This window comes from Capricornis sumatraensis, chromosome 4 (assembly GCF_032405125.1).
Source record: "Capricornis sumatraensis isolate serow.1 chromosome 4, serow.2, whole genome shotgun sequence".
Lineage (NCBI taxonomy): Eukaryota > Metazoa > Chordata > Mammalia > Artiodactyla > Bovidae > Capricornis > Capricornis sumatraensis.
In genome coordinates this window covers 88,644,197-88,788,375 of record NC_091072.1, presented here as the reverse complement: position 1 = coordinate 88,788,375, position 144,179 = coordinate 88,644,197, and the positions used below count along the sequence as shown (strand labels likewise).

At 39.3% G+C, this 144,179-nt stretch overlaps 4 protein-coding genes and 3 pseudogenes across 6 annotated transcripts; 3 read left to right on the top strand and 4 right to left on the bottom strand.

The window, feature by feature from the left end:
- Positions 1-179: 179 nt before the first annotated feature.
- Positions 180-284, bottom strand: LOC138079456 (U5 spliceosomal RNA; annotated as a pseudogene).
- Positions 285-2,860: 2,576 nt separating this feature from the next.
- Positions 2,861-9,362, top strand: LOC138077720 (lysozyme C, milk isozyme-like). The gene is made up of 4 exons (XM_068969859.1): positions 2,861-2,996; positions 4,443-4,607; positions 7,946-8,027; positions 9,296-9,362. The coding sequence occupies exons 1-4, from the start codon at positions 2,861-2,863 to the stop codon at positions 9,360-9,362; spliced, it is 450 nt and encodes a 149-aa protein (XP_068825960.1).
- A 25,225-nt stretch (positions 9,363-34,587) lies between these two features.
- On the bottom strand, positions 34,588-108,490 carry LOC138077682 (lysozyme C, tracheal isozyme). Of its 2 annotated transcripts, XM_068969800.1 has the most exons (6): positions 108,425-108,490; positions 104,938-105,007; positions 39,597-39,831; positions 38,252-38,416; positions 36,541-36,616; positions 34,588-35,344 (listed from the first exon to the last, which is right to left on the bottom strand). In XM_068969800.1, exons 3-6 carry the CDS (start codon positions 39,814-39,816, stop codon positions 35,278-35,280), a joined length of 528 nt encoding a protein of 175 aa, XP_068825901.1. In that variant the 5' UTR covers positions 39,817-39,831; positions 104,938-105,007; positions 108,425-108,490; the 3' UTR covers positions 34,588-35,277. The 2 variants fall into 2 exon arrangements, with proteins under 2 accessions (XP_068825901.1, XP_068825900.1); XM_068969799.1 differs by lacking the exons at positions 104,938-105,007; positions 108,425-108,490 and adding an exon at positions 59,774-59,844.
- LOC138079368 (U6 spliceosomal RNA) lies at positions 58,502-58,601 on the bottom strand (annotated as a pseudogene).
- LOC138079455 (U5 spliceosomal RNA) lies at positions 85,310-85,415 on the bottom strand (annotated as a pseudogene).
- On the top strand, positions 91,839-97,305 carry LOC138077855 (lysozyme C, milk isozyme). Its single transcript, XM_068970166.1, has 4 exons — positions 91,839-91,974; positions 93,713-93,877; positions 95,913-95,991; positions 97,239-97,305. The coding sequence occupies exons 1-4, from the start codon at positions 91,839-91,841 to the stop codon at positions 97,303-97,305; spliced, it is 447 nt and encodes a 148-aa protein (XP_068826267.1).
- Positions 108,491-108,662: 172 nt separating the features above from the next.
- On the top strand, positions 108,663-131,771 carry YEATS4 (YEATS domain containing 4). Of its 2 annotated transcripts, XM_068971092.1 has the most exons (7): positions 108,663-108,892; positions 111,736-111,855; positions 114,328-114,394; positions 114,497-114,591; positions 118,668-118,760; positions 118,852-118,939; positions 131,173-131,771. In XM_068971092.1, exons 1-7 carry the CDS (start codon positions 108,842-108,844, stop codon positions 131,340-131,342), a joined length of 684 nt encoding a protein of 227 aa, XP_068827193.1. In that variant the 5' UTR covers positions 108,663-108,841; the 3' UTR covers positions 131,343-131,771. The 2 variants fall into 2 exon arrangements, with proteins under 2 accessions (XP_068827193.1, XP_068827194.1); XM_068971093.1 differs by lacking the exons at positions 114,328-114,394; positions 114,497-114,591.
- The last annotated feature ends 12,408 nt before the right edge of the window (positions 131,772-144,179 follow it).

Sequence of the window (144,179 nt, the reverse complement as noted above, 5' to 3'; positions counted from 1 at the left end):
TCTGGCAGATGGAACAAGTTAAGTTTACCCACCCAGAAAGTTGAATCCTTTTACCAGTATTTGTGGGAAGACATTCTAAGGTTTTTACTTGCCTGTTTTTAACTTTAATTTTTAAATGGGGGGAAATTGCTTTACAATGTTGTGTTGGTTTCTGATGTACAACAACACAAATCAGCCATAATTATACATGTATCATCTCCCTCTTGAACTCAGAATTGCTCTTCTCCACAGAAATTTTTAGTAAAAGATGAAAGATTTATATGATAGGAAGAGAAGCAGAATATTACTTGCCTTTAATAGATAATCTTATGGGGGCTGTGGATAAAATTTGTGGCAGTTACAGAAGTTGCAGAAATATCAAGTAAGCAGTTTGCTGTTTAAAATCTCTTTCTCTTTTTTTTTTTTTTTTCCAGTCCCAAGCAAGGATGCTTTAGCCAACCATTTGGATGCTCCATTTCAAAGATATGATAAGATCAATATTTCCAAGGGACTGAGAATCATAAGTTTTATCTAAGGAGGAAGTCAGGAACATATTTGCCTGTTATCAGAAATCTAGGATAAGTACTATAATCTTTTTTATTTTCTTTAATAGTCTGTAGATTAGTTCAATATTTTTTGTGTGTGAAGTGCTGTCCCCAAATACACAAAGATCTGGACCTGGTGGGGTCTGCTTACAGAGTAAGGGACAATAAATCAAGCCTTTCAGTACATTTCCTGGACTTCTGTCAAAGCAGTTTCCTGGCTATCAATATTTACATAAGTTTTATATTTGCTGTGCGCCATTGTAGTTCTTGACATCAATATTTACAGTTTTATACTTGCTGTGTGCCATCTGTAGTTCTTGACATTTGTTCTCTGATTTTCCCCTCAATCTTGTAGAAGCAATAAAGGGCCCTTATAATGTCTTTATAAAGACAAACTTTCCTGAGACCCAGTGTGGTTAGTTAGACAAAGAAAATGTTGCCTGTTACTTCATGTCTTAGGGTCCTAACTAGTTACTGAGGCAAGCCTGACAGACAACCTGCACCTCTCAAGTGGCAAAAATGAGAAGGAATATTCTCACTGGTTACAAAAGTTCTCAGTACACACTGCTGCTGCTGCTAAGTCGCTTCAGTCGTGTCCGACTCTGTGTGACCCCATAGACAGCAGCCCACCAGGCTCCCCCATCCCCGGGATTCTCCAGGCAAGAACATTGGAGTGGGTTGCCATTTCCTTCTCCAATGCATGAAAGTGAAAAGTGAAAGTGAAGTCACTCAGTCATGTTTAACTCTTAGTGACCCCATGGACTGCAGCCCCCCAGGCTCCTCTGTCCATGGGATTTTCCAGGCAAAATTACAGGAGTGGGGTGCTATTGCCTTCTCCATCTCAGTACATAAAACAAGACAAATAGAGATTCTTGTTTTAATGCTTTTCATTCCTATAACAAATGAGAGAGACAAAGGAAAGCATGACTCTTTCTGGGAGGCTAAGAATCAATAACCATAGGTGTTGAAGAGACATGATTCAAGATCTATTTTCACAAATGTTTTTCTCCTGCCACTGTGAATTTGGAAAGGAACAGAGAAGGAGAAATTTTTATCCTCCTCTCTTGAGCGCACTACAGAGAGCTGGGAGACTGACATGGTAAGAATCCTTACCTTCTGCTGGTCTGTTGTCGATTATTCCATATCTCAACTGCAGTTTGAGGAAAGAGGAGTGTTCTAGCCTTTCCCTGTCCGTCCTCATCACCAGAAACTCTACAGGAAGAACGTGTTTCCTTTTGCCATTTTAAGGTTTTTGTTTGGGTCTCTGTAACAAAAGATTAACAAGAGAAAAGTAAACAAGTGCATTAATACGCACATCTCATATATGCTTACGAGAAATGCTAGTAGGCATAACTCAAAAAGATGGCTAGAACTTAGACTTACAGATTATCTTAACCAAAGAACAATATACTTTTAGAGTAGCAACAAGACAGAGGAAAAGAATGCTAGGCTTCAAGGCTGGCAGATTGTGGGATGATAATAAATACATTAAAAACTAATACTCAGTAAAGGTTGTTTTATTGAGTCCTTTGATGTTGTCTTGGGGCTGATAAGAGTCAAGGGTTGTTGGTGATTAATATCTGCACAAATTTATGTTCTGCTTTCAGGGAACTAGGGGGAGGGCAGAGAATTTTTCTTGGATCTGCTTCTTTTCAATCGCCTCAGCTCAAAATAATCCTTGTGCCAAAGGGGAAGATTTTTGGGCGGCATATACTGTTATTCTCCTGTAAGTTTTGCTGTTAAGTTCCTTTGCTTTACAATGACCCTTTATGTTCTAACATGGAAATGTGAAGTAGGCATTGTCAGAAAGGAGTTAGGAATGTGTTCACAGGAGCAGTTTGGTTGAACAACATGGTGTGGTGCTACACTTATCAGAACACCAGGCAGTATGTCATGTTGTTTTGTGGAAAATATATATAAAATAATTTTACGTGAAAAAGAAGACAACATAGTGAAAGCACATAAAGAAATTTAATGAAAGATTGGAGTTCTTTCTCAGTTGGATAAAATATTCATTCAGTAATCTTTTTCTTTATAGTTACTCAAATTTGTAATAAAATAGGAGAAAATTCTTCTTTGGGCTAGAGTGCTAATCCCAGTTCTTCCTGAGCAAGGTCATTAAGCAATATCATTTTATTATTTTCTTGCTGGTTAATACTAAGGATATCAGCATATTCCTTTAAACATAAGGAAGAAAACTTTGGTCAGTGGACCAAAACACAGGACCTGCTTTTCACATGTCGCCAAGGGCAGAGCCCCCAAACTAATCAGAGAAGGGGGAAGTGAAAAGATGTTAAATACCAAGTCCAGCCTGGATATCTGGCTTGTCAGTCAACATGAAGGCTGTCCTTATTCTGGGGCTTCTCCTCCTTTCTGTCACTGTTCAGGGCAAGAAATTTCAGAAGTGTGAGCTTGCCAGAACTCTGAAAAGACTTGCATTAGATGGCTCTAAGGGCGTCAGCCTGGCAAAGTGTAAGTTAACTATTCCTCCTTCCAAATAGTGAGCCAAGTGTGGAACAGATACTAATAGAGGATGAATAATAAGAAAGGAATGTTGTGTAATGGACTTTTCTTATTCTTATTTCTTTGAGGTGTTGTACATTCACAGTGGTTAAAACATCAATGGTTCCTTTAGAATCAGATGTACCAGGTGAAGGACTGAGGCATGGGAGGGTCAAATTCTGTACCATTCTAAGCATGCCAGGTACTGCTATACTCCTCTAGAGCCACTGAATTTGCCAGCTGGCATATGGAGGCTGACTATAAGATATATTTCAGAACCTGACATATGTCTGTTAAGCCCTTGGTATTTGACTCTAGCCATTTCCAGTTTGGAACTTGAGTTCTGCAAGCCTGAGTAAGGCAGTATTTTTCTCATTTGTAATGCCCCTACCATGATGTTGGACAGAGTTTTTTAAAAATTTCATTGAACTCTTAAAACAGGGACAAAAGGAACCTATTTCCCCTCAATCAATATCTGTATAAGGATCCCTGAAATGCAGTAAGAAATGACATTATTCTGACTCTAGTTGATGAATTATTTTTCATTTTCTTCCATTCAAGATGTGTCCTAAGGAAAAGTGACTGTGTATTTTAGTCCATATTTGTCAGTCATCACTGTATTTTTCAGATTGAATTCAGACAGTTCTCCTCCATAACTATTTTTAAATGAATGAGTAACTGGCTAGAAGGATGGTTGGATGGCATAGTCTTTCCTATTCTATGACTCTTTTCAAGATTCTAATTTGATATCCAAATTCAACTTTAGGTATCATAAGAAATTTTTTATTTCCTCCCAGAAAAAATACTTTAAAAAAATTTTCCCTAATAAAAGTATTTTTCCATTAGTGTATGTATATGCCGCTAATTGGGCTTTCCAGACGGCTCAGTAAAAGAAACCATCTGCTGATGCAGGAGATGCAAGAGACGTGGATTCGAGACCTGGGTTGAGAGAAGGGCGTGGCCACCCACTCCAGTATTCTTGTGTGGAAAGTCCCATGGACAGAAGAGCCTGGCCGGCTACAGTCCATGGGGTTGCAAAGAGTCGGACACCACTGACGCAACTTTGCTCACACATATACTGGTTGTGACAAAATATACTCAGTAACTCTGTTGACTTTTCTGTTCTAGGCTGAATCTTACGTGAGCAATGGGAGCAGGGGAAGGGTAATAGCAATAGAGGAAACATCTATTTTAATATTTTTTTAAATATGTTACTTGTTTCATTAGTATTAACAAATGTTTTGCTAACAAAAGAATTCTCTTAAGGGCCCTTTAACACGAAGGTGTTAAAATATTTTACAAGTAAAATACATCTTTATACTTATAAGTTGTTAGTAAAATAGAATTAAATAGAACTAATTATGCTGTGAAGTATAAGTTATGTCGTGTTGCTGTTTTTTATTAATTTTTTTTCAGGGATTTGTTTGGCCAAATGGGAAAGCAATTACAACACACGTGCTACAAACTACAATCATGGAGACAAAAGCACTGATTATGGGATATTTCAAATCAATAGCCGCTGGTGGTGTAATGATGGCAAAACCGCAAGAGCAGTTAATGCCTGTTGTATACCCTGCAGCAGTAAGACAAGATAATGTGGAGTGATGGCACAGGGCTCACCTGGTTACACCTGTTGGGTTATCTAAAAGGTTCGCTCAAGCTTTTCCATAAATATCTTATGGGAAAACTGGAATGATCCTTTAGGTCAAGGTTCAATAGAAATAATGAGTGATGTTGAGCGTTTTTTCATGTGTTTGTTAGCCATCTGTATGTCTTCTTTGGAGAAATGTCTATTTAGTTCTTTGGCCCATTTTTTGATTGGGTCATTTATTTTTCTGGAATTGAACTGCAGGAGTTGCTTGTATATTTTTGAGATTAGTTGTTTGTCAGTTGCTTCATTTGCTATTATTTTCTCCCATTCTGAAGGCTGTCTTTTCACCTTGCTTATAGTTTCCTTTGTTGTGCAGAAGCTTTTAAATTTAATTAGGTCCCATTTGTTTATTTTTGCTTTTATTTCCAGTATTCTGGGAGGTGGGTCATAGAGGATCCTGCTGTGATGTATGTCGGAGAGTGTTTTGCCTATGTTCTCCTCTAGGAGTTTTATAGTTTCTGGTCTTACGTTTAGATCTTTAATCCATTTTGAGTTTATTTTTGCGTATGGTGTTAGAAAGTGTTCTAGTTTCATTCTTTTGCAAATGGTTGACCAGTTCATTATCAGAGAAATGCAAATCAAAACCACAATGAGGTACCATTTCACACCAGTCAGAATGGCTGCGATCCAGAAATCTACAAGCAATAAATGCTGGAGAGGGTGTGGAGAAAAGGGAACCCTCTTACACTGTTGGTGGGAATGCATACTAGTACAACCACTATGGAGAACAGTGTGGAGATTCCTTAAAAAACTGGAAATGGAACTGCTTTATGACCCAGCAATCCCACTCTAGGCATAGACACCAAGGAAACCAGAATTGAAAGAGACACGTGTACCCCAATGTTCATTGCAGCACTATTTATAATAGCCAGGACATGGAAGCAACCTAGATGTCCATCAGCAGACGAATGGATAAGAAAGCTGTGGTACATATACACAATGGAGTATTACTCAGCCATTAAAAAGAATACATTTGAATCAGTTCTAATGAGGTGGATGAAACTGGAGCCTGTTATACAGTGAAGTAAGCCAGAAAGAAAAACACAAATACAGTATACTAACACATATATATGGAATTTAGAAAGATGGTAACGATATCCCTGTATGTGAGACAGCAAAAGAGACACCGATGTATAGAACAGTCTCTTGGACTCTGTGGGAGAGGGAGAGGGTGGGATGAATTGGCAGAATGGCATTGAAACATGTATACTATCATGTAAGAAACGAATCGCCAGTCCAGGTTCGATGCATGACACTGGATGCTTGGGGCTGGTGCACTGAGACGACCCAGAGGGATGGTACGGAGCGGGGGGGGGAGGGGGGTTCAGGATGGGGAACATGTGTACACCTGTGGCAGATTCATGTTGATGTATGGCAAAACCAATACAATATTGTAAAGTAATTAACCTCCAATTTAAAAAAAAGATTTAATAGAAATAAAAAGGTCTTGAGGGGCTCATCAGGGACCTAAAAAATCTCCATCTTAACTTCTAGAAGCTCTTTACTTTGCTCCTCATAATTCCTTAAGTTAGAAATTAAAGAGCTGGTATCATAAAAGTTTGCTGTTTGTTAACATACCAGAGTTTCTGGAGTGACCTATCACTTCATCATAACTGGACATATTGATGCTTTGTAAAGAACAATGCCATTCCTCCTACTTTCCTTGTTTGTGGGGGTTTAGGGATAATTTGGTTGTGTGGGAGTTTGTTTGTTTTCTTCAATGTACCCTCCTTTATTAAAAAACAAAAGTATTAGTGGTTAACCAAAAAGAGGAATAAATGTGGTCTTTTTAAAATATAACTTTTACTTTTTATTGTGAAATGTTTTAAATATTTGGAAAATTAGAATTATTAGTATAATAAACATCAATTTGCTCATCATGTACTTTTACAGTTACTTACATTTTGTCATATTTACTTCTTTTATGTATATCATATATATGGGATTGTTTGCTGAGTGATTTTAAACTGATTTAGAAACATTATGACATTTCATTTCTAAATTTTTTGGTTTGCATCTTCAAAAAATCCAGTGCCTATATAAGCATAATCATTCTAATAAGCTAATTAACAGTTTTGTGTAAATGGGGTGAAAAAAATATTCTATTGAGTTCCTTTTAAAGTAGAGATAACATATGAATCTTTACTGCATAAAATATTGAAGAAATATTGCAAAACCGATAGTTATATTTTAAATATTCAAAATCCTAATAAAAGATTAATCTTTAGAATATTATTTTGTATGCAGTTAATTTATTTTATACAAATATTTTACATTATAGAATAACCTGTGGTCATTGAATAGAAATTCTTATTACCAAGAGATGCATGAAAACTGGTAACTTTTGGTATCCATATCTTCTTTCAGAATCTACATCACTCATGTAAATGAATTAAAGCTATATTATGCACATTTGTATCCACATATGAACATGTAAGCAATGTGTTTCAACATAAAAGAAATTGTGCTAAATTTATAGCTTTACAATTTGCTCTTTATTACACAAAACTATTTTTGTTAACAAATACCAATCTTTATTATTTTTTAAGATGAATAGAGTTATACTGTGTAGATGTTCTATAATTTATCAATCCACTTCTTTTTTTAACATTTGTTTGTTTATTTTTGGCCATGTGAAGTTTTAGTTGCCACAGGCAGGATCTTCATTGTGCCATGCAGACTCTCTCTAGTTGGGATGTGCGGGCTTAGCTGCCCTGCAGCATTTGACGTCTTCCTTCCCCCACCAGGGATTGAACCAGCATCCCCTGGACTGGAAAGTACACTCTTAACCACTGGACCACCAGGGAGTCCCTCAGTCTCTCTCTCACTGTTAAGCACTTGGGCTGTTTCCATTTTCTCCTTTTATATTAACTGCTATGAAACATCTTATACACACATCTTTGGGTACATACCATGACTTTTTTAAGATAAATTTCCATTAGAATTGCTAAGTAAAAAACTCTAGACCTGTTTCTGCTTGTTTGTTTTGTTTTTCACACTGCCTAGTAAAAAGGGTGCCTTGTATCACATTAGTTAATAGTTCCTGAACATCCACTGACTTTGGTAGAGGAGAAACAGAATGCTTTATTTCATACCAAAGGAGATGGAATGAAGAAAGAGTTTCCCTCCAACATTCACACAGATACATGGACTTTTAAAAAATAATATTAGTTGTTCTTTCCTCAGCCTAAGAGAAAGCTGACTTAACCTAAACTTAAAATGAAATTTCTATGAAGATTGTTTTCATTTCTCACCACTTCTTTTTCAGATTTGCTGAACGATGACATCATCACTCAAGCTGTAGCAAGTGCAAAGAAGGTTGTCAGTGATCCACAAGGTGTTAGAGCATGGTATATTTTTTCCCCCTTTCCAGTTTTACTGAGATGTAATTAACATACAGCACTGTAAATTTTAGGGTGTACAGCATAGTGATTTGATTTATAGTCATCATGAAATGATTATCACAATAAGTTTAGTAAGCATTGATTATCTCATATGGATACAAAATTAGAAAAACAGAAGAAAAAAATTCTGTGTGGGATGAAAAGTCTTAAAATTTACTCTCAACATCCTTTATATACATATAACATATAGCTGTGTTAATTATATTTATCATGTTGTATATTGTGTTATTGTTGTTTAATTGCTAAATCCTGTCCAGTTCTTTCAGGACCCCATGTACTGTAGCCCACCAGGCTCCTCTGTCCATGGGATTTCCTATTCAAGAATACTGGAGTAGGTTGCTATTTACTTCTCCAGTGGGTCTTCCCGACCCAGGGATCAAACTTGGGTCGCCTGCACTGCAGCTGCAATCTTTTGCCACTGAGCCACCAGGGAAGGTCTGTTGTACATTACATCCCTACTATTGTCTTATAACTGGAAGTCTATAGTACCTTCCACTGCCTTTGTCCAGTTCCTCACCTCTCACCCCACCCTAGAGCCCCACTCTGGATAACCACAAATCTGACCACTCTTCTGTGAATTTCTTTGTACATTTGTGTTTGAAATATAATGGACCTACAACACTGTGTATATTAGTCTTTAGAATAAGACTAATCTTACTAGTCTTTAGTTCCTGTTATAGAGCACAGTATGTGTTAAGCACTAAAGAGGAGAGCTGATTCATCCTGCTGTTATGAGAGAAGTGAGGGAATATTTCCAAAGACCATGGTAAAACTGCAGCTTTAGATTTATGCTAAACAGTGTATTACATAGAAACAATATTTTACCAGATTCAGAATCTTACTCTTTTACTACTCAATTTTTTTAGGTAATTTCTAGAGGCTTTAAGATTCTCCATATAATACCAATACCTTGTCATATCTCAAAATTAGTTTTGGAGTTAAGTAAATGTGGACTGCACTTTGCAGTGCTGTTGTGGACTGCATAAGACTCAACATTTGTGTTCAGCATTCCGTGCCCTAGTGAAGCCTTGGGGAGATGTGAAGGCCTTGGTATACATGTCTTCAGTTAATAAATAAGCAATACTTGGGTCTGTCTGTATCTTGTATTTCATGTACTGATTAACTATTTTGTTCTCACAAAGGATATGAAGTATCTATAACACAATGAAGATATGTTTCAACCTTCTTACCATATGTTTCATCTTTTTCTACAGGGTGGCATGGAGAAACAAGTGTCAAAACCAAGATCTCAGGAGTCATGTTCAGGGTTGCAGAGTGTAACAGTGGATTTTTCACTTCAGCTCATTTTGTCTCTTTTTGATATTAAGGAAGTAATAGTTGAGTAAAAGTTTACACTACCACTCTTTAAACAAATTATGTTTTTATAGAAGCAAGAGCATGCAGTCTTTCTTCTGAGAGGCTTGATGTTTACCTCACGTGTTTATTGTTTGATATTAGGCCTACAACATTTTTCAGCTTGCTAACAGAACTAATACTGGTGAACATTTGTCTAAAATCTTCAGTATCAAATGTATCTAGTACATTCAGTTCTTAATCAAAGAAATAACCCAGACTTAATCTTGAATGATACAAGCACGCTCCAGTATTCAACAAAAATATAATGAGCATCTTTAAACAAATTGATCTTAGGCAAAGTCCCACCTGTGTAGGCATGTAAACCTTCATCCGTTCAGTTAAAAGGAGCAGAACAGTGAAAGCACGGAGTCTTAACCATGGGTGTTTGTGTTAGTCACTCAGTCATATCCACTCTTTGCAACCCCATGGACTATAGCCCGCCCAACTCCTATGTCCATGGAATTCTCCAGGCAAGAATACTGGAGTGGGTTGCCATTTCCTTCTCTAGGGCCTAACCATGGAACCACCAAGGAATTCCCCTCACCTTAAACTCATAAACATAAATTTAAATTGGGCCCTCAAGTCGGCCTAGTCATCTTAGTCACTTCTCTGCAATCCTTCTGTGTTGGTGTCCCCACTCACCAAAACGACGGTCGCTAATTATTTTTTCTTTTCCTTTTTTGACTGTTGCTATTTACCTCTCTCTTTTCAAAGTCCCAGCACATACGCCCAACCACTGGCCTTCTACACCTGCACTCAACTAGATGATCTAACCTCATTTTACACTGACAGAACAGAAGCAACTCATACAAATTTTTGCCCTCCTGGCCACCGTAATAGAGTTCGCGTCTTTCCCTGGGCCCACCTTCCCTCCCTTCCCCTTTATTGCTAGGATGAAGGGCCTCTGCTCCAGCCAGTGGCAGTGTCTCCACATGCAGTCCATCACCATGCTGCCCTGGTAAGCTGGCTTGTTACACAGAACTCTCCACGGGCTCTACGTAACCCTCCAACTGCAACATCACTCTCTGCTCCCTTTCCAGTAACACTTCTGGGGTGCGATTTCTATATTCACCCACTCCATGCTCTCACCTCCCTTTGTGTTTTCACCTCTCCTTAATCTGACTGCGGTCCTCACTCAGCTGAAAACGGCTCCAACGTGACTCCTTCCAGGATGCCTTGGGGCCAATTCTAGTGATCAATTGTTTTCCGCTCACCCTACTTGATCTCTCAGCAGCATTTCACAGAGTGAACCACTTCCTATTTCTGAAAAGTTCTTCTTCCTCAGCTCTGCTCCTTTATATTCTGTCTCATTGATGGTTCCTACTCAGCCTTTCTTGGCTGGCTGTTTCTCTGCTGACGATTTTTAATTGTTGGAGTATCCCAGGGCTCAAGCCTGTAATCATTTTATGCACGTTTTACTGATTCTTTTATTTATTCTTTTTTGATGAAGTATAACTTTCAAAGGAATAGTTTTTCCCACTTTTTAAAGAGACTGAAATAATCTCATTCTTTCCCCAAATTTGCAAATACAGTACAACCTTTTATGTTTTCTGAACAGTTTGAGAATACACTGCCAACACAGTGCCCATGGCTCTGAATCCTTCAGTGTTTAACTCCTACAGAACCTGAAAACGTCATCCAAATCATCAGGTGAACACTGACAAATTAAGACCACCTAGTCATCTGATCTATGCAATTTCATCGATTGTTCCATAAACCCTTTATTAAAAGGTCCAATTCAGAATCACATGTCATATGTGGTTGTTATGTTTTCCTGTTTCCTTCAGTCTAGATCACTTCTTCATCTTTTCCATGAAGTTTATGACCTTAACCCTTTTGACGACCTCAACCACCTATGGTGTAAAATGGCCTAAGGTTTTTCTGATATTGTCTGGAGTAGATTAGGTTATGCGTCTTTGGCAGGGATGCCACAGATGTGATAGCATGCATTCTCATTGTGTCCTTTTAGGTGACATGCAGTTTTGAAATGCTCTGTTATGGATGATGTTCACACTGATCATTTGATTAAGGTAATGTCTGCAAGTCACCTCCACTGTGAGGTACTTGGGAGAGGATGAGGTACTTTGAAATCTGAGAAATTTGAGAAATTTTCTTCCTCATCAAAATGTTAGTTTTTGCATGTACTTATTATATCTGTATGGACCCCTGGCTTCCTACTTTATTCCAATTATAATGAGTCATAATCCATTGCTATCATTTATTTTGATGTTCACATTGTTCCTTATTTTTCTCCTTTCAGAAAGCCTCTGCAAGCTAGCTTCTGCGTCATCTTGACATGACCTCATCATTCTTTGGGCACTTTTTTGTTTTCTGGCACAAGCTGTTCTAATGCTCACCTTGTTCTCTTCCTGCTTCAGCCTAGAATCAGGTATTTCTCCAAAAGCTCTTAGCCCTCACAGTTGATAACAGTATTAAAAAACCAGTTCTGGGCCCTAGAGTGGCACTGTTCCCATGCCCCATCAAAGGAAAGAGCTAGAAGATGTATGGATTTGCCTAATTTTATCTACTCTAATTGAGTTCATAAAATACCTCCAATTCCAATGCCGTATTACAAGGTTAATTGTAGATTTTCTTTTCTTTTATGTTGATAACTTCCTTGTAATACAGTCAGAAAGCAGGTACCCATTTTTCTTAAAATTCTTAAAGCGTATTCTGATCAGTTTGCCTGTATGCAACCAATCTCCCAACACTGCCACACAATGGAATAGATGGTCTCCACTCAGGCTTTGATACTCCTCAGGCAGTCACCCCTTCTTCCACATCGGGACATCTTTACTGCATTTCATCTCTGACATACCATGCTGGGACACTGTTTTTACAGCAAGGAGGGCAAAAAGTTTTTCCTCTTGTTTATGCCCACATTCCCAATACCTAGAACAGTGCCTGTAACGTGATACATGGTCAATAAAAACCAGCTGCTTGAATGAATCTCCCTGATGATTTAGTATATTCCCCCAGGCTGGGCATTCTGAGAGTTTTTTACTCTCCAATCTCACTTCTAGTATAGCAGCTTCTGTGGCTCCAAGGGTCAGGTCTCAAATCTATGTGACCAGTCCCCTGGAGGACAGCAGAGGGGCCCAACTCAGGTGCATCCTCAGGTTTCAGGATTCTGGGAGCATTTTGATATGAATCAACAGGAAAGAATGTGGGTTTATTCATATCAGGATATCCAGGGGTGCATGAAGAATGAGTCAAGGTAGGGGAGAGAGGCTTGAAGAGTAAGAGCTCAGATGCAGAGATAGGATGTATCTGAGAAGCACCAGGACTGAACCATGACAATGGCTGACTGAAGAAACAACCAGAGATTAGCAAAACCTGGCCTAAGAGAGAAAGCAATTCTTGTTGGAGATTTTGCTTAGTGCTTTTGATAAATGTCATGTCTTACTTATACCTGTTATTTTAATGCAATCAAGTTCCCAAACCAAATTTTCACCCTTATTTAGAGAACGAAGTAAAAACAGATATGAAAGTTTCATCATTTTTAAAAGAAACTCAATTCCAATGTTGCTTAGTTTCACATCAGGATATTACTTGAAATGCAGAGTGATATTACAGATTAAAACTGGGCTTTCATGTGGCACTAATTATAGTTGAGCTCTGAGCACATTTCTTCCACTTTTATTTCAGTTCAGTTCAGTTCAGTCGCTCAGTCATATCTAACTCTGCAACCCCATGGACTGCAGCACACCAGGCTTCCCTGTCCATCACCAACTCCTAGAGCTTGCTCAAACTCATGTCCATTGTGTCAGTGATGCCATCCAACCATCTCATCCTCTGTCGTCCCCTTCTCCTGCCTTCAATCTTTCCCAGCATGAGAGTCTTTTCCAATCACTTGTATTTAGGAGACTTTAAAAATATTTTTTAAAAGTTGCTAAGGAGCTTCCCAGGTGAATCTGTCTGCCAGTGCAGGAGATGCAAGAGATGCAGTCACTGGATTGGGAAAATCCCCTGGAGGAGAGCATGGCAACCTACTTCAGTATCCTACCCAGAGAGTCTCATGGATAGAGGAGCCTGGCAGGCTAGGGTCCATAGCCACACACAGAGTCAGATATGACTGAAGAGACTTAGCAGGCACAAAGGGAATTACTAAAAGTTATAGTCATGAGTGACTAATATCATATATAGATACAATGTTTTCAATTAAATATATGTCTATTAAACAAATTATATTTTAAATCATTTAACAATTTTATGAGGTTATAAGTTAATGTTTATAGTCAGATAGTTCTACAAGATTTTTATGTAACTCCCCATTTTTCCCTCTTCACATGAAACAGTGTTCTACTCTTTTAGCTTAATGTTAGGAAACCTAGGCAGCAGGCTCCGCAACTACTGAGCCCCTGGGCGGCAATCACTGAAGCCCACACGCCCTAGAGCCCATGCTCTCCAACAAGAGAAGCCACTGAAATGAGAAGCCTGAGCACCACAACTAGAGTGTAGTCCCCAGTTGGTGCAACTAGAGAAAGCCCCTGCGCAGCACAAAGACCCAGCGCAGCCAAAAAATAAATTTAATTAAATTTAGAAACAAATCCTAGGAAGTTCCCTGGTGGCCTACCTGTTAGGTCGGTGCTTTCAGTTCCATTGCCTGGATTCAATCCCTGGTCTGGGAACTGAGATCTCAGAAGCTGTGAGACATGACCCCCCCCAAAAAAAACAAAAAAAGAATTTTAGATTTTCTCCCATGGTTTTATGTATCGGGCTTGTATTGTTCCTGATGTTGGTTCCTACAGTGGAAGTTAAGGATTAAGTTCTATTTCCTCCTCCTGTATCTCATCACACATGGCACCTTTCCCTAAAACCCATCCTTCCAATGTAATTACATATACTTTTTAAGATCAATACTCAGTATTTGCATAGCTGTAAATACAATTACTTTCTTCTCTTATGCAAGATTTTATTTTCCCTAGAGCCAGTAACTGCATATTTGTTATATTGGCTTACCTTTATTTGTATCTATCATTAGTTCAATTCCCGAACTCTAGGGCTCTTTTTTCTTTATTGAGGTATGGTTCATGTACAATATTACTAAGTTTGAGGTGTACGACATAGTGATTCACATTTTTATAGGTTATATTTCATTTAGTTATTATAAAATATTGGCTATATTCCCTGTATGGTACAATATATCCTTGTAACTTATTTATTTTGGACTGTGCTGCATGGCTTGTGAGATCTTAGTTCCCAAAGCAGGGATCAAACACATGCACCCTGCAGTAGAAGTGATGAGTCCTAGCCACTGGACAGTCAAGGAAGTCTCAGTTTATTTTATACATGCTAGTTTGTACCTCGCAATCCCCACTGCTCTATGTCTTCCATTTAAATCTCCTCTCAGGTCTTCAGAGGCAGCGAGAATTTCATTAGTCTAACCTTGCTCTGAGTTTTTTTTTTTCATTTCTGTTATTATAGCTTTAATTTCCAACAACTCCTTTTCATTTTTGAATATTCTTTTATCATTGCATCATGTATGCTATTTCTTATTTTTATACAGTATTAATATGGGCTATATTTACTATATTTTGGATATAGTAATAATAAGAGCTTCCCTGGGAGCTCAGCTGGTAAAGAATCCACCTGCAGTGCAGGAGTCCCCGGTTCAATTCCTGAGTCGGGAAGATCCCCTGGAGAAGGGTTAGGCCACCCACTCCAGTATTCTTGGGCTTCCCTGGTGGCCTGGATGGTAAAGAATCTGCCTGCAATGTGGAAGACCTGGGTTCGATCCCTGGGTTGGGAAGATCCCCTGGAGGAGGGCATGGCAGCCCACTCCAGTATTCTTGCCTGGAGAATCCCCACGGAGAGGGGATCCTGGTGGGCTATACTCCATGGAGTCACAGAGTTGGACATGATTGAGTGACTAAGCACAGCACACAGCATAGAAATAATAACAGTTTGGTTGTTTTTGGTTTTAGTTGACTTCTCTATGTTTCCTTGTTTGTTTACTGTGGATTATATCTTTCATACCAGAGTCATTTTTCTGTTATTTGGCAATCCTTGGTTATCTACTTAAATTTAAGATTGGGAAACACTACTATTCATAAGGAACAAAAAAGTAATTCTGTAAACGCTATTGGAAAAATTGATAACTTTTGAGAAGAAAACTTCATTTAGATTGTGCTTCATAGCACTTACCAAAACAAATTCCAGTTTTATTAATGATAGTTAATTGTTTGGGGTTTGTTTTTTGGTGTTTTTTTTTTCCACACCATGTGGCATACAGGATCTTATTCCCAAACAGGGATCAAACCCATGCCCCGTGCACTGGAAATGCAGTTTTAACCAATGAACTGCTAGGGGAGTCCCTAAATGTTTCTTTAAAATCTATTTACCTGTTAAAAAAGTTAGAGAAATGATTGTCTGTCCTGGCTAAAGCAGACTTTCTAAATTTGAGGTGTTAGAAGAAATTATATTGAAAGAAAGACCAAAAAAAATTTTGCAAGATGTGTATAAGTTACAGATTTCAAAAGGGCAAAAAAAAAGAAAGAAATTTGTAGAAAATATGAGATAGGATTAATATCTTTAAAACAAAAAATTAAAAAAAAATAGAATAAAGTTATAAACTGCAGTTGATAAATGGACAAAAGACATGGACAGACAGAAGAGATGGCTAGTAAATAGAAAGGGAAAGTATTTGAACTTGCTAGTAATTATTAAAATGCAAAACAGATAATAATGAGTGGTTATATTTGTATCAGATAAGCAAAAAAATGTTTCATATTTGGGCCTGTTAAGGATGTTGTGAAACCTGTGTTCTCATGAATTGCTTGTGAGTAGACCTTTTGGGAAAGCAATTTGGGAATGTTAATTAATGGTTTAAAAAAGATAGGTACACTTTTGCTTGTATGAGAGCATTATATTCAATATTTGATAATAATATGAGATTTATTGAGTGCTTAGTATTTGGCATCATCTAAATCTGTGCATGTATAAACTCATTTACATCTATAATAATTTTATTTGGTTATCCATTTAGCAAAGGAAACTGAGGCATAGGTTAGTAAGTAGTCTGTAGAAGTTAACATGAGTTAGTGATAGAGCCAGGACTCCTGGGCAGTCCTCAGAACTTAGGTTCTGAAAACATTGTGATATTTTTAGATAGAGTAATAGTCAGGATGCAGACTGCTCATTATAAAGCAACATTAAAAGTTTGTAAAGATTTTTTTATTGGTAAACCTGTGGAAATGTACTTAAGCACCAATTATCTAGATTTTAACTGAAATTGCTTCACAAGGAATAACTAAAGTGATAGGGAATCCTTAATGGGAGCTTCAGTTCAGTTCAGTTCAGTCGCTCAGTCATGTCCGACTCTTTGCAACTCCATGAATCGCAGCATGCCAGGCCTTCCTGTCCATCACCAACTCCCGGAGTTCACCCAAAATCACATGCATCGAGTTGGTGATGCTATCTAGCCATCTCATCCTCTGTTGTCCCCTTCTCCTCCTGCCCTCAATCCCTCCCAGCATCAGAGTCTTTTCTAATGAGTCAACTCTTCGCATGAGGTGGACAAAGTATTGGAGCTTCAGCCTCAGCATCAGTCCTTTCAATGAACACCCAGGACTAATCTCCTTTAGGATGGACTGGTTGGATCTCCTTGCAATCCAAGGGACTCTCAAGAGTCTTCTCCAACACCACAGTTCAAAAGCATCAATTCTTCGGTGCTCAGCTTTCTTCACAGTCCAACTCTCACGTCCATACATGACTATTGGAAAAACCATAGCCTTGACTAGATGGACCTTTGTTGGCAAAGGAATGTCTCTGCTTTTGAATATGCTATCTAGGTTGGTCATAACTTTCCTTCCAAGGAGTAAGCGACTTTTAATTTCATGGTTGCAATTACCTGTACTAAATAAATGCTTTTACATTTCTTAACTTATTGAATATCCTTAACAACCCTTGGAGGAAGGTAGTGTTGGCCCCATTTTGCAGAGAGATTTGATATCTTGCCTCAAGTTACTCAGCAGAGCCAGGATTTAAACCCATACAGAGTCTAGACTCTTAACCAACATACAGAGTTGTATCTCTTTTTAAAAAGCCCTACAGTCCAGTTACATTGTAAATTACATTGACTTTGCAAAAATAACAATTTTTCTTTGAATTGATTTACTGTAAATTGAGGCTTCATTTGGAAATTCGAAACATTTTATATATATTTATAAACATACACACATATATACATACATATATAATGTATGTATAAGCATTTAATCTAAAGAAACAGAAAACTAAAATAGGCTAAAAGAAGTTTTTGAATGTTTTCCCCTAGGATCTCATTGCTATTTAACCCAGTTCTTCCAGTATATGGTACCCTTTAGAATCTTCTGATTTGTCGAAAATAAAGTGTAGTGACTAAATCAAACAACAAAAATCCATATATGTAGTGATGCAATCCTCTGACAAATGAGTTAAAATCAGATCCTTCTGACTAGATTTATTTTTTTAATTTTTATTTTTACTTTATTTTACTTTACAATACTGTATGGGTTTTGCCATACATTGACATGAATCCGCCACAGGTGTACATGAGTTCCCAAACATGAATCCCCCTCCCACCTCCCACCCCATATCATCTCTCTGGATCATCCCCGTGCACCAGCCCCAAGCATCCTGTATCCTGTATCGAACATAGACTGGCGATTTGTTTCTTACATGATAGTATACATGTTTCAGTACCATTCTCCCAAATCATCCCACCCTCTCCCTCCCCCTCAGAGTCCAAAAGTCGGTTCTATACATCTGTGTCTCTTTTGCTGTCTCGCATACAGGGTCATCATTACCATCTTTCTAAATTCCATATATATGTGTTAGTATACTGTATTGGTGTTTTTCTTTCTGGCTTACTTCACTCTGTATAATCGGCTCCAGTTTCATCCATCTCATTAGAACTGATTCAAATGTATTCTTTTTAATGGCTGAGTAATATTCCATTGTGTATATGTACCACAGCTTTCTTGTCCATTCATCTGCTGATGGACATCTAGGTTGACTAGATTTAAAACTACCTGTTACACTCAGGCAGTCCTTGTTGTTTCCCTAATCTTTCTGTACTATTTCCAAGGCCTGCTATATCCACGTCATCCAATTTCTTTCTTATTCTTTAAAATTCAGTTCAGATTTTACTACTGCCAAGAAGCCTTCCTTAACATACACACACACCATTTGCCCTTTTGTAGGACTCCTATCTGCTCTCTTAGCTCCCTGACTACTTCATGACACTGTAATGCATTTTTCCTTCTTATCTGTCTGCTACCTCTGCTGTATCTGCGGTATCCCACCCAGCATCTAACAATGTGTTTTTACTCTGCATGTGTCTTAAATTGATATGGTGGGGGAGGGTTGAGGGGGAACAGGAAGATAAAAATTTCCACATACTAATTGTCAACAAAGTCTATAGACAGACATACCATGAAGAAATAGTGTATTCATACCCTACATGACTTTTTTCTTTGAAACAGAAACAGCTCCGGCACTTCATTAAAAAAGTCCACTAACCAATAACTAAAAGGCCTCTGCACAGCAAGAGAAACCATCAACAAAATGGAAAGGCAGCTTACTTAATGGGAGGAAATATTTGCAAATTATGTATCTAATAAGTCCAAAATATATTTTTGTTTTTATCAAAAGTACATAAAAGCATGCAACTCTGTGGCCAAAAAAAAAAGCATAAATTTCAATTAAAACTGAGCAGAAGAGTTAAATAGATATTTTTCTAAAGAAGACATGCAGATGCCAACAGATACACAAACATGCTCAATATCACTAATCATCAAGGAAATGTGAATCAAAAACATGCACTATCACTTCATATCAGTTAGAAAGTCTATTATCAAAAACACAAGAAATAATAAGGTTGGCAAGGATGTGGACAAAAGGAAACGTTTGTGCAATGTTGATTGGTACAGCCACATCTAGACTGTATATTGTCACCCTGCTTATTTAACTTCTGTGCAGAGCACATCAAGCGAAATGACAGGAGGAATGAGGCACAAGCTAGAATCAAGATTGCTGGGAGAGATATCAACAGCCTCAGATATGCAGATGATACCACTCTAATGACAGAAAGTGAAGAGTAACTAAAGAACTCTTGATGAGGGTGAAAGAGGAGGGTGAAAAAGCTAGCTTAAAACTCAACATTCAAAAAATGATTTCATGGCATCTGGTCTCATCACTTCATGGCAAATAGAAGGAGAAAAAGTGGAAGCAGTGACAGATTTTATTTTCTTAAGCTCCAGAATCACAGTGGATAATGACTGCAGCCATGAAATTAAAAGACAATTGCTCCTTGGAAGAAAAACTATGACACACCTAGACAGTGTATTAAAAAGCAGAGACATTACTTTGCAGACAAAGGTGCATATAGCCAGTGCTTTGATTTTTCCAGTAGTCGTGTACAGATGTGAGAGTTGGACCATAAAGAAGGCTGAGCGCCAAAGAATTGATGCTTTCAAATTGTGGTGCTGGGAGGACTCTTGAGAGCCCCTTGGACAGCAAGGAGATCAAACCAGTCAATCCTAAAGGAAATCAACCCTGAATATTCATTGGAAGAACTGATGCTGAAGCTCTAATACTTTGGCCACCTGTTGGGAAGAGCTAACTCATTGGAAAAGACCCTGTTGCTGGGGAAGATTGAAGGCAGGAGGAGAAAGGGGCAGCAGAGGATGACATGGTTGGATAGCATCACTGACTCAATGGACATCAGTTTGAGTAAACTCTGGGAGATAGTGAAGGACAGGGAAGCCTGGGGCCCTGCAGCCCATGGAGTTGCAGAGTCAGACTTTCCCCCCATTCTTTTTTACAGTCTATCCCCAGGCTCTACCTTACACCATGGACCCTGGTGTAAGAGGGAGGGGGAAGTCAAATGATGCCTGGCACAACTAGAAATGCCATCTCGAACCCCCGAGAGGTTCTCTGATAGCAGTTTCAGACCACAGAGAGAGCTTTGTACACCCTCCATAATGCTTATAAAGGTTGCAACACAAAAACATAAAGTGACAAAGTAAAAATTAACAGCCCATCAGGGAAAAAAATTAACCATCTATCAGGGCAGATAGATAAAAAGTAAGTCAAGTGGCTAGTTATAATTCTACAGAATGCACAAGCATGTATCTGCACTAGGCACAAGCATGATTTCCATTTTAGGAGCTTTCTAACATTAATATTACATGATTTCCAAAATAATTTCCTACTTACTGTTGTTCCTAGGTCGCCAAGATGGGACAGCCAACATAGCCTTAAAAATTAATCACCACTACTATTCAGATGAGATGACTCAAAAGTAGAGGGCTCACCATGTGGATCTGAGCAGGACAGGGGATAGATCAGAAAAAGAATGAGGGGAAAGTCCCATTCTACTTGAAACCTGACATGGGAGAGCATCCCTCCATGAGCCTAGTTGGATTACCCCCAAGAATGTGTTTGTTCATAAAAATAAAGTTCATGGAGGTAGTTTGACTTTTTACATGGTGAAATACAAGTACAAAATACATCGTCATGACTTCATCTTGCCGTTTGTCAACTCTTACTTCTATGTTGGCTTTAATCCAAGTAGATCTCCTCTAACCCAAGTGTACACGGAACCATTTTACACCCACCATGATGCTTATGATTATTTGCTTATTTTTGTTAATTTTGCCTTCATTGTGTCTTCACTGCTGTGTGAGAGCTTTCTCTAGTTGTGGTGAGTGGAGGCTACTCTGTGCTGAGGTCCATTGGCTTCTCACCGTGGTGGCTTTTCCTGTTGCAGAGCACAGGTTCCAGGCATGTGGGCTTTGGTAGCTGTGGCTCATGGGCTCTAGAATGCTGGCTCAGTGGATGTAGTGCATGGGCCGTGTTGCTCTGCGGCATGTGGGATCCTCCCAGACCAGAAATGGACCCCATGTTCTCTGCATAGGCAAGTGGACTCTTAATCTCTAGACCACCAGGTCAGCCCTGGATGCCTATAATTTTAAAGAAAACAAAAATAAGTTGGTGAGGATGTGGGGAAATTGGAACCCTCATACATTGCTGATAGGATGTAAAATCATACAGTCACTTTGAAAACTGGTTTGGCAATTTCTCAAAGAGTTGGTTGCTTTAATGGCCCAGCAAGTACTCTCCTAAATGTGTACCCAAGAGAAATGAAAATATTCACATAAAACTTGAATGTACCTGTATGTTTGAAGCAGAATTATGTGTGATAGTCTCTGGAGAAGAAAATGGCAGCCTACGCCACTATTTTTGCCTGGAGAATTCCACGGACAGAGAAGCCTGGCAGGCTACAGTCCACGGGGTCACAAAGAGTCAGACATGGCTGAGTAACTCTCACTCACTCACTCATGCATTTGAGTGAAAAAAGAAACCCCAAATAGTCATCAGCTGATGAGCAAATGAATAAAAGTAATATATCTAAACAATAGAATAGTGTACAGCCAGAAAAAAGGAAGTAAGTATTAATTGTGCTATACAATGAGGAATCTTGAAAATATAGGCAAAGTGAAAAGCCAGACACAAAAGCCACAAGCTGTATGTACGGATGAGGAGTTGCTTCAGTCACATCCGACTCTTTGTGACCCTATGGACTGTAGCTTGCCAGGCTCCAGGATTCTCCAGGCAAGAATACTGGAGTGGGTTGCCAGGCCCTCCTCCAGGGGATTTTTCTAACCCAGGGATCAAACAAATCCAAATCTCTTACGTCTCCTGCATTGGCATGCAGGTTCTTTAACACCAGCATCACCTGGGAAACACACTATATTTCCATTCATGTGAAATACCCAGAATAGGGAAATCTGTTAAAAAAAACAACAACAAAAAATAGTTGTTTAGGATGGGGACAGGGGGATTACTATTTGGGGTGATAAAATGTTCTGGAATGAGTGGTGATGATTCAATAATCTTGAACATATAACAAAAACTCTCACTTGTAATTTTTTCTCAGTTGTACATTTTTAAAATGTTCCCAATGAACACTGTGTGAATTTTACATAAAGAAAAATTTTTATACAGTCAACTGTCAAGTTTTGTTTAAAATTACAAAAATTTAAAAAATATTCTACAAGGTCTTGATTTCTATTTCCCCATTCTTCTACAAGTAGAAGAGAATATTTTCCAAAGATTGATTACTTCATTAAGATAAAGACAAAGAATAATAAAAGGAAACTTGTCCAGTTAGGCAACTCTGTTCTTTTTTAATAAAAACACTATAACAGACTTTAGTTCAGTTCAGTTCAGTTCATTTCATTCTCTCAGTCATGTCTGACTCTTTGCAACCCCTTGAACTACAGCACGCTAGGCCTCCCTGTCCATCACCAACTCCCGGATTTTACCCAAACTCATGTCTTTCGAGTTGGCAATGCCATCCAACCATCTTTTCCTCTGTCATCCCCTTCTCCTCCTGCCCTCAATATTTCCCAGCATCAAGGTCTTTTCAAATGAGTCAGTTCTTCAATAAGCAGGGTGACAATATACAGCCTTGATGTACTCCTTTTCCTATTTGAAACCAGTCTGTTGTTCAATGTCCAGTTCTAACTATTGCTTCCTGACCTGCATACAGGTTTCTTAAGAGGCAGGTCAGGTGGTCTGTTATTCCCATCTCTTGAAGAATTTTCCACAGTTTATTGTGATCCACAGTCAAAGGCTTTGGCATAGTCAATAAAGCAGAAATAGACGTTTTTCTGGAACTCTCTCGCTTTTTTGATGATCCAGTGGATGTTGGCAGTTTGATCTCGGGTTCCTCTGCCTTTTCTAAAACCAGCTTGAACATCTGGAAGTTTACGATTCACGTATTGCAGAAGCCTGGCTTGGAGAATTTTGAGCATTACTTTACTAGCTTGTGAGATGAGTGCAATTGTACGGTAGTTTGAGCACTCTTTGGCGTTGCCTTTCTTTGGGATTGGAATGAAAACTGACCTTTTCCAGTCCTGTGGCCACTGCTGTGTTTTCCAAATTGGCTGGCATATTGAGTGTAGCACTTTCACAGCATCACCTTTCAGGATTTGAAATAGCTCAACTGGAATTCTATCACCACCACTAGCTTTGTTCGTAGTGATGCTTTCTAAGGTCCACTTGACTTCACATTCCAGGATGTCTGGTTCTAGGTGAGTGGTCACACCATTGTGATTATCTGGGTCATGAAGATCTTTTTTTCTGTGTACAGTTCTTCTGTGTATTCTTGCCACCTCTTCTTAATATCTTCTGCTTCTATTAGGTCCATACCATTTCTGTCCTTTATCAAGCCTATCTTTGCATGAAATGTTCCCTTGGTATCTGTAATTTTCTTGAAGAGACCTCTAGTCTTTCCCATTCTGTTGTTTTCCTCGATTTCTTTGCATTGATCACTGAAGAAGGCTTTCTTATCTCTCTTTGCTATTTTTGGAACTCTGCATTCAGACGCTTATATCTTTCCTTTGCTCCTTTGCCTTTCCCTTCTCTTCTTTTCACAGCTATTTGTAAGGCCTCCCCAGTTCAGTTCAGTTCAGTTCAGTTCAGTCGCTCAGTCGTGTCCAACTCTTTGCGACCCCATGAATTGCAGCACGCCAGGCCTCCCTCTCCATCACCAATTCCTGGAGTTCACTCAGATTCATGTCCATTGAGTCAGTGATGCCATCCAGCCATCTCATCCTCTGTCGTCCCCTTCTCCTGCCCCCAATCCTTCCCAGCATCAGAGTCTTTTCTAATGAGTCAACTCTTCACATGAGGTGGCCAAAGTACTGGAGTTTCAGCTTTAGCATCATTCCTTCCAAAGAACACCCAGGGCTGATCTCCTTCACAATGGACTGGTTGGATCTCCTTGCAGTCCAAGGGACTTTCAAGAGTCTTCTCCAACACCACAGTTCAAAAGCATCAATTCTTCGGCGCTCAGCCTTCTTCACAGTCCAACTCTCACATCCATACATGACCACAGGAAAAACCATAGCCTTGACTAGATGGACCTTAGTCGGCAAAGTAATGTCTCTGCTTTTCAATATGCTATCTAGGTTGGTCATAACTTTTCTTCCAAGGAGTAAGCGTCTTTTAATTTCATGGCTGCAATCACCATCTGCAGTGATTTTGAAACCCCCAAAAATAAAGTCTGACACTGTTTCCACTGTTTCCCCATCTATTTGCATGAAGTGATGGGACCGGATGCCATGTTCTTCATTTTCTGAATGTTGAGGCCTCCCCAGACAGCCATTTTTCTTTTTTGCATTTTTGCATTTCTTTTCCATAGGGATGGTCTTCATCCCTGTCTCCTGTACAGTGTCACAAACCTCTGTCCATAATTCACCAGGCACTCTATCTATCAGATCTAGCCCCTTAAGTCTATTTCTCACTTCCACTGTATAACCATAAGGGATTTGGTTTAGATCATACTTGAATGGTCTAGTGGATTTCCCTACTTTCTTCAATTTAAGTCTGAATTTGCAAATTAGGAGCTTTGACCTGAGCCACAGTCAGCTCCTGGTCTTATTTTTACAGACTGTATAGCGCTTCTTCATCTTTGGCTGCAAAGAATATAGTCAGTTTCATTTCAGTGTTGACCATCTGGTGATGTCCATGTGTAGAGTCTTCTCTTGTGTTGTTGGAAGAGGGTGTTTGCTATGACCAGTGCATTCTCTTGGCAAAATTCTATTAGCCTTTGCCCTGCTTCATTCCGTATTACAAGGCCAAATTTGCCTGTTACTCCAGGTGTTTCTTGACTTCCTACTTTTGCATTCCAGTCTCTTATAATGAAAAGGACATCTTTTTTAGGTGTTAGTTCTAAAAGGTCTTGTCGGTCTTCATAGAACCATTCAACTTCAGCTTCTTCAGCGTTGCTGGTTGGGACACAGACTTGCATTACTGTGATATTGAATGGTTTGCCTTGGAAACAAACAGAGATCATTCTGTCGTTTTTGAGATTGCGTCCAAGTACTGCATTTCGGAATCTTTTGTTGACCATGATGACTACTCCATTTCTTCTGAGGGATTCCTGCCCACAGTAGTAGATATAATGGTCATCTGAGTTAAATTCACCCATTCCAGTCCATTTTAGTTCGCTGATTCCTAGAATGTCGACGTTCACTCTTGCCATCTCCTGTTGACCACTTCCAATTTGCCTTGATCCATGGACCTGACATTCCAGGTTCCTATGCAATATTGCTCTTTACAGCATCAGACCTTGCTTCTGTCACCATAGTTCATCATCAAAGCCAGATTGTTCCTTGAAACGTCTGTTAAAAATGGCACCCCAAACAAGGAAAAGAGAATAAAATAGTCAGGAATGAGATAGGAGGATATCATAGTTCTTGCAGATAGTGAAAAATGTTGTCAGCAACTTGAATAGGTATAAAATTTCTGAAGAAAATATTAGCAAGTTAACTCAATATATGGTGGTGTTGGAGAAGACTCTTGAGAGTCCCTTGGATTGCAAGGAGATCCAACCAGTCCATTGTGAAGGAGATCAGCCCTGGGATTTCTTTGGAAGGAATGATGTTAAAGCTGAAACTCCAATACTTTGGCCACCTGATTGGAAGGGCTGACTCATTTGAAAAGACCCTGATGCTGGGAAAGATTGAAGGTGGGAGGAGAAGAGTATAACAGAGGATAAGATGGTTGGATGGCATCACCAACTCGATGGACATGGGTTTGCATGGACTCCAGGAGTTGGTGATGGACAGGGAGGCCTGGCATGTTGTGGTTCATGGAGTTGCAAAGAGTCGGACATGACTGAGTGACTGAACCGAACTGAACTGAACTAACTTAATATATAAAAACGTTACTACATGAACAAACTGAGTTTAAGATATAGCACAATATCAGTTTAATATAATTTTCCACACTAATTTTATAAAGGTGAAAAATTGTGTAATTATTTTGTTGTACTAGAAAGTATTGATTGGAATTAGCATTGGTCATGATAGTAACTCTTATTATACTAGGAATAAACGAAAAGAAAGTTTTCTTAATCTGAAAAAGATATCCACCCAAAAGTCTACAGCATAGTTTACATATGTGGCCTTCAAATCTGTAATTAAAGCCTGTGTCCTGTCAAAGGTCATCCTGACCTCATTCAGACCTCTGCTGTTCCATTCGGCACTTAATTGCTCATCTTCTCTATGATTTCATCAAAATTGATAGAATAAAAGAAAACTGAAGGAAATACTTTTTATCTTTAATACTATATAGACTGCCTAAAAAGACATTATGAGCAGGTTAAATATCATTATGATTTTAAGTTAGAATTGCCTGAGATCATACCTGTATTGAGAGAAATGCAGAATTGGAAGAAAGGGTCAGTTTCAGAAGACAGGCCAAGGGCAAGATCTAGGGCAAGCTGAGAGGATGGGTAGCTGTCATAGGTCCAAGGATGCTATGTCCAGAGCCCAGGAAATGCAAGCCCACTGCGGGAGGCAGGGCTGTTGTCTCCTTGGAGGATAGAGGCTAACTAAGGTACTACTCTAGGCAGCTCTCTAAAGAAGACCGAAGTGTAAGTCTCATTTTTCTAAGCAGTGTGGTAGGTGTTACTATCATTATTTTATAGATAGGAGATTAAGGAATTATAGCTAGATGCTGAGTCAACAAGCAGTGTGACTCAGACCATCTTTCTGCCTCAGTAATACTTCTCATATTTAAAGACAGCATTTTTAATTGTCTGATGCTCATGCCTAAATATTTGTCAAATCTCCTTTAACTACTTGGGGAAATTTAAAGAGTACTTATGAACATCAGATGGCATGAATGTGAAACAATGAGGTAAGAATCTTGCTAACCATTAGTAACATGGAAAGAAAATTCTGGTGTTAAGTCCTGTTGGATGGAATATTAAAGAACAGATATTTGAAATTTCTCGTAGAAGTCATTTCAGGTACCTGTTCCTTGGCATTACCCTGCCGCTGCTGCTGCTAAGTCGCTTCAGTAGTGTCCGAATCTGTGTGACCCCATAGATAGCAGCCCACCAGGCTCCACCACCCCTGGGATTCTCCAGGCCAGAACACTGCAGTGGGTTGCCATTTCCTTTTCCATGGCCTTACTCTACATGTTTCCAATTTGATTTTTGCCTTTGCTGTTATATATGTATTTAAAATTTTTGTATATTTATTTGGGGCTGCGCTAGGTCTTTGCTGCTGCTAGGGCTTTTCTATAATTGTGGGAAGCAGGGGCTACTCTCCAGTTACTGTGCTCAGGCTTCTCACTGTGGTGGCTTCTCTTGCTGAGGAGCACTGGCTCTGGGGTTATGGGCTTCAGGAGTTGAGCTCCCAGACTCTAGACCACAGGCTCAATAGTTGTGGTGCATGGGCTTAGTTGCAGCAAATGGAATCTTTCCAGATCAGGGATCACACCCTATGTCTCCTGCATTGGCAGGTGGATTCTTAACCACTGAGCCTCCAGGGAAGCCTTGTCTTTGCTTTTTAAGAAAATAGTTATAGTTCATATTCTTAAGATTGAAACCAAAGAAAATGAGACCAGACAGGTACTATCTAGAAAACAATGAGTAAATATTTTTCTGAAGTTGGAAAGTTCTTTTAAAGCAGGATGGGGAACTCAGAGATCAAAAAATTCTAGATCTCAAAGGAGTTTAGGAATCTCCTGGGATTTGATTTAAAATGATCTGGGGAATGGAAGATGGCAGAGGGAATAGGGCTCATAGATAAAGCAAGATAGACCATATGTTCAATTTTTGAAGCTAGGCAATGGGACATGGGAATTATTTTCTCTACTTTTGTATATGCTACAGATTTTCCATAATAAAAAGGGGCTTTTTAAAATTTATTATTATTTTTTTTAATTTAAATTTCTTTTCTTGGAATGTAGTTGCTTTCCAATGTTGTGTTAGTACCTGTTGTACTTTAAAGTGAACTAGCTCTATGTATACATATATCCCCTCATGGCCCTTCCTCACACCCCATCCCATCCATCTAGGTCACCACAGAGGACCGAGCTGAGTTCCCTGCATTGTACAATAGGTCGCCACTAGGTATCTGTTTTACACGTGGCAGTGCACACACACCAATCTTGATCTCCCAGTTCGTCTCACTGACATCCCACCCCCATGTCCATAAGTCCTTTCCCTCTGTCTCTGTCTCTATTCCTGTCCTGCAAACAGATTGATCTGCCATTTTCCTAGATTCCACATACAAGTATATTTGTTTTTCTCTTTCTGACTTTACTCTGTATGTCACACTCTGGGCCCATCCACTTATCTACAAATGACTTGTTTTTGTTCCTTTTTATGGCTGAGTAACATTTCATTGTGTATATGTACCCCATCTTCTTTATCCATTCATCAGTCAATGGGCACTTAGGTTGCTTCCATGTCCTGGCTATTGTAGACAGTGCTGCAGTCAACACTGGGGTACACGTGTCTCTTAGAATTACAATTTTCTCAAAGCCTGTGCCCAGTAATGGGATTGCTGGATCATATGGTAGTTCTATTTTTAGTTTTTTAAGAAACTTCCATATTGTTCTCCATAATGGCTGTTATCAGTCTACATTCTCACCAACAGTGCAAAAGAGTTCCCTTTTCTCCACACCCTCTCCAGCATTTATTGTTTGTAGATTTTTTTTGATGCTGGCCATTCTGATCATGTGAGGTGATACCTTATTGTAGTTTTGATCTGCATTTTTCTAATAATTAGTGATGTTGAGCATCTTTTCATGTGTCTTTTTGTTGCAATGGTAAATGGGATTGTTTCCTTAACTTTATTTTCTGCTTTTTCATTGTTAGCATACAGGAATGCAAGAAATTTCTGTGCATTCACTTTTTTGAATCATGCGGCTTTACCAAATTCAGTGATTAACTATGGTAGTTTTCTGGTGACAGCTTTAGAATTTTCTTCATATAGTATCATGTCATCTGCAAACAGTGACAGTTTTACTACTTCTTTTTCAATTTGGATTCCTTCTACTTCTTTTTCTTCTCTGATTGCTGTGGCTAGGACTACCAAAACTATGTTGAATAATGGTGAGAGTAGACATCCTTGTCTTGTTCCTTATCTTAGAGGATATGTTTTCAGTTTTTCACCATTGAGAACGATGTTTGCTGTGGGTTTGTTGTTTATGTCCTTTATTATGTTAAGGTAGGTTCCCTCTCTGCCTACTTTCTAGAGAGTTTTTATCATAAACGTGTGTTGAATTTTCTCAACTGCTTTTCCTGTACCTATTGAGATGATCTTATGCTTTTTATTCTTTAATTTGTTAGTATGGTATGTCACACTGATTGATTTGTGTACATTGAAGGGTCCTTGTATCACTGGGATCCCACAATCCTGGTATGATTCTTTTAATGTGTTTCTGGATTCTGTTTGCTAGTTATTTTGTTGAAGATTTTTGTGTCCATGTTCATCAGTGATATTGGTCTTTTAATTTTGATTTAATTTAAAACTTATTGGTCTTTTATTTTTTGGTGATATCTTTGTCTGGTTTTGGTATCAGAGTAATGGTGGCCTCATAGAATGAGCTTGGGAGTGTTCCTTCCTCTGCAATTTTTTGCAAAAGTTTGAGAAGGATGAGTGCTAATTCTTCTCTGAATGTTTGTTAGAACTTGCCCATGAAGCCATCTGGTCCTGGACATTTGTTACACAGCAAACACTAACATAGAATTGTAAAGGAATTAAGGTGAAGTCGTTCAGTCATGTCCGACTCTTTGTGACCCCGTGGACTGTAGCCTACCAGGCTCCTCCGTCCATGGGATTCTCCAGGCAAGAATACTGGAGTGGGTTGCCATTTCCTTCTCCAGGGGATCTTCCCAATGCAGGGATTGAACCCAGGTCTCCCACATTGGAGGCAGACGCTTTAACCTCTGAGCCACCAGGGAAGCCCAAAAGTCAATTTAAAAAAAATGCTACGCTAAGCAAAATCTTTACCAGACATTGCTTTCCCTCTTGGGCCAGCTTTTACTAATCTGTCCTCACATGGCTGGTCACATAGACTTGAGACCTGACCCTTGGAGCCTCAGAAGCTGCTGTACTGGAATCATGTGGGATGAGAAAGTAAGAAAGCTCTCGCAATGCCCAGCTTGGGGGAATATGCTAAATAATTGGAGAGATTGATTCAATCAACTGATATGTATTGGTCATGTATCATGTTATGGGCACTGTTATAGGTGTTTGGAATATGGATGTAAACAGGAGTAAAAAATTTCTGCCACCTTCCTGTAAGGACAGTGGCCAAACATGATGTGTTAGAGATGTAACACAGTAGAGAAGGTGTCCAGATGTGGAAGAAGAGGTGACCCAATGAGAGGTATCAACGACTGTGTGGAAAGCATCTATTCCATAGTATGGCAGTGTTGAAAGACTGATTACATATAGGCAAATTGATCAAATCTTTGCATATGCTCAGATACATTTAAAGATATTAAAGACAGTGGGAGCTTGGTTTCTCACTGTCATACTATGGAGTTAGTGAAAGTGAAGTGACTCAGTCGTGTCCAACTCTTTGCGACCCGTGAACTGTAGCCCACCAAGCTCCTCCATCCATGGGATTCTCCAGGCAAGAATATTGGAGTGGGTTGCCATTTCCTTCTCCAGGGGATCTTCCCGACCCAGGGATTGAATCCAGGTCTCCCACATTGCACTATGGATTTACCAACATAGAAAAGGAAATTTAATTAATAACTACAGTTAACCTTGTAGTGTGAGATTGGAATAGGATGTATTATATGAATTCAGTTTAAATAGATAAAATTATGTAATTACATACATTCTCCAGCTCTATCCATGGACGGAACCTGGGAACAGTGATGCTCTAGTGCCCAGTGCTTAGTTTTTTAAATATCATTGTCCTCTGTGAGGAATAAGGGCTTTTTGGCAAAATACCTGATTCCAGGATGAAGGAGGAAAAGAACAAGGTGACTCTTAGAACATCCTGTGATAGAAAACAAACAGGTTCCCAGAGAATGATGGGGACAAGTCAAAATGACAAAGTTAGCTGGCAGAGACTCTCATGGCCAAATCAGGGACAATATGAACATCAAAATAAATGATAGCAATGAATTATGATTCATTGCAATTGGAGTAAAGTAGGAAACCAGGGGTCCATACTGATATAATGTGTGCATGCCTGCTCTTTGCAACCCTATGGACTGCAGCCCACCAGACTCCCCTGTCCTTGGAATTATCCAGGGAAGAATACTGGAGCATATAGCCAGTCCCTTCTCCAAGGGATCTTCCTGACCCAGGAATCAAACTCATGTCTCTTGCGTCTCCTGCATTGGCAGGCAAATTCTTTATCGCTGAATCACTGGGGAAGCCCATGCTGATATAATAAGTAAATATAAAAACTGAAATTTTGTTGTGGAACAACATTTCTCAAAGTACCTCCCCCTCTCCCAAATACTTCACAGTGGAGGTGATTTGCAGACATCACCTTAATCAAATGATCAATGAGAATGTCATCAGTAGTAGAACATTTCAGAACTGCATGTCACTTGAAAGGATGCATCGGGAAGAATACAGTATCACATCTGTGGTATCCCTGCCAAAGGTGCATAACCTAATCTACTCCAGAGAATAACAGAAAAACCTTAGGCCATTTTACACAATGACTGGTTGACGTCTTCAAAAGGGTTAAAGTCATAAAAGTCAAGGCAAAGGTGAAGTGAACTAGACTGAAGGAAACTGAAAAACATGACAGCCAAATTATAACACTTGATTCTGAATTAGACCTTTTCACTAAGAAGGATTTACGGGACACTTGATGAAATTGCATAGGATCAAATGATTAGGTGGTCCTAATTACTCAGTGTTCACCTCCTGGTTTGGATGATGTTTTGAGGAGTTACACACTGAAGAATTCAGAGCCACTGGGCACCACGTTGGCAGTGTATTCTCAAACTGTTCAGAAAACATAGAAGGCTGGACTGTACTTGAAAATTTGGTGGGAAACTGAGATTATTTCAGACTTCAAAAAGAAAAGTGAAAGTTGCTCAGTCATTTCCAATTCTTTGTGACCCCATGGACTATACAGTCCATGGAATTCTTCAGGCCCAAATACTGGAGTGGGTAGCCTTTCCCTTCTCCAAAGGATCTTCCCAACCCAGGGATCAAACCTAGGTCTTCCACACTGCATGCAGATTCTTTACCAGCTGAGCCACAAGGGAAGCCTAAGAATACTGGAGTGGGTAGCCTATCCCTTCTCCAGCAGATCTTCCCAACCCAGGAATCCAACTGGGGTCTCCTGCCTTGCAGGCAGATTCTTTACCAACTGAGCTATCAGGGAAGCACTTCAAAAAGTAGAAAACACTCTCTTTTGAAAGAGACAAATATATGAATAGATAAAACATGTCTATCTTATGGTTATAGGCTTCAGCCCTGGGACGCTCCAACATTTAAAAATCGATCAGCAGAGAAACAGCCAGCCAAGAAGGGCTGAGAAGAAACCGTCAATGAGGCAGAATATAAAGCAGGAGAAGCTGAGGAAGAAAAAGTTTTCAGAAGTAGCAAGTGGTCCACTCTGTCAAATGCTGCTGAGAGATCAGGTAGGATGAACAGAAACCAGGTGATCACTAGAACTGGCCCCAAGGCATCCTGGGAGGAGTCATATTGGAGGCGTTTTCAGCTGAGTGAGGACAGCAGTCAAATAAAGAAGAGATGAAAAGAGAAAGGAAGGTGAGGATGTGGAGTGAGTGAATATAGATATCTCACCCCAGAAGTGTTTTTATAAAAGGGAGTCGAAAATGTTGTAGTTGGTTGCAGGGGTTAATAGTCAGCCACCCGTTGCTCTGGCTAAGCCATGACAAAATCACCATGGGAAAAGAATAAAAGCAAAATATAACAATACAGCATAACCCAAACAAAAGTACATCAGGTTGATTAGGTGGGGTCATCATGCCCTGCTAATCTAAGGAAAAACATGATGTGGCCCTTGGAACACCAGGTCAGCGCAAGTTCAGATCACTGCTTGTGCACACACCAAGATGTTTTCCCAAGATGTTTTCCATATGCAGGTCTATGCCCTCCAGCTAGACGATACCCCTTGTATAAGAAAATAACAAAGATAGTTTAAAGTCATCAATAAAATGGGAGACATGACCGGGGACACAGGAGGCTGACTTCATCGCCGCACCACTGATGCTTTCTGTTGCCAAGACACTAAATAAAAGTGATGCTCTGAAGAACAGGGCTCTTGATCTAAAAGGTCTTGAGTCCCCTGGTCCCATCTTTAAAACTTTAATTCTGACTCTAGTTTATTGTTCCCAAACTGTGCGTCTACCACTTTTGATCCCTACCTGCTGCACTGGCCGAAGCAGTTAGAGGGTTATATAGAGCCTACGGAGAGTTCTTTGTAAGATGAAACGTTACCAGGGCAGCTCATTCAGTGATGGGGATGATCCAGCAAAGGGGGAGAAATTCAGGATGCAGGAAACCCTCAGCCTAAACTGGGGTAGAGAGAGGGCTGTGATGAAGACTGTATTTGGAGATGGTCACTTGAGGAGCAGAAGCCCTTCATCCCAGTGATGAAGGGGAAGGAAGGGAGGATGGGCCCAGGGAGAGATGTTAGCTCTGTTATGCTGGCCAGGAGGGGAGGATTCTGTATGAGGTTGCTTCTCTTCTGTCAGTGTAATATCATCTGACAGATGACTTAACTGTAAGACAGACTCGAAGGTCAACTGCTGAGAGCAGAGTATGGAAGGTCAGTGGTTAGTGTGTGTGCTGGGACTTTGAAAAGAGAGAAGTAAACAGGGACAGTCATTTTGGAGAGTGAGGACACCAACACAGAAGCATTTCAGAGAAGTGACTGTGATGACCAGGTAGACTTGAGGGCCCATTTGAGATCTGTCTTTGTGAATTTTAAGTGAGGGGAAATCCTTGGTGTTTCCATGGTTAGGCCTCTGTGGTTTCACTGTTTAGAGTAAGAAGTCAAGCCCTCTTGGGGAACTAAGGTCCCAGAAGCTGTGTAGCACAGCCAAAAAAGATTAAAAATTTAAAACAATAAGTAAGATATCAGCATGCTTATGGATTTCTCTAGCAGTACCCACCTGTTTCAGTACAGGTGAGGATGTAGGAAATACTAAGTGTCAGATCATTATTTCCCAATATATACGTATTTCTTCAGAGGCATTAAATTGCTCTAAACAAAGGAAGACAAGGTATGAACTGCAAAGCGTTTAATGAAAATGTTTTTCTTTTACAACATGCATAATTTCACATCAGTTTAATAGCAATTAATTCAATGCTTGCAAACTCATCTGCCTCTGAATTTAGTCATAATGCATGAATTTAAGCTAATAAAACTAAGGAAAATCAACAGCTCATCTAATCCTTCTTTATATTCCTCAGGATCAGCAGGATGCATAAATGAGTTCTTTATAAAGGCTAAAATAGGTGGATGTATCAATTGTGAGTTTATTTTTAAAAAGCTGTGTAAATGCAACATTTCTACTAAAACATTTAAACCAAAGGTCACATTTATGAAAACAAAATTCCTGATTGGGGCTGTTCCCATTTTTAGCCATTTGACATTCTGCTCTTTTTGACTGAACAGATGATAGTTCACATGCCTACACAGGTGGGACTTTGCCTAAGATCCATTTACCTAGAGATATTCTTTTGTTATATTTTCTTTAATATTAGGGAGTAGTTATATCATTCAAGATTAAGTCTGGGTTATCCCTTTGAAGAACTAAATGTACTAGAGATATATTTGATAATGAAGATTTTAGACAAATATTCACCAGCATTCATTCTGTTAGCAAGCTGAAAAATCTTATAGGCCTAATATCAAACAATAAACATGTGAGGTAAACATCAAGCCTCTTAGAAGAAAGACCACGTGCTCCTGCTTCTGTAAAAACATTATTTGTTTGAAAGAGTGCTAGTATAATCTTTCACTCAACTGTTATTTCTTTAATATGAAAAACAGACAAAATGAGCTGAAGATGAAAACTCCACGGTTACACTCTGCAACCCTTAACATAACTCGTGAGATCTCGGTTTTGACAGTTGTTTTTCCATGCCACCCTATGAAGAAAGATGAAACAAATGATAATAAGATTGAAACATATCTTCATTGTGTTATACATACTTCAAATCCTTTGTGAGAACAAAATAGTTAATCAGTACATGAAATACAAGATACAGACAGATCCAAGTGTTGCTTATTTATTAACTGGAGACATGTATACCAAGGCCTTCACATCTCCCCAAGGCTTCACTAGAGCACAGAATGCTGAACACAAATGTTGAGTCTTGTGTAGTCCACAACACAACTGCAAAGTGTATTCCATATTTATTTACTTTCAAAAATAATTTCAAGAGATGACAAAGAATTGGTAGAGTGTGGAAAAACTTAAAAACTCTGGAATTCCTTCAAATAAATTGAGGTTAAAGTAGATTGTTTCTATGTAATACACTGTTTAGCATAAATCTTAATGTTTTAGATTTTCAATTTTCAATTCCCTTGGTCTTAGAGAATATTCCCACACTTTTCTCATAACAGTAAGATAAAACTGCTCCCTACCCTCCCACACACACCTGTTTTTGGCCACACCACATGGCCTGTGGTATCTTAGTTCCCCAGGCAGGTACCAGATCCCCTCCTCCTGCATTGAAAGCATAGAATCCTAACCACTAGGGAAGACCCCAGATCTCTCCTTTAATGCTTAACCCATATCTTGCTCTGTGAAGGGAACTTACATAGTGTTGAAGGTTCATTATACTTGAAACACAAACAAACTCAGAAAAAGAAATCAATCAGATTTGTGGTTACCAATTGTGGGTATTGTGGGTGGGGGTGAGGGGTGGGGAACTGGATGAAAGCATTGGAAAGTACTACAAACCTCCAATTATAAGATAAGTAAACAATGGAGATGTGATGTACAACATGAGGAATATAATTAACACTGCTGTGTCTTACATATGAAAAGAGATTAGAGAATAAATCTCAAGATTTTTCATCACAAATTTTTTTCTTCTCTTTCTTTAATTTTGTTTTTTTAAATTTATTTTTAAATGAAGGATAATTGCTTAACAGTATTGCATTGTGTTTCTTTAATTTTGTATCCGTTGAGATCATGGATGTTCACTAAAATTACTGTGATAATCATTTCATGATGTATGTGAGTCATTATGCTGTACACCTTAAATTTATGAAGTGCTGTGTGTCAATTACATCTTAACAACACTGTATGGAAAACAAAAACAAAAAAAGAACATACCATGCTGTAATGCCTTGCTGACTGACAATCTTCTTTGCACATGCTACAGCTTGAGTGATGTCATCTTTCAGCAAAGCTGAAAAAGAGGTGGTGAGAAATGAGGACAACGTTCACAGAAATTCATGTAAATTTTAGGTTCAGCCAGCTTTATTCTCTTAGGCTGAGGAAAGAACAACTAAAATTATCTTTTTAAGAGTCCCTGTATCTGTGAATATTGGGAGAAAACTCTCTCTCTCCATTCTATCCCATTTGGCATGAAATAAAGCATTCTGTTTTTCATTTGCCAAAGTCATTGGAAGCTCTGGAACTGTTAACTAATATGATAGAAGGTTCTTTTTTCACTGGACACTGTGAAAACAAAACAAAAACAAACAAGCAGAAACCAGTCTAGCAGTTTTTTGCTCAGCAGTTGGAAAATTTATTCCAAAAAAAGAAAAGTAATAAGTGAGGTACCCAAGATGTATGTATTAATACAGAGTTGGATTAATACAAATTAATAAGATTGATATTTGTTGAGAAAAATGATATTGTGTAATAGTGAGCAAATTGTAAAGTAGTAAATATAGTACAATTTCATTTTTGTTGAAGCATATTGCTTACATGTTTGTATGTGGGTACAGATGTAGATTATATAGCTTTTTACATTCATGTACGTGAGTGATGTGTATTCTGAAAGAAGATGTGGATACCACAAGTTACTGTGGTCATAAGCCTCTGGGTAGTAGAACTTTTATTCAATGATCACAGATTATTGTATAATACAGATAATTTTTTAAACTAAACTAACTCTATATAAAAGATATGTCTAGAAACTAATCTTCTTTATTAGGAATTTTAATATTAAAAATGAAACAATATCAAATTTGCAATACTTCTCCAATATTTTATGCAATAAATATTGCATGTGCACACGTGCATGTGTGACTCTTTGCAACCCCATGGACTATAGCCCCCCAGGCTTCTCTGTTCATGTTGATTTTCTAGGCAAGAGTACTGGAGTGGGTTGCCATACCCTCCTTCAGAGGATCTTCCCAATCTGGGGATTGAACCTCTATCTCATGTCTCCTGCATTGTCAGGAGGGTCCTTTACTACTAGCCCCACCTGGGAAGCCCTAACTATTGCATATGTTATCTCAGTTTTAAAAGGAACTCAATAGAACATTTGTTTTACTCCACTTAAAAACAAATCCATATATTAACTTGTTAGAATGACAGTGATTAAATAGGAAGTGTATGTTTTAGATATGCAAACTAAAGAATTAAGGAATGCAATGTGATAATGTTTCTAATTCACTTTAAAATCACTCAACAAAAAATACCCTACTATATAATATATACATAAAAGAAGTAAATATGACAAAGTTGAAAAAAGACCACACAGCCAAATTATCCCTAAACCTCTCCCAAACCAGGTAAATTAGTAGGAATGGCATTGTTCTTTACAAAGCATCAACATGTCCAGTTATAATACAGTGATAGATCATTCCAACTCTTGTATGTCAGCAAACAGCAACCTTCTATGATACCAGCTTTTTAATTTCTTACTTAAGAAATTATGAGGTAGGTGATAAAGCAGTTTCTAGAAGTTAAGATGGAGTTTTTCTGGGTCCCTCCTGAACTCTTCAAGACCTTTTCATTTGTACTAAATCTCTCTTCTTATAGGTACCACCAAATGGGCCCTGTGCCATCACTCAACATTATCTTATCTTACCACTGCAGGATACACCACAGCCATTAACTGCTTTTGGGGTTTTGCCATCATTACACCACCATTTGCTGTTGATTTGAAATATCCCATAATCAGTGCTTTTGCTTCCAGGATTATAGTTTATAGCTTGTGTGTTATAATGGCTTTCTCCATAGGCCAAACACATCCCTGAAAAAAAAATGTATTATTAGTAATAAACAGCAACATCATATGACTTATATTTCATAGCACAATTCTATTTTACTAATGACTTATTTTAGGAGGATAAAGATATATTTTACTTGTAAATATTTTAACATTTGGTGTTAGGAGCCCTTAGGAGAATTCTTCTGTTAGCAAATCATTTGCTAATACTAATGAAACAAGATAACACGTTGTAAAAAATATTAAACTAGCTGTGTCTTCCATTGCTCCCATGCCCCTGGTAAGATTGAGCCTAGAATAGAAAAATCAACAGAGTGGTTAAACGGGTTTGGTCACTAGCAGCGATGCATATGCTAATGAAAAAATCTTTGTACTAGGAAAAATAAGGATTTACTAGGAGAAAGAAAATTTCTTATGATACCTAAAGGTGAATTTGGATACCAAATTACAATCCAGACAATAAGAATCATAGGACAGGAAAGACTATGTCATCCATCCATCCGTCTAGCCATTTGCTCATTTATTAAAAAATAGTTATGGAGCAGAACTGTCTGAATTCACTCTGAAAAATACAATGTTGACATTGACAGGTATGGACTGAAATACAAGGGAACTTTTCCTTAGGGCACATCTTGAATTCTGTGGAAGAAAATGAAAAATAATTAATGAATCAGAGTCAGAATAATAGAATGTTATCTCATGCTACATTTCAGGGATCCTTATGTAGATATTGACTGAGGAGAAATAGGTTCCTATAGTCCCTGTTCTAAGAGTTCAATGTAATTTTTTATAAAACGTGGCTGTTAATTACCGGGCATCATGGTAGGGGGATTAAAAATAACAAAAATACTGCCTTACGCTTGCTTGCAGAACCCAGATTCCAAGCTGGAAATGGCTGAGGGCTGAAGTATATCTTGTAGTCACCCTACAGGTGCCAGCTGGCAAGTTCAGCGGCACTAGAGGAGTACAGCAAGACCTGGCATGCTTAGAATGGTGTAGAATTTGACCCTCCCATGCCTCATTCCTTCCCTTGGTACGTCTGATTCTGACCTGATGTTTTGAGCCATTGTAAATGTACAAACCCTTCAAGAAAAGAAAAAAAAAAAAAAAGCCATTCACTCAAAGTCTCTTTCTTCTTCTTCTTCCTCAATTTGTATCTGTTCTACAGCTGGCTATTTGGAAGGATGAAGAATAGTTAACTTACAGTTTGCCAGGCTGACTCCCTTGTAGCCAGCCAATCCAAATTTCTTCAGAGTTCTGGCAAGCTCACACTTCTCAAATTTCTTGCCCTGGACAGCAACAGAAAGGACGAGAAGCCCCAGAATAAGGAGAGCCTTCATGTTGACAGAAGCCAAATGTCCAAGTTGACCAGGTGAGCTGGACTTGGTATTTAACATCTTTCCACTTCCTTCTTTTCTGACCATTTTGGGAGCTCCACCCTTGGAGACATGAGGAAAGCAGGGATTGTTTATTGCTTCACTTACACTAAAAGTTTTGATGTCCTAAGAGTTAATTGCAAGAAAATAATGAAATGATATAGCTTGAAGACATTGCTCAGAAAGAAGTGGGATTAGCTCTATTGCCCAAAGAGGAACTTCCTCCTATTTTATTATGAATTTGAGCAACTAGGAGGAAAAAAAAACCTGAATGAACATATTACACAATGGAAAATGTGCTCCCATCTTTGATTCACATTCATTTGCATTCAGTTTTTTATGTGCTTTCATTATGTTGTCTTCATCTTTTTCACTTAGAATTATTTTATGTACACTTTCCACAAAGAATGTGACACACTGCCTGTTGTTCTGATAGGCATATAGCTTTTAAAGCACCATGTTGATCACGGATTCCTATACTGACTCTTTTGGTTGTTTCTCAGTTCTTAATTTGTAAATCAATATTTTACTGTTATAAGTAAGCCTCATGTGGACATTCCTAAGTCCTTTCTGACAATGTCTTGCTTCACTTTTTCATGTTAGAACATAAAGAGTCATTGTAAAGCAAGAAAACAGTATAGTAAAACCTACAAAAGAATAGCAGAATCATGCCACCCCAAAATCTTCCCCTTTGGCACAAGGATTAGTTTGAGCTGAAGGCAGTTGAGAAGAAGCAGATTCAAGAAAAGTCCTCTTCCTCCCTCTATTTTCCTGGAAGTAAAACATAAATTTGTGCAGGAAGTAATCATTTAAAACACTAGACACTTATCAACCCCAAGACAGCACCTGAGGACTCTGCAAAAGAGCCTTTACTGACTAGCTATTATCTTCCATTATTTTCTAATGTATTTATTGTCCCACAGTTCCCAACTCTTGGAAGCCTAGTACTCTGTTCTCTGACTTGTTGCTCACTTAAAAATATATTGTTCTTTGGTTAAGATAATCTGTAAGTCCACATTCTAGCTTTCTCCTTGAGTTAGTCATCCCTGCATTTCTTACAAGTATACATGAGATGTATATGTTAATATACTTGTTTACTTTTCTCTTGTTAATCTGTCTTTGGTTACAGAGCGCCAGCAAAAAACTGAAAAGGGTAAAAGGAAACACATGTTTCCTCCTGTACAGTTTCTAGTGATGAGGATGGGACTGTGAAAGGCTGAAACACTCCACTCTCCCTGGAGACTGCAGTTGAGATAAGGGATAACTGACAACAGACCAGGAGAAGGTAAGAGATCTTACCATGTCAGTCTCGCAACTCTCTGTCTATAGTGCCTAGTCAAGAGAGAAGGAGAAAGATTTCTCTTTGTCCCTTTCCAAATTCACAGTGGCAGGAGAAAAACATTTGTGAAAATGGATATTGAATCATGACTCTTGTGAATCTGATTTTGGTAATCAATACCTATGGTTACTGATTCTTGGCCTCCCAGATGGAGTCATGTTCTCCTTTATCATAAGGATGAAAAACTATAAGATGAGATTCTCCATTTGTTTTGTCTTCTGTATTGAGAGCTTGGTTTTATAACCAGTGAGAATGCGCCCTCTGGTTTCTGCCCCTTGTGGGGTACAGGTTTCTGTCACACTTGCATCAGCAGCCAGCTAGAAGCCTAAGGCATGAAGTGACAGGCAGCATTCTCTGTCCAAACAAGCTGGCTCTCAGGGAAGTGTGTCTTAATAAAGTGTCCAGATTCATAAGGGGCCTTTTTGGTCTCTACCTTCGTTGCCTGCTTCTGAGGGGAAAAGTCCCACAGCATTATCACTTTGCTGGTAACCCAGGTTAGGAGGTCAGTGATTTAAGATGTCTCACTTTGTGAGAGATAGAGGTTTATTTGTCACCTGAGACAAGGAAGGTCTGTGCTTTCTTAGGCTTTCTCTGCAGAGGCTCTGCATCTTGAGAAGGCTACATTTCTTAGAGAACACCACTTGTATCCATGGCTAAACCCTAATATTGGTTTTAAGCCATAAAAATACTCACTGGTTGGAGTCAGAACTGAAATAGATATAGTGAAGATTTGGGCTTTTACACCTAAAAGATTTTTTACGTTTTATTTGTTTATTCACTTATTTATGTGTAGCTGCTCTGGGTCTTCGTTGCCGTCTGCAGGCTTCCTCTAGTTGCTGCTAGCGGGGGCTACTCTCTAGTTGTAGTGGGTGAACTCGTTGCAGTGGCTTCTCTTGTGACTGAGCATGGGCTGCATCCAGGCTCCCAGGTTCCGTAGTTGCAGAGCGTGGGCTCAGTAGTTGTGGCACATGGGCTTAGTTGCCCCACGGCATGTGGAATCGTCCCAGATCAGAGGTCAAACCCATGTCCCCTGCATTGGCAGGGTTCTTAACTACTTTACCACCAGGAGGTCTCTAAAAGGATTTTTTTTTTAAGTTTATTTATTTTATTTCTGGCTGTCCTGGGTCTTCATTGCTGCGTGAGCTTTTCTCAAGTCGTGCAGAGAAAATGCTGCTCTCTAGGGTGTGGGCTTCTAATCCTCATCGTGGTGGCTTCTCTTGTTTGGACCACAGGCTCTGGGGCACATGGGCTTCAGGAGTTGGGATCCATGGGCTCAGTATTGCAGGTCCTGGGCTCAAGAACATAGGCTCAGTCATTGTGGTGCACAGGCTTAGTTGCTCTGGAGCATATGGGATCTTCCTGGATTAGGGATCAAACCCATGTCTCCTCCATTGGAAGGCGGATTCTTTACCACTGAATGACGAGGGAAGCGTGCTAAAAGGATTTTTAAGGGAGCTCTAATCTTAAACAAATGTCCTCTTGGTACCTATAGGAAGATCAGATTAAAGAAGAAAGAAAGGAAGAAGAAAAAAGAAGAGAGAAGTATATACAGAATACTTTGGCTGTATATATACGAAACACTTCTTTAACATGTTTAGGAGGGGAAAATCAGAGAACCAAATGTCAAGAACTGCAGATGGCACTCAAGTTGGTGTGAAACTTATGGAAATATTGATAGTGAGGAAATAGATTTGACAAAGGTCAAAAAAGTGCATAGAAAGTCTTGATAGACTGTCCCCTCCTCTGTAAGCTGACCCCACCAGGTCCAGACCTTCCCATATTTGGGACAGGTACTACAGAAAAAAAATGATTGAGCTATCTTATCCAACCATTAAAGAAAAGAAAAACATTATGGTAATAATCCTAGATTTCTGGTAATAGGCAAATATGCCTCTGTGTTCCTTTTTCGAAATTCTTTCTTAGTCCCTTGGAAATGTTGACCTTACCATGCCTTTGAAATGTAAGCATCCTAAGAGGTAAATGTTGGCTAAAGCAAACATGGAACTGGGAAAAGAACAAAAAAATGAGAGACAGATTTTTTTAAAAAAACAAATTGCTATTTGATATTTCCGTAAGCTCTTTCTTCAGATTTTGTCCACAGCCTCTATAAGATTATCTATTAAAGACAAGTAAAAATTTTTTCCACGAATATTGGTAAAATGCTTCAGCCATCTGAATGCGTATACTTAACTTGTTCCATCCTGCAAGAAACACCGTTTAGATCCAGCTATTCTTTTATAATAGTTATAAGAAATAACTACTCTACTTTTACTTTAAACTTCTAAACCATAGAAGTTTCTTTCTCACAGCTCTGGGGGCTGGGAAGTCCAAGATCAAGGCACCAGCACATTGGATTCTTCTACAAGTCCTCTTCCTGGTTCATTACCAGTGCTTTCTTGCTGTTCTTCACAAGGTAGAAGGGTCTCTGTGGGGTCTGTTTTAGGATCACACGAATCCTGTTCATGAAGGCTGCACCCTCACCACCTGAGAACCACTCAAAGGCCGCACCTCCGAATATATCATCTTTGGGGCTTTAGGATGTCAACATCTGAATTTAGGGATAATACAAATGGAATATAGCTACTCTTATAAAGCTATTCTTTTGTAAGTTCATCTCAAGGTGTAGTGGGAATGTTTGGGAATTTTAAATCCCTCAAAATGTGTTAGCTTCCTGCCCTAGCAATTTGCTACCAGTTGATAATGGTTTAAATGAATATTCTTATGATGCAAGATTAGTTCTCAAGAATTTTCAGTGTTCTGGGACTCTGTCTGGTGATCTTAATCAGGAGTCCTGGGTTATTGAAAAAGGGGAGTCTATTTACAGGTCTTCCTTGATTATGGTGAGGTTACATCCTGATAATCCTATTGTAAATGAGACATATAGGAAGTCAAAGAATGTAGACTATACACCTAACTGACCAAACATCATAGTTCTGCCCAGCATACCTTAAACTTTCCCGGGATAGATATATTAGCCTACAGTTGGGCAAAATCATCTAACACAAAGCCTATTTTAAAACAAAGTATTGAATATCTCATGTAAAATATTGAATACACTTCTGAAAGTGGAAGACAGAATGGTTTTCTGGGTACAGAATGGTTGTAAGTATATTGGTTATTTACTCTTATAAACAAAAAATATCACTAGCCTGGGAAAAGATCACATTTTATATTTTCTACTCAATGCATACCACTTTCATACCATTATAAAGTTGAAAAACCTTAAGCCAACATGAAGTTGGGGACCTTCTCTACTGTAATAGCGAATTCAGACAGTGCTTGCCATGTTCCAGGCGTTATTCTGAATAGCTTAATATGTATTAGCTCACTTAACCCACCTTGAAAAAGGTATTGTCAACATTGGTATTTTACAGACGAGGGAACATAAATTCACTGAAGTCCAGCAGTTTGCCCACAGCCCCTCTGGGTGTGAATAAAAGGCCCCCCTGCCTGTCCACCTGCTTTTCCTGTAAGCTCCACCCAACACTTCAGTAAAATTACCTGTTAAATGCCCATCAGAGTGCCTCTAACAGGAAGTTCATCTGAAACAGACCAGTTAGTAGAGTTAGGATCTGTGGGAAATGGAAGGACAGGCTTGATGTCAGAGTGCTGTATCATCCTTTTGCCGTTGCTATTCACTTAGCATTCCATTTAAGTGATTATTCTAAGCTACAGAGAAGGAGACGCCTACCTCTGTTTTTGTATATAAGGTTCTGTTTTCTGCAAGAAAATGATGGGGCAGATAATCAAATAATGTGTTCGTTGTGCTCATTTTTAGTATGGGAATTCCCTGGATCCAGGAAAAGAATAGCTTCAGGGAGAAGTCACAGTTCCCAGGAGCCACCAAATACTTGCAAAGGCTGGAGTTTTACTTCCTCATCAAGAATGAGCCTCTCTAAAGAAACTCAGGAAACTGAGTATGCAAACTCTTGAAAGTATACACTTGTCTGGAGTGAATCAGTACTTGCTTCATTAAGTGCTGAGTTAAGAAAACAGCTTTTATAAGGATTGGGGGAGATATGGGGCAGGGGGTTGATGGTGGAGATGGTGCTCAAAAGGAGTGGGCAGGATAAATAACTGTCAAGTGAACTGTATTAATTCCATCTGCAGGTTTTTAGCTTCTGATTTTTGTTGGATTTGAGGAAGTTTTGGGGGTTTGGTATCATTTTGGTTTGGTTTTCAGCAGATCTTTCTCTTTAATTCTACAAGATTAGAATGACCAGGTAGAGGACAGACCTCCCCCTACTAGCTACAGTTTCTGATCTTAGTTATGGTTTCCAAAGTTCTTTGTTACTCACTTGGTGGCTGCTGAACTTAGAAAGCTCCTCTTCTACTTTCTGAGAAAGGTGAGAATTGCATTTTTACAAGTTCGCACGCAAACAGAAAACATCAGGAGTCTGTAAACGTCATAGAAGTTGGGTTTTGGCTTTGTGTCTGGGAGGGAGTCCCTTTATCCAGGAGAGTTGGTTTTGATCTTTCTAGGCAACGAGGCTTACCGTGGATGCTCCTCTCTCTTCAGCAGCCACAGGTCTGCTTGTGGCCTGGTGTGTGCAACCCCTACCTCGCTTTAGCCACCCCGTGTGGACACAGGAGATTAATTAAACCCTGTGCAGTTCCTTTTCTCTGAAGAGTTCTAGGAGACTCTGCTCGAGAGGGCGTTCTGATTTTCAAGTGAGAGAAAATTTGCTAAACTTCTAGTCATTCTGGAGTAGCACCCTGAGGTGTCTTGCCACAAGTCAGAATCTTTGACTTCTGAGGCGATAGCTTAAATTCAAATCTTTTTCTTGCATGTGTGATCTCTCAAGGAAAATGTTCCAAGTCCATGACTTATAGGTAAAACTGAGCATGTCACTGAATGCCTGATTAATAAAAGATGGAGGCTTCCCTGTTGGCTCAGTGGTAAAGAATTAGCCTGCCAATGGAGGAGACGCAGGTTTGATTCCTGGCTTGGGAAGATCCCTTGGAGAAGGAAATGGCAGCCCACTCCAGTGTTCTTGTGTGGGAAATCCCACAGACAGAGGAGCCTGGTGGGCTACAGTTCATGGGGTCATGAAAGAGTCAGACATAACTTAGTGATTGTAACAACAGCAACGATGAAAGATGCTTGTCTGAGAATTTACATGGCAGGCTTAGAAATCCAGGAACTTGACTGTCATCCTTCAGAAAAGCCCAAGGCCTCATTGCCTTTGTTCCAGACAAATTTTCTGCAGGCGTTTGTGTGTTTGGGAAGGGTACATGCTTCAAGGAAGACAGTGTGCAGGGTGTGGGTGAGGCCGGGAATGGTGTTTCTGTCCCTTGTGTCACGCCTGTGTCACCTTCGTGCCATCCTCCACCCCTGGCTTGCTTTTAAAATTTCTGTTGTTTTGCAAGCAAGGTGAGCCAAGCAGAGGCACTGTAGTTCTTAGGGGGAAAGTTCTATGTAGCTTTTAGTTCGGAAAAGCTGGTGTTTAAGATCTGTTGGATCATACTTCAAGACAAAAGTGAGGTAATTACCCAATTTCTTTATGGACCACTTGCAGAACTACTGGAGGTGCTGACTTTTGAAAGGAAGATTTTTCTGTACCTCACCCCAAAGCTGCTACTAAGCCCTGAGAATCTCCTACTTTATCAAGCACCCATGTTTTTTCAGATACTAATAACTGTAAATCTTAGAGCTCTTCAGAGTATTTCATAGACTGAAGAGGTATGTCCAGGTACACAGTTCTCTCTTGTTACACAGATTACTTCCACAGTTGAGAGCAACGGCCAGCCTGCAAAGAGACTCCCTGCCCTGCCTCACTTAGCCCTGGAAAGGATAGTTCTATGTATATGTTACCCTGTGCCCTGCCCATGGCTAATTGGATTTTAGTTAGACCTCAGTTACAAGGCTGTTGATCAATTAGACTTTCTTACAATTTCATGTTAAGAAACAAAGCAAATGTTAGTCTGTGATGAGTACTCATAAACCGGAGGACTGAATGCACCAGTGGGCCTTGTGTCAGGGGCAGAGAGAAGCTGCAGACGAATTTAGCCTCTACCACTGGAGAGCTTTGCCCTGTCCAGGTACCTACAATCAGATAGGTTTTGGCAAAAGGTTTGTCCCAGTTTCCCTTGGTAAATCAGGTTTGGTCATTATATTAGTCATACATTGCCAAAGCTAGTTACAAAGTTTTTTTCTTGGGATGAGGATGTTAAACACGTACTCTGGGCAGATTTTAAACATGCAACAGAGTATTGTTAACTATAGTCACTATGCTGTACATTACATCCCCATGACTTGTATTATAACTGGAAATTGGTACATTGGGACCTCTTTCACCTACTTCTCCCACTCTCCACCCACTTATCCCACTTCTGGCAACCAACCATCTGTTCTCCCTATACGAGCTTGGTTTTCTTTCCTGTTTAATTCCGCATATAAGTGAAATCAGTCTTTCTCTGACTTATTTCACTTACCATAATGTCCTCAAGGGGTATCCACATTGTCACAAGTGGCAAATACATTTTTTTTAATGGCAGAAAAGTATTTCATTGTATGTATGTATTCTATTGTATTTGTACGTATTCTTCATCCATGCGTCTATTGATGGATAGATAGATATTCTTCTATACCTTGGCTATGATAAATAATGTTGCAGTGAAAGTGGAATTTCAAATTGATGTTTTATTGTTTTCAGATAAATACCCAGTAGTGGGAATGCTGGATCATATGGTAGTTGTATTTTTCATTTTTTGAGAAACCTCCATACTGCTTTCTGCAGTGACGATATCCATTTATATTCCCACCAAGAGTGCACAAGCGTTTCTTTTCCTTCACACCCTTGTTTGTCTGTGTTTGTTTTTTGTTTTGGCCATACCACACTGCACAGCTTGCAGGACCTTAGTTCTCAGACCAAGGACTAAACCCAGATCTCTATGGTGAAAACACCGAGTCCTAACCAATGGACTGCTGGGGTGGCCATTTTAGCAGGTATGAGGTGATATTCCAGGGGTTTTGATTTGCATTTCCCTCATGAGTAGTCGGGCTGAAAATGTACCTGTATCTTTTCATGTACCTGTTGTCCATCTGTGTGTCTTCTTTGAAAAACTATTCACATCTTCTGCCTATTTTTTAATTCTTTGGTTTTTGCTATTAAGTTATATATATTCTTTACATATTTGGGATAGTAACCCCTTCTCATCTATGATTTTAAATATTTTCACCCATTCAGTAGGTTGCCTTTCTATTTTGTCAGTGATTTCCTTTTGCTGTGCAGAAGCTTTTTAGTTTGATGTCGTTCCACTTGTTTTTGTTGCTTTTGCTTATGAAGTCTGATTCAAAAAAATCACCATCAAGACTGATGTCTAGCAACATACAACCTATATTTCCTTCTAGGATTTTTATGGTTGCTAGTTTTGCATTCTTTAATCCATTTCAGTTAATTTTTCTGTATGGTGTAAGATAGTAGTCTAGTTTCACTCTTTGGCATGTGGTTGCCAGTTTCCCCAGAGCTGTTTATTGAAGACACTCTCCTTTCCCCACCGGATATTCTTGGCTCCTTTGTCTTAAATTACCAAACCATATATGCATGAGGCTTTCTATTTTGTGCCATTGCTCCATATGTCTGTTTTAATGTCTATAGGAAACTAGGACAAACCTAAACAGTGTATTAGAAAGCAGAGACACAATTTTGCTGACAAAGGTCCGTATAGTCAAAGCTATGGTTTTTCCGGTAGTTGTGTATGGATATGAGAGCTGGACAATAAAAAAAGGCTGAATACCAAAGAATTGATGCCTTCAAACTATGGTGCTGACAGAGAAGACTCTTGAGAGTCCCTTTGACAGCATAGAGAACAAACCAGTCAATCCTAAGGGAAATCAACCCTGAATATTCACTGGAAGGACTGGTGCTGAAGCTGAAGCTCCAGGACTTTGGCCACCTGATGCAAAGAGCTGACTCACTGGAAAAGACCCTCATGCTGGGAAAGATTGAGGGCAGGAGGACAAGGGGCGACAGAGGATGAGATGGTTGGATGACATCACCGACTCAATAGATATGAGTTTGAGCAAACTCCAGGAAATAGTGAAGGAAAGGGAAGCCTGGCATACTGCAGTCCATGGGGTCGCAAAGAGCAGGATGCGACTGAACGACTGAACAGTCAAGACTGAGCGACTTAAACAGCAACCATAGAATTTTGATTAATGTCTCTTTGATAGTTTGAAATCAGGAAGCATGATGCCTCCAGATTTGTTCTTCTTTCTCAAGATTGTTTTGGCTGTTGTTTTGGAGTCTTTCATGATTTCATCCAAATTTTGGATTGTTTGTTCTATTTCTTTGAAAGATGCTTTTGGCATTTTGAGAAGTATTGCATTGAATCTGTATCGTAGTTTGGGTGGTATGGACATTTTAACAATATTAATGTTCCAGTCCATGAGCACAGGAATATCTTTCCATTTATTTGTGTTGTGTATTCTTCAATTTCTTTCATCAGTGTCTTTTAATTTTCAGTGTGCATGTCTTTCACCTTCTTGATTAAACTTATTCCTAGGTATTTTATTCTTTTGGGAAGGCAGCTGTGCTCACCTTGTTGGTTTGCCAAGGCTGCACTATTTTATTCTTTGTGATGCAATTATAAATATGAATATTACATTTTATTTATTAAATTCCTTCATTTTTTCTGATAGTTTATTACTATATAGAAACAAAAAAATTTTTATCTTAATATTTGTATCTTGCAACTATACTGAATTCATTTATTAGCTCTAGCAGTTTCCTTGTTTGGAGTCTCTAGGATTTTCTGTATATGTCATCTGCAAATAATCCGTTTTAATTCTTCATTTCAAATTTGGAACCCTCTTATTTTTTTCTTGCCTAATTGCTCTGGCTAGGACTTCCAATACTATTTGAATAAAAGTGGTGAGAATGAACATCCTTGTCTTTTTCCTGAGCTTAGAGGAAATATTTTAGCTTTTTGATGCTGAGTATGATGTTAGCTGTAGGTTTGTCATGTGTGACCTTTATTGTGTTGAGGTATGTTCTCTCTTCTGGAGAGTGTTTGTCATAAATGGGTGCTGAATTTTGTCAAAAGCTTTTCCTGCATCTATTCAGATGATCATATGGTTTTTATACTTCAATTTATTGATGTTATATATCACACTGATTGGTTTATGAATACTGGAAAATCCTTGCATCCCTGGGATAAATCCCATCTGATCACTTGGGTATGATTCTTTCAACATATTGTTGGATTCAGTTTGCAAGTATTTTGATGAGCATTTTTGCATTCAGTTTCATCCGTGATATTGACCTGTAATTTTCTTTTTATTTTGTGGTATTTTTCTCTGATTTTGGTATCAGTATGATGGTGGCCTCATAGAATGAGTTCCTTCATCTGCAATTTTTTAAAAATAGTCTTAAATGAATAGGCATGAAAACTCTTCTCTAAATGTTTGTTAGAATTTGCCTATGAAGCTATATGGTCTTGGACTTTTGTTCACTGTGAGTTCTTTAAACACAGTTTCAATTTCGGTGCTTGTGATTGTTCATATTTTCTATTTCTTTCTGGTTCAGTTTTTCAAGATTGTACCTTTCTAAGAATTTGTCCAGTTCTTGCAGGTTGTCCATTGTATTGGCATATAGTTGCTTACAGGAGTCTCTTATGATCCTTTATATTTCTGTGGTGTAAGTTGTAACTTCTTTTTCATTTCTAACTTTATTGATGTGAGCACTCTGTTTTTTCTTGATGAGTCTGGCTAAATGGTTATCAGTTTTGTTTATCTTCAAAAGAACAAGCTTTTTTAGTTTCATTGATGTTTTCTATTTTTTTCTTCATCTCCATTTCATTTACTTCTGCTCTCATCTTTATGATTTCTTTCCTTCTACCAACTTTAGGTTTTGTTTGTTCTTCTTTCTGTTGTTGCTTTAGGTGTGCTGCTGCTGCTGCGCTTCAGTCGTGTCCGACTCTGTGCGACCCCATAGACGGCAGCCCACCAGGCTCCCCCGTCCCTGGGATTCTCCAGGCAGGAACACTGGAGTGGGTTGCCATTTCCTTTGGTTAGGTTATTTGAGAATTTTCTTGTTTCTTGAGGGAAGATTCTACGGCTGTGATCTCCTTTTAGAACTGCTTTTGCTGTATCCCATGGGTTTTGTATCGATGTGCTTTCATTTTCATTTGCCTTTAGAAATTTATTTCCTCTCTTATTTCATCAGTGATCAGTTGGTTGTTTTGTAGCATGTTGTTTCACCTCCATGTGTTTGTGATTTTTACAGTTTTTTTCTCTTGCAGTTGATTTCTAATCTTATTGTGGAATAAAGAGACTCATGAGTTGTGAACATAAAAGATACTGATTTCTATTTTCTTAAATTTACTGAGGCTCTCCTAAATTTATTGATCCATGTGATCAATCATGGAAGACGTTCCATGTGCACTTGAAAAGAATGTGTCTTCTGCTGCTTTTGGATGGAATGCTTTATAAATATCAATCAAGTACATCTGATCTAAAGTGTCACTTAAGGTCTGTATTTTGTTATTGATTTTCTATCTGAATGACCCATTCGTGAAACTGGGGTGTTAAAGTCCCCTACTATTATTGTGTTAATGGTGCGTTTCTACTTTTATGGCTGTTAGCATTTGTCTTATATATTTAGATTCTCCTATGTTGGGTGCATACATATGTTTACAATTGTTATATCTTCTTTTTGGATTGATCCCTTGATTATTATGTAGTGTCCTTCTTTGTACCTTGTAACCGTCTTTATTTTAAAGTCTGTCTTGTCTGATATGTCATGATTTTCATGGAATACCTTTTTGTCATCCCCTCACTTTCAGTTCCCTATATTTAAAGTGGGTCTCTTATAGACAGCATATATATGGGTCTTGTTTTTGTAACCATTCAGCCAGTCTATGTCTTTGATTAGAGCATTTAATCCAGTTACATTTAAGGTAATTATTAATATGTATATGCTTACTGCCATTTTTTAAATTGTTTTGGACTTATTTTTGTAGGTCTTTGTTTTTCCCCTTCCTCTTTTTTTCTCTTCTCTCATGATTTGATGACTAACTTTTTAGTGTTATGCTTGGATTCCTTTGTGTGTCTGTGTGTGTGTATCTATTGTAGATTTTTGGTTTGCATTTACCGTGAGGTTTGATACAGTAGTCTATATGTAAACAACATGGTTTTAAGTTGCTAGTCCTTTAATTTCTGATGTTTTTCCAATATCTGCTTATAGTCTTCTCACTACTTCTGGTTTTGATATTATATTTGTATATGGATGATTTCCTACCTTTATGTTTGCCTTGATCACTGAGCTGACTCATTTGTAATTTTCTTGTTTCTAGTTGGGGCTTTTTTTCCCACCTAGAGAAATTCCTGTAGCATTTATTGCAAGATAGTCTGGTGGTACTAAATTCTCTTAGCTTTTGCTTGTCTGTAAAGCTTTTGATTCTCTGTTAAATCTGAATAAGATCTTTGCTGGGTAGAGTATTCTTGATTATAGGTTCCTCCCTTCCATCCCTTTAATATATTGTGCCATTCCCTTCTGGTCTGAAGAGTTTCTGCTGAAAAATCAGCTGATAACCTTATTCCATTGTATGTTATTTGTTGGTTTTCCTTTGTTGCTCTTAATATTTTCTCTTTGTCTTTAATTTTTGTCAGTTTGATTAATATGTGTCTCAGTGTATTCCTCCCAGGGTTTGTCCTGTGTGGGACTCCCTGTGCTTCCTGGATATGGGTGACTGTTTCTTTTCCTATGTTAGGGAAATTTTCAGCTATTATCTCATCAAATATTTTCTTGGGCTCTTTCTCTCTCACTTCTCCATCTGGGACCCCTATAATGTGGATGTTGACATGTTAATGTCCCAGAGGTCTTAGACTGTCCTTTCTTCTTTTCCTTCTTTTTTCTTTACTCTGTTCTATGGCAGTGATTTCCACCATTCTGTCTTCCAGCTCAGTTATCCGTTTTTCTGCCTCATTTATTATTATAGATTCCGTCTAGTATATTTTCCATGTCAGTTTTTGTAATGTTTATCTGTTTGTTCTTTAGATCTTCTAGCTCTTTCTTAAACATTTCTTGTATCTTCTCCAACCGTGCCTCTGTTCTTTTTCCAGATCTTATATCAACTCTACTATCATTACTCTGAATTATTTTTCAGGTATATTGCCTATCTCAATTTGAATTAACTGTTCTTCTGGCATTTTATCTTGTTCTCTCATATAGGACATATTGTTCTGCTGTCTCATTTTGTCTAACTTTCTGTGATTGTGGTTTCTGTTCCACAGGCTTCAGGGTTGCAGTTTTCCTTGCTTCTGCTGTCTGCCCTCTGGTGGATGAGGTCTAAGAGGCTTGTGCAAGCTCCTGGTCAGGGAGGCTGGTGCCTGTCCACTGGTGGGTGGAGCTGGGTCTAGTCACTCTGGTGGGGGTGCTGTATCAATGTGTGTGTTTAGTGGGCAGCTAGTGGAAACAGTGTCTGACTTTATTTTTTGGGGCTCCAAAATCTGCAGATGGTGACTGCAGCCATGAAATTAAAAGATGCTTACCACTTGGAAGAAAAGTTATGACCAACCTAGATGGCATATTCAAAAGCAGAGATATTACTTTGCCAACTAAGGTCCGTTTAGTCAAGGCTATGGTTTTTCCTGTGGTCATGTATGGATGTGAGAGTTGGACTGTGAAGAAGGCTGAGTGCTAAAGAATTGATGCTTTTGAACTGTTGTGTTGGAGAAGACTCTTGAGAGTCCCTTGGACTGCAAGGAGATCCAACCAGTCCATTGTGAAGGAGATCAGCCCTGGGATCTTTGGAAGGAATGATGCTAAAGCTGAAACTCCAGTACTTTGGCCACCTCATGTGAAGAGTTGACTCATTGGAAAAGACTCTGATGCTGGGAGGGATTGGGGGAAGGAAGAGAAGGGGACGACCGAGGATGAGATGGCTGGATGGCATCACTGACTCGATGGACATGAGTCTGTGAACTCCGGGAGTTGGTGATGGACAGGGAGGCCTGGCATGCTGCGATTCATGGGGTCGCAAAGAGTCGGACATGACTGAGCGACTGAACTGTGCTGAACTGATAGGCTCAGGAAGACTTTAAGCAGTCTGTATACTGATGGGAGGGGCCGTGTTCCTGCCATGCTGGTTGTTTGGTCTGAAGGGTCCCAGCACTGGAGCCTATAGGCTGTTGGGTGGGGCCAGGCCCTGGTAAAAAATGGCGGCCTCTGAGAGGGCTCACGCCAGTGAGTACTCCCAGAACTACTGTCACCAGTGCCTTCATGCCTGCAGTGAGCCAAAGCTGCCCCCCACCTCTGCCAATACCAGCACGAGGCCCTCCAATACCAGCAGGTAGGTCTTGCGCAGCCAGTCTGTGTTCCTTATGTCTGCCATGTCTCAGTTCAAGTTACTTGAGACCTTGTGTGCACCCTCCAAAAGTGAAGTTTCTGTTTCCCCAGTGCTCTGGAATTCCTGTGATCAAACCCTGGCCTTGAGAGACAAACGCTCTGGTGGCCCCTCCTCCTGATGCCAGAACCCCAGGCTGGGGAGTCTGACACAAAGTTCAGAATTTTCACTTCTGTGGGAGAACCTCTGTGATACAATTATTTTCCAGTTTGTAGATCACCCACCTGGTAAGTGTGCAATTTAATTTTATCACAGTTGCACCCCTCCTACTGTCTTGCTAAGGCTTCTTCATTGTCTTTGGCTGTATAGGATATCTTTTTGGTAGGTTCCAGTGTTTTTTGGTTAACAATTAGTTGTGATGTGGGTGTTTCCATGAGAAAGAATGAGCTCACATCCTTCTATTCTGCCATCTTGTCTCTGTTCTCAAAACAAGTTGCTCTTCAGCACATTATCTTACTTCAACAAGCCTCAGCTTCCTTCTATGAGAAGCTTGTCTTAGGCAGCCTCAAGATGAGTAGATCTCTGCACCCACTCAATAGAATATTTAGGCCTATACAGAGGCTTTAATGGAGCTCCATCACATACATAGTCCAGATGGTCTCAACAACACCTTGTCTCTCAAGCCCTTTTCCATGAAACTGGTTGGTTTGATTTTTAGTGTCTGTTGATTTCTTTGGCTGCAGTGGATCTTAGTTGCTGCCTGAGTGCTCAGTAGTTGTGGCATGCTGACTTAGTTTCTTCGTGTGGGATGACATGTGGGATCTTAGTTCCCTGACCAGGGATCAAACCTGCTACCCCTGAATTTAAGACTGATTCTTTAACTACAACCACTGGACCAACAGAGAAGTCAGTAGTTTTTTTTAATCAAAACTAACTGTCTTGCTCACATTCTGACAGCTTATAGCTAAGACTCTAGATTCTGGCCTTGGTGATGTTAGCCTGAGCTATTTAAACTCCACCTGGTTTTCTTTCAAATTCCTTAACTGTAGCTTATTCTTACCTACCAAACATTTAGGCTTATAGAATTTTCTAGAGTTGGAGTCAGCAAACTAGATATCACAGGCCCACTGCAGCCACTCCCTGTTGGAACACAATGCACACATTCATTTATGTATTGCCTGAAATGGCTTTTACACTTCAGCAACAAACTTGATTAGTTGCAACAGAGACTGTGCAACCAACAAACCCTAAAATACTTATTATCTGGTCCTTTTTTGAACAAAGTTGGCCAAGCACTGCTCTAAAATAATGCTAAGGGAGTTAGTTTGTCCCACAAGGTGGCAGATAAAAATAAAATACAATGTTATTTCCAGACTACACAACCTCCAGCCAGTCTGTGTTCATTATGTCTGCCAGGTTACCATCAGCATTGACTCTGACGTCCCCTCAGATGAGAAATAAGTGCTTTTATGTGCCAGACATTTTACATGAATTGCCTTCCAGCTTTATCGACAGCCGGGAGAGGTCAGTGACTTACCTAAGTTCATAATGAGCCAGATTCAATCTCCTGTCTGAGGTGCACGCTTGTACTCGTACCTACCACAGTCTGTGTGTCTAAACTGTAAAAGATGACAGGGCTTTGAAAATACTAGAAGGGCTTTAAGCAAGGACTAGATTCTTCCACCAGGCTGTTTTATACTTTAGGGATTGCCTCCCCCCCTACACACACACATACAAAAAACAAAAGCTCAAACCTTTCCTCCTAACACCTATCAAGATTAGCTTTCTGTTTTTACACTTCTCTTCACTTTCATTGTATTTGTTGACTTATGATGGAATACTCTAATTACTAACTCCTGCTTTGTACTAGACTTTCCCACTAGATCCTCTTCTGGTGATTTAGTTGCTCCTTTTGTATCCCTTCCTGCCAGTCTTTCCAGTTAATATTCTGAATGAAGTACTCAGTGGCTCATGACAATTAATGTCACATTGTTTTTTCTTTTTCTGTCCCCAGGTATAGGTTTGACCCTCGTTTCATGTTTAGCAATCATGGTAGTGTCAGGACTCAAAGGTTTTCAAAACAGCTTCTGTAGTATCTCTGCGGTTGGATCCCTGCTCATCTCTTTCTGATGAAGTGATTGGAGTAGCTGTCTGAAGCTAGTCTTCAAGACCACACCTGGAAGGGGTCTTTGGACTGGCTTTAAGTCCTATTTGGAAAAGCGACCCAAACAGCTGACTTCCTTGTGCAATGTGTTACGCTGTGAACTTTGCCTGAGTGTCAGGAGCGGCTGTCCCTGTTCCCTTTATTCAGCTGATGACAATACTCCTGAGTATTGTCAGACTCCCGAGGTCTTTGTTCTCACCAAACCCTTTTTGTCCTGGAGCCAGGTTTCTGTTATTCCCCATGTGGTCAAAGTCTGGACTTGTAAATCCATTCAGATAAATGACAGTGCTTTTTTGGGGGAGGGGATGTTTTTGGTATCCAGCTTGACCTAAAATCAAGAGGACCTGCATAGCATTCCAGATTGAGCACTTCACTATCAAAAATACTAATATCACATGGCTTGAAGAACCATCAGAGCTGAACCATCTGATTAAGAACAAAGGCCACTGTTTTTTAGATTAATAGAAATACACTGTTTATAATATCCATACAATATGGTAAGGTCACAAATTCAAAATATGTTCATTTGGGGGGAATTCTGTACTGGTGCTCCGTTAAAATAGAACAGTAGCATTCTCTTGGTATAGGTTAATTCCAGGTAGTTACTGAAGGGAATGGACATCTACTTGGCAGTGACTGCTAACCACATGGAATGCCAGTTAACACCAGGGGGTATCAAAGGAATGAGTGTCTTCTGAAATCTGAAAAATAAAGTGGGTTAAGTATTTCAGCAGAGAAGAACTTCCAAAGGTTGGTGAAAGCTGTGTTTTCAAGGGCCTTCTGTAGGTAGGGCTTTTAACAGGTTGATGAAGGGCTGTAAATTAGGTGTAGTAAGTGCCTGCCCAGCTGGAAGCCATGTGTGAAGTTATGACACTCCCTCTACATTTTGCTGACATTCAGTTCGTTTGTTACAAAATAAGAATTTCTTAGGGTTGATGTAAAGTACCAATTGGTCTTCCCTAGTGGTTCAGTGGTAAAGAATCCACTTGCCAATGTAGGAGACCCAGGTTCGATCCCTAGATCGGGAAGATCCCTTGGAAAAGGAAATGGCAACCCCCTCCAGTGTTGTTGCCTGGGAAATCCCATAGATAGAGGAACCTGGTGGGTTCTAGTCTGTGGGTCACAAAGAGTCGGACACAACTTAGCCACTAAACTACAACAAAATACCAGCTATGCGGCTTCTTCCTTTTCAGATAATTTCTTCCTGAGTTTTTGGAATCTTGTGTAATTTGGGCTTCGTTCACTATTCCTCTGTCAAAACTAGATCTTGACGTTTTCTCACTGTTTAGAATGCCTACATTTCTGTCTCTTGGCTTGAAGACCATTTCTTATATTGTCTTCACAAGAAGGCTAATTGGTGGTGGGGCAGCAGGGGAGGAGGAACTGTGGTTCATAAGCTGACCAACACAGGCAGTCATTGATTTTAGCTTTATGTAAGGTCTTAGGTTGGGCATTTAGCCCTTTGTAAGACATGGCCATAAGTAACTTTCTATCACAATTTCAGATCTCCATGTTGGGTTAATACCCATTGGGTTTATTCCTTTACCTCACACAATCCCAATAACCCTGGTAGTAATTAGAAGTGAAATTAATACTTCTGCCGTGAACATTTTATGAAAAGAAATTCTAACAGTTTGTAACTAAAAGCAAACTACAGTGTTGAGTGTGGTTATTGGCTTTATTCTATGCTTTGATTCTTAACATTAATCAGTCAGCTCCCACATTAATGAAAGTCGGCCTAGTTGTTCCAGAATAAAAAGAAGCCAACTCTTACCAGGTCTCGTACTGTGATGTCATATTATTCATCTATATGATGCTGGTTCTTGAAAGCAGGTAAGAGTGACACAGATCGCAGGCTGCTCTTACACTCAGCAGACTTCTGTTTGTGTTGAGGGGGTGGGGGATGCACTGAAGCCCTTTTTTTGTATCTTTAATTTTTAAAAAGTATGGAGCATTTCACTAATCTCTATGTCATCCTTGTGCAGGGGCCATGCTAATGTCTATATCATTCCAATTTTAGTATATGTGCTGCTAAAGCAAATAACTGCACCTCTCATTTTTGAATGGCCTCTGATGGGACTTTCTTTTGGACTGGTTTCATTCTAGATCTATGCTAAAATCATCTTTCATAAAGAAGCCTCAGATTATAGTTAAAAACTTATTTTTAAATGTCTAGCAGACCACACAATGCACCAAAATTTTTCAGAATGGTATGTTCAAAGGCCCCACAGCAAGAGGCTTGCTTTATGTCTCTCTTAATTATACTGATTTGAATTTTCGTTATTTTTCCTTTAGGAAGACCAGGTCCATATGTATGGGGATAGGAAACTGTGACCATTCAGAATAAACAGAGGTCCTGGGAATGAACAGAGATTTTGCCTTATAAGATTTCCTATTACAAAGCTCTTTCTCCCTCAGATACAATAACATTCCCTACAACTGAAAAGTAGAGAATGCCTTTTGAGGCATTCAAAATCTTTGAATTTGACCAACAGTGCTGTTGCAAAATATATTTTAATTGACAGCATTAGGGTTTTTGTTAGTAATGGTATTCATGGAAAGTTATTCCTTAATCTGTGAGAAATGTCCTTAAATTTATTTTTAAGTGTCTAAGGACTAGTGTTGTTAACATAAGAAGATAAATTGTCCAGGATCCTTATTAAGAGAAAGAAAAGAGTATTTAAACTGATGCACCAGTGGAATTTGGTGGGAACATTTGGCTCTTTCATTTTACCCCCACTGAAGTCCCATTGACTTTGTGGAATTCCGGTGTTTGCATCATCTGTTCCTAGAAGTTCTTCTGCCCTGGCTCTGTGTCATCTGAGTCATTTGACTTAGAAAGTGCTCCTCATAGGACTCTGTTCACTGCTGCACTTTTCAATGAATTAAAGTGTATTTCTGTTCTAGTGGGAATGTCTCCTTTGTTTTAGTCCACAAGTAGTAACTTTGACAAGATGTGGGGGTTTTTTTTTTTTTTTTCCTGCTGTAAACTGTTTAATGCTTACATCGTTCACCTAGTATTGGAGACAGGCTATTTCTATGGGGTACTATAGTCCCTCCCTGGAAAGCTCATGTATGTGTCCCAGCTGACCAGTCTCTTTGATAAGCACCATGCATAAAATCCTTCCTGATAAAACTTTATGCATTTACAGTTTGGAGAGAAAAAAGAAAAACTTACCTTGACCAGCTTTACTTAAATAAACTAAGCTCACCTTCATATAATATCCAAGATGGTGGAGTAGAAGGACTTGCATTCATCTTCTGTGAGAATTCCAGAATTACAACTTGCTGCTGAACAGCTGTCAACAGGAAAATGTTGGATTCCACCCAAAAAAGATACCCCACATGCAAAGGCAAAGGAGAAGCCCCAACAAGATGGCAGAAGGGGCAAAATCGCATTTAGAATCAAACCCCATACTGCCAGAGATGCTCAGCAGGCTCAAACAAAACTCTGTGCACCCCAGGAAACCATAGAGACTGAGCCAGACCTGCCTTTGAGTGTTTGAGTGTCTCCTGTGGAGGTATGGGTCATCAGTGGCCTTACATGGGCAGGAACTCTGGGTGCAGCAGGCCTGGGTATGGCATAAGCCCTCTCGGAGGAGGTCACCATTAACCCCACCATAGAGCTGCCAGAGCTTACACAGGACTAGGAAAACAGACTCTGGGAGGGCACAACCAAAATCTTGTGTGCACCAGGACCCAGGAAAAAGGAACAGTGACCCCACTAGAGACTGAGAGTGTCCAGGAGTCTCTGGCAGAGGCATGTGTCAGTGGTGGCCTGTGCAGGGTCGGGGGCACTGAGTGTGGCAGTGTGTGCACGGGACCTCTTGAAGGAGGTTGTCATTATCTTCACTACCTCCACCAGAGTTTAACCTCAGGGCAAACAACAGGGAGGGAACACAGTCCTGCCCATCAACAGAAAATTGGATTACAGATTTACTGAGCACGGCCCTGCCTATGAGAATAAGACCCAGTTTTCCCGCAGTCAGTCTCTCCCATCAGAAAGCTTCCATAAACCTCTTATCCTTATCCATCAGAGGGCAGACAGAATGAAAACCACAATCACAGAAAACAAATCAAACTGATCACATGGACCACAGCCTTGTTTAGCTTAGATCTGATAGAGTGCCTGAAGAACTGTAGACAGAGGTTCCTGACATTATACAGGAGGCAGTCACCATTTCGAAGAAAAAGAAATACAAAAAGGCAAACTAGTTGTCTGAGGAGGCCTTACAAATAGCTGCGAAAATAAGGAAAGTGGAAAGCAAAGGAGAAAAGGAAAGATAAGCCCGTTTGAATGCAGAGTTACAAAGAATAGCAAGGAGAAATAAGAAAGCCTTCCTCAGGGATCAATGCAAAGAAATAGAGGAAAGCAATAGAATGGGGAAGACTAGAGATCTTTTTAAGAAAATTAAAGATACCAAGGGAACATTTCATGCAAAGATGGGCACAATAAAGGACATAAATGGTATGGACCGAGCAGAAGCAGAAGATATTAAGACGAGATGGTAACAATACACAGAACTGTACAAAAAGATCTTCATGACCCAGATAACCACAATGGTGTGATTACCCACCTAGAGCCAGACATCATGGAATGTCAAGTCAAGTGGGCCGTTGGAAGCATCACTACAAACAATGCTAGTGGAGGTGACGGAATTCCAGTTGAGCTATTTCACATCCTAAAAGATGATGCTGTGAAAGTGCTGCACTCAATATGCCAGCAAATTTGGAAAACTCAGCAGTGGCCACAGGACTAGAAAAGGTCAGTTTTCATTCCAGTCCCAAAGAAAGGCAATGCCAAAGAGTGGTCACACTACTGCACAATTGCACTCATCTCACACACTAGCAAAGTAATGCTCAAAATTCTCCAAGCCAGGCTTTAACAGTATGTGAACCATGAACTTCCAGATGTTCACGTTGGTTTTAGTAAAGGCAGAGGAACCAGAGATCAAATTGACAACATCCATTGAATCATTGAGATTTCCAGAAAAACATCTAACTCTGCCTTATTGGTTACACCAAAGCCTTTGTGTGAATCACAACAAACTGTGGAAAATTTTTAAAGCTATGGGAATACCAGACAACCTGCCCTGCCTCCTGAGAAATCTACATGCATGTCAAGAAGCAACAGTTAGAAATGGACATGGAACAATAGACTGGTTCCAAATAGGAAAAGGAGTATGTCAAGGCTGTATATTGTCACCCTGTTTATTTAACCTACATGCAGAGCACATTATGAGAAACACTGGGCTGGAAGAAGCACAAGCTGCAATCAAGATTGCCAGGAGACATATCAATAACCTCAGATATGCAGATGACAGCACCCTTATAGCAGAATGTGAAGAACAAAAGAGCCTCTTGGTGAAAGGTAAAGAGGAGAGTTAGCTTAAAGCTCAACATTTAGAAAACTAAGATCATGGCATCCAGTCCCATCACTTAATGGCAAATAAATGGGAAACAAATGGAAACAGTGACAGACTGTTTGGGGGGCACTCCAAAATCACTGCAGATGATGATTGCAGCCATGAAATTAAAAGGTGCTTGCTCCTTGGAAGAAAAACTATGACCAACCTAGACAGCATATTCAAAAGCAGAGACATTACATTGCCAACAAAGGTCCATCTAGTCAAGGCTACGGTTTTTCCAGTAGTCATGTATGGATATGAGAGTTGGACTATAAAGAAAGCTGAATGCTGAAGAATTGATGCTTTTGAACTGTGGTGTTGGAGAACACTTGAGAGTCCCTTGGACTGCAATGGGACCCAACCTGCCGATCCTAAAGGAAATGAGTCCTGAATATTCATTGGAAGAATGATGCTGCAGTTGAAACGCCAATATTCTCACCTGATGAGAAGAACTGACTTCTTGAAAAAGACCCCAATGCTGGGAAAGATTGAAGGCAGGAGGAGAAGGGGACCACAGAGGATGAGATGGTTGGATGGCATCACCGACTCAATGGACATGAGTTTGAGTAAGCTCTGGGAGTTGGTGATGGACAGGGAAGCCTGGCATACTGCAGTCCATGGGGTCACAAAGAGTCAGACACAACTGAGCAACTGAACTGAAATGAAGCTCACCTTCAGAGGTCCCTTGCCTTGATGTCCAGTCACATAATCCATTGCCCTAAATGAGAAGTGAAGTTACTGGGGTTGACACACTTTTTCTTAAAGGAACAGTTAGTATTTTACATTTGCAGGCCATGTCTCTATCGTAGATACTTAATTTGGCTGTTTCAGTACAAAAGTAGCCACAGATAACACACAAATGAATATGCATGACTATGTTCCAACAGAACTTTACCTAAAAAAAGAAAAAAGCCATAATTTGCCAACCTCAGACCTAGTTGGTTGCCTCGTAGAAGTTCTGAACACCAAGCAGAAAAACAGGAGGTAAAAAGACACCCATTAAGTTTCCAGACTACCATCAGAAAAACAAGTACTTGGGTTTATCACAATATCAAGTCACCAAGGGAGAGGAGAATGTTTATTTGCATAGACTCAAAGTGAGGGTAAGTACAGACTACTCCATCCATTTTTCCTAATTTGCACCCTCTCTGTTCCCACTGAGACTGTACCCTGCCCTGTGGAAACAAACACCATAGAGATTGAGTATTTGTTTCATCTTTCTCTACCCACCATGGGTTTAATGGGATACTCATACGTATACCTTGAAGTCTGTTGTGGCAAGAGCAGCCTAAGGCCCCAAGCTGAAAGCTTGATGCAGAGACCTTTACTGATGACCTAGGGATTCCTACATAAGACAAAATTTACATATGGGACATGGGAGCTGGCTTCAGGAGGACCACAGAGCAGATAACAGTTCTAAATCTCAGTCTCTGAGAGGAAGCTTTCATGACACCTTCAGCTGGTGAGACCTGAGATCTACACCTTCGTGACATGCTGTGACATGCTTATAGATCTTCAAAGGGCAGTGAAATATAAAGAATGGTTGTGATTAGCATTTACTGTGATAAAAAGGGCCCTGTAGACTAGGTTTTTTCCTCAGCTTCCTTTATTCAAGCTCACAAAGCTAATTAGTCAAAAAGATTTCAAAGATCTGGTTTTGAAGACATCTTTCTACTAAACTGCTGTCTTTGTGATCTAAGGACTTTACCCTCTCTCATATATCTGAGTGCCTACTCTGCCTGGAAGTGAGCTGGGTTATGAAGGAATTATTTTCTTTCTGACCTCCAGGACATTATCGAGTAGATTGAAAAGAAAACTTGTCCCTGATATCCGTATTTACAGGGAAAACACAGTTTCACACTAAGAAGGGAGTTGACACTACCATTCAAATGATTTCTTGTCCTGCTCCACAGCCTGACTTTTGAAAACAAAGTGAAAAAGATCTCCTCTGACAAACCTTTTAACTAGACTCACCAAGAATAAAAGGGGCTCAAATAAAATCACAGATGAATGGGGTGACATTACAACAAATACCACAGATATGTAATGGATCATAAGAGAGGAGCACAAACAATTAGATGTCAACAAATTGGATAACTCAGAAGAAATGGATAAATTCTTAGAAACATACAACTTTCCAGGACTGAATCATGAATAAATAGAAAATATAAACATTCTGATCACTAATAAGGAGATTGCATGCATGCTAAGTTGCTTCAGTCGTGTCCAGTTCTTTGCAACCCTATGGAGCATAGCCTGCCAGGCTGCTCTGTCTATGGGATTCCCCAGATAAGAATTCTGGAGTGGGGAGGCGGTCGTAAGTTGGCAGAGGTATAGGAAGGGGAGACCACTTTCTCCCCCACAAATTCATCAAAAGAACATTTGAACACTGAGTAAATTCCACAAAACAACTTCTGAATGCTGGCAGAGGACATCCAGAAAAGTAGCCCATTGTCTTCAAAAGGATGTAGGAAAAAATATAAAAGATAAAAAGAGAGACAAAAGAGGTAGGGATGGAGATCCATCCTGGGAAGGGAGTCTTCAAAAAGAGAGAAGTTTCCAAACACCAGGAAATACTCTCACTGGTGAGTCTGTGGCAAGCCTTGGAACCTCAGAGGGCAACATAACCGGGAAGAAAAATAAATAAATAATGAAAACCCACAGATTATGTGCCCAAAGGTAACTCCCAGCAGAGAAGAAGTGCAGACGCCCGAATCCACCACTAGCAAGCAGGGGCTGGGCAGGGAGGAGCAGGCTGCATTGCTTAGAGTAGGGACCAGGCCTGAATGCCTGGAGGGCAATCTGAGGGAACTAACTTGAGATAGCAAACCAGAATGTGGGATAGCTATCCCTCGAAAAGCCCTAACCTAAGACACCAGCAGGCCGGCTCACAGAACAAAGGACTGAGCAGAGCTAGCTGGCTACAGACTGGCCCATCCCCCGCCGGAGACAGGCAGGCGAGGGCAGCCAGAGCCAGAAGGGGCCAATCGCGGCCCCAGAGAGGCATCATCTACCAGACTGCAAGCAGGCTTCTTTGCTAACCAAGACTTCTTGGGATTCTGGATGGTCGACACCCGCCAGGAGGGTCGCAGCCAGAGATCAGCTCCCCAGTAGAGACACACAGCACACCTGAGAAGGTGCGCCGGTTGTACACCCAGAAAACCAAACGGCAGGGACAGGGGAGGTGATAAGTCACATCAACCATGTTCGCTAAGCACCTGGTCACCTAGGCTGCTTGGACCGGGGAAGGCCACAAAACGCAGGCCCAGCCGAGTGTGCACCTTTGTGGAGTACCTGAGAACCTGAACCTGACTGGCTTAGACCTGTGAAGTGCACTCAACCCAGGGCCTGCCTCAGACAGTTCCTGGCATAGCAACCTAGAGACTGAGCACTGTTGACTGGGAAAGCACACACACCGTGAGCCAGGACAAATCCAGTGTGGCCAAGACACTGCGAGCACACGTCAGTGTTATTTGTTTGCAGTGTTCCTCTCTCCCCACAGCACAACTGAACAAGTGAGCCTAAAAGAGTGTCCACCACCGCCCCCTTGTGTCAGGGTGGAAATTAGACACTGAAGACACCGGCAAACAGAAGAAGCTAAAAGAAACAGAGGGAACGGCCTTGGAAGTGACAGGTGTAATAGAATAAAACCCTGTAGTTAGCACTGACTACATAGGAAGGGGCCTATAGATCTTGAGAAATATAAGATGGATCAAGGAACTATCTGAAAATGAACTGACCCTACACTGTCCATAACAACACCAGAGAAAGTCCTAGATATATTTTTACTATTATCATTCTTCAAATTAAAAAAAAAATTTCTTAAGTCCTCTATTACTCCTTTGGAAAAGACTCTGATGCTGGGACGGATTGGGGGCAGGAGGAGAAGGGGACGACAGAGGATGAGATGGCTGGATGGCATCACTGACTCGATGGAAGTGAGTTTGAGTGAATTCGGGAGTTAGTGATGGACAGGCAGGCCTGGCGTGCTGCGATTCATGGGGTTGCAAAGAGTCGGACACAACTGAGTGACTAAAATGAACTGATTACTCCTTTAACTTTCATTTCTATAACCTACTATTACTGTGCAAACAGAATACCCTATTTTTTTTTTCACTTCATTTTGCTTTACAATACTGTATTGGTTTTGCCATACATTGACATAAATCCACCACAGGAATACATGAGTTCCCAATCCTGAACCCCCCTCCCACCTCCCACCCCATATCATCTCTCTGGATCTTCCCCGTGAACCAGCCTGAAGCATCCTGTATCCTGTATCGAACCTAGACTGGCAATTCATTTCTTACATGATTATTGGAGAAGGAGATGGCAACCCACTCCAGTGTTCTTGTCTGGAGAATCCCAGGGATGGGGGAGCCTGGTGGGCTGCCGTCTATGGGGTTGCACAGAGTCGGACACGACTGAAGTGACTTAGCAGCAGCAGCAGCAGTATACATGTTTCAATGCCCTTCTCCCAAATCATCCCACCCTCTCCCTCTCCCACAGAGTCCAAAAGACTGTTCTATACATCGGTGTCTCTGTTGCTGTCTCACATACAGGGTTATCATTACCATCTTTCTAAATTTCGTATATATGTGTTAGTATACTGTATTGGTGTTTTTCTTTCTGGCTTACTTCACTTTGTATAATCGGCTCCAGTTTCATCCATCTCATTAGAACTGATTCAAATGTATTCTTTTTAATGGCTGAGTAATACTCCATGTGTATATGTACAATAGCTTTCTTATCCATTCATCTGCTGATGGACATCTAGGTTGTTTTCACGTCCTGGCTATTATAAACACTGCTGCGATGAACATTGGGGTACACATGTCTCTTTCAATTCTCTTTCCTCAGTGTGTATGCCCAGTAGTGGGATTGCAGGGTCATAAGGCATTATATTTCCAGTTTTTTAAGGAATCTCCACACTGTTCTCCATAGTGGCTGTACTAGTTTGCATTCCCATCAACAGTGTAAGAGGGTTCCCTTTTCTCCACACCCTCACCAGCATTTATTGCTTGTACACTTTTGGATAGCAGCCATTCTGAGTGGCATGGAATGGTATCTCATTGTGGTTTTGATTAGCATTTCTCTGATAATGAGTGATGTTGAGCATCTTTTCAAGTGTTTGTTAGCTATCTGTATGTCTTCTTTGAGAAATGTCTATTTAGTTCTTTGGTCCATTTTTTGATTGGGTCGTTTATTTTTCTGGAATTGAGCTACATGAGTTGCTTGTATATTTTTGAGATTAGTTGTTTGCCAGTTGCTTCATGTGCTATTATTTTCTCCCATTCTGAAGGCTGTCTTTTCACCTTGCTTATAGTTTCCTTTGTTGTGCAGAAGCTTTTAATTTTAATTAGATCCCATTTGTTTGTTTTTGCTTTTATTTCCAGTATTCTGGGAGATGGATCATAGATGATCCTGCTGTGATTTATGTCGGAGAGTGTTTTACCTATGTTCTCCTCTAAGAGTTTTATAGTTTCTGGTCTTACATTTAGATCTTTAGTTCATTTTGCGTTTATTTTTGTATATGGTGTTAGAAAGTGATCTAGTTTCATTCTTTTACAAGTGGTTGACCAGTTTTCCCAGCACCACTTGGTAAAGAGATTGTCTTTTCTCCATTGTATATTCTTGCCTCCTTTGTCAAAGATAGGGTGTCCATAGGTGCATGGATTTATCTCCGGGCTTTCTATTTTGTTCCATTGATCTATATTTCTGTCTTTGTGCAAGTACCATACTTTCTTGATGACTGTGGCTTTGTAGTAGAGCCTGAAGTCAGGCAGGTTGATTCCTCCAGTTCCATTCTTCTTTCTCAAGATTGCTTTGGCTATTTGAGCTTTTTTGTATTTCCATACAAATTGTGAAATTATTTGTTCTAACTCTGTGAAAAAATACTGCTGGTAGCTTGATAGGGATCGCATTGAATCTGTAGATTGCTTTGGGTAGTATACTCATTTTCACTGTATTGATTCTTCCAAGCCATGAGCGTGGTATATTTCTCCATCTATTAGTGTCCTCTTTGATTTCTTTCACCAGTGTTTTATAGTTTTCTATATATAGGTCTTCTGTTTCTTTAGGTAGATATATTCCTAGGTATTTTATTCTTTTTGTTGCAATGATGAATGGAATTGTTTCCTTAATTTCTTTTTCTACTTTCTCATTATTAGTGTATAGGAATGCAAGGGATTTCTTTGTGTTGATTTTATATCCTGCAAATTTACTATATTCATTAATTAGCTCTAATAATTTTCTGGTAGAGTCTTTAGGGTTTTCTATGTAGAGGACCATGTCATCTGCAAACAGTGAGAGTTTTACTTCTTCTTATCCAATTGGATTCCTTTTATTTCTTTTTCTGCTCTGATTGCTATGGCCGAAACTTCCAGAACTATGTTGAATAGTAGCAGGGAAAGTGGGCACCCTTGTCTTGCTCCTGACTTTAGGGGAAATGCTTTCAATTTTTCACCATTGAGGATAATGTTTGCTGCAGGTTTGTCATATATAGCTTTTATTATGTTGAGGTATGTTCCTTCTAGTCCTGCTTTCTGGAGAGTTTTTATCATAACTGGATGTTGAACTTTGTCAAAGGCCTTCTCTGCATCTATTGATATAATCATATGGTTTTTATTTATCAATTTGTTAATATGGCAAATTACATTGATTGATTTGTGGATATTGAAGAATCCTTGCATCCCTGGGATAAAGCCCACTTGGTCATGGTGTATGATCTTTTTAATGTGTTGTTGGATTCTGATTGCTAGAATTTTGTTAAGGATTTTTGCATCTATGTTCATCAGTGATATTGGCTGTAGTTTTCTTTTTCTGTGGCATCTTTGTCAGGTTCTGGTATTAGGGTGATGATGGCCTCATAGAATGAGTTTGGAAGTTTACCTTCCTCTGCAATTTTCTGGAAGAGTTTGAGTAGGATAGGTGTTAGCTCTTCTCTAAATTTTTAGTAGAATTCAGCTGAAGCCATCTGGACCTGGGCTTTTGTTTGCTGGAAGATTTCTGATTACAGTTTCAATTTCTGTGCTTGTGATGGGTCTCCTAAGATTTTCTATTTCTTCCTGGTTCAGTTTTGGAAAGTTGTACTCTTCTAAGAATTTGTCCATTTCTTCCATGTTGTCCATTTTATTAGCATATAGTTGCTGATAGTAGTCTCTTATGATCTTTGTATTTCTGTGTTGTCTGTTGTGATCTCTCCATTTTCATTTCGAATTTTATTGATTTGATTTTTCTCCCTTTGTTTCTTGATGAGTCTGGCTAATGGTTTGTCAATTTTATTTATCCTTACAAAGAACCAGCTTTAGGTTTTGTTGATTTTTGCTATGGTGTCTTTTGTTTCTTTTGCATTTATTTCTGCCCTAGTTTTTCACATTTCTTTCCTTCTACTATCTCTGGGGTTCTCCATTTCTTCCTTTTCTAGTTGCTTTAGGTGTAATGTTAGGATACTTATTTGACTTTTTTCTTGTTTCTTGAGGTATGCTTGTATTGCTATGAACTTTCCTCTTAGCACTGCTTTTATAGTGTCCCACAGGTTTTGGGTTGTTGTGTTTTCATTTTCATTAGTTTCTATGCATATTTTGATTTCTTTTTTTATTTCTTCTGTGATTTGTTGGTTATTCAGAAGCATGTTGTTCAGCCTCAAAAAGTTGGAATTTTTAATAGTTTTTCTCCTGTAGCTGAGCTCTAATCTTACTGCATTATGGTCAGAAAAGATGCTTGGAATGATCTCAATTTTTTTGAATTTATCAAGGTTAGATTTATGGCCCAGGATGTGATCTACCCTGGAGAAGGTTCCGTGAGCACTTGAGAAAAAGGTGAAATTCATTGTTTTGGGGTGAAATGTCCTATAGATATCAATTAGATCTAACTGGTCTATAGTATCATTTAAAGTTTGCATTTCTTTGTTAATTTTCTGTTTAGTTGATCTGTCCATAGGTGTGAGTGGGGTATTAAAGTCTCCAACTATTATTGTGTTTTTGTTAATTTCCCCTTTCATACTTGTTAGCATTTGTCTTACATATTGTGGTGCTCCTATGTTGGGTGCATATATATTTATAATTTTTATATCTTCTTCTTGGATTGATCCTTTGATCATTATGTACTGGCCTTCTTTGTCTCTGTTCACAGTCTCTGTTTTAAAGTCTATTTATTGGATATGAGTATTGCTACTTCTGCTTTCATTTGGTCTCTGCCTGGAATATCTTTTTCCAGCCCTTCACTTTCAGTCTGTATGTTTCTCTTGTTTTGAGGTGTGTCTCTTGTAGGCAGCATATATAGGGGTCTTGTTTTTGTATCCATTCAGCCATTCTTTGCCTAAGGATACACTATTTTTTAAAGCAAACTTCATATATATTTTATAATTTTTGTGACTTTTTTTTCCTTTAATATTGTATTTTTGAAAATCCAACCTCTACTCTAGATTTTTAATCTTTGCTTTTTGGTATCTGTTGTCAATTTTGTACCTTTAAGAACCCAATCTTCAGTACCCATTTGTACTTGGGAACTAGATTAATGGCGTGACTGCTCTCCCCCTTTGGACTCTCCTTTTTCTCCACCAGGTTGCCTCTGTCTCCTCCCTCCCCCTTCTCTTTTCTACCCAACTCTGCGAATCTCTTTGCATGTTCTGGACTGTGGAGAACACGTAGGGAACTGATTACTGGCTGGATCTGTCTCTCTCCTTTTGATTCCCCCCCTTTATCCTCCTGACCACCTGTGTCTCCTTCCTCCCTCTTCTCTTCTCTATGTAACTCTGTGAACATCTCTGAGGACTCCAGACTGTGGAGAGCACAAAAGGAAGTGATTACTGGCTAGCTTGCTCTCACCCCTTTTGATTACCCCTCTTCTCGTCCTGGTCACTTCTATCTCCCTCCTCCCTCTTCTCTTCTCCATGTAGTTCTGTGAACCTCTCTGGTGTCCCTAACTGTGGAGAAATTTTTCATCTTTAACCTAGATGTTTTATCATCAGTGCTGTATTGATATGGAGAAGTCTTGAGGCTGCTGTAAGAACAAGACTGAGAACTAGGGGCAGGAGGCTTACGTCTAAATCCTGAGAACACCAGAGAACTCCTGACTCCTGGGAACATTAATCGACAGGAGCTCATCAAACGCCTCCATACCTACACTGAAACCAAGCACCACCCAAGGGCCAACAAGTTCCAGAGCAAGACATACCACGCAAATTCTCCAGCAACACAGGAACATAGCCCTGAGCTTCAATATACAGGCTCCCCAAAGTCACACCAAACCCATTGACATCTCATAACTCATTACTGGACACTTCATTGCACTCCAAAGAGAAGAAATCCAGCTCCACCCACCAGAACACCGACACAAGCTTCCCTAACCAGGAAACCTTGACAAGCCACCTGTCCAACCCCACCCACAGCTAGGAACCTCCACAATAAAGAGAACTCCACAAACTGCCAGAATACAGAAAGGCCACCCCAAACACAGCAATATAAACAAGAAGAAAAGGCAGAGAAATACCCAGCAGGTAAAGGAACAGGATAAATGCCCACCAAGCCAGACAAAAGAGGGAGAGATGGGGTACCTACCTGATAAAGAATTCCAAATAATGATAGTGAAAATGATCCAAAATCTTGAAAACAAAATGGAATTACAGATAAACAGCCTGGAGACAAGGAATGAGAAGATGCAAGAAAGGTTTAACAAGGACCTAGAAGAAATAAAAAAGAGTCAATATATAAGGAATAGTGCAACAAATGAGATCAAAAATACTCTGGAAGGAACCAACAGTAGAATAACAGAGGCAGAAGATAGGATAAGTGACGTAGAAGATAGAATGATAGAAATAAATGAAACAGAGTGGAAAAAAGAAAAACGAATTAAAAGAAATGAGGACAATCTCAGAGACCACTGGGACAATGTTAAATGCCCCAACATTCGAATCATAGGAATCACAGAAGAAGACAAAATGAAAGACCATGAGAAAATACTTGAGGAGATAATAGTGGAAAACTTCCCTAAAATGGGGAAGGAAATAATCACCCAAGTCCAAGAAACCCAGAGAGCCCCAAACAGGATAAACCCAAGGTGAAACACCCCAAGACACATATTAATCAAATTAACAAAGATCAAGCCCAAAGAACAAACATTAAAAGTAGCAAGGGAAAAGCAACAAATAACACACAAGGGGATTCCCATAAGGCTAACAGCTGATCTTTCCATAGAAACTCTTCAGGCCAGGAGGGAATGGCAGGACATACTTAAAGTGATGAAAGAAAATAACCTACAGCCCAGATTACTGTACCCAGCAAGGATTTCATTCAAATATGAAGGAGAAATCAAAACCTTTACAGACAAGCAAAAGCTGACAGAATTCAGCACCACCAAACCAGCTCTCCAACAAATGCTAAAGGATCTCTAGACAGGAAACACAGAAAGAGTGTATAAACTCAAACCCAAAACAATAAAGTAAATGGCAACGGAATCACACTTATCAATAATTACCTTAAATGTAAATGGGTTGAATGCCCCAACCAAAAGACAAAAAGACTGGCTGAATGGATAAAAAACAAGACCCCTGTATATGTTGTCTACAAGAGACCCACTTCAAAACAAGGGACACATACAGACTGAAAGTGAAGGGCTGGAAAAAGATATTCCATGCAAATAGAGACCAAAAGAAAGCTGGAGTAGCAATACTCATATCAGATAAAATAGACTTTAAAACAAAGGCTGTGAAAAGAGACAAAGAAGGCCACTACATAATGATCAAAGGATCCATCCAAGAAGAAGATATAACAATTATAAATATATATGCACCCAACATAGCAGCACCACAATATGTAAGACAAATGCTAACAAGTATGAAAGGGGAAATTAGCAGTAACACAATAATAGAAATTAACAATAACATAATAATAGTGGGAGACTTTAATATCCCACTCACACCTATGGACAGATCAACTAAACAGAAAATTAACAAGGAAACACAAACTGTAAATGATACAATAGACCAGTTGGACCTAATTGATATCTGTAGGACATTTCACCCCAAAACAATGAATTTCACCTTTTTCTTAAGTGCACACGGAACCTTCTCCAGGATAGATCACATCTTGGGCCATAAATCTAGCCTTGGTAAATTCAAAAAAACTAAAATCATTCCAAGCATCTTTTCTGACCACAATGCAGTAAGATTAGATCTCAGCTACAGGAGAAAAACTATTAAAAATTCCAACATAGAGAGGCTGAACAACACACTGTTGAATAACCAACAAATCACAGAAGAAATTAAAAAAAATCAAAATATGCATGGAAATGAGTAAAAATGAAAATACAACAACCCAAAACCTGTGAGACACTGTAAAAGCAGTGCTAAGGGGAAGGTTCATAGCAATATAGGTATACCTCAAGAAACGAGAAAAAAGTCAAATAAATAACCTAAACTCTACACCTAAAGCAACTTGAAAAGGAATAAATGAAGAACCCCAGAGATAGTAGAAGGAAAGAAATGTGAAAAACTAGGGCAGAAATAAATGCAAAAGAAACAAAAGACACCATAGCAAAAATCAACAAAGCCAAGAGCTGGTTCTTTGAGAATTAAATAAAATTGACAAACCATTAGCCAGACTCATCAAGAAACAAAGGGAGAAAAATCAAATCAATGAAATTCGAAATGAAAATAGAGAGATCACAACAGACAACACAGAAATACAAAGATCATAAGAGATTACTATCAGCAACTATATGCTAATAAAATGGACAACATGGAAGAAATGGACAAATTCTTAGAAGAGTACAACTTTCCAAAACTGAACCAGGAAGAAATAGAAAATCTTAGGAGACCCATCACAAGCATAGAAATTGAAACTGTAATCAGAAATCTTCCAGCAAACAAAAGCCCAGGTCCAGACGGCTTCAGCTGAATTCTACTAAAAATTTAGAGAAGAGCTAACACCTATCCTACTCAAACTCTTCCAGAAAATTGCAGAGGAAGGTAAACTTCCAAACTTCCAAACTCATTCTATGAGGCCACCATCACCCTAATACCAAAACCTGACAAAGATGCCACAGAAAAAGAAAACTACAGCCAATATCACTGATGAACATAGATGCAAAAATCCTTAACAAAATTCTAGCAATCAGAATCCAACAACACATTAAAAAGATCATACACCATGACCAAGTGGGCTTTATCCCAGGGATGCAAGGATTCTTCAATATCCACAAATCAATCAATGTAATTCACCACATTAACAAATTGAAAAATAAAAACCATATGATTATCTCAATAGATGCAGAGAAAGCCTTTGACCAAATTCAACATCCATTTATGATAAAGATCCTCCAGAAAGCAGGACTACAAGGAACGTACCTCAACATAATAAAAGCTATATGTGACAAACCCACAGCAAACATTATCCTCAATGGTGAAAAATTGAAAGCATTTCCCCTAAAGTCAGGAACAAGACAAGGGTGCCCAATCTCACCACTACATTCGACATACTTCTGGAAGTTTTGGCCACAGCAATCAGAGCAGAAAAAGAAATAAAAGGAATCCAAATTGGATAAGAAGTAAAACTCTCACTGTTTGCAGATGACATGGTCCTCTACATAGAAAACCCTAAAGACTCTACCAGAAAATTACTAGAGCTAATTAATGAATATAGTAAATTTGCAGGATATAAAATCAACACAAAGAAATCCCTTGCATTCCTATACACTAATAATGAGAAAGTAGAAAAAGAAATTAAGGAAACAATTCCATTCATCATTGCAACAAAAAGAATAAAATACCTAGGAATATATCTACCTAAAGAAACAGAAGACCTATATATAGAAAACTATAAAACACTGGTGAAAGAAATCAAAGAGGACACTAATAGATGGAGAAATATACCACGCTCATGGCTTGGAAGAATCAATACAGTGAAAATGAGTATACTACCCAAAGCAATCTGTAAATTCAATGCAATCCCTATCAAGCTACCAATGGTATTTTTCACAGAGCTAGAACAAATAATTTCACAATTTGTATGGAAATACAAAAAAGCTCGAATAGCCAAAGCAATCTTGAGAAAGAAGAATGGAACTGGAGGAATCAACCTGCCTGACTTCAGGCTCTACTACAAAGCCATAGTCATCAAGAAAGTATGGTACTTGCACAAAGACAGAAATATAGATCAATGGAACAAAATAGAGAGCCCAGAGATAAATCCACGCACCTATGGACACCTTATCTTTGACAAAGGAGGCAAGAATATACAATGGAGAAAAGACAATCTCTTTACCAAGTGGTGCTGGGAAAACTGGTCAACCACTTGTAAAAGAATGAAACTAGAACACTTTCTAACACCATACACAAAAATAAACTCAAAGTGGATTAAAGATCTAAATGTAGGACCAGAAACTATAAAACTCCTAGAGGAGAACATAGGTAAAACACTCTCCAACATAAATCACAGCAGGATCCTCTATGACCCACCTTCCAGAATTTTGGAAATAAAAGCAAAAATAAACAAATGGGACCTAATTGAAATAAAAAGCTTCTGCACAACAAAGGAAACTATAAGCAAGGTGAAAAGACAGCCTTTGGAATGGGAGAAAATAATAGCAAATGAAGGAACGCACAAAGAATTAATCTCAAAATATACAAGCAACTAGTGCAGAAAAATAAACGACAATCAAAAAATGGGCCAAAGAACTAAACATACATTTCTCCAAAGAAGACATACAGATGGCTAATGAAAAAATGGGCCAAAGAACTAAACAGACATTTCTCCAAAGAAGACATACAGATGGCTAATGAACACATGAAAAGATGCTCAACATCACTCACTATCAGAGAAGTGCAAATTAAAACCACAACGAGGTACCATTTCACACCAGTCAGAATGGCTGCTATCCAAAAGTCTACAAGCAATAAATGCTGGAGAGGGTGTGGAGAAAAGGGAACCCTCTTACACGATTGGGAGGAATACAAATTAGTACAGCCATGTGGAGAACAGTGTGGAGATTCCTTAAAAAACTAGAAATAGAATTACCATACAACCCAGCAATCCCACTGCTGGGCATACACGCCGTGGAAACCAGAATTGAAAGAGACACATGTACCCCAATATTCATTGCAGCACTGTTTATAATAGCCAGGACATGGAAACAACCTAGATGTCCATCAGCAGATGAATGGATAAGAAAGCATTGCTACATATACACAATGGAGTATTACTCAGCCATTAAAAAGAATACATTTGATTCAGTTCTAATGAGATGGATGAAACTGGAGCTTATTATACAGAGTGAAGTAAGCCAGAAAGAAAAACACCAATACAGTATACTAAGGCAAATATATGGAATTTAGAAAGATGGTAACAATAACCCTGTATGCGAGATAGCAAAAGAGGCACAGATGTATAGAACAGTCTTTTGGACTCTGTGGGAGAGGGAGAGGGTGGGATGATTTGGGAGAATGGCATTGAAACATGTATATTATCATACATGAAACTAATCACCAGTCCAGGTTCAATGCATGATACAGGATACTCGGAGCTGGTTCACTGGGATGACCCAGAGGGATGAGATGGGGAGGAAGGTGGGAGGGGGGTTCCTGATGGGGAACACATGTACACCTGTGGTGGATTCATGTCAATGTATGGCAAAACCAATACAATATTGTAAGGTGATTAGCCTTCAATTAAAATAATTAAATTTATATTTTTAAAAAAAGAATACTGGAGTGGGTTGCCACGCCCTCCTCTAGGGGATCTTTCCAACCCAGGGATTGAACCTACATCCCTTAAGTCTTCTACATTGACAAGTGGGTTCTTAACCATTAGCGCTACCTGGGAAGTAAGGAGATTGAATGTAATCAAAAAGCTTCCCAATGAACAAAAGCCTAAGACCAGGAACCCTCACTGGTGAATTCTACCAAGCATTCAAAGTGGAACTAATAACAGTCTTTCTCAAACTCTTCCAAATGTAGAAGAGGAAGAAACACTTCCAAACTCATTTTATGAGGCCAGCATTACCCTCATACCAAAACCAAACAAGTACACCACAAGAAAAGGAAATTACAGGCCAAAATCCCTGATAAATATAGAGCAAATATCCTCAACAAAATATTAGCAAACTGAATTCAGCAACACATTAAAAGGTACATAATCCACGATCCTTAGTATAAGGATGTAAGAATGGTTCAATATACAAAAAATCAATTGTGATATACCACATTAACAAAATGAAGGGTAAAAAACATGATCATTTCAATTGATGCAGAAGAAGAATTTGATAAATAAAATTAAACATCCTTTATGATAATAATTTCCATTGTGGGTATAGAGGAAACAGTGTACCTCAACATAAAAAATCATAGGTGACAATTCCACAGCCACCATCCTCTTAAAAGATGAAACATTGAAAGCTTTCCCCCTAAGATGATGAACAAGACAAAGATGACAACTCTTGCCAGTTTAGACTTGATGCATTTACAGTCATGGCCCATATTCAATTCAAAGTCAGGGAACTAAGATCCTGCAAGCTGTACATTGTGGCAGGAGAAAAAAAAAAAGAGAGAGAGAGACCAGAATATGAAGAAAAGGAAACACTTGTGCACTGTTGGTGGGAATGTAAATTAGTATAGTCACTATGGAAAACAGTATGGAGTTCCTCAAAAAATTTAAAATACAACTACCATATGATTGAGCAATCCTACTGCTGGATATTTATCTGAAAAAAATGCTAATTTGAAATCCCATTTTCATTGCAACATTATTTATAATAGCCAAGGTGTGGAAACAATCTATGTATCTATCAATGGATGAATGGAAAGATAAGATGTACCATGGACGGAGGTTCATGACATTGTACAGGAGACAGGAATCAAGATCATCCTCAAGAAAAAGAAATGCAAAAAGGCTAAATGGCTGTCTGAGGAGGACTTACAAATAGCTGTGAAAAGAAGGAAAGCAAAAAAGCAAAGGAGAAAAGGAAAGATATACCCATTTGAATGCAGAGTTCCAAAAATAGCAAGGAGAGATATGAAAGCCTTCCTCAGTGATCAATGCAGAGAAATAGAGGAAAACAATATAATGGGAAAGACTAGAGATCCCTTCAAGAAAATTAGAGATACCAGGGGAACATTTTATGCAAAGATGGGCTCAATAAAGGACAGAAATGGTAGGGATCTAACAGAAGCAGAAGATATTAAGAAGAGGTGGCAAGAATACACAGAAGAACTGTACAAAAAAGATCTTTATGACCCAGATAATCACAATGGTGTGATCACTCACCTAGAGCCAGACATCCTGGAATGTGAAGTCAAGTGGGCCTTAGAAAGCATCACTACAAACAACGCTAGTGGAGGTGATGGAATTCCAGTTGAGCTCTTTCAAATCCTGAAAGATGATGCTGTGAAAGTGCTGCACTCAATATGCCAGCCAATTTGGAAAACTTAGCAGTGGCCACAGGACTGGAAAATGTCCGTTTTCATTACAATCCCAAAGAAAGGCAATGCCAAAGAATGCTCAAACTATCGCACAACTGCTCTCATCTCACACGCTAGTAAAGTAATGCTCAAAACACTCCAAGCCAGGCTTCAGCAATATGTGAACAGTCAGTTCACATATTGAACTTCCAGATGTTCAAGCTGGTTTTAGAAAAGGCAGAGGAACCAGAGATCAAACTGCCAACATCCACTGGATCATGGAAAAAGCAAGAGAGTTCTTAAAAAACATCTATTTCTGCTTTATTGACTATGCCCAAGCCTTTGACTGTGTGGATCACAATAAACTGGAAAATTCTGAAAGAGATGGGAATACCAGACCACCTGACCTCCCTCTTGAGAAACCTGTATGCAGGTCAGGAAACAACAGTTAGAACTGGACATGGAACAACAGACTGGTTCCAAATAGGAAAAGGAGTACGTCAAGGCTGTATATTGTTATGCTATTTATTTAACTTATATGCAGAGTACATCATGAGAAACGCTGGGCTGGAGGAAGCACAAGCTGGAATTAAGATTGCCAGGAGAAACATTAATAACCTCACATATGCAGATGACACCACCCTTACGGCAGAAAGTGAGGATGAACTAAAGAGCCTCTTGATGAAAGTGAAAGAGGAGAGTGAAAAAATTGGCTTAAAGCTCAACATTCAGAAAACTAAGATCATGGCATCTGGTCCCATCACTTCATGGGAAATAGGTGGGGAAATGGTGAAAACAGTGGCTGACTTTATTTTTCTGGGCTCCAAAATCACTGCAGATGGTGATTGCAGCCATGAAATTAAACAACACTTACTCCCTGGAAGGAAAGTTATGACCAACCTAGACAACATATTCAAAAACAGAGACATTACTTTGCCAACAAAGGTCCGTCTAGTCAAGGCTATGGTTTTTCCAGTGGTCATGTATGAATGTGAGAGTTGGACTATAAAGAAGGCTGAGTGCCAAAGAATTGATGCTTTTGAACTGTGGTGTTGGAGAAAACTCTTGAGAGTCCCTTGGACTGCAAGGTGATCTAACCAGTCCATCCTTAAGGAGATCAATCCTGGGTGTTCATTGGAAGGACTGATGTTGAAGCTGAAATTCCAATACTTAGGCCACATGATGCAAAGAGCTGACTCATTGGCAAAGACTGGGATGCTGGGAAAGATTGAGGGCAGGAGGAGAAGGGGACGACAGAGGATGAGATGGTTGGATTGCATCACTGACTCAACAGACATGAGTTTGGGAAACTCAGGGAGTTGGTGATGGACAGGGAGGCCTGGCGTGCTGCGATTCATGGGATCACAAAGAGTCAGACACAACTGAGCAACTGAACTGAATGGAACTGAGGGCATTATGTTAAGTGAAACTAGTCAGAGAAAGACAAATACTTTATGAACCAACAGGGATTTCCCTGGTGGTCCAGTGGTTAAGAGTCCACGATTCCACTGCAAGGGTCCAGGTTCAATCCTTGGTCAGGAAACTAGATCTCACATGACTCAATTAAAAAAAAAAAAAGATTCCAAATGTTGCAGCTAAAGATCCCACATGTCCCAGTGAAGATCGAAGATCCCAGGGCCACAACAAAGACCGACATGCCCTAATTAAACTAACAACAGGAAAGAAAACCAAGCTTATAGGTTTGGAGAACAGATGAATGGTTGCCAGAAGCAGGGGAAGGGGCTGGGGAGTGGGAGAAATAGGTGAAGGGGGTCCAAAGATACCAACTTCCAGTTACAAAACAAGTCATGGGGATGTGACATACAGCACAATGACCAAAGTTAACAATACTCTATTGCATGTTTAAATTTGCTAAGAGTACATGTTTAATGTCCTAAACACAAGAAAAAAATTTTTGTAACTAGGTATGGCAATGTATGACTAATATAACAACCAAACCTGGTTTACCAAGAGAAACTGGGACAAACCTTTTGCCAAAACCTATCCAATTGTAGGTACCTGGACAGGGGAAAGCTGTCAGTGGTAGAGGCTCAACTTGTCTTCGCGGTCTCTCTCTCTGCTCCTGATACAAGGCCCATTGGTGTATGCAGTCCCCTGGTATATGAGTACTCATTATGGACTAACTACAGTTGCTTTGTTTCTTAACTTGAAATTTTAAGAAAGTCGATCATATAAAATGATCAACAGCCTTGTATCCAAGTCTAACTAAAATCTAATTAACAATGGTCAAGCCACAGGGTCCTTTCCAGGGATAAATGAAGCAGGCAGAGAGTCTCTTTGCAGCCTGGCCATTACTCTCAATGTGGAAGTAATTTGTTTAAAAAGAGAGAAATGTGCACATGGATATATCCTTTCAATCTATCAAATACTCTGCAGACCTCTAAGATTTACAGTTAATATTTGAAAAATCATGGGGTGCTTGTTAAGGCAGCAGATTCTCAGGGCTTAATGGTAGCTTTGGAGTGGAGTATAGAAAAATCTTCCTTTTAAAAATCACTTCTAGTAATTCTGCAGGTGGTACATAAAGAAACAGAGTAATAGCTTCATTTTAGTCTTGAAATATCATCCAACAAATTTAGACACTGTCCTTTTCCAACTGCTAGCTTCATAGCAACTTTTCTCCTGAGACCTACTATGCCTCTGCTTGGATCACCTTACTTGCAAAAGAACAAAAATTTTAAAAGCAAGATGCAGGTGGAAGGTGACACAGACATGACACAGGGAACAGGAATATCATTCCCAGCCTCATCCACACCCTGCACACTAACTCTTTGTCCTCCTTGAAGCACATACCCTTCCCCAGCACACAAAATCCCACAGGAAGTTTATCTGGAACAAAGGCAATGAGGTTTGGGCTTTCCTGAAGGCTGACAGACAAGTTCTCAATTTCTAAGTATCTCAGAAGTATTTTCTTGTGTATTCTCAGATAAGCATCTTTTATCAATCACGCAGATGTAATGACATGGTCAGTTTTACCTAAAAGTGGTGGACTAGGAACATTTTCCTTGAGAGATCACACATGTAAGAAAAAGATTGAATTTAAGTTGTTGCCTCCCATAATTCAAGGATTCTAACTTGTGGCAAGATGCCTCAGGGTGCTGCTCCAGAATGACTAGATCTTAAACAAATTTTCTCACTTTAACATCAGAACATCCTCTCAATTAGAGTCTCCTAGAACTCTTCAGAGAGAAGGAATAGCACAGGGTTTAATTAATCTCCCGTGTCCACACAGGGTGGCTAAAGCGAGGGGAGGGTGCACATGCCAGGCAACAAGCAGACCTGTGGCTGCTGAAGAGAGAGGAGCATTCATGGTAAGCCTCGTTGCCTAGAAAGATCAAAACCAACTCTCCTGGATAAAGAAACTCTCTCCCAGACACAAAGCCAAAACCCAGCTGCTTCAGAAATTTACAGAGTCCTGATTTTTTCTGTTTGTGTGCAAACTTATAAAAATGCCAAATACTCACCTTTCTCAGAAAGAGGAAGAGGAACTTTCTGAGTTCAACAGCCACCAAGTGAGTAACAGATAACTTTGGAAACTTTAACTAAGATCAGAAGGTCTGTCGTCTACCTGGTCTATCTCAGCTTGTAGAATTAAAGAGAAAGATCTGCCAAAAAACAAACCAAAATGAAACCAAAACCCAAAAACTCCCCCAAATCCAAACAACAAAAATTTTTAAAAAACACAAAAACCTACAGATGGAATTAATACAGTTCACTTGACAGTTATTTATCCTGCCCACTTCTTTCCAGCGCCATTTCCATCGCCACCACCCCGGCCCCTCTTTTCCCCCAGTCCTTATACAGCTGTTTTCTTAATTAAGAACTGAATTAAGCAAGTAGTGATTCACTCCAGACAAGGGGATACTTTCAAGAATTTGCATACTCAGTTTCCTGTGTTTCTTTGGAGAGGCTCATTCTTGATGAGGAAGAAAGCATTTGGTGGCTCCTGGGAACTGTGACTTCCCCCTGGAGCTATTCTTCTGGATCCAGGGAATTCCCCTATTAACAATGAGCACAATGAACACAGGGTTTGATTATCTGCCCTGCCAGCTTCTTGCATGCAACAGAACCTATAAACAAAAATACAGGTAGGTGTCTCCTTCTATGGAACTTAGTATAACCACTTAAATGGAATGCTAAATGTACAGCAGCAATAGAAGGAAGGATGATAGAGCATTTTGACAACAAGCCTGTCCTTCCATTTCCCACAGATCCCAACTGCTTTCAGATGAACTGCCTATTAGAGGGATTCTGATGGGCCCTTCAGTTCAGTTCAGTTCAGTCACTCAGTCGTGTCCAACTCTTTGCGACCCCATGAATTGCAGCATGCCAGGCCTCCCTGTCCATCACGAACTCCCAGAGTTCACTCAGATTCATAGCCATCAAGTCAGTGATGCCATCCAGCCATCTCATTCTCTGTCATCCCCTTCTCCTCCTGCCCCCAATCTCTCCCAGCATCAGAGTCTTTTCCAATAAGTCAACTCTTCACATGAGGTGGCCAAAGTACTGGAGTTTCAGCTTTAGCATCGTTCCTTCCAAAGAAATCCCAGGGCTGATCTCCTTTAGAATGGACTGGTTGGATCTCCTTGCAGTCCAAGGGACTCACAAGAGTCTTCTCCAACACCACAGTTCAAAAGCAGCAATTCTTCAGTACTCAGCCTTCTTCACAGTCCAACTCTCACACCCATACACGACTACTGGAAAAACCATAGCCTTGACTAGACGGACCTTAGTCGGCAAAGTAATGTCTCTGCTTTTGAATATGCTATCTAGGTTGGTCATAACTTTTCTTCCAAGGAGTAAGTGTCTTTTAATTTCATGGCTGCAATCACCATCTGCAGTGATTTTGGAGCCCAAAAAATTAAAGTCTGACACTGTTTCCACTGTTTCCCCATCTATTTCCCATGAAGTGATAGGACCGGATGCCATGATCTTCGTTTTCTGAATGTTGAGCTTTAAGCCAACTTTTTCACTCTCCTCTTTCACTTTCATCAAGAGGCTTTTTAGTTCCTCTTCACTTTCTGCCATAAGGGTGGTGTCATCTGCATATCTGAGTTTATTGATATTTCTCCCGGCAATCTTGATTCCAGCTTGTGTTTCTTCCAGTCCAGCATTTCTCATGATGTACTCTGCATATAAGTTAAATAAGCAGGGTGACTAGGCAGTTTTACTGAAAAATTGGGTGGAGCTTACAGAAATGGCAGTGCATGAGCAGGGTGACCTTTTACTTACTCCCAGAGGAGCCATGGGCAAGTTGTGAACTTCAGTGGGTTTCTGTTTCCTCATCTGTAAAATGGGGATGTTCACAGTACCTTTTTCAAGGGGAGGAAGTGATTTAATACATATTAAGCTTTTTAGCATAATGCCTGGAACATGGCAAACCCTGTGTCTGAATTTGCTATTACAATACAGAAAGTCCCCAACTTCACAATGGCTTAAGGTTTTTCAACTTTACAATGGTGTGGAAGTGGAATGCATTGAGTAGAGAATATACTTGGAGTTTGAAATGTGATCTTGTCCCAGACTAGTGACATCATTTTTTGTTTATGAAGGTAAACAACCAATATACTTATAACTATTTTATACCCAGACTGCCATTCTGTTTTCCATTTTTGGGAGTGTATTCAATATATTACATGAGATATTTCAACACTTTATTCTAAAATAGGTTTTGTGTCAGATGATTTTGCCTGACTGTAGGCTAATGTATGCGTCCTAGGAAAGTTTAAGGTATGCTGATCAGAACTATGATGTTTGGTAGGTTAGGTATATAAAATGCATTTTTGACTTTATTTCTAATTTATGATGGCTTTAAGTCTGACTTTTTGTGAACCCATGGACTGTAGCCTGTCAGGCTCCTCTGTCCACAGAATTCTCCAGGCAAGATTACTGAAGTGGATTGCCATTTCCTTCTCCAGGGTATCTTCCCTACCCAGGGATTGAACCTGGGTCTCCCTTGTTGCGGGCAGATTCTTACTTTACCTTCAGGGAAGTCCAGTATCAGAATGTTATCCCACAGTAAATCAAGGAACATCTGTACATAGACTCCCCTCTTCTTTCAAAAACACAAAACTCCTGATAAAAATCTCCGGGCAGAGGCCCAGAATAGTGTAAATTCATGAGAACTAATTTTGAAACATAAGAATATTCATTTAGACAATTATCAACTGGTATGGCAACCCACTCCAGTGTTCTTGCCTGGAGAATCCCAGGGATGGGGGAGCCTGGTGGGCTGCCATCTATGGGGTCGCACAGAGTTGGACATGACTGAAGTGACTTAGCAGTAGCAGCAAATTCCTAGGGCAGGAAGTGAACTACCTTTAAGGGATTAAAAATCCTAAAACATTCCCTTGGAACATTCAGCACCTTGGGCCGAACTTAGAATAGTTTTTAAAGATATTGAAGAGAACAGTTATATTGTTATAAATATTAAGCAAGAATTTGTTGTTGTTTTTCAGTAGCTAAGTTGTGTCTGGCTTTGCAATGCCATGGACTGTAGCCTGCTTGACTCCTCTGTCCTTAGAGTTCTCCCAGCAAGAATATAGAATGAGTTCCCATTTCTTTCTCTAGGTAAGTAAGAATCAGTTCAGTTCAGTTCAGTTCAGTCGCTCAGTCGTGTCCGAATCTTTGTGACTCCACGAATCACAGCACACCAGGCCTCCCTGTCCTTCACCAACTCCCGGAGTTCACTCAAACTCATGTCCATTGAGTTGGTGATACCATCCAGCAGTTGGATACAAATGCTGTTTCTGGCAGATGGAACAAGCTAAGTTTACCCACTCAGATGGCAGAAGCCTTTTACCAATATTTATGGGAAGACTTTTTAAGATTTTTACTTGTCTTTTTCAAAATTTATTTTTAATTGGGGGAAAATTGCTTTACAATGTTGTGTTGGTTTCTGTTTCACAGCAATGCAAAGCAGCCATAATTATACATATATCATCTCCCTGTTGATCTCAGAATTATTCTTCTCCACAGAAATCTTTAGTAAAAAGCGAAAGATTTATATGATAGGAAGAGAAATCAGAGTATTACTTGTCTTTAATAGATATCTTGTCGGGGACCTGGCAAAGGAGTTTATGGCACGAGAGTTACAGAAATATTAAGTAGCATTTTGATTTTTAAACCTCTCTGTTTGTTTCTTTCCAGTCCTAAGGTTTCTTTAGCCAACAATTATCTTTTTGAATGCCTACATTTCAAAGATATAAAATCAATATTTCAAGGGATTAGGAATTGTAGATTTTATCTAAGAAGGAAGTCAGGACATATTTGTCTGTTAGCAGAAATCCACGATAATTGCTATAATATTTTTCTTTTTTTTAATGGTAGGAAGATTAGTTAAGTATTTTTTGTGTGTGAAGTGCCATCCCCAAATACACAAAGGTCTGGACCTGGTAGGTTCTGCTTACAGAGTAAGGGACAACAAATCAAGCTTTTTTTATAAATGTTCTGGACCTCTGTTAAAGCAGTTTCCTGGCTATCAGTATTTACATAAGTTTTACAGTGGCTGAGTGCCATCTGTAGTTCTTGACATTTGTTCTGTGATCTTCCCCTCCTAATCGTGTAGAAGTGATAAAGGCCCGTTATGACTTTATTAAGATAAACTCCCCTGACAGCTGGCCTGGTTCAACAAAAAGAAGCTTGCCTGTAACTTCATGTCTTAAGACTTCTAGCTGGCTGGCTAGCTGCTAATACAAACCTGACAGACAACCTGCATCACCCAAGTGGTAGAAACCAGAGGGAATATTCTCACTTGTTACAAAAGTTCTCAGTATATAAAACAAGACAAATAGAGATTCTCTTCTCATGGTTTTTCATCCTTACGACAAATGACAGAGACAAAGGAAAGCATGATTCTTTCTGGGAGGCTAAGAATCAATAACCATAGGTGTTGATTACCAAAAACAAATTCACAAGAGTCACAATTCAAGATCTGTTTTCACAACTATTTTTCTCCTGCCACTGTGAATTTGTAAAGGAAGGGACAAGGAGAAATTTTATCCTCCTCTCTTGACTGTGCACTATAGGCACAGAGCTTGGAGACTGTTATTATTGTTGTTGTTCAATCGCTCAGTCATGTCCCACTCTTTGTGACTGTTTATGGTCTGCAGCACGCCTGGCTTCCCTGTCCATCACCAACTCCCAGAGTTTGCTCAAACTCATGTCCTGTGAGTTGGTGATGCCATCCAACCATCTCATCCTCTGTCATCTACTTCTCCTCCTGCCTTCAATCTTTCTCAGAATCAGGGTCTTTACCAAGGAATGGCTCTATGCATCACGTGGCCAAAGTATTGGAGCTTCAGCTTCAGCATCAGTCCTTCCAATGACTATTAATGGTTGATTTCCTTTAAGATTGAGTGGTTTGATCTCTTTGCTGTCTAAGGGACTCTCAAGTGTCTTCTCCAGCATAGTTCAAAGGCATCAGTTCTTCAGCACTCAGCCTTTTTTACTGTCCATCTCTCACATCCATACATGACTACTGGAAAAACCATAGCTTTGACTATAAGGACCTTTGTAGGCAAAGAAATGTCTCTGCTTTGTAATATATTGTCTAGGTTTGTCTTGCTTTTCTTCCAAGGAGCAAGCGTTGGTTAATTTCATGGCTGCAGTCACGGTCCACAGTGATTTTGGAGCCCAAGAAAATAAAGACAGTCACTGTTTCCATTGTTTCCCCATCTATTTGCCATGAAGTCATAGGACCAGATACCATGATGTCATGATGTTAGTTTTTAGAATGTTGAGTTTTAAGCCATCTTTTTCACTCTTTTCTTTATCCTTCATCAAGAGGTTCTGTGTTCCTCTTCACTTTCTGCCAAAAGGGTGGTGTCTTCGCCATATCTGAGGTTATTGATATTTCTCCCTGCAATCTTGATTCCAGCTTGTACTTCATCCAGCCCGGCATTTCACATGATGCACTGTGCATATAAGTTAAATAAGCAGGGTGACAGTATACAGCATTGACGTACTCCTTTCTCAGTTTTGAACCAGTCCATTGTCCAAAACATCTCCAGGAGACTGACATGGTTAGAACTGTTACTTTCTGCTGGTCTTTTGTCAGTTATCCTGTATCTCAACTGCAGTCTCCAGGGAGAGTGGAGTGTTCCCGTCTTTCACTGTCTCCTCCTCATCACTAGAAACTGTACAAGAGGAAACATTTGTTTCCTTTTACCTGGAATGTTAGGTCCATGAATCAAGGCAATTTGGAAGTGGTCACACAGGAGATGACAAGAGTGAACGTTGACATTCTAGGAATCACCGAACTAAGATGGACTGGAATGAGTGAATTTAACTCAGATGACCATTATATATACTACTGTAGATATATATATATATCTATTCCTGTGGACAGGAATCCCTTAGAAGAAATGGAGTACCATCATAGTCAACAAAAGAGTCCGAAACACAGTACTTAGATGCAGTCTCAAAAATGACAAAATGATCTCTGTTCATTTCCAAGGCAAACGATTCAAAATCACAGTAATCCAAGTCTATGCCCTGACCAGAAATGCTGAAGAAGCTGAAGTTGAACAGTTCTATGAAGATCTACAAGACCTTCTATAACTAATATCCAAAAAAGATGTCCTTTTCATTATAGGGGACTGGAATGCAAAAGTAGGAAGTCAAGAGATACTTGGAGTAAGAGGAAAATTTGGCCTTCAAGTACAGAATGAAGCAGGGCAAAGGCTAATAGCGTTCTGCCAAGAGAACGCACTGGTCATAGCAGACACCCTTTTCCAACAACACAAGAGAAGACTCTACACATGGACATCACCAGATGGTCAACACCAAAATCAAATTGATTATATTCTTTGCAGCCAAAGATGGAGACGCTCTATACAGTCTGCAAAAACAAGACCGGGAGCTGACTGTGGCTCAAATCATGAACTCCTTATTGACAAATTCAGACTGAAATTGAAGAAAGTGGGGAAAACCATTGGACCATTCAGGTATGACCTAAATCAAATTCCTTATGATTATACAGTCAAACTGAGAAATAGATTTAAGGGACTAGATCTGATAGACAGAGTGCCTGATGAACTATGGACTGAGGTTCACAACATTGTACAGGAGACAGGAATCAAGACCATCTCCAAGAAAAAGAAATGCAAAAAAGCCAAATGGCTGTCTGAAGAGGCCTTACAAACAGCTGTGAAAAGGAGGAAAGCAAAAAGCAAAGGAGGAAAGGAAAGATATACCCATTTGAATGCAGAGTTCCAAAGAATAGCAAGGAGAGATAAGAAAGCTTTCCCCAGTGATCAATGCAAAGAAATAGAGGAAAACAATAGAATGAGAGAGACTAGAGATCTCTTCAATAAAATTAAGATACCAAGGGAACATTTCATGCAAAGATGGGCTCAATAAAGGACAGAAATGGTCTGGACCTAACAGAAGCAGAAGATATTAAGAAGAGGTGGCAAGAATACGCAGAGGAACTGTACAAAAAAGATCTTCACGATCCAGATAATCACGATGGTGTGATTACCCACCTAGAGCCAGACATCCTAGAATGTGAAGTCAAGTGGGCCTTAGGAAACATCACTACAAACAACGCTAGTGGAGGTGATGGCATTCCAGTTGAGCTCTTTCAAATCCTGGAAGATGATGCTGTGAAAGTGCTGCACTCAATATGCCAGCAAATTTGGAAAACTCAGCAGTGGCCACAGGACTGGAAAAGGTCAATTTTCATTCTAATCCCAAAGAAAGGTAATGCCAAAGAATGCTCAAACTACCACACAATTGCACTCATCTCACAAGCTAGTAAAGTAATGCTCAAAATTCTCCAAGCCAGGCTTCAGCAATATGTGAACCGTGAACTTCCAGACGTTCAAGTTGGTCTTAGAAAAGGCAGAGGAACCAGAGATCAAATTGCCAACATCTGCTGGATCATTGAAAAAGCAAGAGAGTTCCAAAAAACCATCTATTTCTGCTTTATTGACTTTGCCAAAGCCTTTGACTGTGTGGATCACAATAAACTGTGGAAAAATTCTTCAAGAGATGGGAATATTAGACCACCTGACCTGCCTCTTGAGAAATCTCTATGCAGGTCAGGAATCAACACTTAGAACTGGACATGGAACAACAGACTGGTTCCAAATAGGAAAAGGAGTACGTCAAGGCTGTATATTGTCATGCTATTTATTTAACTTATATGCAGAGTACATCATGAGAAACGCTTGGCTGGAAGAAACACAGGCTGGAATCAAGACTGCCGGGAGAAATATCAATAACCTCAGATATGCAGATAACACCACCCTTATGGCAGAAAGTGAAGGAGAACTAAAGAGCTTCATGATGAAAGTAAAAGAGGAGAGTGAAAAAGCTGGCTTAAAACTCAACATTCAGAAAACGAAGATCATGGCATCTGGTCCCACCACTTCATGGGAAATAGATGGGGAAACAGTGGAAACAGTGGCTGAGTTTATTTTTCTGGGCTCCAAAATCACTGCAGATGGTGACTTCAGCCATGAAATTAAAAGACGCTTGCTCCTTGGAAGGAAAGTTATGACCGACCTAGACAGCATATTCAAAAGCAGAGATTACTTTGCCAACAAAGTCCATCTAGTTAAGGATATAGTTTTTCCAGTAGTCATGTATGGATGTGAGAGTTGGACTATAAACGAAGCTGAGCACCAACAAATTGATGCTTTTGAACTGTGGTGTTGGAGAAGACTCTTGTGAGTCCCTTGAACTGCAAGGAGATCTAACCAGTCCATCCTAAAGGAGCTCAGTCCTGGGTGTTCATTGGAAGGACTTATGTTGAAGCTGAAACTCCAACACTTTGGCCACATGATGCACAGAGTGAGTCATTGGAAAAGACCCTGATGCTGGGAAAGATTGAGGGCAGGAGGAGAAGGGGATGACAGAGGATAAGATGGTTGGATGGCATCACTGACTCAATGGACATGGGTTTGGGTGGACTCCGGGTGTTGGTGATGGACAGGGAGGCCTGGTGTGCTGTGGTTCATGGGGTCGCAAAGAGTCAGACACGATTGAGCAACTAAGCTGAAACTGAAACCCTTTTAGGGTTTTTGGCTGGGGCTCTGTAACAAAAAATTAAGAGGAAAGCAAACATGTTTGTTAACATGTACATTTCATATATACTTATGAGAAATACAGGCAGCAGTAACTCAAGAACATGGCTAGAACCAGGATTTACAGATTATCTTAACCAAAAAACAATATATTTTTAGAGTAGCAACAAGACATAGGAAGAGTTCTAGCTTCAAGGGTGGTAGACTGTGGGACGATAAATATATTAGAAGCTAATGAAAGATACTAGCTACTCAGTAAATGTTGTTTTGTCAGTCCTCTAGTGATTTCTTGGGGCTGATAAATGTCAATAGTTATTGTTGATTAATATCTACACAAATTTATGTTCTGCTTTCAGGAAACTAGTTGGGGGAGGGCAGAGAATTTTTCTTGGATCTGTTTCCTCTCAATTGCTTTCAGCTCAAAATAATCCTTATGCCAAAGGGGAAGATTTTGGGTGGCATATTCTGTTATCCCTCTGCAGGTTTTATTGTTAAGTTCTTTTGCTTTGCAATGACCTTTTATGTTCTAACATGGAAATGTGAAGTAAGGCATTGTCAGAAAGGAGTTAGGAATGTTGTTCTCGTGAGCTTACCTATCATAGGAAAACACTGATTCACAAATTAAGAATTTTCAATAGACACCAAAAAAGTTGGTAGAGGAATCTGGTTGAACAACATGGTGTGGAGCTACATACCTATCAGAACACCAGGCAGTGTGTCATGTTGTTTTGTGGAAAAAAAAAAAAAAAAAAAAATATATATATATATATATATATAAAATAATTTTACATGAAAAAGAAGACAACATAGTGAAAGTACATAAAACAATGTAATGAAAAAAAATTAGTGAAAGAGTTGAGCTCATTTTCAGTTGTGTAAAATATTCAGGTTTTTTTTTTCTTTATAGTTGCTCAAATTTATATTTAAATAGGAGGAAGTTCCTCTTTGGGCTATAGTGCTAATCCCAGTTCTTCCTGAGCAAGGTCGTTAAGCAATCTCATTTTATTATTCTTTTTTCAGGTTGATACTTATGATAGCAGCATATTCCTTTAAACATAAGGAAGAAAATTTTTAAAGTCAGTGGACCAAAACACAGGCTTCTTTATAGTTGCTCAAATTTATATTTAAATAGGAGGAAGTTCCTCTTTGGGCTATAGTGCTAATCCCAGTTCTTCCTGAGCAAGGTCATTAGGCAATCTCATTTTATTATTTTTTTGCAGGTTAATACTTATGACATCAGCATATTCCTTTAAACATAAGGAAGAAAATTTTTTAAGTCAGTGGACCAAAACACAGGCCCTGCTTTACACATGTCACCAAGGGTGTAGCCCCAAAACTGGTCAGAGAAGAGGGAAGTGAAAAGATGTTAAATACCAAGTCCAGCTCACCCTGGTCAGCCTGGACTTCTGGCTTGTCAGTCAACATGAAGGCTCTCCTTATTCTGGGGCTTCTCCTCCTTTCTGTTGCTGTCCAGGGCAAGAAATTTCAGAGGTGTGAGCTTGCCAGAACTCTGAAAAGACTTGGATTGGATGGCTATCGGGGAGTCAGCCTGGCAAACTGTAAGTTAACTCTTCTTCCTCCTTCCAAATAGTGAGCCAGGTGTGGAACAGATACTAAAAGAGGATGAATAATAAGGGATATTGTGTGGATGGACTTTTCTTATTTCTTGACGGGTCTGTACATTTACAATGGTTAAAACATCAATGGTTCCTTTAGAATCAGATGTACTGGGTAAAGGATTGAAGCATGGGAGGGTTAAATTCTATACAGTTAGAAGCATGCCAAGTCCCACTGCTCTCCTCTAGAGCCACTGAATTTGCCAGCTGGCATATGGAGGCTGACTATAAAATATATTTCAGCACCTGGGATATGTTTGTCAAGCCCTTGGTGTTTAATTCTAGCCATTTACAGTTTGGAACTTGAGTTCTGCAAGCCTGAGTAAGGCAGTATTTTCTCATTTTTAGTCCCCCTACCATGACACTGGGCAAAGTTTTTATAGATTTCATTGAACTCTTAAAACAGGGACAGAAGGAACCTATTTCCCCTCAATCAATATCTATATAAGGATCCCTGAAATGCAGCCTGAAACACATTTTATTATTCTGACTCCAGTTGATTATTTTTCATTTTCTTCCACAAAATTCAAGATGTGTCCTAAGGAAAAGTGACTATGTATTTTAGTCCATATTTGTCAATGTCATCACTGTATTTTTCAGACTGAATTCAGACATTTCCCCTCCATAACTATTTTTGAATGAATGAGTAACCGGCTAGATGGATGGATGGATAACATAGTCTTTCCTATTCTATGACTCTTTTCAGGACTCTAATTTGATATCCAAACTCAACTTTAGGTATCATAAGAAATTTTTTTTTCTCTCAAAAACTCCTTATTTTTCCAGATAAAAGTATTTTTCCATTAGCGTATGCATATACTACTAATTTGGAGAAGGCAATGGCACACCACTCCAGTACTCTTGCCTGGAAAATCCTATGGATGGAGGAGCCTGGTAGGCTGCAGTCCATGGGGTCACTAGGAGTAAGACATGACTGAGTGACTTCACTCACTTTTCACTTTCATGCATTGGAGAAGGAAATGGCGACCCACTCCAGTGTTCTTGCCTGGAGAATCCCAAGGACGGGGGAGCCTGGTGGGCTGCTGTCTATGGGGTCGCACAGAGTCGGACATGACTGAAGCGACTTGGCAGCAGCAGCAGCGGCAGCATACTACTAATTGGACTTCCCAGGTGGCTCAGTGGTAAAGAATCCAACTGCTGATGCACGAGACATAAGAGACATGGATTTAAGACCTGGGTTGAGAAGATCCCCTGGAGGAGGGCATGGTCACCCACTCCAGTATTCTTGTGGGAATATCCCATGGACAGAAGAGCCTGGCAGACTACAGTCCATGGCGTTGCATAGAGCCGGACATGACTGAAGCGACTTACTTCACACATATGCCGCTAATGACTGAATCCACTCAACTCTGTTGACTTTTCTATTCTAGGTTGAATCTTACATGAGCAATGGGAGCAGGGGAAGGGTAATAGCAATAGAGGAAACATCTATTTTAATATTTTTTAAAATATGTTACTTGTTTCATTAGTATTAACAAATGTTTTGCTAACAAAAGAATTCTCTTAAGGGCCCTTTAACACAAAAGTGTTAAAATATTTTACAAGATACATCTTTATACTTATAAAACAAGTTGTTAGTAAAGCAGAATTAAAAAGAACTAATTATGCTGTGAAGTATAAGTTATGTCGTGTTGCTGTTTATTACTAATTTTTTTTTCAGGGATGTGTTTGGCCAGATGGGAAAGCAATTACAACACACAAGCTACAAACTACAATCGTGGAGACAAAAGCACTGATTATGGGATATTTCAAATCAATAGCCGGTGGTGGTGCAATGATGGCAAAACCCCAAGAGCAGTTAACGCCTGTCGTATACCCTGCAGCGGTAAGACAAGATAATGTGGAGTGATGGCACAGGATCCCTCTGGTTATACTTGTTGGGTTATCCAAAAAGTTCATTCAGGTTTTTCTGTAAACATCTTATGGGAAAACTGGAATGATCCTTTAGGTCAAGAGTCAATAGAAATAAAAAGGTCTTGAAGGGCTCATCAGGGACCTTGAAAAACTCCATATTAACTTCCTAAAACTCCTTATTTTGCTCCTCATAATTCCTCAAGTAAGAAATTAAAGAGCTGATATCATAAAAGGTTGCTGTTTGCTAACATACAAGAGTATCTGGAGTGACCTATCACTTCATCATAACTGGACATGTTAATGCTTTGTAGAGAACAATGCCATTCCTCCTACTTTCCTTGTTTGTAAAGGTTTAGGGGTAATTTGGTTATAGGGGTTTTTCATTTTTTTTAATCTGCACTCCTTTATTGGAAAACGAAAGGATTAGTGGTTAACCAAAGAAGAGGAATATGTGTGGTTTTTTTAAAATATAACTTTGCTTTTTTATTATGAAATGTTTTAATATATGGAAAATTAGAAACATTAGCATAATAAGCATCAATATGCTCATCATGTACTTTTACAGTTTTTACATTTTGTCATATTTACTTCTTTTATGTATATGGGGGTTTTTTTGCTGAGTGATTTTAAACTGATTTAGAAACATTATGACATTTCATTTCTAAATTCTTTGGTTTGCATCTCCAAAAAATACAGTGCCTTTATAAGCATAATCATTCTAACAAGCTAATTTACAGATTTAATTGGGATGAAATAAATAATCTATGAGTTCCTTTTAGAGATAACAAATGAATCTTTAGTACATAAAATATTGAAAAAATATTGCAAAACTGATAGTTATATTTTTAAATATTCAAAATCCTAATAAATAGTCTTTAGAATATTATATTGTATCCAGTTAATTTATTTTAAAAAATATTTTTAAATAATACTTTAAAAATAAAAAATAATTTTTACATTATAGAATAACCTGTGGTCATTGAATAGAAATTTTTATACTGAGAGGTGCATGACCACTGGTAACTTTTAGTATCCACATCTTTCAGAATCTACATCAGTCATGTGAATGAATTAAGGCTATATTATGCACATTTTTGGGGTCACAGAGTAGGACACGACTGAGCGACTGAACTGAACTGATGCACATTTTTATCCACATGAGAACATAAAAGCAATGTATTTCAACAGAAAAGAAATTGTTACTAAATTTACTGCTATACAATTTGCTCTTTATTATAATACAAAATTATTTTTGTTAACAAATACTAATCTTTATTATTTTTTAAGATGAATAGAGTTATACTGTGTAGATATTCTATAATTTATCAATCCACTTCTTTTTTAACATTTGTTTGTTTATTTTTGGCCATGTGAAGTCTTAGTTGCCAGAGGCAGGATCTTCATTGTGCCATGCAGGCTTCTCTCTAGTTGGGATGTGCAGACTTAGTTGCCCTGCAGCATTTGGCATCTTCCTTCCCCGAGACTGAACCAGCATCCCCTGCACTGGAAAGTACACTCTTAACCACTGGACCATCAGGGAGTCCCTCAGTCTATCTCTCACTGTTAAGCACTTAGGCTGTTTCCATTTTCTCCTTTTATATTAACTGCTATCAAACGTTTTGTATACACATCTTTGGGTACATACCATGATTTCTTTAGGATAAATTTCCATTAGGAGAGTTGCTGAGTAAAAAACTGCTCGACTGTTTCTGCTTGTTTATTTTCTTTTTACACTGCCTAGTAAAAAGAGTCCCTCGTATCACATTAGTTAATAGTTCCTGAACATCCACTGACTTTGGTAAATGAGAAACAGAATGCTTTACTTCATACCAAATGGGATGGAATGAAGAAAGAGTTTTCCTCGAAAATTCACACAGATATAAGGACTCTTAAAAAATAATATTACTTGTTCTTTCCTCAGTCTAAGAGAATAAAGCTGACTGAACCTAAACTTAAAATGAAATTTCTATGAAGATTGTTTTCATTTCTCACCACTTCTTTTTCAGCTTTGCTGAAAGATGACATCACTCAAGCTGTAGCATGTGCAAAGAGGGTTGTCAGTGATCCACAAGGCATTAAAGCATGGTATGTTTTTCCCCTTCCAGTTTTATTGAGATGTAATTGACACAGAGCATGGTAAAAGTTTAGGGTGTACAGCATAATGATTTGATTTATAGTCATCATGAAATGATTATCACAATAAGTTTAGTAAGCATCCTTTATCTCATATAGATACAAAATTAGAGAAAGAAAAAAAAAATTTTTTGTGTGGAATGGAAGTCTTAAAATTTAATCTCAGCATCCTTTGTATATGTATAACATATAGCAATGTTAATTATATTTATCATGTTGTATCTTGTACTGTTGTTGTTTAGTTGCTAAGTTGGATCCAACTCTTTAATGACTCCATGGACTGTAGCCTGCCAGGCTCCTCTCTTCATGGGATTTCCCAGGCAAGAATACTGGAGCGGGTTGTCATTTACTCCTCCAGTGGGTCTTCCCCACCCAGGGATCGAACCTGCATCTCCTGCATTGCAGGCAGGAGCCACCAGCATAGGCCTGTGATACATTGCAGCCCTACTGTTATTATTACAAGTCTATAGTACCTTCTACTGCCTTTGTCCAGTTCCTTACCCCCTCACCCCACCTCCAAGCCCCACACCAGGTAACCACAAATCTGACCACTTTCCTATGAGGTTGTTTGTATGTTTGTGTTTGAAGTATAATGGACCTACAACAGGTGTAGATTAGTCTTTAGGATAAGACTAACCTTATTAGTCTTTAGTTTCTGTTAAGAGCATGGTATGTATTAAGCATTAAAGAGGAGAGCTGATTTATCCTGCTGATGTGAGAGAAGTGAAAGAATATTCCAAAGACTATACAGTATGCTACTGAGAATTGAAAATTGCAGCTTTAGATTTATGCTAAACAGTGTATTACATAGAAACAATCTATTTTACTTGATTCAGAATCTTTTGCTCTTTTACTACTCAGTTTATTTTAGGGAATTTCTAGAGGTTTTGAAATTTTCTACACAATATCTGGAAACTATTTTTGGATTTAAGTAAATGTGGAATGCACTTTGCAGTGCTGTTGGGGACTTCACAAGACTCAACATTTGTGTTCAGCATTCTGTGTTATAGTGTAGGCTTGTGGAGATGTGACGTCCCTGGTATACATATCTCCAGTTAATAAATAGCAACATTTGGATCTGTCTGTAGCTTGTATTTCATGTACTGATTAACTATTTTGTTCTCGCAAAGGATTTGAAGTATGTATAACGCAATGAAGATATGTTTCAATCTTATCATTTGTTTCATCTTTTTCTATAGGGTGGCATGGAGAAACAAGTGTCAAAACAAAGATCTCAGGAGTTATGTTAAGGGTTGCGGAGTGTAACTGTGGAGTGTTCGTCTTCAGCTCATTTTGTCTCTTTTTCATATTAAGGAAGTAATCGTTGAGTAAAAGGTTATACTATCATTCTTTCAAACAAACAATGTTTTTACAGAAGCAGGAGCATGTGGTCTTTCTTCTAAGAGGCTTGATGTTTACCTCACGTGTTTATTGTTTGATATTAGGCCTACAATATTTTTCAGCTTGCTAACAGAACTAATGCTGGTGAATATTTGTCTAAAATCTTCATTATCAAATGTATCTCTAGTACATTTAGTTCTTCAAAGGGATAACCCAGACTTAATCTTGAATGATGTAAGTACTCCCTAATATTCAACAAAAATATAACAAAAGAATATCTTTAAGCAAATTGATCTTAGGCAAAGTCCCACCTGTGTAGGCATGTGAACTCTCATCTATTCAGTCAAAAAGAGCAGAACGTCAAATGGCTAAAAACGGAAACAGCCCAAATCAAGAATTTTGTTTTCACAAGTGTGACATTTGGTTTAAATGTTTTCACAGAAATGTTACATGTACACAGAATTTTAAAAATAAGCTTACAATTTATACATCAACCTATTTTAGCCTTTGCAAAGAACTCATTTATGCATCTTGCTGATCCTGAAGGAATATAAAGAAGGATTAGATGAGCTGTTGATTTTCCTTAGTTTTATTAGCTTAAATTCATGCATTATGACTAAATTCAGAGGCAGATAAGTTTGTAAGCATTGAATTAATTGCTATCAAACCTATGTGAATTTATGCATGCTGTAAAAGAAAAACAAACATTTTCATTAAAAGCTTTGCAATTCATACCTTGTCGTCCTTTGTTTGGACCCATTTAATGTCTCTGAAGAAATACATGTGTGTATATTTGGGAAATAATGATCTGACACTTAGTATTTCCTACATCCTCACCTGTACTGAAACAGGTGGATACTGCTAGAGAAATCCATAAGCATGCTGATTCTCAATGTTTTAAATTTTTAATCTGTTTTGGCTGTGCCTCACAGCTTCTGGGACCTTAGTTTCCCACTTCAGTTCAGTTCAGTCGCTCAGTCGTGTCCGACTCTTTGCGACCCCATGGATCGCAGCATGCCAGGCCTCCCTGGCCATCACCAACTCCTGGAGTTTACTCAAACTCACGTCCATCAAGTCGGTGATGTCATCCAGCCATCTCATCCTCTGTCATCCCCTTCTCCTCCTGCCCCCAATCCCTCCCAGCATCAGAGTCTTTTCCAATGAGTCAACTTTTCATATGAGGTGGCCAAAGTATTGGAGTTTCAGCTTTAGCATCAGTCCTTCCAATGAACACCCAGGACTGATCTCCTTTAGGATGGACTGGTTGGATCTCTTTGCAGTCCGAGGGACTCTCAAGAGTCTTCTCCAACTCCCAACAGGGCTTGAATTCTTACTCTAAACAGTGAAAGCATGGAGTCCTAAACATGGAACCACCAAAGAATTCCCCTCACTTTACTTTCATAAACATAAATCTCAAATGGGCCCTCAAGTCAGCCTAATCATCTTAGTCACTTCTCTTCAATCCTTCTGTATTGGTGTCCCCACTCTCCAAAATGACTGTCACTAATTACTTCTCCAATCTTTTCAAATCCCCAGTAAACAAGTCCAACCACTGGTATTTGACATGTGCTCTCAGTAGATGACCTGGTCTCATATTACAAAGACAGAACAGAAGCAACTCATACAAAATTTTCCTCTGCTGGCCATCATAACAGAATTCACATCTTTCCCTGGGCCCACCTTCCCTTCCTTTCCCTTTATTGCTAGGATGAAGGGCCTCTGCTCCAGCCAGTGGCAGTGTCTTCACATGCAGTCCATCACCATGCTGCCCAGGTAACCTGGCTTGTTACACAGAACTCTCCACGGGCTCTACATAACCCTCCAACTGCAACATCATTCTCTGCTCCCTTTCCAGTAACACTTCTGGGGTGCGATTTCTATATTCACCCATTCCATGCTCTCACCTCCCTTTGTGTTTTCACCTCTTCTTAATCTGACTGCGGTCCTCACTCAGCTGAAAACGGCTCCAACATGACTCCTCCCAGGATGCACTGGGGCCAGTTCTAGTGATCACCTGGTTTCTGTTCATCCTACCTGATCTCTCAGCAGCATTTGACAGAGTGAACCACTTGCTACTTCTGAAAACTTTTTCTTCCTCAGCTCTCCTCCTTTATATTGTCTCATTGATGGCTCCTTCTCAGTCCTTCTTAGCTGACTGTTTCTCTGCTGATTGAGTTTTAAGTGTTGGAGTGTCCCAGGACTCAAACCTGTAACCATTTGATAGACATGTTTTACTTCTTCTTTTAGATGAAGTATAACTTTCAAAAGAATAGAGTTTTTCCCACTTTTTAAAGAGACTGAAACAATCTCAATCTTTCCCCAAATTTGTAAGTACAGTACAGCCTTTTATGTTTTCTGAACAGTTTGAGAATACACTGTCAACATGGTGCCCATGGCTCCAAATCCTTCAGTGTGTACTTTCTGCAGAACCTCAAAACATCATCCATATGAGGAGGTAAACACTGACAAAATTAGGAACACCTAGTCATCAGATCTATGCAATTTCATTAAGTATCCCACAAATTCTAATTAAAAGGTCTAATTCAGAATCATGTTATATTTGGTTGTTACGTTTTTCAGTTTCCTTCAATCTAAGTAACTTCTTCATGTTTCCATGACTTTTACGACTTTAACCCATTTGAAGACCTCAACCAGCTATGATGTAAAATAGCCTAAGGTTTTTCTGATATTCTCTGGAGTAGATTAGGTTATGCATCTCTGGCAGGGATGCCACAGATGTGATATTGTCCTCTTCTCATTGCATCCTTTCAGGTGACATGCAGTTTTGAAATGTTCTGTTTCAGATGATGTTCACATTGATCATTTGATTAAGGTGATGTCTGCAAGTCACCTTCACTGTGAGGTATTTGGGAGAGGACAAGATACTTTGAGAAATTTTCTTCCTCATCAAAATATCAATTTTTGCATGTACTTATTATATCAGTATGGACCCCTGGCTTCCTACTTTATTCCAATTATAATGAGTCATAATCCATTGCTATCATTTATTTTTATGTTCCCATTGTCCCGGGTTTTTCTCTTTTCAGAGAGACTCTGCAAGCTAGCTTCTGCATCATCTTGACATGACCTCATCATTCTTTGGGTACTTTTTTGTTTTTTGGCACATGCTGTCCTAATGCTCACCTTGTTCTTTTTCTGCTTCAGCCTAGAATCAGCTATTTCTCCAAAAGCTCTTAGCCCTCATAGTGGATAATAGTATTTAAAAAAACAATTCTGGGCAGTAGAGTAGCACTGTTCCCATGTCCCATCAAAGGACAGAGCTAGAGGATGTATGTATTTACCTAACGTTTATCTACTCAAATTGAGTTCATAGAATACCTCCAATTCTAATCCCATGCCACAAGGTTAATTGTAGGTTTTTTTCTTTTCTTATGTTGATAACTTCCTTGTTATACAGTGAGAAAGCAGGTACCCATTTTCCTTAATAGTCTTAAAATGTATCCTGAGCACATGCACATATTTAATCACTTTGCCTGTATGTAACCAATCTCCCAACACTCCCACACAATGGAATAGATGGTCTCCACTCAGGCTTTGATACCCCTCAACCAGTCACCCCTTCTTCCACATCGGGACATCTTTACTGCGTTTCATCTCTGACATACCATGCTGGGACACTGTTTTTACAGCAAGGAGGGCAGAAAGTTTTTCCTCTTGTTTATGCCCACATTCCCAATACCTAGAACAGTGCCTGTAACGTGATACATGGTCAATAAAAACCAGCTGCTTGAATGAATCTCCCTGATGATTTAGTACATTCCCCCAGGCTGGGCATTCTGAGAGTTTTTTACTCTCCAATCTCACTTCTAGTATAGCAGCTTCTGCGGCTTCAAGGGCCAGGTCTCAAATCTATGTGACCAGTCCCCTGGAGGACAGCAGAGGGGCCCAACTCAGGTGCATCCTCAGGTTTCAAGATTCTGGGAGCATTTTGATATGAATCAACAGGAAAGAATGTGGGTTTATTCATAACAGGACATTCAGAGGTGTACAAAGAATGAGTCAAGGTAGCAGAGAGGCTTGAAGAGTAACAGCTCAGATGCAGAGATAGGATATATCTGAGAAGCACCAGGACTGAACCATAACAATGGCTGATTGAAGAAACAACCAGAGATTAGTGCCAGCGTGAGGAACTCCGCCCATGGCAAAGGTCATGAGGAAGGAGGCTTGATCAAGCCTCAGGAAACCCCCTGTTCCCCAGCATCTACCCCCAAAACCAGAGTCTATCTACTTTACTGTTTCATGCTCTCGCCTACACCTCTGACTTTATGGGGGGCTGTTCCCCACCGGTTCTCTCGGAGAAGGAGTAAACGTGCAGCTCCAAGTCAATAAAAATTCCTGGGCGTGACAAGAGTGTTTAAACTTACAAACTCCTCTGAAGGTTATCTAGTCCACCTGTATAGGTTCATCTGGCCACATGTGATTGTTTACAGCCTCCCAACCTGAGAGGCATGAGATGTTTTAGACTTACTAAAGGCAAATTATTTTGGGAAGTTAGAAATTATTAGTATAGTGGGTTGTTTAGGAATTATATTGGTGAAGGGTTTTTCATTTGTTGTGCCAATAATTGCTAATTCCCTGCCCTGGGTGGGATAAGGGTGTCTCAGGTCAAACCTCTCTGCTGGCAAACTAGCTTGTGTGACAGGATTATCCATACTCCTGCCACTACGCACATGATTGTTTACTACCTCTCAACCATAAACAGCACAGAGAGTTTTGGAGTATTTTGAGAGTCTTAATTAGCATAGGGCTTTTCTCGTTGTTGAGTCAATGATTGCCACGAGGCCTCCATATCCTTAGGCACCTGGGAATATATTAATCAATGTATTTGGAATATAGAAAAGGAAATATAGTTGTTTTTAAGGTAAACAATATTAGACTTTTTGAGTTAATGAATTTTCTCTGTTATAATAGATCACTGTGCTGCTGCTGCTGCTGCTGCTAAGTCGCTTCAGTCGTGTCCAACTCTGTGCGACCCCATAGATGGCAGCCCATCAGGCTCCCCTGTCTACTTTGTTATAAATCACTGTGTCCTTGCTATGTAAAAATGTAACTTTATCACTATCTTAAGACTAAATAGATCTTAAGGGGAACATTGGTGAAAGGATTTTCATTTGTTGGGCTGATGTTTGCTGCTAAATCTCCATATTCCCTGACCTTATAATGAATATAACTAGCATATAGGAGAGATAAGTATTAACCTTTAAGCATATAGGAGAAATAAGTATTAACCTAAGATTAATCATGTTAACCTTGGGTTAAATAAATTCCTTTCTTGATTGTAACTCACTACACCCTCACCCTATAGGAATGCAACTTTATTTGGAGAGTGGTGCCTGGTTTAAAAAAAAACACCCTTGGAAAAAATAAGTTTTTGGTTATCAGAAAGAAAGGGTCATAAAATGTCAGCAGGCCTCATGGCCAGAAGATGATGTAAAACCCCTAAGATCTTTTTTTTATGTAAAGCACCTGATTTTGATAAAGGTCAGGACTGCTGACGCCCGTGTGACTCTGTATTCATCCCTATGTGTAACAAAAGGTATATAAGCAAACCCAAAAATAAAGAAATCGGATCAGTTTCCGGAAAGACTGATTCCCCCATGTCGTTCTTTCTTGCTCCCCATTTTTCTGGCTGGATTCCCATCTGGTGCATGGGTACCCACCAGGCCTGCTAATTTTGCCTGGGCTTCTAAGATCGGACCAGGGGGGCCTCAGTGCCTCCTCTCCTTCGGGAGAACGGGAAGACGCCTGCGGCCTACGTAGGTGGTGATTGGTATTCCATGTAAACCAAGTTATTCGGCCTCTTTTTCTCTGCTAATTTTCTAATCCCTCTCTGTCTGTAATTAAATAAGTTATTTCCAAGGACGCCGACTCCGTCCCCACCTTCAAATCACCCTGGATCCACCGGGGCTGGACCCCGGCAGATTAGCAAAAGTTGGCCTAAGAGAGAAAGCAATTCTTGTTGGAGATTTTGCTGTGTTTTTGATAAATGTCCTGTCTTACTTATACCTGTTATTTTAATACAATCAAGTTCCAAAACCAAATTTTCACCCTTATTCAGAGGACAAAGTAAAAATCAATATGAAAGTTTCATCATTTTTAAAAGAAGTTCAATTCCAATGTTGCTTACCTTCACGTCAGGATATTATTTGAAACAGAGGGTGATATTCCATATTAAAACTGGGCTTTCATGTGGCACTGATTATAACTGAGGCCTGAGCACATTTCTTCCATTTGTATTTAGCAGACTTACTTTAAAAATATTTTTTTTTAAGTTGCTAAGGGGCCTCCCAGGTGGCGCTACTGCTTAAGAAACTGTCTGCCAGTGCAGGAGATGTAAGAGATGTGGGGTCAATTCCAGTATTGGGAAGATCCCCTGGAGGAGCACATGGCAACCCACTCCAGTATTCTTGCCCAGAGAACCTCATGGATAGAGAAGCCTGGCAGGCTACAGTCCATAGTGTCACAGAGTCAGACATGACTGAAGCGACTTAGCAGACACAAAGGGAATTACGAACAGTTATAGTCATGAGTGACTGAAAGGTCAGGGCAAGGTCAGGATGAAAGGTCAGGGCAAGGCCAGGATGAAGGGTCAGGGCGAGGTCAGGATGAAAGGTCAGGGAAAGGTCAGGCATGTTGAGGCATGCCTGGGCATGTTGGGACATGCCCCGGCAGAGGGCGCTGCAGACAAGCCCCAGAGATGGGCCAGCAACCAAGCCGACCAATCAGGAGCCGACACGAAGCCCTCGCCGTCCAATCAGGAGCTGACACGGAGCCCTTGGACACCAATCACCGCTGAGCCCGCGTTTTCTTCCTTATATGGGAGCCCCGGCCTGGGCTATAAAACCCCTTCCCCACCCCTCACACCTCGCAGACTCCGCCCCTCACACCTCGCAGACTCCGCAGACTCCTTTTCCCCCGCAGACTCCCTTTACCCCGCTGACTCTGACTCCCTTTGCTTCGCAGACCCCCCTCGCTCCCTTGCTTACCCGCCCTGCCCCCGGGAGTTCTGCCCGAGAGCGACCGCCCAATAAAAGGTCCTGAACAACGGTCCATAGGGGTGGTTCCTTCTTCCCGCAGCATTTCTTACAGTGACTAATATCATTCATAGATAAAATATTTTTCATTTAAATACATGTTTATTATAAAATTAATTTTAAATCATTTTAAATTTTTACGAGGTTATAAATTCTCAATGTTTACAGTCAGATACTTCTACAAGATTTTTATGTAACTCCCCATTTTTCCCTCTTAACATGCAGCTGTTTTCTACTTTTTTAGCTTAATGTTAGAATTCTAGGCAGCAGGCACCATAACTACTGAATACCACAGCAGTAAGCACTGAAGCCCATGTGCCCTAGAGCCCATGTTCTCCAACAAGAGAAGCCACTGAAATGAGAAGCCTGAGCACAACTAGAGTGTAGTCCCTGCTTGCTGCAACCAGAGAAAGCCCCTGTGCAGCTCAAAGACCTAGCGCAGCCAATAAATAAATTTAATTAAATTTAAAAACGAATCATAGGAAGTTCCCTGGTGGCCTACCTGTTAGGTCAGTACTCTCAGTGCCATTGCCTGGATTCAATCCTTGGTCTGGGAACTGAGATCTCAGAAGCTGTGAGATATGACCGAAAAAAGAAAAAAAATTTTATTTTCTCCCATGGTTTAAAGTGTCAGACTTGTATTGTTCCTGATGTTGGTTCCTACAGTGGAAGTTAAGGATTAAGTTCTATTTCCTCCTCTGTATCTCATCACACATGGCACCTTTCCCTAAAACCCATCCTTCCAATGTAATTACATATTCTTTTTAAGATCAATACTCAGTATTTACATAGCAATGGCACCCTACTCCAGTACTCTTGCCTGGAAAATCCCATGGATGGAGGAGCCTGGTGGGCTGCAGTCCATGGAGTCACTAAGAGTCAGACACGATTGAGCGACTTCACTTTCACTTTTCACTTTCACGCATTGGAGAAGGAAATGGCAACCCACTCCAGTGTTCTTGCAGGAAGAATCCCAGGGATGGGGGAGCCCGGTGGGCTGCCGTCCATGGGGTCACACGGAGTCGGACACGACTGAAGCGACTTAGCAGGAGCAGCAGCAAATACAATTACTTTCTTCTCTTATGCAAGATTTTATTTTCCCTAGAGCCAGTAACTGCATAATTGTTATATTGGCTTACCTTTATTTGTATCTATCATTAGTTCAATTCCCGAACTCTAGGGCTCTTTTTTCTTTATTGAGGTATGGTTCATGTACAATATTACTAAGTTTGAGGTGTATGACATAGTGATTCACATTTTTATAGGTTATATTTCATTTAGTTATTATAAAATATTGGCTATATTCCCTGTATGGTACAATATATCCTTGTAACTTATTTATTTTGGACTGTGCTGCATGGCTTGTGAGATCTTTGTTCCCAAAGCAGGGATCAAACACATGCACCCTGCAGTAGAAGTGATGAGTCCTAGCCACTGGACGGTCAAGGAAGTCTCAGTTTATTTTATACATGTTAGTTTGTACCTCGCAATCCCCACTGCTCTATGTCTTCCATTTAAATCTCCTCTAGGTCTTCAGAGGCAGCGAGAATTTCATTAGTCTAACCTTGCTCCGAGGTTTTTTTTTTTCCATTTCTGTTATCATAGTTTTAACTTCCAAAAACTCCTTTTCATTTTTCAATACTCTTTTCTCCTTGTTTTGTGTCATGCTTGCTATTTCTTATTCTATATATGGTATTAATATATTTACTATACATAATAATATGTAGTAAATATATATTACTATAATATTAGTATATATAGTAATATATAGTATTTACTATATTTTGGATATAGTACAATAAGGGCTTCCCTGGGAGCTCAGCTGGTAAAGAATCCACCTGCAATGCAGGAGATCCTGGTTCAATTCCTGCATCAGGACAATCCCCTGGAGAAGGGATAGGCCACCCACTCCAGTATTCTTGGGCTTCCCTGGTGGCCTGGATGGTAAAGAATCTGCCTGAAATGTGGAAGACCTGGGTTAAATTCCTGGGTTAGGAAGATTCCCTGGAGGACGGTATGGCAACCCACTCCAGTATTGTTGCCTGGAGAATCCTCATGGACAGAGGAGCCCAGTGGGCCTCAGTGCATGGGGTCACAGAGTTGGACATGACTGAATGACTAAGCACAGCACACAGCATATTAATAATAACAGTTTGATTGATTTTGATTTTAGTTGACTTCTCTGTTTCCTCTAATCTGCCATTTCGCTTGTTTACTTTGGATTATATCTTTCATACTAGAGGCGTTTCTCTGTTATTTGGCAATTCTTGGTTATCTACTTAAATTTAGGATTGGGAAACTTTAAAAGTCATTTGAGGTTCTGAGGGCCTGTGTGGATTTGACCATGTGTACTTCACTGAAGGATGACCTGGTGGGTTGAGTCAGTTTCACTGAGGCTCCTTAGATCTCTCCTCTTAGACTGGTCACATCCCCCAGGGCAGCCTCTCCCTATTCTCTACTAGAAAAAAAAAAGGCCTGGTTGCCAGTATTTTAGAGTTAAATGACAGATGAAGTCTTGGTACCAGGCATGTGTTTAGCTAAACTGCCTATTTTCTGTACGGTATTTCTCAGGTCAAGAAGCAACAGATAGAACTGGACATGGAACAATGGACTAGTTCAAAATTGGGAAAGGAGTACATCAAGGCTGTATATTGTCACCCTGCTTATTTAACTTATAGGCAGAATACATCATATGAAATGCCGGATTGGACGAAACTCAAGCTGAAATCAAGACTGGAGATATATCACTAACCTCAGATATGCAGATACCACCCTTAAGGCAGAAAGTGAAGAGGAACTAAACAGTTTCTTGATGAAGGTGAAAGAGAAGGCTTAAAACTCAACATTCAAAAAACTAAGAACATGGCATCTGATCTATCACTTCATGGCAAATAGATGGGGAAAAAATGAAAACAGACTTTGTTTTCTGGGACTCCAAAATCATTGTGGATGGTGACTGCAGCCATGAATTAACGATGCTTGCTCCTTGGAAGAAAAGCTAAGACAAAGCTAGACAGCATATTAAAAAGCAGAGACAAAACTTTGCTGACAAAGGCATGCCTAGTCAAAGCTATGGTTTTTCCAGTAGTCATGTACAGATGCAAGAGTTGAACCATAGAGAAATCTAAGCACCGAAGAACTGATGCTTTTGAACTGTAGTGCTGGAGAAGACTCTTGAGAGTCCCTTCAACAGCAGGGAAATCAAACCAGTCAATCCTAAAGGAAATCAACCCTGAATATTCATTGGAAGGACAGATGCGGAAGCTGAAGCCGAATACTTTGGCCACATGATGCAAAGAACTAACTCCCTCGAAAAGACCCTGATGCTGGGAAAGATTGAGGGTAGGAGGAAAAGAGGGCAACAGAGGACGAGATGGTTGGATGGCATCATCGACTCAATGGACAGAAGTTTGAGCAAACTCCAGGTGATAGTGAAGGACAGGGAAACCTGGTGTATGCCAGCCCATGCGGTGGCATAGCGTCAGACACGACTGAGAGACTGAACAACAAACAACAAAACTTGCAAAGTAGTTAGTACCACAGAAGGGACAAAGGAGGGGAGGTCTGTTGTCACGTTAGGGATCTTAGAATCGAAACTGAGCAGAAAAAGGAAGGAAAGAGATGAAAAAGGCAGTAAATAAATTATAATTAATAAATGATAATAAATAAATTTAAATAAATAATAAAAATAGAATAATAAATAAATAATCAATGCAACCATGTAAGCCTGAGACTGCTCAGTTCAGTCGCTCAGTCGTGTCCGACTCTTTGCGATCCCACGGACTGCAGCACGCCAGGCCTCCCTGTCTATCACCAACTCCTGGAGTTTACTCAGACTCATATCCATTGAGTCGGTGACGCCATCCAACCGTCTCATCCTCTGTGGTCCCCTGAGACGGCTAGGTGAACGCAAAGAAAAGCGGTGAGTAGCCGAGATATCATGAACATAATTTCAGAACTACAACGCTTTAGCGATGGCAATGTATCACCTCGAACAGCCTGTTTCTCTGTCACTGCGAAGCCAGGTGGTCTGGGCCGTCGACATGCTGACTGGAAACTCCCGGCTTCCTCTGACCCTGGCAACCGAGATTGGTCCAGCGACACCCACCGCAGCGGCCCTGCGCGTGCGCAGTGTAAGAGAGCTCGTCGCGCCTGCGCACACTTCGCCGCTGCCGCCCACTCCAGATCCGACCTTACCGAGAGCAGAGCTGAATGGGCTTCCGGGACGCCGTCCCCGGCGAGGAGTTGGCGCTTCCTAGGCGACCGGAGCCCCGCTGACTCGTCCTCCTTCGACCAGAAACCCTCCTCCTGGGCCCGCGCGGGAGGAGTGGGGTCTCTGAGGGAGCGGCGAGCCCGCCGGCCCCGGTCTCTTTCCCTGGCGGCTGCGGCTTCTACCGTAAGACAATATGTTCAAGAGAATGGCCGAATTTGGGCCTGACTCCGGCGGGAGAGTGAAGGTCAGTGCACGGCCGGTGCCTCCCCTCACGGAATATCTTTTTCGTCCCGGCTCTTTCTAGCGCGGCCTGGGGAGGGTCAGCTTGTTCCCTTTCGCTCCTTCTTGCCTCAGGCTGAAACGGGTTTCTAGGAGGACGGCGACTCAGAGCCCCAAAGGGAAAATCGTGGTTTCATTGGGCCCCAACTTCAGGTGTAACCCCCTCCCTTCCATCCCAGACAAAATAAACTGACATAATCCTTGGTGCCTGGGGGAGAGATGGACGTCGTCGCCAAGGAAGAAGCCACTTGGAAGGCTGGCAGATCCTGGCTTGGTGTTCATCCGCTGCCAACCCAGGTCACCTGTAAATCGGAGTCGGGGTCACCCACCTATTGTGGGATAACAACAGCCGATTCCATGCTAAAGAAGCACGTAGGTGAATGCTTTACCGAATTCTCTCAGCCCCTATTGCAGCCTTAAAAAGGCAATGTTACTCCCAGTATTTACAAGTGTGATAACGATAGAGCTGGCGGTAGAAAAGTTCCGAAGACTTCCCCAAGTTTGTAGTGTTTGAAAGCCTCAAGGCTACGGCCAGGATACTAATTAATCAAGGCAAAGAAGATGCCTGGCACATAGGCAACATTCAGTACACGTTAGTTTCTTAGTTTGTAATTAAAGTTATAATCCAGCTTAACGTGATGTTTGACACCGTGACAAATTTCCCTCCCACTTTAATACGTTACCTGGCACATTAATTTTTTATGTCACGACCAGCTGGTTCCTGATATAACATTGGTTTTTACCCCCTTCAGATTTTTATTTACCACAGAAAGAAAAATTTTTTCAAAAAGAAATCACCCAATTTTTGCACCTAGTTGCTCTAGGTTTTAAGACTCCTTCTCCATATCATATTGTTTACAGAAATTTATGCTGTATATGCAGTTGGCATACACAGTGCTTTAATGCTTCTTCTAAAGTGAGAGCTCTTTGAAAGTTTCAAAAGCTACTGAAATTAAATGGAAGGGGAAAGAGATGGCCAGGTAAAATTCATAGTAGTAGGAGTTTCATAAACATATTTTCTCTCTGCTTTGGGGCCAGATTTTGGAATGATAAGAAAATACTACAGAAAAGAGGATTATAGATTGAAAAATAATAATAATAAATAAGGGAAAAAAGAGAAAACAGAAAAGAGGATTATAAGATTAGCTTTCAGAGAAGAACTTACAGAGCTTTCTCAGTTTGTAATCATGTTAGGTTCTAAAAGTCTTGTAAGTCCAAAATGAAGTGAGGAGATCAGGCTTGTAGTCCTCAAATGCTTTTCCACCAAAAATGGATGTGAGTTAGTCATTTAAAACTTAAAATTAGGGACCTGTTTCTTCTCCTTGCTGACTGTTACCTGATCTTGTAAGCACCTTTTTCCAATTTAGATAAGTTTCATCCTAGTAGAAAGTCCATTGGCAAATGAAAGCCTTTTAAATATTTGAAGACCTCTACAAGTTCCTGTCAACACTGGCGCTATGAAATCTGTTACCTACTCACCTTGTCAGTGCTCCTTTGTGTTTATTCATTCAGTCCTTAAAGGTGAGGCCCTATCTTTGTGTGCCCCAAAAGTGCACTTGCTGTAACTTTTTTTTAATTTCCATAGAAACTGCTTGCCTTCTTCTGAATTAACTTTAGGCTAATAGGTATTGATTTCATTTGAGGATTACCTAGTCGCAATGAAGTTTTTCTCTTTATGACCAACCTACTGTATAGCAGGTGCAACTCTCGCAGCTTGGATGGGAGGGGAGTTTGGGGGAGAATAGATCCATGTGTATGTATGGCTGAGTCCCTTTGCTGTTCACCTGAAACTGTCACAACATTGTTAATTGGCTATACCCCAATACAGAATAAGAAGTTTGAAAAAAAAAAGGAAAGACTTTTTCTATTTGTTCACCGCTTTTCCTCTTCTTATTACTTGTTGATTACATTGGCCCTACACTTTTTACATATGCTATATCTTGGTCTTGACCTTCAGGTACACTCCTACTATTCAACAGTTAGTCTTCAATTCATGTGCAACATTCAGCATTTTCTCCTGAAATTTTTTTCTCTCTCCTTTTCATCATACTCTGCCTTTGCAGTTCTGACATGTGCACAGAAACATGTACATGCATCACAGAACTGAGCACAAATATAGCAGACATGCCATCAGTCAAGTGTTTATCAAGCTTGACTCTTCCACATGCCTCTGCCATTATCTGAATTCAAATGTAATATTTAACTTGTTTGTTTAAATCTAATGTTTAAAGTCCCTTCCTAAGCATTACTATTTTTGAAATTGTGATTTGAATTGCTAGTTGTAGTTGTGGTTTTTCTAATATAGATTAAAGTAAGCACAAGTAATAAAAAGAAAATGCTTCCCTTATTCTACCAAAAAATTCTCTTTGAAACTGCCTTTAATTTTTGTACTGTGCTTTGGAAAACCCTGCTGTAAGCTGATTAATAAGGACATTACCATCAGGTGATGACAATCAAAGTTAGTGACTATTAATTACTGGTTGTTCTTTAAAGTCTGTAAATAAAGAACCTTTTCTGTTTCTTTATTAAATAACCAAAGCAAAAATAGAAACTCTCAGAGTACTTTATATGATTTAAATAGATGTTTTCAAAGTGAGAACACTGTAATTACTGTGATATTTAGTTATTTGTGGTAATATAAAATGAGGCTAATGGTCTGGAATTGATTTTTAAGGGAAATCCATGGTATATGCAAACCTAGGTTGTTAGGCCACCTGCCATTTCTTTAATCAGGCTTTCAAAGCTTTCCTTCTGTTTATTTGGGTAATGGTACAATGTTAATTTATGTTGAAATTGTTTATCTTTTAGGGTGTTACTATCGTTAAACCAATAGTTTATGGTAATGTTGCTCGATATTTTGGAAAGAAAAGAGAAGAAGATGGGCACACCCATCAGTGGACAGTATATGTAAAACCATATAGAAATGAGGTAAATATTTCTTTTTCCTAAAACCTTTTTGACGCTATGGTTTGTTTTGCTTGAAGATAAATTGTAAGGTCATTTTATAGTAACTGATAATAAAATTGTCCCATTGTAGGATAACCGAGGTCCTACTGTGTAGTACATGGAACTCTGCTGAATGTTATTGGGAGGGGAGTTTGAGGGAGAATGGGTACATGTATACGTATGGCTGAGTCCTTTCTGTTCACCTGAAACTGTCATAGCATTATTAATCAGCTTTACTGCAGTACAGAATAGAAAGTTTATTTTTTTAAAAAAGGTAAAAAAAATTGCCCATTGTAGAAATGTTACCCCAAAAGTTGAAAGAATAAAGTAAGAACTGTCATCTTTGTATACTTGTTAGTAGAAATCAATTTTCCAAAACTGTTTTCTAATGAAAATTAAGTTATGAGCTTCCCTGCTGGCTCAGTGGTTAAGAATTCACCTGCTAATACAGAGGAAGTGGGTTTGGTCCCTGGGTCGGGAAGATTCCCAGGGAAAAACTTAGCAACCCACTCCAATATTCTTGCCTAGGAAAGCCCATGGACAGAGGAGCCGGGCAGGCTGTGGTCTGTGGGGTAGCAAAAGAGCTGGACACAGCTTAGCGACTAAACAACAACAATGGTAACAAGAACTGTCCTGTATACATAGTATGTCTTCTAATCGCCACCTCTTAAGGTAGCCTTGTGTATAATCACATGTTTCAGGAATGATAAATGTAAGTTATAATTTGATAATCAGAGAAGATGAAAGACAAAACTGCTACATAATCTGGCTGCTGGTAGTTTGGTTTTGTGGCTGTATCTCTAATGCCTGGAATGTGGTCAGTACATAGTAGGTATTCAGTAGGTACTAAATGAATAAATATTCCTCTGTTTAAAACTCTTCATTTTGTATGTCAGCTGTTATTGATCCAATATAGTGGAAGCAATAAGGCAAATGAGAATTTATGTTATCATTGTTATCATTTGTCACCATCTGGAAACATCTGTAAAAGCATTTAGAGGCATCATGAAGAGATGTTAACGTCTGAAAAGTTGAAAATGGTGCCAAAAACCACAGGATAGATTCATCGCTTGATAATGATAAAGTTATCCTGCTTCAAATACTTTTACCACATGTAAGAGAGAAGAATTTTGGACTTATACTTTATCAAGGAGGGGACACATTTTGTGAAGGAATCTAGTAACTATTCAAAATAACTTTATAGTGTCAGTTTTAAGGGTCATCTTCCCATGTAACCCCACACTGTGTTCAGTCATGTTTAATAAATTAAGAGATGATCAGTTTGGAAGTAAATAAAACACAATGTGCCTCACATTAAACTGCCATGTAGGACAGTTTATAGTGACTCAGCTCAGTGCCGGCATGCTAACTTGCTTCTGTCGTGTCCAGCTCTTTGCAGCCCTATGGACTATAGCCATGCAGGCTCCTCTGTCTGTGGGATTCTTCAGGCAAGAATACCAGAGTGGGTTGCCATGTCCTTCTCCAGAGGATCTTCCACACAAGGATCAAACCCACATCTCTTATCTCCTGCCCTGGCAGGCAGGTTCTTTACCACTAGTGCCACCAGGGACGCCCACATAGAACTCAGTTCAGCCACAATTTAAAGGTGACTAGTTGAATGTAGCAGAGAAGGCAATGGCAACCCACTCCAGTACTCTTGCCTGGAGAATCCCAGGGACAGGCAAGCCCGGTGAGCTGCCGTCTGTGGGGTCGCACAGAGTCGGACACAACTGAAGCGACTTAGCAGCAGCAGCAGCAGCAGTTGAATGTAGGCCACTGGAGCTGAAATTAAGCAAAATACAGCACAGCAAGTAGTGTTGCAACCCAAAGTTATCTTAATTTCAAGGGCAAAGAAGATTCTAGTTGACCTTTGATTTCTGTTTATCTTTTCTTGGTATATTTCACCAAAAGGCTGAATTAAAATAGTGAAACCAACTAAGCTTGATAATGTTTCTTCTTCAGCAGTTATACTATCACATATTAAACAAAATTAAAAGACAAAAAACTTTCAAAGTCCACACAAAAACTTGTATGTAAATATTCAGTGACATTACTCATAATTGCCCAAATGTCTCCAAACTGATAAGTGGATAAATAAAATATGGGGTATTCATACAGTGAAATATTATTAAGCAATAAAATGAAGTATTGATACAGTGTACTACCACATGGAAAAAATGTATTTGTTTTTATGGAAAAATCAGAATTGATTTTGAATATTGTCAACAGAGATATTAGCAAACAATCCTCAGAGGTACATAAACATAAGATTTGTAACACATGTGAATAGAGACATATATACTTATATGTATGATGAATTATGAAAGAATCTGGCATAAGCTTCCTTTGTTTAAAAAACAAGCCTCCAGGTTGTAATTCATATTTCTTAGGCATTTCTTCCCTTCTAATGTTTATATGTAGATGGCAGAACTAATTAATTCTTCTGTATTTTAGGATATGTCAGCATATGTGAAGAAAATCCAATTTAAATTACATGAAAGCTATGGCAATCCTTTGAGAGGTACAGTAGTTCTGTGATTCATAACATACAAAATATAAAAGAACTAGGAAATTGTATCAGCAATTAAAAATTCCTGATTGTTTTCTTTTTTCTTTCTTTTAGTTGTTACTAAGCCTCCATATGAGATCACTGAAACAGGATGGGGTGAATTCGAAATAATCATCAAAATATTTTTCATTGATCCTAATGAAAGACCTGTGAGTAATGTTACTCTTTGTAGATATAAAATGGATTTTTTAGTAATTGTAAAAATGTAATGTAATAGTACATTAGACAACATATACAAGCTATATGTTGACTTTTTTTATTCAAGTATAGTTTATATAAGTTTATGTCTTGCTATATCTTGCCGTGCGTTAAGGTTTTTCCTTTTTAAATGAAATGCCTTTCAAAAATCTTTTATTTTCCAAGTATAAAAAGTAGGAATACAGTATGAACAGTTATTTGAAAGAAATCATGGAAATTATATGATTACTAAAGCAAAAAAAAGGTCTAAAATTCATTAGTATTTTTTGGTTATTAGTAATAAACAAGTTGAGTCCATACACTTTGTGAAATGGGAGTGTCCAGTCTAGTTAAAAACCCTAGAATGCCTTTTTACTTTTTCATACTGTCATCAGTACTAGCAGCTTTATCTTATTCATGATTCCTTATTATAACTACTTTTTCATCATTTGCTCTCTTCTTCCAGTTGTTGCTAGCTAATGTAAAAAGTCCCAGAAGTTTTCACTTTGAGCCCTCAGCAACTTGGTGAGGTTGGTGAGATCCTCTTTTTAGAGATGAGGATACTAAGGCTCAGAGATAAAGTCTTGTGCTCAAAAATACAGTTAATTGTGATAGAGCTAGTTTTTGGACCTGTACATTTGCATTCAGATGTCATACTCTTTCCTTTACTCTTTTGACTAAAACCACTAAGCCTGTTTTATTGTTAAACACAGAGTTACAACTCAGGCTGTTTCATTGCACATTTGTATGGTCAGTGTTCAACTCCACTTTCAGGGTTTTAACATTCATCATCATCAATTTTCGTCTTGATAGACTGAGTTCATTCCTTCAGCACCAAACATTTACACTTTAATTATCTGATTACATTTGTAAAACTGTGTGCTTTTAAAGGACTTGAATAGCACCTGGGCCAGTGATAGAATTAGTTCCTAACTAACTACGCCAGAAATGCCTAAGGTATTTTTTAGAAGTTCAGACATCTAGTCCCCATTCTCTGGATGGTGATTCATAGCTTTGGAGAGGGGCCAGCACCCCCCAGGTAATTTTGATGCACAGTAAGATTTAGGACCGGTTGATGTAGACCACTACATAGAAGTTTCCTTTAGCCCCTCCAGTATAGTAAGAAAAGAAGGCTAACTTCCATCATGAAGTGAAACATCCTGTTCAGATTTGGAGAAGTTCTAGTTTTCAGAAAGTTCTACTTTATATTAATCTTCCTTGAACTTTTTCCTGATAACTATTCATAGATTAGTTTGTTTTTATTTTCCTCCTGAAGATCCATCTAAATGGTTATTTAAATATCTTCCATGTGGTAACGTTTTGGTATCTCCTACCATTCTTGTCTTTCTGTGATACTCTCACAGATACTCTGTTTGGCAAAAAATTATTAAATATATTTGCAAGATACTTCTCAGAGGGCAGGATACAAAGATCAGACACTACACCTATCCTTGATCAAAATAGTCTATTTGGGAATATAGAGCACAGAATATGGCAGATATTGAGAGAGGGGAGAGGGAGAAATTGTTAATGTTATTAGAGCTGAGGTTCTTATTAACTTCGTAAGGTTGCTTTGAATTCATTTTATTTTGAGAATGTGCTGCTTTCCCTGTCTGCCGCCTCATCTGTCTCCCCCATCTCACCTCCCTGCCCCACCTTGGAAGATACATCTCTGAAAGAAATCATTATATCATGTAGCCTCATTATGAGACAGTTCTGAAAGTCTACTCTTGGGAAAGGAAGGTAATACATTCTTTTGCACTTCTGCAGTGATTAATTTATTGATAGGTTTGTATGTAGATCTACATGAACCTGAATTTTATCCACTCCAAACTGTTCTTGTGTTCTTTCAGTGTAATGAAACTATTACAGTTTTTCAGTTGACTCTTATAGAAAATAAGTCATATGAAGATTTATTTAAATTATAAAAGAAAGACATGGGTAACTTGTGATTTGCTTCCGTTATCCAGTAACCTATTACACGTGAAGCCACTATGTAAAAGGAATGGTTGTTTCTAAAAGCAAAATACTAATACTAGGGTTTTATTCCTAGAAATGTTGCCAGCAGGTATAGGCATTTTCATTGTTCTAAGAATCTTCAAGCATCAGTGTAAATTAGAGACATTATGTCTTGAAATTTTTCATTGTCTGTATCTGCACGAATGCCTCGCAAAATCTAAGCAAGGTTGGGAAAGGGCAGTTTTATGATGTAGTTTTCAATACTGCTCAAATTATAAAACACATAATATATAGGTTTTAAAAGATTAAAAAAATGTGCAAGCTTCCTGTATTAAGTTCCTATTGCTGCCATAGCAGTATCACAAACTGAATGGGTGAAAACAGCAGTTGATTCTCTTGGTTCTGGAGACTAGAAGTCCAGTTTCAAGATGTTGGCCATGCTCTCTCCAAAGCCTCTAGGAGAGGATCTTTTCTTGCCTCCTCTAGTTTGTGGTAGCCCCAGGTGTTTCTTGGCTGTGGCAGCATTAACTCCAGTCTCTGCCTCCACTGTCACATGGCCGTCTCTCCCTTCCCATCTCTGCGTCTCTTCCCTTTTTATGAGGATATCAGTCATATTGGGCTAGGGCCCCCCTCTGACTTCATCTTAACTTGATTATATTTGCAAAGACTCTGTTTGCAAATATGGTCACATTCACAGGTACTGAGGATAAGTATAGATTCTTCACTATCTTTAGGGGGGTATAATTTAACCTCATAACATAGAAACCCCATTTCTGACCCCTTCTTCAGGAAAACGACAGTTACTGTTTTCAGTTTCTCTAGGAATTAACTCCCATGTATCTGATGTATTTAAATCCCTAAGTTTGGATTTTTCAATTTTAGATAGTGCCTCTCAACTCCTGAGGATGACACATGATCCTTTGTCTTCATATTTATTTTTTCATTTTGCTAGAGGAATTTCTTCAGAAAGGATGCCTAAGAAATAAATTTTCAGAGTAAATGCTCTCTAAAAATACCTTTATTTTTACTTCATGATTGATTGATTGGGTGAAGAATTCTAGGATCCACAGGAGGATATGCTCTCTTGTCTGTGAGTAAAAGGAGAAGAAGGAAGATTAACCAACCTAGCCACCCAAAGCATTCTTGATTTCTACACCTGTCTCTCTCGGGCTCCACTGGGGCCACTGTCTCTCACCTCTAATGTAGTTTTCTTCCCTAAGTTTTTCAGTTATGAATTTCTCCATTATGGTTTATCTATTGGTGTAGTCTCATCTGCTTTCTGTCGTCCTAGAAATTTGTCAAATTATCTGCTTTAAATATGATGCCTGCTTTTTATGATGATTTTAGCTGACTTTTTGGAAAATTCTTCAAGTCCTCTCAGTTGCTTCTCCAACTTCAGCATGAACCTAAGATGTTTTACCTGCTAGATTTTGTTTTGTACAAATAATCATACATTGTGCTGCAAAGTTTTTCCATTGATGTCTTATTATATCTGTTTCCAAGTATTTTGAAGAGAGGTTGCTCTTGCCAAAGTGAATTACCAGTGGCTGACTTTTTGCTTATTATGCTACTTATGTTATAATCTTAATATTACACTGGAGAAATTAACTTGTCCTCTAAAACTTGAGTATTTTAGTATTGATCATTCCTTTTGAAATCAAATCTTTTTTCCTTACAGTGAATGTGTAAACTTTATCTGTCACAGTTAAGCAAATTTCATTTGTATAAGTAAAAGACTTTTTGTCTTAGTGATTTCCCAGTTTAATTTGCATAGCCGTATCTTGTGTTATTTTTATATATAGTCACTCTCTGGAATGCTTTGTAGCCAGTCTTTACTTATCCTCTTTGTAGCATACATATTAAACAGATATGGATAGATGTTAATACCTAATAGGAAAATAAAAGTACAGTCAGAGTTCGGATGATCTGCCACTGTAAGTTGTAGTTGTGACAAGATCCTGAATTTGATAGGTTTACTGCTTTACTTTAGTAGTTACTTCTGTAACTGTAAATCAGTTAGAGAAATAATAATCTCACATGATGATGATAAAAACCATCCACGGATGTCATATCTGTTTTTATTTCACAGGTAACACTGTATCATTTATTAAAGCTGTTTCAGTCAGACACCAATGCAATGCTGGGGAAAAAAACAGTGGTTTCAGAGTTTTATGATGAAATGGTAAGAAGATTTTATAATAAGAGTTTTTAAAGCATTTTTAATTTGTAGATTTTGAAGTTACAGGGCTTTTTTTCCCATTCTATCCCATTAGATATTTCAAGACCCAACAGCAATGATGCAACAATTATTGACAACATCTCGTCAGCTTACCTTAGGAGCCTATAAGCATGAAACAGAATGTAAGTACCATGAGTTTATAATTAATCCTGAGTAATAATGTATTCAGTGATGATGAAAGGATTGTATGATAAGTGACTATTAAATTTTTTTATTATGTATAGGTTAAATTTTTAGGAGTTAGGAAACAAAATATGTATTACCAAAGAACAAATAAGGATGCTTTAAATAGTTCCCAAAGTAGGCCAACTTTCAAAAAGGTAAAAGACAGCTGCTCACACACTCTGAAATACTGTTTGTCTTTTATTCACTAATTTCATTTAAGTGTAGCTTGTCATTAATCTCACTGAACCTGTCACTCAACCATTTTCTGTGTATACTAGTCTTTGCTAATGATGGTGTGAAGAACCTTGCATGACATTATACTTTAGTGTACTGTGGTTAGCATCTCTGTCTCTCTACACAGCATTTCATGCAGCTGCATCAATCATTTGCATTTGTCATTCAAGATGAAACCTATTTAGCAACCCCATGTGGACATTTATGTTACCATTTATTCAGTTGTTACTTTGATCTTTCATTTATTTGCTTACAATATATATTGAGCATCAGTACTATGCCAAGCATTGTTCTAGGTTCAGAAGATAAAGCAGTGTCTAAACCAGACAAAAGCCCTGTCCTCATGGAGCTTACATTCTAGTGGAAGGAAGAGAAATATCCAATAAATAGAACAGTGGAACGTTAGGTAGTGATTGGATGGCATGGAGAAACCTAGAGCAGGTGAGGGAGTGCTTCTGGTGCAAGGAGATTGTTAGAGTTTTAAATATCACGTCAGAGAGTGCTTCCTGAAATTGTGGCGTTCAAGCAAATACCAAAAGGAGTGGGGAAATGAGCATGCAGCTGCATGAGGGAGGCATGTTATGTGTAGAGGGGCAGCAAGGGCAGGAGCCCTGAGGTAAGAGCAGGCTTGGCGTATCCAAGGAACAACAGAAAGGCCAGTGTGACTGGAGTAGAGGGAACATGGAGTGGGAGACGAGGCCAGAGAAGTAAGAAGTTAATAGAGGACCAGGTCAAACAGGGTCTTAAAGGTAACTATAAGGACTTTAAGGAGATGTGAAGTTTTTTTGTGGGTGTTGAGCAGCAGAGTGACATTATAGGAGTAACATTTTCAAAAGATCAATCACCCTGGTTGCTATATTGAGAGCAGACTATAAGCCAGAAAGAGTAGAAGCAGAGTAGTTAGGAGGTTGTTGCAATTGTCCAGATGTGATAGAGTTGTGAGTGGTACCAATGGGGCAGCAATGGAGGTTCTGTTTTAAAGATAGGTACAGTAGGATTGCTGATGGTTTAATAAGATGTGAGAAGAAGGTATATTAATACAAAGCATGACTCTTAAGGTTTGGAGCCTGAAGAAGGAAACAAACAAAAAATTATTGTTGCTTTTCATAGAGATAGGAAGTCTGGGAGGGGCAGCTTTGAGGGGAAAGATTAGAAGTAAAGTTTGGACATGATGAGTGTGAAACGCCTGTGAGACATGTAAGTGGAGATGTTGAGAAGGGAATTGTACTCAAAGTCTGGTATTCAAGAAACAGTCTGGGCATATAGATGGATTTATAAATTGTAAGGCCGTATGGTATCATCAGTAGAGTAAGTGAAGATAAACAGAGGTTCAAGGATTGAGCCCTAGGCTTTCCCAAAATTTAGAGATTAAGGAGATGACTGGCTAAGGAAACTAGTTTTTAAAAAAAAAGATAAACATGAGTGTGGAGGGAGTAAAGCTAGGTGCACATAATACCCTAGAGCCAAGTGAAGAAGGTTCATCCGGAAATAGTCGTTAGCTGTGTACCTCTTAGAGAGCAAGTAAGATAAGAGCCAAGAAATAGGCGATACAGGCGATAGCAACGTGAAATTCCTTGGTGACCTCAGTGGGGCAGTTGAAGGAGAATAGTAAGGACAGACATCCATTGAAGTGGATCCAAAGAGAATGAGATGAGACACTGGAGACAGGTGCTATGGATAAGCCTGTCTTGGAGTTTGACCTGTAAAGGGAAAGGAGCTCTTGAAGCAGTAGGAAAAGCAGGATTTGGGGTCCAGAGGCCAGTGTTTTCCGGGGGAAGTGGACCAGTAAATGTAGGTGTAGGCTGAAAGAAGTGATCCAGTAAAAGAAAAGGGTGAGGGGATGAAAATGCCCTGCTGGGGAAAGAGATTGCTGTTAAACCATTAATGGTTATAGTAGTGTTTGTGTTTTCATGAAACCCATGACTGGGGGGTTAAATGATCTGAATACTGATTAAAATTGCCACTTGGTAGTCATTTAAAATTTCAAATCACACTCATTAAAAGGATTTATGCTTCATTTTCTACATCTGAAAATATGGTCTACTTTGTCGTGAACATAAAACAGAGATGTATATGATCACTTCGAAAAGGTGAAAAGCGTTAGTAATATGCTGTTTTAATTTGTTACTGGTAATTTTCTCTTCATTATAAATCTTTCTCCCATTTCATATTCATAGAGAAAAATTCCCTTTTAAAATTCAATTTCTGTGTTTTCAACAAGACTAATATCATTAATTCATATGTGTGTAACAGTAAAAACAAATGTGTTTTATAAAAAGACTTTTCCACAAACTACTTTTGTTATATTAAAGCTTATATGTGGAGCTTTATAACCTTGGAAAGTTTCTTTTTTTAATTTATTTAGATTATTTTTTTGAAGGCAGGTGGGTGGCCGACATTATCACCGCTTACCCTGTGTGCTTGCTTCGCCAGCTGGCATGACCTGAAACCCCCCCAGGCATGATCCGCTCCAACCCCCACCTCCCTCCATGCCTGGCTTTTGTGCAGAGCCCCTGACTCACGCACGTGTTAGACTCCTTGGTCCATGTTTCAAATTTATTTTGGGCTGCACTGGGTCTTTGTTGCTGCAGGAAGTCCTTCTCTAATTCCAGCAAGTAGAGGTTACTTTCCATTGCAGTGCATGGACTTCTCATTGCAGTGGCTTCTCTTTTTGGGGAGCACAGGCCCTAGAGCACAGCCTCAGTAGTTGTGGAGCATGTACTTAGTTGCCCCACTGCATGTGGACTCTTCCCATACTAGGGGTCTACATGTGTCCCTTGCATCAGCAGCTGAGTTAACCACTGGGCCACCAGGGAAGCCCCAACCTTAGGAAGTTTTTATTAGTAAACTGCATTTTTGTATTATCTTGAGGTTATTTTCTTTTTTTTTCTTTTTTTTTAAAATATAATTTATTTTAATTGGAGGCTAATTACTTTACAATATTGTATTGGTTTTGCCATACATCAACATGAATCCGCCTTGGGTGTGCATGTGTTCCCCATCCTGAACCTCCCTCCCACCTCCCTCCCCGTACCATCCCTCTGGGTCATCCCAGTGCACCAGCCCCAAGCATCCTGTATCCTGCATCGAACCTGGACTGGAGATTCGTTTCATATATGATATTATACATGTTTCAATGCCATTCTCCCAAATCATCCCACCCTCTCCCTCTCCCACAGAGTCCAAAAGACTGTTCTATACATCAGTGTCTCTGTTGCTGTCTCGCATACAGGGTTATCATTACCATCTTTCTAAATTCCATATATATGTGTTAGCATACTGTATTGGTGTTTTTCTTTCTGGCCTACTTCACACTGTATAATAGGCTCCAGTTTCATCCACCTCATTAGGACTGATTCAAATGTATTCTTATTAATGGCTAAGTAATACCCCATTGTGTATATGTACCACAGCTTTCTTACCCATTCATCTGCTGATGGACATCTAGGTTGCTTCCATGTCCTGGCTATTATAAACAGTGTTGCAGTGAACATTGGGGTACACGTGTCTCTTTCAATTCTGGTTTCCTCAGTGTGTATGCCCAGTAGTGGGATTGCTGGGTCATAAGGCAGTTCTATTTCCAGTTTTTTAAGGAATCTCCACACTGTTCTCCATAGTGGCTGTACTAGTTTGCATTCCCACCAACAGTGTAAGAGGGTTCCCTTTTCTCCACACCCTCTCCAGCGTTTATTGCTTGTACACTTTTGGATAGCAGCCATTCTGACTGGCGTGAAATGGTACCTCATTGTGGTTTTGGTTAGCATTTCTCTAATAATGAGTGATGTTGAGCATCTTTTCATGTGTTTGTTAGCCATCTGTTTGTCTTCTTTGGAGAAATGTCTGTTTAGTTCTTTGGCCCATTTTTTGATTGGGTCATTTATTTTTCTGAAATTGAGCTGCATAAGTTGCTTATATATTTTTGAGATTAGTTGTTTGTCAGTTGCTTCATTTGCTATTATTTTCTCCCATTCCAAAGGCTCTCTTTTCACCTATCTTGAGGTTATTTTCTTAACAGCATCAAATCTATAAGGAAGAAAAAGATAATTCTGTAAATGGTATTGGCACAGTTGATAACTTTTGAGAAGAAAACTTAATTTAGATCATTGCTTCATGGCACTTAAAAAATTCCATTTTAATTAATGATGGTTAATTGTTTTTTGATTTTTTTTTGCCATACCATGTGCATATGGCCAAGCAAAGATCACACCCGTGCCCCTTATATTGGAAGTGCAGAGTCTTAACAATTGGACCACCAAAGAAGTCCCTAAATTTTTTTTTATATCAATTAACCTGTTTAAAAAATTAGAGAAATGACTGTCTATCTTGGCTAGGGAAGACTTTCTAAATTTGAGGTGTTAGAAGAAATTACATTGAAAGACAAAAAAATTTTTTTGCAAAAGGTATGTAACTTACGCATTTCAAAAGGGCAAAAAAAGAAAAAATAGATTTTTGGAAGATATGACAAAGGATTAAAAGCTGTAAAACTCTAGAAAAAATAGAATATAGTTTTAAACTTCAGTTTAAAACAAAGGACAAAGGAGTGGACTAGATAGAAGAAAGATGGTTAGTAAATAAAAAGAAAAATATTTGACCCTGCTAGTAATTTTTAAAATGCAAACCAATAATAATGTATGGCTATATTTGTATCAAATATGCAAAAGAAATCTTTCATAGTTGTACCTAGTAAGGATGTGGTGAACACTGTCTTCTCATGAATTGTTTATGTGAATAGGCCTTTTAGAAAAGCAATTTGGGAATATTAATCAAAGGTGTAAAAAAAGATAGATGCACTTTTACCAGTTTGAGAACATTATACTCAATATTTGGTAATAATATCGGATTTGTTTAGTACTTTTGTAATCTATACATGTATAAGCTCATTTATATCTATAATAACTTTTTTTAGGTAGTCCATTTAGAAAAGGAAACTGAGGCACACATTGGTAAGAAACTTGCTCAATTAATATGAGTGAGTGAGTGGTACAGCCCAGTCTCCTAGGCAGTCCTCAGAACTTAGGGTCTAAAAGCATTGTAATATTTGTAGACAGAGTAATAAGATAAAGGTTGCTCATTATAAAGCACGTTAAAAGTTTATAAAGATATTTATATTGGTAAACCTGCAGAAATTGACTTAAGCACTAATGGTCTAGCTTTTAATAGAAGTTGCTTCAATAAGGAATAACTAAACTGATATTGAATGCTTAATAGAGCTTACACGTACTAGATAAGTGCTGTACCTTTCTGAAGTGAAGTGAAAGTTGCTCAGTCATGTCTGACTCTTTGCGACCCCATGGACTATAGAGTCCATGAAATTCTCCAGGCCAGAATAATGGAGTGAGTAGCCTTTCCCTTCTCCAGGAGGATCGTCCCAACCGAGGGATTGAACCCAGGTCTCCTGCATTGCAGGCAGATTGTTTACCAGCTGAGCCACAAGGGAAGCCCTTAGGAATTCCCTTAATAGCCCTCAGAGGGAGGTACTACTGTTAACCCCATTTTGCGTAGAGAGTTTTGATCTTGCCCTGAATCACTCAGCAGAGCCAGGATTTAAACCCACACAGAGTCTGTACTCTTAACCAATAAACTGTTGTTTCTCTTTGTAAAAAGCCTGTGCTTCTAACCAGTGTGTTACATTTGCTTTGCAAAACTAACAGTTCTTCTTTGGATTGGTTTACTGTAAATTGAGGCTTCATTTGGAATTTAAAATAGAAATTTTATATATATTTATATATGCTATAAGCCCATGGAATTTCAAAGAGTCAGACACAACTGAACACACATACATACATACATACACACATGGACACACACATATATATGCACATATATATCTTAAATGTATGTGTAAACATTTAATATATAGGAAGCAGAAAACTAGAACAGGCTAAAACAAGTTTTTAAATGTTTTCTTTAGGATTTCCTCGTTAACCCATTTCTCCTGTATATGGTACCCTTGGCAATTTTATGATTGATCAAAAATACAGTATGGTAACTAAATCAGAGAACAAAGATCTATGTCTATAATGAATGCTGTCCTCTAACAGATGAGTTAAATTAAGTCTTCCTGACTAGATTGAAAACTACCTGTTACAGTCATAAAGTCCTTGTTGTTTCCCACATCTTTCTGTACTGTCTCCAAGGCCTGCTGTATCCCACTTCATCTAATTCCTATCTTATTCTTTAAAACTCAGTTCAGATTTTACTTCTGCCAAGAAACATTCCTTGATACACACACGCACACACACACACACACACACACACACTCACTCACTCACTCTCTCTCTCTCTCTCTCTCTCCCCCCTTGATATGAATCCTGTCTGCTTTATAGCTCCCTAATTACCTCATGACACTGTAATGCATTTTTCTTTCTTGTCTATCTCCTACGTCTGTGTCCCAGCCTCTGTCAATCCATTGTCAATGTGCCTCTGTCAGTGTGCCTTTCACTCTGCTGTTGTTTAGTCGCTCAGTTGTGTCCAGCTCTTTGTGGCTCCATGGATGGTAGCCTGCCAGGCTTCTCTGGAAATCCATGTATGTGCTTAGTCACTTCAGTTGTGTCTGATTCTTTGCAACCCCATGGACTGTAGCCCACCAGGTTTTTCTGTCCATGGGGGTTCTCTAGACAGGAATACAGGAGTGAGTTGCCATGCCCTCCTCCAAGAGGCTCTTCCCAACACAGGGACAGAACCCAGGTCTCCCTCGTTGCAGGCAGATTCTTTGCCGTCTGAGCCACCAGGGAAGCCCAGAAGTCCATGGGATTTCACAGGCAAGAATATTGGAGTGGATTGCCATTTCCTTCTCCAAGGGATCTTCCCAGTCCAGTGATTGAACCTACCTGTCTTGCATCTGCTGCATTGCAGACAGAGCCTTTACCATTGAGCCACCAGTGAAGCTTGCTTTCACTCTCTGTATGTCTTTTAATTGATATGAAGAGAGTAGGGGAGCAAGGGGGTCAAAATTTCTGCATTGTCAACCAAGTCTAAGGACAGACAAACCATGAAAAGAAATATTGTACTTCTATCACAGATGACTTGTTTCTTTTTGATATAAAGAGCTCCTCACATCATTTTAAAAGGCCAATAACCAGTAATTAAAAAGCTTCAGAGCAAAAGAACCATCAACAAAATTAAAAGGAAACCTACTAAATGGGAGGAAATATTTGCAAATCATGTATCTGATAAAGAGTTAATTTCCAAAATACATATAGAACTCATACAGCTCAATGGCCAAACAAAGCATACAATTCAATTAAAACTGGACAGAAGAGCTAAATAGATATTTTTTCAAAGAAGACATGCAGATGGCCAACAGATATCAAAAATACGCTCAATATCACTTATCATCTGGGAAATGCAAATCAAAACCACAAAATATTATTTGATGTCTGTTAGAATGGCTGTTCAGAGAAGGCAATGGCACCCCACTCCAGTATTGTTGCCTGGAAAATCCCTTGGATGGAGGAGCCTGGTAGGCTGCAGTCCATGGGGTTGCAAAGAGTCGGACATGACTGAGCAACTGCACTTTGACTTTTCACTTTCATGCATTGGAGAAGGAAATGGCAACCCACTCCAGTATTCTTGCCTGAAGAATCCCAGGGACAGAAGAGCCTAGTGGGCTGCCGTCTATGAGGTCACACAGAGTCGGACACGACAGAAACTACTTAGCAGCAGCAGCAGAATGGCTGTTATCAAGAAGACTAGAAATAACAAGTGTTGGCAAGGATGTGAAGAAAAAAGAAAACCCTTATTCAGTGTTGATTGGTGTAGCCACTATGGAAAACAGGGTGGAGGGTCCTCAAAAAAATAAAAGTAGAACTGCCATATGGTCCAACAATTCCACTTCTGGTATGGCCTGAAGGAAAACGAAAACACCAACTTGGAAAGATATATACTCCCCATGTTTGTTACAGCTGCTGCTGCTAAGTCACTGCAGTCGTGTCTGACTCTGTAGGACCCTGTAGACGGCAGCCCACCAGGCTCCTCCATCCTTGGGATTCTCCAGGCAAGAACACTGGAGTGGGTTGCCATTTCCTTCTCCAATGCGTGAAAGTGAAAGTGAAGTCGCTCAGTCGTGTCTGACTCCTAGCGACCCCATGGACTGCAGCCCACCAGGCTCCTAGCTCCATGGGATTCTCCAGACAAGAGTACTGGAGTAGGTTGCCATTGCCTTCTCTGGTTCATTACAGCATTATTTACAGTAACCAAGATAGGAAAACAATGTAAGTGTCCATCAATAGATGACTGGATAAAGAAGTGTTTTTTATATACACACACATACATACATACATATATACACATGCACACACACACATAATGGAATAATATTCAGCCATTAAAAAGAAATCTTTCCATTTGCATCATCATGGATGGACCTCAAGGGCATTATGCTAAGTGAAATAAATCAGAGAAAAGCAAATACAGTGTAATCTTATTTATATGTAGACTCTTAAAAAAAAGCTCAAAAATAACAGAGAACAGATTAGTGGTTGCCAGAGGCTGGGGTTGAGGGGGCCATGGCCAAAAAGGTGCAAACTTCTAGTTATAAATAAGAGGTGATACGATTTACAACATAGTGACTATAGTTAATAATATTATATTGCATGTTTGAGAGTTGCTAAGAGTAGATTTTAAAATTTCTCCTTACAAGAAAAAAATTCGTAACTAAATATGGTTCAGTTCAGTTCAGTCGCTCAATGTCCGACTCCCTGCGACCGCATGAACTACAGCACGCCAGGCCTCCCTGTCCATCACCAACTCCCGGAGTCCACCCAAACCCATGTCAATTGAGTCAGTGATGCCATCCAGCCATCTCATCCTCTGTCTTCCCCTTCTCCTCGTGCCCTCAATCTTTCCCAGCATCAGGGTCTTTTCAAATGAGTCATTTCTTTGCATCAGTTGGCCAAAATATTGGCGTTTCAGCTGTAGCATCAGTCCTTCCAAAGAACACCCAGGGCTGATCTTCAGAATGGACTGGTTGGATCTGCTTGCAGTCCAAGGGACTCTCAGGAGTCTTCTCCAACACCACAGTTCAAAAGCATCAATTCTTCTGTGCTTGGCTTTATAGTCCAACTCTCACATCCATACATGACTACTGGGAAAACCATAGCCTTGACTAGACGGACCTTTGTTGACTAATGTCTCTGCTTTTTAATATGCTGTCTAGGTTAATCATAGCTTTTCTCTCAAGGAGTAAGCGTCTTTTAATTTCATGGCTGCAGTCACCATCTGCAGTGATTTTGGAGCCCCCCCAAAAAAAGTCAGCCACTGTTTCCCCATCTATTTGCCATGAAGTGATGGGACCAGATGCCATGATCTTTGTTTTCTGAATGTTGAGCTTTAAGCCAACTTTTTCACTCTCCTTTTTCACTTTCATCAAGAGGCTCTTTAGTTCGTCCTCACTTTCTGCCATAAGGGTGATGTCATCTGCATATCTGAGGTTATTGGTATTTCTCCTGGCAGTCTTGATTCCAGCTTGTGCTTCTTCCAGCCCAGCGTTTCTCTTTGTGTACTCTGCATAGAAGTTAAATAAGCAGGGTGACAGTATACAGCCTTGACATACTCCTTTTCCCATTTGGAACCAGCCTGTTGTTCCATGTCCGGTTCTAACTGTTGCTTCCTTACCTGTGTATAGGTTTCTCAAGCTGCAGGTCAGGTGGTCTGGTATTCCCATCTCTTCAGAATTTTCCACATTTTATTGTGATCCACACAGTCAAAGGATTTGGCATAGTCAAAAAAGCAGAAATAGATGTTTTTAAAACTGGAACTCTTGTTTTCTCAATGATTCAACAGATGTTGGCAGTTTGCTCTCTGGTCCCTCTGCCTTTTCTAAAACCAGCTTGAACATCTAGAAATTTACAGTTCATGTATTGCTGAAGCCTGGCTTGGAGAATTTTGAGCATTACTTTACTATCGTTTGAGATGAGTGCAATTGTGTGATAGTTTGAGCATTCTTTGGCATTGCCTTTCTTTGGTGCTGGAATGAAAGCTGACCTTTACCAGTCCTGTGGCCACTGCTGAGTTTTCCAGATTTGCCCACATATTGAGTGCTGCACTTGCACAGCAGTGCAGTGAAGCAGTGTACTTTCACACTTTCAAATCATCTTTAGGATTTGAAATAGCTCCACTGGAATTCCATCACCTCCACTAGCTTTGTTCATAGTGATACTTCCTAAGGCCCACTTGACTTCACATTCCAGGATGTCTGGCTCTAGGTGAGTGATCACACCATCGTGATTATCTGGGTTGTGAAGATCTTTTTTGTATATATGGTAACAGATGTTAACTTCGGACTTACTGTGATGATCATTTTGCAGTATATACAAGTATTGACTCATTATGTTGTACACCTGAAACTCATATGTTGTATGTCAATTATACCTCAGTTTTTTAAAAGGCGGGGGCCAGTCACCTAATAGAAAACAGAGGAAAGGATAAATAGGCAGTTCATAGAAAGAAAGGGAGAAATATCCCCTAACCATATTAAAAGATTATCAATCTCAGAAGTAATAGAAGTGCAAATTAAAACTATTCTGAAATATAATTTTTAACCTTCCAGATTATTTAAGACCAAAAAGTTGATGCAGTAGGGGAACAGACATACTATGCTAATGAGATTATAAATTAATAATAGAACCTCTAAGAGTCACTTGGCATTCTTCCAAAATTACAAGCACAGTTATTCTTCAACCTAACAATTACTATTTACAGGAATTTATCACACAATTTTCAGCCTTTTAATTTTGTATCAGGTGTATGTACTATCTATTTTCAAAAATAATTTAAAAAATAAAAACTGAAAAATTACAAAGAAAAATGTGGATTGTTTTGGCAATGTAAAATGTATCACAAAAAGAAAGTCACCAGCAGTGGGCAAAATAAGAACACATTATGTGTTTTTAACATGCTGAATGGTTTTTACATGTATTGCTTAATCCTAAATCCTCTGTGAAATACAAAGTTTTAACTGTATTATATAGAAAGAAGAAATTAAATGAGAGAGATATCAGCATTCAGCTAGTAAGGGACGAAAGGTGTATTTGAACTCAAGTCTTTCTGATTTTAAAAGGTTTTAGTTTTTTTTCCTTCAATCCATGCTGCTTCCAACTAGTGATCATTTTACATTAACAAAAGTACAGCTTTTACCTGAACAGCAATTACCTGAAATGTCTACAAGGTGGAAATGTTGGGTGATAGTAGACATTTTTTTCTCTATAAAACATGGTACTACACTATCCAAGTGGAATATTTAAATAAATATAGTTTATTTTGCAGTAATGATATTTTTCTTTAGTAATTTGTTACATAGCCAGCTAGAATGTTTTAAATATTTAATGTTCCTCTGTCATAATAGTACTTAATATGTTTTTATGTGTCAGATGATATTCATTTTAAATCTTTTAAGCAAATAATATCACAAGGTGTTTGCCATTATCATCTGTATTTTAGAAATGAGGAAATGAGCATAGAGATTAAAAAAATAGCTTATTCAGAGTGGCACAACTAGTAAAGCTAGAATTCAAGCCTAGGTAGTTACTACTCTGTTTTGAAAAAGGTACAGGTTTACCAGTGTGGTTTTGTTATGTAAGTTTTTCCTACACGTAAATTTAAGAATCCTCTTTTTAGTGAAGTCTTATTACTTGGAAGTCTCTTGGACTATATACTCCCTAATTTCCAAATTAGTATGTAAATGGAAAAAAACAAGGACATTATGTCTTAAAATCTTAAGTGTGAATTAAAATACTGGTGGCCCAAATTTTATTCTTTGTGATAGAAAACGTCTTAGATCCTCTCTTGAGAGTTGAGACTTTCTCATCCACCCTCCTGTGTTTAGTTACATATCTTAAGTTGTTTGCATTTCATCATGGAAACATTGACCTAACGGAATGTCACATTTATTACTCTGTGACATATCTCAGACATATGAGAAAAATGCAATAAATTAATAACAGTCTGTTTTCTTTAGTTGCAGAACTTGAAGTGAAAACCAGAGAAAAATTAGAAGCTGCAAAAAAAAAAACAAGCTTTGAAATTGCAGAGCTTAAAGAGAGATTAAAAGCAAGTCGTGAAACTATAAATTGTTTAAAAAATGAAATCAGAAAACTGGAAGAAGATGATCAGACAAAAGAAATATAAACAGTTCTGAAGACAACTTGATAGTGAGCTAAGATGAAAATAAGGTGGACTTTAAAGGAGAGATGGACTACAAATGCTACAGTGTTTCTAAAAGGAACTTTGTATATAGTTGTCGACCATAGATTTTTCAGCAATGAGGTCAAAGTATTTGTACTTTACCAGCAATCTTTAATGTGAAATATGTGTATAATAAGAATGAATGGTGTATAGGTATTTTACCAACCCATTTTGGAGTAGTTCTGTGATGTTAAGCACAATTTTAAAACATTTTTATTGCATTGTATGTATAGCTTATCCTTTTGACAGGCATTGAAATTTCATTATAAAGTATAACTTGTACAAATTTTGTACTTCCCCTAGTAGTTAGAATTAGTCATAAAATTAATGTGTGTATTAAATTTTTACCTCCCCCATCCCAGCTCTTTTGTACCTGATGTGCCCGGTGTCCAGTAAGCACTGAATAAATGTAGTCTGCATATGCTATTTCTGCCTCTTGATGGGTTTCTTTGTCTTGAAGCCCCTGGAACTCTCTCATTATGACTAATGTATCTCCATAGTATTGTGACCATGTATCTCTGATTTGCAGTCATTGTAACATACCAAAGCTCTCAGATGGCCAAGATCATATCTGAAGTATTGTTCTGCCTAACTACCGCAGTGTCATTAGTTTTCACATAGAACAATATTCAATCCCTTGTGCATGTTCCAAAGACACATAGGATACATCTATGCAACAGTTTTGTAAACTACCTCTGATTTCTCTACCTTCTCCCTCAGGCTGTCTTGTTCAAATCCACATGGTGAGCCCTCTACTTTTTTTTTTTTTCCCTGACTTTGCTGGATCATAGTTTTAGCATAAGGGATCTAGTTTCCTGACTGCAGATCAAACCTAAGGCCCCTACATTTGAAGCACAGAGTCTTAGCCACTGGACCACCAGGGACATCCCAGCCCTGTACTTTTGAGTCATCTAATTTGAACACTAGTGGTACTTAATTTCTAAGGCTTTATTGGCTAACCCATCTTGGCAACCTAGGAACAACAGTAAGTAGGAAAGTATTTTGGAAAACGTAATACTAATATGTTACAAGTTCCTAAAAATGGAAGCTATGCCTGTGCCTAATGCAGATTGAATACCTTCTGGAGAGTGATAACTAGCCACTGGTACTTTAAGATACTTTTAATCTATCTGCCCTGGTAGATTGGTTAATTTTTACCTTGTTACTTTATTTTTTTAGGTTGTGACATTTATAAACATTATGGAGGTATGCAAAACTCTCTGTGGTCTGAAATTTCTGCCAGGGGATCTGGTTGGGGGTGTTGGAGATGGCACTTCTAGTTATGCCAGGCTTCATTCAGCTTTACCCTACCTCTAGCCCAATGCCCACAGTGTGGGGTAGACTTGGGGATAGATCAGAAAAAGAATGGGAAAGTCCCATTCTACTTGAACCCTGACATGGGCGATCATCCCTCCATTATTCCATAAGATTAGCCCCTAAGAATGTATTCATAAAGCTGAAGTTCATAGAGGTAATTCTGACTTTATGCATGGATGAATACAAGAGTTTAAAATACATAATCATGAGTCAATCTAGCCCTTTGTCAGGTCTTATTTCTGTGTTGGCTTAAAGTAAGGTCTTCCATAAGTATGCAAAGAATCTTTATAATCAAAATAACAAGAACAACCCAGTTTTTGAATGAACAAAGGATTGAGTTGACATTTATCCAAAGAAATACAAACGGCTAGTAAGTACATGAAGGGATGCCCAGCATCATTGGTCATTACGTAAATGCAAAGCCGAACCACAACAAGAGACCATTTTACACCCACCAGGATGCCTATAATTTTACACAAAACCAAAAGCAAGTTGGTGAGGATATGAAGAAATTGTGAATCTCATACATTGCTGACAGTAATGTAAGATGGTGCAGCCAGCCACTTTGAAAAATAGTTTGGCTATACCTCAAGGAGTTAAGATTGGTTACTCTAATGACCCAGCAATTACACTCCTAGATGTGTACCAAAGAGAAATGAAAACATTCACATGAAAACTTGAATGTACATGTGTGTTCATGGCAGAATTATGATAGTCAAAAAGGAACAATATATTCATATATTGATATATATTCATATATCATATACACATATATTCATCAACTGAAGAATGAATGAGTAAAAGTAGTATATCTAAACAAAGGAATAGTTTTCATTCAGAAGAAGGAAATAAGTACTGATTGTGCTTCAGAATGAACGAATCTTGAAAACATATGCCAAGTGAAAGAAACCAGACACAGAAGCCACATACTGTGTGATTCCATTGACATGAAATGTCCAGAATAGACAAATCTGTTAAACAAAAAAACAGTTGATTCGATGTTGCCAGGTGATGCAAAGGGAATTTCCAGTTTGGGGTGATGAAGTTTTCTGGAATTAGTGATGGTGATTGCACAATCTTGTGCATATATTAAAAACAATTGTACATTTTTACAATGATTTCGGTGAGTGCTATGTGAATTTTATTTCAAAATATTTTTTAAACATTTAAGTAGCAAATTCTCTTTAGAATGATAAAAACTTTAAAAATATTCTACCATGTCTTAATTTCTACTTCCTTATTCTTCTACAAGTAGAAGAGAATATTTACCAAAGATTAAAGTGAAAGTCACTCAGTCGTGTCCAACTCTTTGCAACCCCATGGACTATACAGTCCCTGGAATTCTCCAGGCCAGAATACTAGAGTGGGTAGCCTTTCCCTTCTCCAGGGGATCTTCCCAACCCAGGGATCAAACCCAGGTCTCCTGCATTGCAGATGGATTCTTTACCAACCGAGCCACAGGGGAAGCCCAAAAACACTGGAGTGGGTAGCCTATCCCTTCAGGGGATCTTCCCAACCCAGGAATCTAACCAGTGTCTCCTGCCTTGCAGGCAGATTCTTTACCAACCAAGGTATCAGGGAAGTCCACCAAAGAATAATTCATTGAAATAAACATGAAGAATAATTAAAGGAAACTCATCTAATTAGGCAACTCACTTCTTTAAAGATCAAAGTATAGGTCTCATTGTTCTAAGCAGTGTGGTAGACGCTGCTATCCATATTTTATAGGTAGGAGATTAAGGGACTGTAGCTAGATGCTGAGTCAACAATATGACTCAGACCATCTTTCTGCCTCAATAATACTTCTCATATTCAAAGTCTGAGCATTTTTAATTGTTTGATGCTCATGCCTAAATACTCCTCAAATCTCCTTTCTTTACTAAATTGAGTAATTTAAGACTTTATGAACATCAGGTGGCATGAATGTGAAACTGAGATAAGAAACAGGTAAGAAAATTCTGGTGTTTAAAATTAGTAACATGTAAGAAAATCTAAGGAATCCCTTAGAAGAAATGGAGTAGCCATCATGGTCAACGAAAGAGTCCAAAATGCAGTACTTGGATGCAATCTCAAAAACGACAGAATGATCTCTGTTCGTTTCCAAGGCAAACCATTCAATATCACAGTAATCCGTCTATGCCCCAACCAGTAATGCTAAAGAAGCTAAAGTTGAACGGTTCTATGAAGACCTACAAGACCTTTTAGAACTAACACCAAAAAAAAGATGTCCTTTTTATTATAGGGGACTGGAATGCAAAAGTAGGAAGTTAAGAAACACCTGGAGTAACAGGCAAATTTGGCCTTGGAATGCGGAATGAAGCAGGGCAAAGGCTAATAGAGTTTTGCCAAGACAATGCACTGGTCATAGCAAACACCCTCTTCCAACAACACAAGAGAAGACTCTACACATGGACATCACCAGATGGTCAACAGTGAAATCAGACTGACTATATTCTTTGCAGCCAAAGATGGAGAAGCTCTCTACAGTCAGCAAAAACAAGACTGGGAGCTGACTGTGGCTCAGATAATGAACTCCTTATTGCCAAATTCAGACTTAAATTGAAGAAAGTAGGGAAAACCACTAGACCATTCAGGTACGACCTAAATAAAATTCCTTATGATTATACAATGGAAGTGAGAAATAGATTTAAGGGGCTAGATCAGATAGACAGAGTGTCTGATGAACTATGGACGGAGTTTCCTGACATTGTACAGGAGACAGGGATCAAGACCATTCTCATGGAAAAGAAATGCAAAAGAGCTAAATGGCTGTCTGGGGAGGCCTTACAAATAGCTGTGAAAAGAAGAGAAGCGAAAAGCAAAGGAGAAAAGGAAAGACATAAGCATCTGAATGCAGAGTTCCAAAGAATAGCAAGGAAAGATAAGAAAGGCTTCCTCAGCGATCAATGCAAAGAAATAGAGGAAAACAATATAATGGGAAAGACTAGAGATCTCTTCAAGAAAATTAGAGATACCAAGGGAATATTTCATGCAAAGATGGGCTCCATAAAGGACAAAAATGGTATGGACCTGACAGAAGCAGAAGATATTAAGAAGAGGTGGCAAGAATACACAGAACTGTACAAAAAAGATCTTCGTGACCCAGATATTCACAATGGTGTGATCACTCACCTAGAGTCAGACATCCTGGAATGTGAAGTCAAGTGGGCCTTAGGAAGCATCACTATGAACAAAGCTAGTGGAGGTGATGGAATTCCAGTTGAGCTCTTTCAAATCCTGAAAGATGATGCTGTGAAAGTGCTGCACTCAATATGCCAGCAAATTTGGAAACCTCAGCAGTGGCCACAGGACTGGAAAACGTCAGTTTTCATTCCAGTCCCAAAGAAAAGCAATGCCAAAGAATGCTCAAACTACCACACAATTGCTCTCATCTCACAAGCTAGTAAAGTAATGCTCAAAATTCTCCAAGTCAGGCTTCAGTGATACACGAACCGTGAACTTCCAGATGTACAAGCTGATTTTAGAAAAGGCAGAGGAACCAGAGATCAAATTGCCAACATCCACTGGATCATGGAAAAAGAAAGAGAGTTCCAGAAAAGCATCTATTTCTGCTTTATCGACTATGCCAAAGCCTTTGACTGTGTGGATCACAATAAACTGTGGAAAATTCTGAAAGAGATGGGATTACCAGACCACCTGACTTGCCTCTTGAGAAACCTATAGCAGGTCAGGAAGGAACAGTTAGAACTGGACATGGAACAACAGACTGGTTCCAAATCAGTAAAGGAGTACGTCAAGGCTGTATATTGTCACTCTGCTTGTTTAACTTCTATGCAGAGTACATCATGAGAAACGCTGGGCTGGAAGAAGCACAAGCTGGAATCAAGATTGCCAGGAGAAATATTAATAACCACATATATGCAGATGACACCACCCTTATGGCAAAAAGTGAAGAGGAACTAAAAAGTCTATTGATGAAAGTGAAAGAGGAGAGTGAAAAAGTTGGCTTAAAGCTCAACAGTCAGAAAATGAAGATCATGGCATCTGGTCCCATCACTTCATGGCCAATAGATGGGGAAACAGTGGAAACAGTGACAGACTTTATTTTTTTAGGCTCCAAAATCACTGCAGATGGTAACTGCAGCCATGAAATTAAAAGACGCTCCTTGGAAGAAAAGCTATGATCAACCTGGACAGCATATTAAAAAGCAGAGACATTACTTTGCCAACAAAGGTCTGTCTAGTCAAAGCTATGGTTTTTCCAGTAGTCCTGTGTGGATGTGTAAAGCAAGATGAGCGCTGAAGAATTGATGCTTTTGAACTGTGGTGCTGAAGAAGTCTCTTGAGAGTCCCTTGGACTGCAAGAAGATCAAACCAGTCCATCCTAAAGGAAATCAGTCCTGAATATTCATTGGAAGGACTGATGCTGAAGCTGAAGCTCCAATACTTTGGCCATCTGATACGAAGACCTGACTCATTAGAAAAGATCCTGATGCTGGGAAAGAGTGAAGGTAGCAGGAGAAGGGGACGACAGAGGATAAGATGGTTGGATGGCATCACTGGCTCTATGGACATGAGTTTGAGTAAGCTCTGGGAGTTGGTAATGGACAGGGAAGCTTGGTGTGCTGCAGTCCATGGAGTCTCAAAGAGTCAGACATTACTTAGTGACTGAGCTGAACTGGAAGTCTTGCCGATATTAAATGACTTGCAAAGTCACACAATCCACTGGGGCCAGAGGTAGAATTTGAACTCAATATCCATTGACTGAGGAGTCATGGTACATCACTGTACAGCTCCACTAAGGCTTAGAGGAGAGGGTATGAGTTGATAGTTTACTTGGAGAAGAGCCTTTCAAGAAGGAAGGAATCTAAGTTGCAGTATACACTGATACTGATACAGTCCAAGCCCTATCATCATTTTTTTGGTTTATTCCCCTTCCAGTTTATCTGGTCAAATCATGATCTCAAAATTAATCAGAATTGTCACCCCTACTTGGTTTAATAATATGCATGAATTGAAACCACAAGTCTATTTACTCTTATTGTGCACATCAGCAGATGACCTCAATTCTTATGTCATCAAGATCATGGATGCCATTCAAACTGACCCTGTAAACTTCTAGCCATACAAAATCTCTCTTTGTTTTCACCAAATCCTCCTTTCTTTCGTCTCCCTAATGTTCTTCTCATCTGTAGTTGTGGTTTCAATTTGTACTATATACTACTGCAAATTTATAATTAGGGGAAAATCACTTCACTTTCCTGAGCCTCAGTTTAGTGTGAATATGACTGGACTACTCACCTCATGCAATTAAGTGAAATAGCATATATAAATATACTTTGAATGGTGGGAATAAAGACCATCATAATGTTAGCAGCTGCTCATAGAAATCCTCAACAAAATACTAGCAAACTAAATCCAGCAACATATAGAAAGAATTAAGTGATCTCATGATCAAGCGGAATTTATTCCAGGAATACAAAGTTGGCTCAGCATATAAAAATCAATCTGTGACCAACAGGGGACCAGTCTGGGTGTCCTGCAGGCCCCAGAGGGTGCAAAGTTGGGGCAGCAACTGGGGAGGAGGCACAGGGCCAGCCTAGATGTACCCCTGCAGGACTGGAGCTCCCCAGAACCACCTAGTGGAGACATGTAGGTGCCTCGGGGCCGATCCCCTGCAACAGCCGCAGATATATGGATGTGCTGGGTGGGAAGCAACTGGATGTGGTGTGAATGGGAGTCCCCCCAACTCCTGGTTGGGGCAGCCGCTCTCTAGCCAGATAGGGTCTGGACTTTGCAGAAGGGGATGGGTGGGAATTGACGAGCAGAGCTGGGGACCGGGAGGGTCGGAAGGGCAGGCAGTGAGCAAAAGGGCCATACCCTGGCTGAGGTGGCCTCCCCAGAAGCTGCAGATCAGAGTCAAGAAATGAATAGACCACTGTCCCATCAAATAGCGCAAAGGGTACATCCTGCACAGGCACTACATGGGAAAGCTAGAAGATGGAACGGAGTTTGACAGCACCCTGCCCCAGAACCAACCATTTGTCTTCTCTCTGGGCACAGGCCAGCTTATCAAGGGCTGGGACCAGGGGCTGCTACGGATGTGTAAGGGGAAAAGCAGAAGCTGGTGATTCCATCAGAGCTGGGTTATGGAGCACGGGAAACTCCGGCAAAGATTCCAGGTGGTGCAACCTTGGTGTTCTAGGTGGAGCTGCTCAAAATCCAATGATGTTCAGAACTGTAGCCAAACTGGAGAGGGGAGATGGACAGGCCCCCATCATGGACCAGGCTGTTTAAAGAAAAAAAAAACACCTTAACCCCCTCCTCCCCCAAAAAAGTCAGTCTGTGAAATACACTGTTATGGGCTGAATGGTATATGAACTCAAAGTTCATATATTGAAGTCTTAACCCCTAGGACTTCAGTATGTGACTGTATTTGGAGATCAGGTCTTTGAATGGGGTAATTAAATTAAAGTGAGGTCATTAGGGCAGGTCCTAACCCAATATGACTGGGTTCTTGTAAAAAGAGATTAGGGAGACCATGGGAAGACACAGGAGAAGATGGTCATCTGCAAGCCAGGGAGAGAGGCCTCCGAAGAAACCAACCCTGTCAACAGCTTGACCTCAGATGTCTAGCTTCCAGAAGTATGAGAAAACTTTCTGTTTTTTAAGTCACTCAGTCCATGGTAATTTGTTATGGCAGCCCTAGCCAACTAATATATACACCATATTAACAGAATAAAAGACAAAAGCCACATACAATATCTCTATAGAGGCAGAAAGAGCATTTGACAAAATACAATACCTTCCTAAGATAAAAACTTTCAACAAACTAGGGATATAAGGAAACTTCCTCATCCTGATAAAGGGCATTTATGAAAAACCCACAGTTAATATCATACATCATTGTGAAAGACTGGATGCTTTCCCTGTAAGATCAGAAACAAAACAATGATGTTTGCTTTCACCGTATCCATTCAGCATTGTACTACTGGAGATTACACTTGAGGCAGTTAGGTAAGAAAATGAAAGAAAAGGCATCTAGATGAGAAAAGAAGAGGTAAAACTACCTCTATTTGCAGATAACATGTTCTCGTACCTAGAAACTCCTAAGAAATACACATACACACAGGTATTAGAGCTAATAAATGAGTTTAGCAAGGTTGCAAGACACAAGATCAATATACAAAAATCAGTTATATTTCAATATACTAGTGATGAACTGAAAATAAAATTAAGAAAACAATTCCATTTATAATAGTATCAAAAAGATTGAAATACTTAGGAATATGACACCTAAAGCTTAACTAACTAAAGAAAAAAAAATAGATCAATTGGACTGTATCATTAAAAACTTTTATACTTTAAAGGACACTATCAAGAGAATAAAAAGATAACTCTTTTCTGGGAGAAAATACTTGAAAACTATATATCTGAAAAAGACACCATTTAAAAATTGGGGAAAATATTTGAATAGGCATTTCTCTAAAGAAGAAATAAAGATGGCCAATAAGCACATGAAAAGGTGTGCTTTGGGGGGTAATATATATTAATCATTTATCATAAGGGAAATCAGAATCAAAATGATATATCAGTTCATAGCCACTGCTGCTGCTGCTGCTAAGTCGCTTCAGTCATGTCTGACTCTGTGCAACCCCATAGACGGCAGCCCACCAGGCTCCCCCGTCCCTGGGATTCTCCAGGCAAGAACACTGGAGTGGGTGGCCATTTCCTTCTCCAATGCATGAAGGTGAAAAGAGAAAGTGAAGTCGCTCAGTCATGTCTGACTCTTAGCGACCCCATGGACTGCAGCCTACCAGGTTCTTCCACCCATGGGATTTTCCAGGCAAGAGCACTAGAGTGGGGTGCCATTGCCTTCTCCATCAGTCACTAGAATCACTGTAATAAAAAATCAGGCAATAAAAAGTGTTTGCAAAGGTGTGAAGAAATTGAAACACTCATGTACTGTTGATGAGAATGTTAAATGGTGCAGCTGCTAAGGAAAATGGTTTGGGAGTTCCAGAAAATTAAACATAGTGCTCTAGCAGTTCTACTCCTTGGTATATACCTAAAAGAATTGTAAATATAGGTTCACACAAAAACTTGAACCTGACTGTTTACAGCAGCATGATTCATAATAGCCAAAAGTGGAAACATCCCAAATGTCTATCAGCTGATGAATGAATAAATCAAACATGGTATATAAATATAATGGGTTATTATTCAGAATTAAAATGAATAAAATGCTGAAAACTTCTATAGTGTGGATGAACCTTGTTAACATTATGCTAAATGAAAGATGTCAGGCACAAAAGCCACATATTGTATCATCCCACTTATATGGAATGTCCAAAATAGGCAAATCCACAGAAGCAGAAAGTGATTAGGGGTTACCAGGGGAAGGGGTATGGGAGGTGGGGAGTGATGGAGAAAGGATTTCTTTGGGGGATGATGAAACTGTTCTGGTATTAGATCATGGTGATGATTGTACAACCTCGTGAATAAAAGTTGCTGACCTGTACATTTTATGGTATGTGAATTATATCTTAATTTTAAAAAGTAATAATGCTAAGTGTTATCATTTACTGAATGCGTCATGGCCCCACACTTAGCTGAAGACAACCTAGTGAGCGCAGGTCTTTCTTCCTACTTAACAAATAAGAAAACCTAAGTTTGCGGAGATTAAGTGCTTTGCCAAGGAAGCAACTGAGCTGAGACATTTGAGCTGAAACTCAGGTCTAATTCTGAAGACCCAGAGTTTAATCACTCCCAACACCAGGCTGCCCTGATCAAAGATTAATAGTTCCCATTACAGAACTCTGCTCAAGTGGCAACCTGGAGGGGCAGGGAGTTTGGAGGAGAATAGATACATGTGTAAGTGTGACTGAGTCCCTTCACTGTCCACCTGAAACTATCACAACATTGTTAATTCATTATATACCCCAATACAAAATAAAAAGTTAAAAAAATAATTATAAGGAAAGAATAAAATCTGACTCACACACACAAAAAATAGTTCCTGTTACATATCTGATAATACTCAAAGAGAATATTTATATGTGTGCATATATATAAACATTACTTCAATATATATATGCCATACCAATATATAGAAAATATGCAATAATATAGAGGTAGTATATATATGCAATAACATGTATACTATTATTATACTATATAATATGAAGTATATATTGATATGTAGTATATAATATATGTTATATAATAATATAATATTTATTACCCACAGTTCAGTTCAGTTCAGTCGCCCAGTCGTGTCCGACTCTTTGCGACCCCATGAATCACAGCATGCCAGGCCTCCCTGTCCATCACCAACTCCCGGAGTTCACTCGGACTCACGCCCATCAAGTCACTGATGCCATCCAGCCATCTCATCCTCTGTCGTCTCCTTCTCCTCCTGCCCCCAATCCCTCCCAGCTTCAGAGTCTTTTCCAATGAGTCAACGCTTCACATGAGGTGGCCAAAGTACTGGAGTTTCAGCTTTAGCATCATTCCTTCCAAAGAAATCCCAGGGCTGATCTCCTTTAGGATGGACTGGTTGGATCTCCTTGCAGTCCAAGGGACTCTCAAGAATCTTCTCCAACACCACAGTTGAAAAGCATCAATTCTTTGGTGCTCAGCCTTCTCCACAGTCCAACTCTCATATCCATACATGACTACTGGAAAAACCATAGCCTTGACTAGAAGGACCTTAGTTGGCAAAGTAATGTCTCTGCTTAATCAATCTTAAAAAATCAAGTCAATGCAATAGAAAAATGGGCAAAAAATATGATCAAGTAATTCACAAAAGGAAAAGTGCAAATGGTGGTCAAACATTTGACAAGATGTGTGAACTCAGTAGTATTCAGAGAAATACAGATTAATATAAGACTGTTCTCATTTGTTATAATGAAAACATTTAAAGATTTCTAGTATACAATGTCACGGAGAGTGAAGGGAAATTGGTATTCATACATTGTTCAGTTCAGTTCAGTTCAGGACCACCCTGTCCAATCTTCTAGAATAGGGCTCCACAATGTTTTCTGAAAAAGACTAGATGTAAATATTTTAGGCTTTGAGGGCTATATACCCTCTGTCACTGCTGCACAGCTCTGCTGTTGTAGCATGAAAGCATTTATTTTGAAATAGATGAGCACTGTCTTCCAATGAAAATGTGTTTAATGACATTGAAATTCGAATGTCATATAAATTTTATATCACATAATTCTTTCCTTCTTTTTTTTCAAACATTGAAAAATGTGAAAAAACATCCTTAGTTCACAAGCCATACGAAAAGAGGCAGAAGACCAGATGCAGCCATGGGGCCACAGTTTGCTGATCCTTTTAATATTTCCAAGATGAGGAAGATACAAGAGTTGCCAACCCCAAGAGGGAGCTCTAGGATTTGTTCTGTGAATTCAGAGTAAAAACCTGATTGGGCCTTTATAAATGTTCCCAGGTAACTAAGTTAGTCCAGGTTACTCTATACAGTACAGATTTGCTGAAGAATTGTGAATCAAAAGCACATGAACTTATTCTTTCAATTTAATTTCACCAATGCTTGTCAACTCGCTGTTCCATGAGTGGCTACAAAAGTATTAAATCATGAGGAATTCATTTCCTAACCTAAACTCATTTTCATTTAGAGTTTTCCTTCACTCTGATGTCCATCATCAGAGCCTTGGGGCCATAGCCATCTGGGAGGTTTTCAGAGTTTATCTTGTCCAATAGAATCGACCACTTTATTTTCCTTGAAATATCTTTCTCCTTTCATGATTTTTACTGTGTTGTTTCTTTTTTTTCACCAATCCTTTCAGCAGTGTTCTTCAGTCTCTTTTAGTGTTTCCTCTTACTGTGTTTATTCTGTATTTTCTATTCTCTGGGGTTCTGTCTTGAACTAGCAATTTTTTTTTCTCACTTACCCATAGCTTCAAACACTTTTTATGCTGACTGTCTTAGGCCTGGATTTCTAGTCCAAATTCTCATGCTGAACTCCAGACTTTACATTCATTTATTTCCTAAAGTATATTTGGGTGTTCTGTGAACATCTCTATTGAGCATGTCCAAAACTGAAATTATCATCTTCCATCCTTATCTTTTCCCCATCATGAACTCACTGCTTTCATAGATAGCATCAGTGCCAGTCTAGTTTCCCATGTTGTTAAGGGTAGACAGGCTTTTCCCATGGCAGGCTCCTCTGGTGAGAACTACAATCTCTACTCCACTCACAGAGGTGAGTCCTGTGGCCCTTGCCCCTGGCTAGAAATGATTGGATTTATCTGACTCAGATTATCTCCTGGGATTATCTTCAACCATTACTGGTGCTTGAACTATAGCTGGTGCATCTATTTGCATGGAGAGGAATTGGAAAGTTGATCTACAGACAGAAGTTGAAGTTGATACACAAAGAAAAGCAGAAAGAGTAGGAGAAATGGCTTAGATAATCTTGATTTGATCAAGACCATACCAAAGAAAAAGAAATGCAAAAAGGCAAAAGGGTAA

Coding starts and splice junctions, on each gene's coding strand:
- LOC138077720 (XM_068969859.1), top strand. CDS start 2,861: ATGAAGGCTGTCCTTATTCTGGGGCTTCTCCTCCTTTCTGTCACTGTT. Junction 2,997..4,442: donor GGGCGTCAGCCTGGCAAAGT/GTAAGTTAACTA, acceptor ATTTTTTTTCAG/GGATTTGTTTGGCCAAATGG. Junction 8,028..9,295: donor CCACAAGGTGTTAGAGCATG/GTATATTTTTTC, acceptor CTTTTTCTACAG/GGTGGCATGGAGAAACAAGT.
- LOC138077682 (XM_068969799.1), bottom strand. CDS start 59,815: ATGCAAGTCCTTCTACTCCACCATCTTGGATATTATATGAAG. Junction 36,617..38,251: donor CTGTGGTGTATCCTGCAGTG/GTAAGATAAGAT, acceptor CCTCTTTTTCAG/CTTTGCTGAAAGATGACATC. Junction 35,345..36,540: donor CAGCAAGGCATTACAGCATG/GTATGTTCTTTT, acceptor CTTTCTTCATAG/GGTGGCATGGAAAAACAACT.
- LOC138077855 (XM_068970166.1), top strand. CDS start 91,839: ATGAAGGCTCTCCTTATTCTGGGGCTTCTCCTCCTTTCTGTTGCTGTC. Junction 93,878..95,912: donor CTGTCGTATACCCTGCAGCG/GTAAGACAAGAT, acceptor CTTCTTTTTCAG/CTTTGCTGAAAGATGACATC. Junction 95,992..97,238: donor CCACAAGGCATTAAAGCATG/GTATGTTTTTCC, acceptor CTTTTTCTATAG/GGTGGCATGGAGAAACAAGT.
- YEATS4 (XM_068971092.1), top strand. CDS start 108,842: ATGTTCAAGAGAATGGCCGAATTTGGGCCTGACTCCGGCGGGAGAGTG. Junction 108,893..111,735: donor ACTCCGGCGGGAGAGTGAAG/GTCAGTGCACGG, acceptor TTTATCTTTTAG/GGTGTTACTATCGTTAAACC. Junction 118,761..118,851: donor CAGAGTTTTATGATGAAATG/GTAAGAAGATTT, acceptor CTATCCCATTAG/ATATTTCAAGACCCAACAGC.